Below are 142,855 nucleotides of genomic sequence, written 5' to 3' on the forward strand. Positions count from 1 at the left end.
GTTTCGTTAACAGAACTGCCTGAAGCAAACATCCACTGGGCTTCATAACAACTGGAGAGGCCAGAATGCACGGCAAGAACAACTTCAAAACTTTTATATCTCATAGCGTGATAGATGTGTTGTTAGCCTAAAAATACATAAAACACCATGCACTTCTTATGTAAGTTAAATGAATTTAGTAGTCGACAAATTAACTTTCAGCTGTTAACCTCCTTTCAAACAGGAGATGAAAATACTTTAAACACCAGGTCTTGACTCATTGTACCTGGATACTGCAAACCTGGATTTTGCCAAAATGTAATAAAATGTGTCCAGCTCAAGGTGCAGTGGGACCCGGGATAGACCCCGTTTTCAGCCTGTGCCACTGCAAGAGGAGAGAGCTGGCAATGATTCATGACTCGCCCCTATCCGGTCCAGTGTGTGTGAAGGGCAGACTTTCTTAATGAGAGTGCAACCTGCTCACACCTTGCCCACAGAGCTGGAGCAGAAAGCCTCTGCCAGTCCGCATGGGCAGAGCAGGGCCTCGCATAGTATTGAAATCGGGATGGAGGGGCCATCCCTTCCATTCCCCGAATGGAACGGAACGAAACCACGTTCATTTTTGATATGAATCACTGACGTTTTCACACAGATTGTCAAATACCCGTTGTGAAATGCCTGTGAACGTATCAAAGCTCTTTCACGGCTGTGGTTTGAGAGCCAGTTCTGTGCATCAGCAGATTTTGAGGTGTTAGTTAATGCAAAACGTGTTCTGCATGTTCCAGCGGCGAGGAACCAGTGGGTGTTCAGCGATCAGTATGTGAAAATAATTTACAGGAAAAAAAGAAAAGAAAAAACATCCCACTGAATATATATACTGTTAAATATTAGATGCGCAAATCCCCTACTGTAGAATTGTGCTGACTGCCCCCCACAATAAAAAAAAAACATTTGTATTTCTATTTCAGTTTATTAAATGAGGATGGGACGGGGACGGGGAAGCCCAGTGTGAATGCCCAGAACACCCCATTTGAATGCAAAACACCCCACCACCCATAAATTCAGCTGTGGTCAGATTTTTGGTCAGGTGGTTTTCAGTCATAAATTACTGGAAATCCAAATAAAGCGCAATAATCTGTATGAAAATCGCAGCACTGGTCATATTGTTGCAATAAGTGTTTGTTTCAGATTATGTTGAATAAAAACATAATACAATACAAAAAAAGTGAATAACATAGTCACTAGTCAAAAGTGTAGAATTGAGAACAAGGGCAGTAATGTTCAGACTGTACAATGCACTAGTTAGAGCTCATCTGGATACTGTGGACAGTTCTGGGCTCCACACTTGAAGAAAGATATCGCTGCTCTAGAGGCAGTTCAGAGGAGAGCAACCAGACTTATTCCAGGTCTGAAGGGAATGTCCTACTGAGAGACTGAGGGAACTGAACCTTTTCACCCTAGAACAGAGGAGACTACGTGGGGACTTGATCCAAGTCTTCAAAATCATGAAAGGCATCGACCACATCAAACCAAAGGAGCTTTTCCAGATCAGCAGGGACACACGCACCCGGGACACAAATGGAAATTGGGCTTCAAGGCATTCAAGACAGAAAACAGGAGACACTTCTTCACACAGAGAGGCGTCACAATCTGAACAAACTCCCCAGCGATGTGGCTGAAGACACAATTGGGAACATTTAAAAACAGACTGGATAGGATCCTTGCATCACTTAGTTATTAATGGACACCAAACGAGCACGATGTGTCGAATGGCCTCCTCTAGTTTGTACACTTTCATATGTTCTTAGGTTCTTAGTGTAAGAATATGAGTGTCATATTTTCTATGACTTATTACCACCCCCACAGCCAAGCAAGTAACCCATTGTCCCACTTATGTTCACTAGCCAACGCCCTGACATTACAGAGATAGCATCTACACGTATCTGATTGGTTAATTTAACACCAGAGAATCACTCAAATCACTCATATTTTAGAATATATTTATAGTGCCTAAAGAAAAGCTACAGCCCATTCAGCATTTTCACCTTAATTTGCCTTATGGCCTGGAATTAAAATGCACTAAAATAGGTTGTTGTTATTTTTATTCATCTACACATCACACCCCTCAACTTTCAAATGAAAAACATATTCTAAGAATGTATAGAAAATGTATTGAAAATAAAAACTGTAATAGCCTGGTTAGATAAGTGTCCATCCCCCTTGTAATAGCAATCCAAAATTAGCTCAGGTGTCAGCAATCACCTTTAAAATCACACACCACATTAAGAGGCCTCCACCTGTGTTAAAATACTATTTCTGGCAGGGAAAGGCAGCTGATGAGACCAGGGAGCACAGTGTCAGATTTGCAGTCAAGAACAGTCTACTCGGTTCTGTCATTCCTCCGTCTGAGGGAACTGAGAGAATCCTGAAGCTCCAGCTCTAGCTCCAGACATCCTGACATCCTGATCTGTGCCTATGCACCAACGCTGACCTCTGCCCCCGGAATTGAAGGATAGGTTCTATGACAACCTCATATTTGCTGTCATCAGTGAAGTCCCCCCAATAGAACCTCTTTTCATCCTTGGGGACCACAGCTCCTGGCCAACCTGTTTGGGCCACTTTGGCATAAGGAAGATGAACGAGAACGGTCAGCGCTTACTAGAGCTTTGCTGTCACCATGGCCTCTCGATCACCAACACTTTCTTCATGACAAAGCCCCAACACAAAGTATCCTGGAGACATCCCAATTCTAAACACTGGCAGCAGCTTGATCTGGTCCTCAAACGACGCACAATCTTCAGCTGTGTTCAGATAACCCGTAGTTATCAGAGCGCAGACTGTGACACCGACCATTCCCTTGTCTGCTGCAAGATGAAGCTCACATCAACATGAGTAAGACCTGCAGCCCAGAGAAGGTGGAGGAGTTCATCAGAGTACTTGAGGAGGCCCTGCCAGGCACAACTGATACAAGTGCCGTGCAGAGATGGGAACACCTCAGAGACAACATTTACAATGCTGCTGTGCTAGCCTTTGGTAAGCAGAGTGGTTCGGGGCAGACCTGGATGAGATACAGCCCCTCATCGTCAAGAAAAGAGAAGCCCATGCCTCCTGCAAAAGCTCGCCTAGTGAGAAGACTATTCACACACTCAAGTCGGCCCGGAGAAAAGTCCAGCAGACTGCGCTGCGCTGTGCTAATGACTTCTGGCTCCAGCTGTGCAGTTATACAGGTTAGTGCAGACACTGGCAAAGACAAAGACAAGTCCAAGCAAATGGAACGATGGGTAGAACACTGTTCCATGCTCTACTCAAGTGTGAATGCAGTCACGAAGGAGGTGCTCAATGCCATGGATGAGCTTGACAGCGAGTCGCATTAGAAGAACTCATTCTTGCCCTGGATCAACTCTCCTCTGGTAAGGCCCCTGGAAAGGACAGCATTTCTGCTGAAGTCATCAAGTGTGCCAAGGGAACTCTCTCGAAGGAACTACATGAAATCCTCTGCCAGTGCTGGAGAGAAGGCACCGTGCAGCAGGACATGAGGGATGCCAACATAGTCACCCTTTACAAGAACAAGGATGAAAGGAGCGACTGTAATAACTTTCACGGCATCTCCCTCCTCATCATTGTTGGCAAGCTCTTCGCTAGAGTCATCCTAAAGAGACTGCAGGTGCTAGCTGAGAGAGTCTACCCAGAGTCACAATGTGGATTCAGGGCAAAGAGGTCAACCATCAACATGGCAGAAATGCAGGGAGCAGGGGAAGCCACTCAATGTTGCCTTCATTGACCTGACCAAGCCGTTCGACCTTTAAGATCTTGGCCAAGATTGGTTGTCCTCCTACCCTCCTCAGCATTGTGAAGTCCTTTCATGATGACATGAAGGGAACAGTCACGTAAGATGGCTCCACGTCCGATCCTTGTGACATCCTCAGCGGCGTGAAGCAGGGATGTGTCCTCGCCTCCACAGTGTTCGGAATCTTCTTTGCCATCCTCCTCAAGCATGCTTTTGGAGAATCCACAGAAGGCATCTATCTCTGAACTAGGTCAGATGGGAACCTCTTTAAGCTCTCCAGACTCAGGGCGAAGACCAGAGTACAGAAGAAATGTGTCCGTGACCTCCTGTTTGCAGATGATGTAGCAATTACAACCCACACCCAGGAAGATCTTCAGCGACTTCTTGACCACTTCTGGGATGCCTGCAAACATTTTGGGCTCACCATTAGCCTGAAGAAAACACAGGTCATGGGCCAAGACATTAAGGAACCACTATCCCTTTGCATTCAGGACTACAGGCTGGAGGTTGTTCATGAGTTTGTGTACCTGGGTTCTACCATCACAGACAACCTCTCTCTAGACAGCGAGCTCAACACGCAAATCGGGAAAGCTGCCATGACACTCTCCAGGCTCACAAGGAGAGTATGGTCCAATAACAAGCTGACAGAACACACCAAAGTTCAAGTATGCAAAGCCTGCATGATCAGCACTCTCCTCTATGGAAGCAAGTCCTGGACCATGCACTCACTTCAGGAAAGACAGTTAAACGTGTTTCACATGCACTGCCTTAGCATCACTTGGCAGGAAAAGGTGCCACACAACAACACTGTGCTTGCAAGAGCAGGAATGCCAAGCATGTACACCCTCTTGAAGCCTGTGCTGGCTGGGGTATGTGACCCGCATGGAAGATGGCCGCATCCCCAAGGATCTCCTGTACGGTGAGCTGGTGACAGGGAAAAGACCAATTTGACGGCCCCAGCTATGGTACAAAGACACATGCAAGCGAGACCTCAAAGCACTTGGATCAACACAGACAGTGGCTGCCACAGACAGGGATGCCTGGAGACTCGAGGTGCAAAGTGGGGTGGCACAGTTTGAGGATGCAGTTTTGAGGAGAAAAGGCTCCACTGAAAGACATCATTCCAAGCAATCAGACCAGCTACACAGTCTTCACTTGTACCAAGTGGGGCAGTCACTCCAGCATTGGTCTCCATAGCCACAACAGACGCTGTTTAACCGATAACATCTAGTGGCGCAACTCCATTGTCTCGCAAGACTGATGGATGCCAACAATGTTTGGTGCAAAACCAACACAGCACATCACCCGTAGAATACCATCCCTACTGTGAAGCATGGTGGCGCAGCATCAGGTTATAGGGATGTTTCTGATTGGCAGGGACTGGGGCACATGTCAGGATAGAAGGGGACATTATTGGAGCAAAGTACAGAAAAGTCCCTATGCAAAACCTGCTGCCCAGAGCCTTATCCAATTACGATATTTCAGTTTTTTGTTTTTAATAAATAATTATGATTTTTACCAATAAAAACATACTGTGTGGAGTATGGTGTGTTGATATTTGGGAAAAAAATAAACCCAGAGGCACTGACACAACAAAATGTGAACAAAGTTCAAGGGGGTGTAAATGAAGGACATAAATGATATCCTTGAATATGAACACTACAGCTATTCTTTTAGACTTTCATATATTTATCACGTGTCTTCGGCATTGTACGTATATATTCCACAGTAAATATTTGGTTGCTGAGGAGGTGGGCTGCATCCTTCTTCCTAGAAATCACCAGGTTGCAAATATTTGATTTGTTCACAGATCAAATTGTAATTATAATAAGGCAGCATCCAGCTCAAAAATCTCAAGAAGTGAAAAAGCATGACACTCTGGAAATTCACCAACCCAAGTTACATCTCATCGTATTAGGACATTGACGCTTCGTAGCCAATTAATGTATTCCTCCAACACTTACTCATCTTCACACATATAGATGCTGAATATATGCCCAATCCGCCTAAGACGTACACCAAAAATAAAATAAAATAGTTTCATTATTACTGTAATTTTTAATTTTGTTGCAGTGTAAGCAGAATTGTCAAACCCAGCAATTGGATGCCTTCCTGTTAATAAGTTAGCAAAGGCTTGTCTGGCAGAATCTGCAAGTGGCAGGAGTGGGCGGCGGAAATCTATACGTTTGGCCGAGAACTCAAGAGTTGGCCAGTGCAACAAAGGGTTAATTGTAAAATGTTCAAAACATAATATGTCAACTTCCTGTTACTAACTAGATACAACTCAAGATATATGGAAAACAGACCCAACTAAATTATTCTCTAATGAACTGTCAAAACACTGTCATGCTTTGTCTCATGGCTTTGATTATAAACAAACAAACAAACAAACAAATACATAAACACAACCAAAATGTATTTCAACATCTTTACTCGCTTGTCTTCAAGAGTTAAACGTACACTCACAGTTTAAAAATGTTTCTCTTGAGTGTGAGGATCTTTAAGCAACTTTTTAAGCACAGTTCCGGGAAATGCTTTTGCTTATCTCTTTCTTATTTTTTTATGTAATTGTTTTTATCTCTCATCACGAAGCATCAGCTCTTTGCAATTTTTAAAAGTCACCAAAATACCTGACCCTTTAATACTGCTATGTATGAATTGACTAATTTCCTACTAATTTAGTAGGAAGTAAATATGTGTGGCAATGTTCATAGGGGAAGCAGACCAATCACTTGATTGCATTATTGATTAATTGATAATTCCATCAATGCTTCTTACACAGCAGATTTAGGTTTAGTTTTAAAACTAACTATACACACTCTCAACTGCTTTTTTCGACTATTCCGTTGGTAACATTTTAATTAGTAGATACATAATAAAAATATTTGGAGCCAGACAAATTAACTCCAGATCCCAATACAGTTTCCCAAGACACAATGCCTGGACTACAATACTGTACTAATGACAAATGTTAAAACTATTTTGGCACTGACAACATTTTATCAAGAAAATATTGAATTGGCAGACAGTATCATTGGTACAAACCACACTCCTCATCAACTCTTAACTACAATATAGTTTCGATATAGTTGTTTTCACAGTTGGGATCTGATATTTTTCCACTGTTATTTCATGTACTTTAAAAAATTAAATGTATGAATATATACTTGTTGAGTCATAGGCAAGAGACACAGTTCTTCCCTGCCTCTTACATGCAGACATGTTAAATTGTCTTTCTCAAACAAGGACTTCCCATAGGTATTTCTTACTGTATGACCCAAAAAAGTAATGTAATGTACAAGTGCTGATTACACAGGAACTGAGACGTGGATTGTGTGGAGTAAGGGGGCAGAGTAGCCTTTCAAAATAGTGACGCTGATCTTTCTGCGTAAAACTGCACTGTAGAGAGATCGTGCACTGTGGGGGAAGCCTTTTCGCGCTCCATGTTTAGTAAGCAGGAAGACAGCTTAGTTTTACATCCCCTGCAAGCTACTCCATGGTGACCCATATTTGATTTGTCTTTACAAAATTCTTCTCAAAAATAAACCCCCTGTCTTCTGTCTGTGATAGAGCACCTTCATTAAGTCTGTAACCTGTGAATGAGACAGAAGTCTCACACAGTCTCGCTCAATGGGGAGGCAGGTGTAAGGTCATGGGGGTTAATCATTTACATATTCATTGCCTAAAACCCCCCTTTTAATGTCCTGGTTACTAGTGATGGATAAGTGGGAAGATAAATTATATAAAAGCTAATATTCTAAGCAGGTGTCCCTTCGAGGGAAGTTAACATTTTTCAGATATTTGAATGCATATTTAAAAACACAGCATTACGCAATTGATCATTACAGAGTCTATTTTGATATGCGATGAATTTCCAATTCGACAGAGACAGAGATTTTCCCCTTATTTTTAGTTTTTGTCGACTGGAATGTTTATTCAAAATTCAAAACTACAGTCATTAATTCATTCATCCATTCAATCACCATCAATCACTGTTTCCCCCAGTACTGGCAGCCCCAGCGTGCACCCCAGACGATTTCATTGCTCAAGTGTAAACTGTTGAAAGATATCTCTTCCTACCTAGTGGGGGTTTTTTAAATGTGGAAAAAGAAAAGAAAAAGCACTACATGACTTTCACTTTCTCAACTTCCTGTTACATCAATACATTCCCTCACTCTCTTGGATTTCACCACACATGGAAACCTTTTCTGGAGGACAGGGGTAGCCCACTAATATATATATATATATATATATATATATATATATATATATATATATATATTAGTAATAAAGATACATTATATTCAACACTAATGGCTTTCAGACACATTAAGGGTGAAATTATATTATTAATAATATAGGAAATTAAACAGTTTAATCACTCGGTGAGACAAGAGTTGCTTTTAAAAACAGCCTATAATATTGAATTGATAAGAATAAGTTATTTTCAGCAAAAGCTCATTGTGGTGTTATGCCTTCATTAGAAGTTGGTTGTTGCCAGCTGCTGATACAACACTTAATTCTTGAAATATTTCATTTTTAACAGCCTATGCAATACAAACATGCTGCCTGTAATTATGTTTCGAAGATACTGTCTTAAGGAGCAATAATGCAATAAAAGAATACACAAAATCAGAATGTCAACTCAAGCAAACCCGTGGTTTACAATGAACAAAGATGTACACCTTCAGGTGTCGTCCTTTAAAGCGCTCCATAACAAGGGAACATGATAACCAGAAGAGTTTTCAAACACACCCTAGGAAACCTAAACCTCTCAAGCCCTATAAGCCCACTGAGCCCAACGCATGGGTAGGTGTATTAGGTGTAATCAGTTCCTCACGATACGACAGAGCCAAGGCATGTTGTGCTTCGTCCATCAGCAACAGAGCCTTGTACAAAAGACAGCAGCAAGCCATGGCTGATTTTCAGAACAGTTGAAACAGCTTGAATGGGAGCCTGAATTTAGAATTGGCAACCAACTGCAACTTTGAAATATAAAGTCAAGTCAATGACAGCATTCAATTTGTGATGTGAAAAAACATCCTGGATTAAAGTTAAGTCCAATTCTCCTCCACGATTGCTCTAAGCTTGAAGATATGCTTCACAGATGGAAATAGACATTATATATTTATAAATAGACATTATAAATATAACCACCCCTCCTGCGTTTCCCACAGTTCAATGAAAAATCCAGGTACCTAATATAGTCAAAGCTGTTGAGTAAAATTGACTGACATTTGTTAGGGATAGAAAATGCCAAAAAATGCTTCACGGCATGTTTGACATTCTTCTGGACATGAGGATCTTACATGTTATCCTTGTTAAAAACATAAATATGTTGATGAAAAGAAGGCCAGTCCAATAAATTACCCATCGTCCACTCTCCTGGATGGTAGGATGGAGTTGACTTTGCACTGTGGATTGTAACTTTTAATTTAATCAACAAAATGTATTTTAATTACAGTGTATCACCCACATATATGCCAAAATCAAGATTATACATCCTGATAAAATCACCAAGGTCATATACATATAGCACTTAAACTGCAAATCAAGTCCCCTCCACTTCCAAAGTCCTTTTCTTTTCTTTTTTTAATGGTAGAAGCTTCTAGGTGTAAACCAGTTACTTATATAACAGACCATTCTTACCAGCAATTCACACGCCATTTGGCTGCAGGTGATGACAATCCCTTTATTGCATACCTTGCTGGTTCCCTGCCAAAGATTAATCTCCTTTGCACTGGCCAGTACCAGAACTAGCTCTTTACATCTGCTGATGCAACATTTCCCCAGCCACGTTTAAAAGGCACCATTCAAAAAGACTGGCTAAGTAATTGTGTGAGTAAGAAAACACTCAGAAAATTGTGTGTGTGTGTGTACAGAAAATCAATGCAGATCATCATTCATGATTTTCATTTCTAAGATGTAGAATAAGAAAACAAGCCATGCAGGGTGTTGATTAGTCCATACCATAATTTAAAGGTAAAGGTTTGGTAAAACTTAATTGTGTACATGAAAGTGACTCAATCCGGGTTTTCCAGTCCTCGACCTATATAAGACAGGACAAATGACTCCAAATGCAATTTGCTCTTGGGCTATCTCTTAGCGCATTCGTCAAGATGCCGTCCACGCAAAGTGAGTGATGCGTCAGCTCGAGTGCAAGTTTCCCTCTCTCCCTCTCCCTCTCTCTCTCTCTCTCTCTCTCTCTCAGCACTGACTGGCAGCTTCTGTTTCTTTCAGGACTCCCTGCATGTGTCATGGTGTGGCTGTCAGCTGCAGCATCACTGATCCGAGCTGCTCCTTTCTTGGACCCCGCTGCTCTGCTCTATGCGGAGATCTCTGGAGACGAGAGCGCAGAGTCAGGCAGCTCCGCTCTCACCCCGCTCTCCTCCAAATGGGAATCCCTGGCGCAGCTCCTGGTGAGCGACGTCTCCAAGCTCCAGAAACAGCAGGTACAGTTCGCAACACCGCAATTTATTAACAATGATTGTTTTTGATTATTCTTGTTGTTGTTTTTGTTATTATTATTATTGTTATTAAAATACGATGTTCCATTCCATTCATGTTCCATTCATGTTCCATTCGAGACCTGAACTGACACATCTGCATTTGTCTTCTCTTCTTCAGGATGATGAAGTATTTCAGGCATCTATTGAACGTTTGCAAACGTTTGGAAGCAACCACTTAACCATGCCACGCATTAAACAAGAACATGGCTGTTTTAAAACTGGGTTCAACAAAGTAAGACAACAGACATTAGTCTTCTATACTTAGATACTTAGAAAATAATTGCATTTTATATTACTATGGATGAGAAAAGCACTGGATAAATAATATTTTTGTTTAAAGGAAACAAAAAGTACATTCAATTGTTTAAGCAAGTAGAAAAACGTTAGATTCTTTGAAAGGGCTAACAATCCCTGACAAAGACATTTCAGACAAAAGTTTCTCAATTTACCCTGAAGTTATATCCATGATAAACATGTCTTTGGATGTGAAGTAGGCTAATGTTTGGATGTAAAAGTACTGAAATCAGGAGTGCTTGATTTTCCTTTAACTGATTTTGTTTTATAGCAGTGGTAGTAATTAATAATGTCATCAGTAAGAGAGAATCACTCTGCAGACTACAGCAATGTGTTCATGCATGTGGACATCTTCTTCAATGAATCAAGCTGTGAATATTGAGCGTAACTGAATTATGTCCCCGTCCGGCAGGAGAGATGTTTACACACCGTGGCCACTGGACTTCAGGAGTACAGCATCTATATGGAGTACGTGGACGAGGTGTACCCCCTAAAGAGTGAGGTGCAGCACGTCAAATACCGCACGAGGACCTTAACCGATGTGGTGATGAAGAGTGTAAGTGTATTCCTGAGAAAATTAAAATCGAACAGTATTTATATTCATGTATACCATTGCCAATTACATTTTAAGATTTTAAGGTGCCTTTCAGGGTCTTGTGGGGGCTGTGCTCATGTGACCATGCCGTACTTGTGAGAGACTGAATTATGACCCTGGTGCAGAGGAGCCGGGGTCATTGAGTGCCAACATGCAGACTGACTTGTGTTTAAGGGATTGTTAAAGTGGGTCTGACAAGGAATTATGAATGATGAACCGCAGTGGTGTAAAAACTAAATTCAGTGTTTCATCAATGGCAATTGCTCTCATCATCATCGACAAAGTGGACGGAATTAATATTGTGTTTTTACTCATGGTCTGCTGTGTTTCGGTGGTTCTTCCGCAGATGAAGAATCCATTGAGCGTAGAGGAGCTGGACTCAGAGCGCAAGGAGCTGCTCCTGGGGGTCCTGCCCACGGAGAGCAAATGGGAGCGGAACACTGCGGTGCACTTCATCCTCAAGGAGTTCCACCACTTCGTGCAGGACACCTTCCGGGCCATCCGCCACATGAAGTGCCAGAACACGCGAGCCAAGGACTGCGAATGAGCCTTTTAAATCCGATCCCTTGAGGCCATGGACATAGTTTTTTACAGTATTTTTTTATAGATTCATATTATCTACCTCTACCCTGTAAAAACACTCTGTAAAATGTACAGTAGGATCCTGACAGCAGAGTTGCTAAATTGTCACTGTCTGTGAAATTGCTGGTTAGCGTTGGCATAACTTGGGCGGACCAGGATTCAAATCTTCCACATCAGAAATGATTGTAATAACCACTGAGCCATTATACCACCCGGGGGCACTAGGGGAGATACCAACATGTATTTAACATGTGATTAATTTAGCAATAAGCACATACTATGAACGACATTCATGATTTTCTCGATGAGAGTTCAAGTCCTGTGGCCCAGTTGCACCCGGTTTACATTGGCAGAGGTTCTTACAATCCCAGTCCCAGTACTGGACTGTAAAGACTACCAGCACATTTACAGCAACGTTTCACAGTGTAGCAGTAGGTAATGTATTTGTTCTATGAACAAAATACTTTATTGATTTGTAACAACTTGCGATTTGTAAGACAATAATAGTAAATATTGAGTATTCAAATATTTGTCATATTTATTTACCCTGCTGTGGTGCCATGGGGGCTCACTGACCCCACCCCAATGGTACTGTCAATGTAACTTTTTTCACGGTACCAGAGCAGGGTTAAAAACATATTTAATATTTATTTAATAATTTTAAATATTTATTTATAATTTATTTATTGTAAAATGTAATATGTTACAAATATCTGAAGTTGCACTTCTAAGCTAAACATGTCACTACAACATAGTGCAACAATTATTAAGCCGAATTCAAGGTAACTATCAGGAGTACTACTTTTGGGATAAGAACAGGTATTAAACCTTTCCATTTATACATAAATCGAATACAAATGTAATTACATTTCTGAATGCTTACACTTTGACAAAATGCAAAATGCAGATCAAATAAAACAACTTTGACTCAATACCTGGTTGTACTACTTTATCTTTAACAGTGCTTATGAACAGTGCAATTTCGAGTTTCTTAGCCGTCTTTAATTGATAAAAGAATGAGACACATATATGAAACAAATGCAGGAGGAGAAATCAGGTAGATGATGACAGTGTTAAAATGAAATGAATGTTTGTTACTGGTGTTGGAAAATCTTACAAGCGCTATTTTATGCTATTTGATCATCCAGAAAACTGACACAACTGACAATTCCACAGGCTGAGGAAAACATCACGGGGGATTCCCCAGCTGTGAACTCGCTCGTGGAGATATCACGTCCCATTCAATTGAATACGTTACATGTGATACATTTATTTTGACAGAAGTAAGGTTTCGGAGATATGTGATAATGGAAGGACATATAAATTCAATATCCAAATATAGAGACATTTGGTGCACGTACTGAATTGTTTTATGTTTTTATGATGTGCCATTTATTTACTTATTTTTAAAACCTATGTTTCTTATCTCTACAATATGACTTTATATATACACACACACACACACACACACACACACACATATGTATTAAAAGTGCAGTTAAATTTAAAAAATGCTTGGTACATTTAAAACTAAAACAGTAAGCAAAAACGTTTGCATATGTTGCTAACAGCAAATCATATCGATACAATTATTTTTGTATATGAAGTTTATTTATTGGGGAGATTAATTTTGTGAGTGCTGATTAATCACATTTCCTGTTTTGATTCTCTGGAGTATCACACACCCCAAAAAACGAGGTTATGAGTAAACAAATCCAAGAGTGTGATTGTAATCTCAAGACAGCCAGTTTTTTCCATTCAAATATGCTTCATTTTTGTACATGAGCTACAATGTTCTTCAAGCCTGAACTCTTACACGGGTATGAATGGAAAACTATACAATATAGTCATGCTAGCTATTAACGTCCGCTTGTCATGTTTACATTCGTTGTATTGATGTTTTGCACAAAACACTTTCAGACTAATCAGATTTAGATAGTTTCCAAGACTCATCAAGGCCATTGCACACTGGATTCGACATGTCATTTGTAGGCCATCGTCCGAAAAGTTCTCCGTCAAGGATGTTGCACATTCGCACACACTCGCTTGTTTCCCCTTTTCACGCATGTAAAAATCAGATGCATCATCGGAACCAGTGTGCAAAGGCCTCAGCAACACAAAACCAAATAGTTTCACATCAGGGATTTACATTAAGTCATCAGGTTTTTTGTGGTTGTAACAATAAGAACGGTGTGTAAGAGCACCCACAGTTCAATCCAGGCCATTTCCTTAAAGGGTTCAAAGAAGCTAAGACTCTGTGATGACATTCCCAGAGGACAGAGGGTATCTGTATCAGTCAGGCTCTAGCACTAATATACAAGGATTTCACATAACTGGATCTGAACTTCTCTGTGTTTCATAGAACATCAAATAATATACTGGATTAATCGTTAGGTTGCTCTGAACAAAACAAGCCTATTTTCAAAGAAATCTGATCGAAACTGAGTGATCCGAGACCCCCGGGCTCTGAGTGACGGCGGGCCACACGGACACTGTAAATCGGATGTGTTTGAGAATGAAACGCACTTGTAGCCACGAGAATAAGCTTTCAAACGATGTGCGCATTGTAGGAGTACAGTATCACTTGTATTCACAGGAGCTGCGAGTAACAGAAAAATAATGCTTAAGAGGGTGTAGTAACAGTATATAACTGAAATATACATTATTTTTCAGTTTTTGGTAACCTAAACTTTTTTTTTTTAACCTCTGTCAGTTTACTACCTACGTTTGTACCATTTCAGGTTATTCACTGGACTTGAACTGCTTACATTTCAATACAAACTGCAAAAATGGGGGTGTTCTAAAAACTTTTGACTGCTAGTGTATGTACACATATTACATCTATATAAACTTCACTTACTCTTTGACCTTTGTGTAGGACGGAACCTCAATAATCACATTCTGCTGATAAAACTCACAGTAACGGTATCTGAGCGGTTTAATTTCTAAGAAAGACTTTGCAAGCAACAAGAAACCAGATTCTGGGAAACATTCTCTGAACAAAGATGGGGACTGCGTTTGTGTACAATATAGGTGAGAGATTGCAAAGAAAATGGTCCTTTTTAAATATACATGTAGGGCGGTTAGAAATTAATCTGCTACAACGTGACTGAAGTCTCTACACTACGGCAGCATTCATGAATCCAACCATAGCATCTTCCTCTTGTGGTTAACAGGTCAGCTCAAGGTCCCAGAAGAAAGACAGAGACAGAAAATGGGTCAGGCTCCCCGTTACAAAGCTAGGAGAAGTTACTACAACTTTGAGTAAAAGAAACTAACACCTTTACAGAAAGTAACGATGGAATCTCAGTCTCAGGAGTCATTTGCTTTTTTATATTCTTTCAGATTATGATGTCAGGTGCAAGTGATCTGCAGCCTTATGCCTATAAAGATGTATAAAAATTGGTGTGGAAAGTGCAAAGAGTGAGAGGGATCTGTGTCACTGTCCTTATTAAACAGGTCCTACAGTTTCACATGCATGCTGTTATATGCAGACTAATGAAGATATTGATACACATTCAGCTTGTGAGACACCCATAATTAGCACAGAACAGCAAGAAGTTAAAAAAAGATCACTGTAAACACAGGGGATTATTTTTATGATGGTTTTAATATTCTTTTTTAAAAATGTTTACACATTATACTTCACGTATTTCCTTGTGTCTTTTGGTGTAACTGTAATGAAGGAAAACATCTACAAAACGAACGATGAGTGCGGAAACCATGGCACTGAAAACAGGATGTCTGATCAGATCACAGAGACGCACAGATGGCTGGTCTGCTAATATAAATAAGAGACTGCATGAGGGCAGGATAAAAAAGAAATTCAGTTATAAACAAAACTAAACAAAAAAACATATCGGAGGCCTTGGTGTACTGCGGAGGATTCGCTTTGTTTTAACATGAAACTGACAGTTGCATCTCCAACAGGTCTCCCACAAAATACAATCATTTCATGTAAGTTGCTCTTTCCATCTTGAAAGCAGCTTCAAGTACAACGCAGATTGGGGTTTTCTCTCCAGTCTTTTTATTGAGCAGACAGCCAATTTCTAGGGCGCGTTCCCAGGTTTATAGACACCGTTCACCCCCACAGCAAACTGCGAAAGAAAAAACAAAAAAACAAATTAAAACAGGTCTGAGATTTAAATTATAAACCATCATTGTCAATGACTTGGAAAGTGAAAGAAAACAAACGGCAGAAGTTTCAAAGAGTGACTAATTTCCGAATCGTGTAGGTCTTTAATATAAAAGGCAACAAAATGCTAAATTATGCACAAAAACATCTGATAAGCATCCAAATAAAGGTATATATTGTGACAGGATATGAACCAAAAGGATATAAAGTGAGAGGAAAATGAAAAACAATTGAGACTATAACTGGATCATTTAGGTACATTTAGTGCAAGTGTTTCAACCCTGTAAAATTACTCATTGTGAAACGATTCAAGTAGCTGATAACCCAATGGTGCTCTACACAACAAAGCGCATCAATTCCTGAACACATGAAATGGACAGTTTACAGTATTTTTAACAATAGACGACCAGAATCAGCTTCCTCTGTGCTTCACATGAACGGGAGTAAAGCACGTCTTCTTTACAGTCAAGTTGAGGGCTGAGATATTCATCTGTAATTCCATGATAATCTGGTCACCCAAAACGCAGCACTTTCTCTGACCTTAGTGAGTCTCATTCTCTAAGTGTTTCATGAGAAAAGCCCTTCTCAGATTGCAGCCCGACTGGATGAGACCAGGCCTGTCGCAGCTGCGGGTTTAAGAGGGCCCTGTAACATCTGAGCTATTGCGTCTCAGGATCCAAGCGAGGAATGAGGAAATGGGAGTCTTCCACTCAACCACCATGTTGGCCACGATTCCTCAATGATAATGAGGTACAGTACGTACAGTATACTCAAATAGCTGACTTTACGTGCACTTGACAGGATTTGCCCTTCCCAGAAGCGGACGAGATCATATTAGGAATGTCAATATCACAGCACAAATGATAAGAAACGCAACATAATAGCTCGCTCTCACCCAGATCGTGCCATCGGGTTAAAAAAGAGTGATGACGCATGCAGAAAGCGTCCCAAAAGCAGAAACGTCAAATGAACCGGATAAGAACGAGTCCACAGCGAAGTCTTTAACCTCACACTGTCACACTCCTGCGGGCTTTGACAGCAGCTGGGGCTTTTCACAGTAAACTCTGCCGTCATTCACGCGACTGCATCAGTCCTTCCGAGAATCTTCACTCAATAAGTCTAGTTTTGCTCCAGTTGCTCTATCCGAGATCTCTCAAGATGGGAAACTCTTAGATTCTCACGGTCAAATGTCGCAGGCCTTCGTCCAGTCAAAACATCCGAATGGATAGCAAAGAGAATCGAAACGTAGGCCTAATTCTTTAATACATGGCTGAGGAAAATCTGTGTCAGTTCAGTGTGCATAATCATTACCAAAGGGCCAATGCGTAGTATGGATTAATAATAATGGAGCCAGACTGCTAATAAAAGTATAATTTTGATAAAGAAGATAACGAGACAGAGCACAGAAAAAAAAAAGAAGTGAAACCGAAGAACCCAGAAGAGCACAGCATGCAAACACTCCCAAAAAACTACAGAAGAACAGTTGCACTTTACCACAAGTGTTTTCCTTTTCACTTCTTAAAACAAAAATTGAAAAGGCCCGTAGAGCGAAATTAAAAAGGGGAAAGTGAAGGGTGACAGTTAAAAATAGTGTTCAGAGGCTACAGTTTAAAAGATTCTCAATTTCATTTAATCACAGAATTGTTCTCTGTGGTTCTGGATATTCCGTTAAAGATTCACTGCATTAGGAAGACTTAAAGGAAAAATGCAAATGAGTGTACCTTAAAATATTAGGCTCTGGCATCCCAGGGTCTGCACCTCTCTTGAACCCTGCAATCGGTGAGAAAAAGACAATGTCAACAATCCACTATCTTTAAGGCACACTCCATGACAGATTTATTTTAGTGGCGTCAAGTTCAGAAGTTTCTCGGTTTTATTTAACCGTCGAGCACTGAACCTTTATTTCAGAAGACTGTCAAAAGCAATGTTGAAATGTAAGAAACAGAAGTCAGATTAATAAAGAGTATGAGGATCACAATCTTTGTCAAGTTTACAAACTAGCAATTGTGCCTGACCAAGCCCAAGAGACACCTCCATCTCTTCAGTGCCAAGTCAATGAAGCCCTGACTAAGAGATCGCAACGCCAGCAAAAAGTTTCTCAACCGACACCAGAGACCCAAAAGCTGTGGTAACGGAAGAAAATGATCATGGCTTCATTTAGAAGATATGTCACCAGCGTACATTTGTATCCTGTAGTAAGCAGTTTTCCTTCAAAACGAATGATTCAGTTGTTTTTAAATGTTCCCACTGCCACCCTCTCCTACGTGAACGTTATTGGTGAAAGGCTGAAATACGAAACATCTCATACTGTACATTTTAATAACAAGGATCAGCTTTTGAATAATTTGAATAATTCCAGAACATAAAACCTCAGTTTCGGTGTACAAGAATAAAAATAGCCACATCAGAAATGATTAATGTTTTATATATAGAAGGCTATCACCCCACAAAAAAACTATTAAAATCCCCTTAGTCTCGCTGTGTAAGCTAGAGAAACCACGAAATAGGAAATGAAATAACATTATAGATATTACTTAGAGGATTCTCCATTCAAATGTCTAAAAATGCAGAAGTCATATTTTGTTGGCCAAGAGTAGTAAACAAGCACAGTCTAAAACAGAAAAACGTGTTTTTATTCAAAACCAATTTAATTGCCAATTCCGATTGCAAAGATTGAATACAAATGTGCCTATAGTGTCTACTCATAGTTCCCAGAATGAATTCAGTCAGCAGCCTTCTAAGAAAAGTTATATGGAAAGGAAAGAAAAAAAAAAAAGTTCAGCCCCGAGTTGCAACACTGTGATACAATGCTTTGTAATGTGTCATTTAACACCTTCGTCAAGAAAGAATAAGTAACATCCTTCAATAGAAACTGAAAGATGGGGAAAAAAAGTGATGCTTTAAAATAGTCTAGTGTACATTTACATGGCAATTCCCAGTACAGAAAAGTGATGCAAGCTGTCTGCTGTGTGGTACAACGCTCCAAAAGGTTACATCAATAAACATTTAATATAGAGACAAAACCAGAAACAAACGGACAGTTTTCCATTCAAGCATTGTCCTCCACTGACTTTGTTTTGTTTAGGTATATACCATCCTGTTGGAGGATGCTACAGTGTATGCACTTATAATTAAAAAGTCCTATGATTTTTCCCAAAATATAGTCATAAAAACATGTTCTTGTGAGGGCAGATATTTTGTAAGCTACCAATCTTTAATGTCTAAAATGAAGACTATTACAGACACAAGGCACAAGTAAGGGGGGTTACATTACGTAGATTTGTCAGTTTCTTAACAGCCTCGATAAAGCAAAGGGAAGTTTTTTGTTTTTTTTACTGAGATGCAACTGCACACATTTCACATCCTTCCACCGTCATAGGAAACGTCAGTCGATCAAACTGAACGTCTCCCATATGTTTGGAAACTTGCCACAGTTATACTTTGGCTGTGCTTTAAATCCTCCCTAATGTACAGTACAAAACTAAGCCTGTTACAACACTTGGCAAACTACAAAAAAAACCTGGTAATACGTGGAATGCTCTGGGATGTTCACAAATGCAGGACACAGATTAATAACACCTGACCCGACCTCTCTTATACCTACAGCAGCAGTCATATAGCATTTAAACCTACAGCACTTACTGTAGAATGGTATATTGCTTTGTTATGGCAATTAAGTATTCAATTAAGCAATTAAGACCTCAGCTGGAACAAAAACCAGCCGGGCAGCGGGTACTCCAGGACCGGTTTGAAAACCACAGCTGTAGAAGACCTAAGAAGCAGCTTATTCATGGTGCATAACACAACATTACAGATCTTGATTGTATCCGAAGATACTGCAATGCGTCACAATGACACTTCATCGGTCAGTTTATTTTCTATTTATTATAACTTAGTATAAAACATTTTCGGCATCTGCAACTAAAATATATCAAGTTCTCCCCTTTCCTAGGCTTACAATTCGATTTCAGTTATTATTTCTATTCAGTTTTCACAAAAATGCATCACTATTTGTGTTTAACAATAATAAAACATAAAGACTGCGGTTTGCTGAACAAGCAGGCATTTATAGTCGTATAATTCAACAAGGTATAATATTAGTTAAGCATATACTTGCTCTTAATTCTTAAGGGATACACTCTTTATTTATAATAATGGACACATTTCATTAATGTACCAAACAGAAAGAATGCAGTGTTTATAGTTAGTCCATAATGATAAAATAAAAAAATACTGTCTTTGGACTTCTATGGGATTTTTTTAGTCTTAAATTCCGCAAAATTGTATTACCAATGAATACCAGGTCTTTATTTTGAGTCAATATTTATAGTAATGGACACATCCAATTCATTTACCAAGCAGAATGCAGTCTGATCATAGCGAGTTCATAACAATACATTTAAAACCACTGACTTTTCCATCTTTAATTCCAGGAAACTATAGTACAAATGAACCAAAGGCACCCTTTGCCAACAATGTAATAAGCCAAGATATGCTTGCACTCACTATGTGCTCTTTAAGATAAATAGAATAGAAAGAACAAAACGTAACTTTCCCAGATGTGTGAATATGACAAAACGACAACTTTAATGATAATCGTGAGTGAGTAGGGATGTCAAATATGCTGTCCAATGACGTGTTGTATCAATCAGTGATACAGTAGTGACATGAACACAGAATACAGTATTCATGTTGTAAATGGCTATGCATGGTGACGTGTGCACAGAATATTTAAGTTTAGTGCCAGGTTAGATAAGCAGTAAAGCAAGTGTGCAATGTAAATCATTTCTCCACATGTTGAAAAACGTGAAAAAAACTCAACTATATAAAAACATTTGAGAGTAACTTCCGATAATAAAGTGTGTGCCAGGGTACACAGAGCCGGGTAGTGCCAGTCTAGCACTTCTCTCCCTCACTACATGGGAAGACCAGTGACCGGAGCTAAGCTGGGTCGGTGTGCGCTTTTCCAGCGACAAGGAGCCAGTGCTCGGCCTGGGATCAGCTGGTCTTTAGTGAACCGGCCCGCTTTTCCACCGGTTTGGGAACCGAGCGCTGACGTCACTGGTGTGGGCACCGAGGACTGCGACCTTAAACCCTGTTATACGTCACAATCCAACTCACTCAGCGTCACACAGCAGATACACTGAAAACAACACACAAAAACGCAGAAACGAAAATACAACTATACGAATATGCCAAGATAACTCAGCCTTTTAGTTGTATTGATTTGTATTGATGCATTAAGGGATTTACAGCGATTCGCTATTTCAGACACTTTTACTGTATTTAATAAAATACAAGATAAGAGTTAACATGCATTCGTCACCGCGCACACAGTTCACATTTACATTCATTTTGTGGTGTATTTTTAGTTTTATTCTTGATTAAAAAAAACAATTACTATAGGCTAGCCTATTGATTATGGATGCGGCTGTTTTGGGGGTATTTGCGGTGCAGTCGCGGCAGATCAATAACCTGTCGGACGATGTTAATGGTTTGATGGGAAATTGTGCTGATTGATGAGGTCTGGGATGATGGTCGCAAATCACTGTTGCTTTGTCCCTGTTGTCAGACATGCAGCGATGCTCTTGTTCTGAAAGTCGCCCTGGATAAGAGCGTCTGCTAACAAATACATAATAATAATAATAATTATTATTATTATTATTATTATTATTATCATCATCATCATCATCCATGGTCAGCACTGCTGGCGTGTGAGCACAAAGCGCATCACTGTCACAGATCTTACTGTACAATATGTATGGTTTATGTAATTCGCCCTGTGCTAAGACAATGAATTTATTCACACATTATTGATCAAGCGCAAACCAACCCGGGACACGTGACTCGTAGCGGCGCTGGATTCGGAGTCACACCAGACCAGTTCATTACCAAACAACATTTCTGTTCAATCTGTATCCGCATTAAATCTCATCATCATCATCATCATCATCATCATAATCTCGCTGTAACACGGCTTTCCTGTCACGGAAGCTGCGCTCAGTCGTCTCTCATTGCTGCCATTTTCCAACTCCTAACTAGTTATTGACCTGGCGAGACATGTTGTCACTGTAGTGTCTCTGACAGACCGCTGTTTGCTACCGATTTCGCTCATTTTTAATCAAAACTCTCCTCACTAGCGCGTCTCTGCCGGCATTTTAAACATGGCGGCTGCGCTGCAGCAAATCACTTTCTGTGGAGACGTCTTTCCCCGCCCCGGCCATGACGTCACTGGTTCTTAGGTTCCAGACCAGCAGGTTTTTGGTGCCAGAAAAAGCGGCTCCGTGCGGCCGAGCCAGGTCTTTTGCGGTGGAAAAGCAAAAAATGGTTCCAGATTAGGCACCGGCTCCTCGTCGGTGGAAAAGCGCTATGTGAGGAGCCCTTCAGTGTCTGCTGAGGAACTCAATCGTTTAAATCTTGCGCTGCCTTGAAAACATCTGAACGTTTGCTTGTTTAATGGCTTGGTCTATATTCTTATTCGTCAATAAACATAATGAACATCTCGGCTTCTCCTTCCTGAATTACTATTTCCTTCATTCAGATCGCAGTACCCTGATTATTGGCGTGTCAACAGCTAGGGGTAACGCACTAACATTGCCCAACCATGTCTACACACACATCTCTACCAGCACCCCGTTATACGAACCTAAATAAAGCACCGTGGGGATGAAGCCCCAGCGGATGACGAACTGTCCGCACTGGAAGACCTGCTGCAACCGCTGCTTCGTCTCCTTGCTGAGCTTCGCCATTTCTTAAACCCACGTTTCAGGTCAATTTACCCAGCAAACCGCCTGCTCTTGCGGAGCACCTTCAAAGCACGAAGACGTAAAGCGAACGTTGATCGTGCAGCTTTGCCGTAAACCAAGCGCTCTGCTTTGCGACAGTTCTAGGACTGAATTGACAGTGTTGCCAGATTACAGGTTCCCACCTCTAGTTTATAGGTTATTCTAGTGCTTCCACATAATAGTGTCTGGGAAAGAGTTTTGTTTAAAGGTGAACATGAACTTTATTTTAATATATGACTTCACTTGGACTGGACCTTCTCCCCAGGGTTAATGATATCTGTACTCACGCCCCATATGTGTAGTTTATTTCATGATTTGTTTAACACCAGAGTGAAATGTAAAAATATAGCGCCCTCTTCTGGTGTGAAGCTGTGAAAACTGTAATGCTGGACTGAGTGGCTTCTCAGTTGTATTCAGCACTCAAATAAAAAGTTACTAAGAGGAACTCCTGCAATGTCCTGATGTGTGATCCCAGACAGCAATTGTAGGTTAGCAAGCCAACCATTTGTTTGTCTGGGATATTGTTGGGCCATTGTTAGCATTTTAATGATGATTTGAATACAAAAAAGTGTGCTCTAATAGTATTCCTTCTACAACTGAACTGATCATTAAGGGGAAATTATCCCCAAGTATTTTTTAAAGCATAACTCCTTTAATATGTGAGCCAAATAAGGGAATGTGTTATATGAGAAGGACAAAAAGGCATGCATCTGAATATCAATCACTTTTGTCTGCTAATACAATAGAAACCTTGCATTAAGTAATGTTACAAAATCACTTCACCTCAAACTGTAATGTCCCTGACAACCATGGATCCTATAAATTGATTAATAGTAGCATCAACATGGCAATTAGCATCAATGTCTATATATAACAACAGGAAAGATTAATTATATTCCATTAACGGATAAGCATTCAATTGCAGCATCAGTGGAATTGCAGTCAGTTTGGTCAGTGTATGTGCTTTGGTTTATAGAACTAAGTGTCCTTTTGTGTGCTACAAAGTTAGTTTATTGAATTACCTTCATCCACTGAGAAGTAAATACAGGTCACGTTTTAGAAAGCAAAACTGGTGTTGCGCTACAGTTTTATTTAAATTGGAAAAAAGCCATTTGAAGTGTATTGAGAGAATGTTTATTTTAACACATTGCGCAGAAAAGCCAGTGTAAAAAGACTACCATACAGAATAACGAAATTTATTAAAATAACAGGCTTACAACAAAATAAAATAAAAATTGTAACACTTTGCTGTCTATAAGTGGACCTTAATAAAACTGATGTGAACGATATAAATGGCTGTTGAAACATTGTATAAATACACAACATTAACAGTATGTTTAAAGTGAATAACCCATTGTGTATTCTAACACCTGACTGATAAGAGTCAGTGAATGCCTTCTATTAAATATGAACATAATCTACTGAGGTAAGATTATTGCGTTAAGGAACCAGAATATGAAATGAGAACAGCAGTCCTATATACAAGATATTGTGATACAATGATATATACCAACACAGAATCCTGTGTGATTATACATTTCACATCATAAAATCAATTACATATTCTAGGAGGGTGTTTAGTGAGAAACCTAGCAGTTCTTTCCTTTCTGTTTTTAGTTATTCATGTCAGACTTAATGTCCGTTCTTGTTGTACATGTGAAATATCCCTGGGTGTCACCATTTTTTTGACTGTCTCTAAGACAACAAGATCCCTGTACTGAATGGACAATTAAAAGCGTGACATTTGGGGAGCGTGAGCTGTTATGTTACATTTCACACTCAATTAAGTCAGTTTGCCCCGATTTCAAAACCATCTATCTTGTCTGAATACATTACAGACACAACATGAATCAACTGTTTCCAATTTCCAAAACCTGGCGTACATTCTGAAGTTAAAAATGACACATTTGCTATAACTGTAACTTGTTAATTCCAGTTACCTTCTAAAATGTCTGCATGTGACTTACCGGGTAACAAGGTTTAGTTCGATTTGTTTACATTGAACCAGTTCTTAGATGCTTATGCAGTTTAAAGTGTAGGATTCCATACAGTTTGCAAGAGGGGAGACATCATAGAAATTGGCAAAACATTTTCTACCATGACTGCTTTGCTTGTTAAAATATAGCAATAACCTGCACATATGTCACTCTATCTTTCTATGAAAAGGAAAAGCAATTTCTTACATAACCTCCACGATGCAGATAATCAGGTTCAAATTGTGTCAAACAGGAGAATCTTTCACTTGGTTTTCTTATCATTTCAATTTTACACTCATGGGGGCTGGAAAATGTGCATTCTGATCTATCATGTAAGTATACCCGACTTATTTTGGTTCCTGTATTGGAACTTCAACTACTTAGCAAAATAAACATTACCTCATCTGTTTCTGTAGCCTCTATTTTCAATCACTTCTGCTTTCTGCTTGATTCATTTTTACTGCTTGTTGACAGAGGCAAGAAAATACATTCCTGCTGTTAATGTATCTTCTCACCACAATGCATTGTGGGAGGATGGTCTGCAGGAGGAAGCTGCTGTATTAGTCTACGACTGGCCAGAAATGCATTTCTAGCAGCCTGCTAAGTCTGCTTCTGTATCGAGCTGTGCTTCCAACGCACTGTTCCTGCTTGTGCTAAACTTCCACTTCAACCTACTGACACCATGGGCTGTCTATCCCATTCAGCCTCACTCGTTTCCTCAGCAGAGACAGGATTTTCAGCAGCTCGGAATGGTTGGTGGCCCCTGACGACTATACCGACTCAAAGGAGCGTGACTGGGAGAGGGAAACCTGCAGTGTGGGAGTTGAAATGAATGGCTGAGAGTCTATTGCATTGTTGCACGGCGATGTGAACGCGGAGAGAACTGGAGGAGACATTCATTTCACAGGCACTGGAGAAGTCCGTGAGAGTGGCGCTGCGACACGTGCGTCCCGATCGGCTCTACGTGTTGGGCCGGTGTTTTCTCTTGGCTTTCCGGGCGTACATGAAGTACATCGTGTGGCCGGCCGTGATGAAGAGCACCGAGATGATGACAAGGATGCCAAAGTGCTGGGGCTGGGGTGCGGAGATGACCATGATGAAGTGGAGAAGGTCCATGAGGTAGTTCATGGAGCTCTGCACACCGTTCACCACCCCCCGCTCCGATTCGCAGATGTTCTCCTGGAGCAGCTGAGTGACGGTCAGGTCAAACGACCATAGGCCTGTGTGGACACAACAATGGGAGGTTGTCATGAGTTTCTGTTCTACCTTAATGGCTTTTAGTGCTGAGTATGAAGATCCTAAAACACAACATCTCATAATGGTCTACTGCTGACAAGATCTACCACAAAACACGTTATTGATGTGGTCATGTGGCAGACACACGACCACACGTGCTTCTTAACACAGGCGAGCTGAGGTTTTGAAAGGATGTTCATCCACGCAGATATGTCACAAGTGCCTCTGAATCAAAGCATGAGAGACGTTTTCTCTCTATCATATTGAGCACATTTGAAAGATGTAAAAAGATAAACAGAATAAGAGTATCGCAGCTTTTTGAACGCCATTGAAACACATCAAACATAGGACGTGAGATCAGCTGTGCACTTGTGAAGTGCCTGCGTGAAGCCAAATTGATTTAATTAATATCTCATTAGCAACACTCCCTGTGGAGCTTTTAACTCAATCTCTCCTATAAAGGGGAAAACAATTACAATTTCAATAAAGACAAACCATAAAAAAAGGAATTCAGTAAATAATTCTAAATAGTTCCGATTTTTATTTTCCCTTCTAGGACCGAACCAATTTGTATGCTGTAGACAAATCCTTTTGATAGATTTCTGCTGTTAGCTTCTCAATCATTACTTCTAAAGGACTTTTTGTTGCCTGTCTTTTATTTTCCATTTGGACATATTTATGCAGTTATGGTTGGTTTTGTTTTTTTCTCCCAAAAGAAACAACAAATCTATTTTAATGCATTTGACTGCTTTTGATTTCTTACCAAAGGGCTCACCAAGTATCAAGTTATACACGATACTTACGACACTTTTCTTTTCATAATCAGTTGTCTTGACACCTTGTAAGGAGGCACTCTGGCTGTGTGCGCGGGCGACCTTCACTCACCGATTCTAGCGGTGATGACGCCCAGGAAGAGCAGGATGATGGACACATAGGAGTCTGGCGCCGTGCCCGAGGGGACGTTCTCGAACAGCAGTGTGTTGTTGGTCCAGTGGATGGACGAGCGGTCGGGCAGCAGGGGCTGGTTACTGCTGCCTTGAAGAGGGTAGCTGTTCTTCTGCTTGAGTCCTCCGGAAGGGACCTCGTTCACAGAGGAGTTGGAATCCATGAAGGGGGTCAGCAAGCTGAGGTCCATGGGGCTCCCGGGCGCGAACACGGACACCACGCACAGCAGCAGACACCCGAGGTGGAGGCAGCTGGAGATGACCCCGGTAGTGACCAGCCCGTAAACTTTCCGCAGCTTCGTGAACAGAACCGTGCCCATCAGCCCGGTGATGGCGGAGACGCCCATGAGTAGACTGAGCAGAGAGCCGCTGATGCCCTGAGTGTACGCGTAGCCCGTGGTGATGCAGTCGAAGCCCAGCACCGTGGTGTAAAGGAACGCCAGCCCCATGCCGGCCAGAAACACGGGCTGCCTGTAGTAGGCCTTCCAGCCATCTTTGCAGGTGCTCAGCAGCCATTTGAATCTCCTGAGGCACAGCGGGAGGTTTGTGATTTCTCTGAGATGCAGGCTGATGTTGCAGTTTTCTTCTGTCATCTCCGAGGTCTCGCTGAGCTGGAGGCCACCTGAAATTCAGCAGCACAACTTCTGTCACCGTTCTGAGCTTTTGGACCCTCCACAGTAATGCTTCAGGAGTTTTGCCAGTGCGGAGTATATGAATATATGTGGTTGTGTGCTGTTGTCATGACTAAGTGCTGTCCTCTTAAGAAAAACCTGGACTGTTTTATTGAAATCATATGCACCCTTAGGCAAGCCTGTCTGATTCAACACATCACAGTATCAATGCCAAGAAGCCAAGATGACATGCTTTGCATATCCTTTTGGTTCAAAATCATTTATTTTGAAAATAATGATGTGTGTGATGGGGTTTTTTTTTCACTGAAATGTAATATAACTGCTGTGCTGTGAAACTACAAACCAATAGAGGTTAACAGCCTGAAAGAAGCCACAGACACGGACATGGTCCCATACTCACCCTGCACACTCTTTATTTCAGACTCCCTCTCCAGGTACGGTAGCTGGTCTTCGCCGTCCTCAGACATCGGCTTCACGGACAAGGCAGGAACAATGCGATAGACTCTAGAGAGGAAAATAAACTCCACGATCAACGACACCAGGTTCCAGCCGAGGATGAAGCCGCAGCCCACAACGTTGGATGCTAAAGTCATCACTTGCCCCACTGCCAAGGGAGCCAGGATGTTTGTGACCTGATCGATTCTTCTCATGGTGGCATTCATTCCTGTGAGCAAGACCGAGAGAAGAGGAAAAAGGTTTGTGACCCCTCAGAACCGACAAAAAAGCAACACAGGCCTGTGCAGATGATTCCCTTCAACGGCATCCTTTTCACAATTCTTGCGTACCTCGTTAGCTTTTATGAACGTGGCCCCAAGCTCAGGGTGAAACCCCCTGATTGTAAACATAGCCTTCACCTGTCCTTTAGCTTCAATTGCAGGATAATATGGTCAAGTGCCGAACCCTATTGAGACCCCCCACTCCCCCACAAGTGGGGCCTCACCTGCCAGGTGTCCTCGGTTGTACCCAGTGATGACGACGATCCAGTCCCTCTGGATGGCGATAGTCAGGGCCGTACTTGCGAGGTTAGCCACATCTGCCAGGATGATCACCACCGTATAACAAACCACCTTTTGTGAGTTGTGTGATGCAACATGTTAAATAAGACACTACATATACACCTCTGTCTTATTATTATCCTTTTAATATTATTATTATGAATACAGTTGCAGTCAAACATATTCACACCCTTCTTTTTAAACAGTTATTCTACTCATTTAGTTATGTAAATATTGTTCATTAAACTGTACTTTTTTCATCAATAATCGATCGCTGAATTTGACGAAAAGAAAAAATGAAATCAGCCGAGAGACAACTGACATGATTCCGGTCGGTTGAAAGGTTGAGTTTTTGTTGCCGAAAGTAAGTAAATAAATAAATACATCAATAAAGGTCTGCGATCAGACTCTGAAGGGCGGGTAGTGCAACTTCTGATTAATTATTCAGCCGATTAACTGAATAATTAATGAAAGTGTAATACAAGAGGCTGAGATAAAGAAATACTCACAGTTAACCAGCCATCCCAAATTTGTTCAATCCACTGTTTGTATGAAAACACCAGCATCAGCACAATGCTGCAGATGGTGACCGAAATGTTCTGAATGAACAGAGATGCGTGTGCAACTACAACCAAGGAAGAGAGAACAGTTATATTTCACCTTCAAGCAGGGAGACCCAGAGGACCAAACGATAAAGAATAGCTTTGCACAACCTTCTGAAAGTATATTTGACAATCATCAGTTTACACCAGTGCCATAAACAAGTTTTTCTTCTCTGATGTTAAAGGTGTTATAAATTTACCAAGCACAAGCTGTAAGCAAGAATGTTAGATGCAAGATCCATTTTTGGGTAGGATATTTTAAGGGATGGTAAAAGTCATAGTCAGAGAATGAAAATCAATACAAATAGATTTAGGAAATAGAGAGGGGAATAATATTTGAGCAAAGCTGATTAGAGTTTTGTTTGGAATTCACTAACTTGCATCTTCTAGACTGTTTGTCTGAGAATTGATATTAATGTAACATAATTAGAATTAGTGCAGACATGTCTTATCTTTCCATTTACATTGATGTATTTTTTTAGTATGTCTCTCCTTTTTGTGAACATTACCTTTAATAATATTAAATTTCTCCCCAGCCTTAGAAATGTAATTCAATTTACTGTCTATACTGCAGATTCTCCTGTAGTTTACTGTAGTGTAACATGCAAGAAACCTTGAGGAGCCCAATCCAGGGTATCTTCCACTGTGCTCGGCTCTTTAAATGTAGAAAGACCATGTACCATGTGTGCAGGATGCCTGTAAAACTGTACCTTTGTTTCTGGGGTTTCTGTCCACCCAGTCACCAATCAGAGCCCCAAGCAGGAGCACAGAGCCGGCTACCACTAAGCCAAAGACAGCGGTCAGCAGCAAGTTGTGACCGTAAAGCTCAATAAGGAAGACGGAGATGGCAAAGTGCCACATGCGGTCACCCTGTGGGAAAGCAGATAGGAAGCTGATTAGGACACCACTGGATTCATTATAGAGACAGAGGTGGGAGCCGAATGCTTCCAATGATCTAAGAAATAACTTGATGGTCAAGTCAAGAAGGACTGTTGTCATAAAGACAGCATCACACTTTAGATTAGGAGATCTTCGACATTAGTGCCCCACGTCTGCTTTAACGCTTGAGCTGAACCCAAAATGAAAGGGGGAAAGCTTTATATGTGGTGTAGTAACGCCCACCATAGAGTCAAAAACACACCGCATTGTGCAAGATTTTTTTCTTTTGTTTTGCCCCTTTTCTTTTATTTCAAAGTATTTCGAAGTATTGAAGTGCCTCTTACCCACATTGACAATGCACCACTGACATATATCAGAAACTTTGGGCCTCTGAGGTAGATTAAAGCTGATCCTGCAAAAGAGAAATGGGTTACAGATGTTTGTTTTGGGAGGATAAAAGAAAAGCAATAAACCTCTCTGTTATGACACTACATAGTCCTAGAACACAAACAGACTCATAACAGTTTCTAGAAATGCTCAAGGAATTCTGAATATTTGTGGTGTTTAAACTCTTTCCAGAATGGAGATTGTAATGTTGAAAGTCTTTGAAAGTGACTAGCGTCAGTTCACACGATTCTGTTTTCATCTGGGCTTTACCAGGGTTTTGGGAAAGAAGGTTTTTCACCTGGAATGAAAGACCCCAAGAAACCCACCTGGGATGCTCCTGCTCTTTCTGACCCGAGCCTCTCTGCTCTCATCGCTCTCGAACTCCACGACCACACTGCCGCACTGGGCCACCTCCATCCTGAGAGACATGTCTAGCTCTGCACAAGGTTGTCATTAGAAACCAATATGTCAATACGTCTTTTCTATCGACTGGATCACAGAGGTCTCTCGGTCCTCGCTGCTGCGACCGTCCGTAGAAAGGGGCATTACATTTACAAAACATGTATATGGCCTGATTACTATGTGAATGTATATATGTAATATCTAAATGTACATGTGTGAGTGCATCTGTGTGCTTTTGCAATGTGGGTTAACTATGGCCAACACCAGCTATTCGGGAGTGATCAGTAGTCAAACACATTAGGAGGGAAGATTCAGGTGGCCTGGGCCGAGACTGTTCCATCTACAGGAGGACCAAGGACGATGCGTTTGTTGGTGGCAGTGAATCTGTCTGTGTGGTTACATTGAGTGGTTGCGCTGCAGAGTGCAGGTGGATTTTAATCCAGAAGGAAGGTCCTGGGGAGACATCGATGTTAATTTCATGACTGATGCCAGATTGGTGACTCACTGCCGTTTGTGGCGTCTTAATCCATAACATTGCATGACAGCAGAATTGTGAGCAAACACCGAAGGTTTTTCTATGCTGCAGGTTGTTAATGGTCTGTGTAGTTATTCTAAGGAAGCTGTATTATTAACATTTGTATTATTTTTACGACCCAAAAAATAAAGATACAAAAGTTATTCATTCACTAGCTGAAGATGTGGACTTTCCAATTCAAATTCAAGGTATGCTGCAACGCACTCACTTATACTCACTGCATTCTCCAGTGTATTTTATAAATATGTCACCAGACATTCCTTTGGAGAAAAATGTCAAGACGACTTCTTAGAAGGATTAAACAAAGATGTTGAACTTGCTCTCTGTGTACCAGGCCAAGTCAACAGAGTGTACATGGATTCACATGTACTTATACAGACAGCTCATCAAAGGTACTATGAAGTTAAGGTATATGAGTGTTGTACACAATTGCTAGGTTCCATCCAGAGTATGTTAAAGTGGAGGATAACTGAACAAAGTCTGAAAGCCTGGCCAATAGGCCCCAGGAATATTATACACTTATATAGCTTATATAAGCTATATAAGTGAAACAAAACGACAGTGGGAAAGGAAAATGGGTAGTGAAATGTACCTGAAAACACACAAATACAGAAAACACGCCAAGAGACAGAGGAAATATGCATTGCATTATGAACATGCACTGCTAGAGAAATAGAGGGATATATGCAGGGGGAGGAAGCATGAAGGACTCCAATTTAGCTTGAGGTCCTCTAGCTGTAAAGACTTGGGAATGTCCTCTCAGCACACTATAATATAGAAAGCTGAAACCTACCAGGGAAACAAAGCATTGGTAGAATATACAATACCATTAATCAAAGAACAGAGCTCATTCTTAAATAGCACAGTGAACCAGACACTCAGCTCGCTGTCTTGCGACTGTTGTGTTTCACTTCGACGTGTAAAGTTTTCTATTGTGGCTAGGGTTTGTGCTGAAATATCACAGTTTCATCACAGAACATTTACAGGCAACTAATGCTTCAAAAACAGCTGTCCTTTTTTTCTGTGTGGGAAATACAAGTTCAGGTCTGCAAGCTCAAAATGGCACAATGCACCTAGATAACTATATAGCAGATACATTATATATAACAATCAAAGATTGGTCAAAACCAAATGCACATCTGGCGTAAAAATATTAAAGCTCCTGTGCTGTTTCATGTTCCACTGTCATTACTGATAACACTACAGTCTGAACAAAGAAAAAAAAGACACTTGTGAAAGGTAGGTGACACTGCCCATAACATGACCCACAGTTCATAGTTCAAATGCCAAAGGCCTTCTGCCTAAAATATAGTTTTAACTGCTTTTCACTTTCCATATTTTTTCTTTTAAACATCTGCCCCAAGAAGACAAAACCCACTCTGGTCATCACTCCAGGACCCAGCCTGCCTTTAAACTTGGACTCTTAATTGCAAGCAAGCAATGAAGAATGTGGAAGATACAATAGCACTCAATAAGGCTGTGTATTAAGGCAGCAATATATGTAAGCACTTTTGTTTTTAAAAGATAACTCTATCCACAATTACTATTATAATTATTATTAAGAACAGATGAATAAACCACAGTCATCATATTATTCTGCACTGTAACAAACTCATTAAGCAAAATTGTGCATGGAAATGATTTAATCAGAGGCCATCACTGAAAAGGTTTTGGATAATTATGGAAATTCTGTGCAAATACAAACACCAAGCATATGAAAAGAAAATGTTCTCTCACCTTCAGATCTGATACAATGCGTCTTTCAGTTGCTAATTTACTGCACCCCTACGTTTCAAAAAGTAATTAAGCCACGTAACCTACACAGGATCCCTCTTCACTCACACGGGGTGAGACTCAAGCTGTAGTAGTTTCAAAGACCTGATAACATCAGTGAGTAAAAGTGCACCATTGTATGAAATTGCCAGAAAAGCAGAACTGGTGGATTGTTAACAAAGGCAGCCAGCATATTCCAAAGCACGTGACAACCCCCGGACAATGTCACCCACCTTTCACATCCCACAAAAAGGCAACTCTGTCACTCGTATGACACACAGACCTCAAAGACCCGAAAGAGAGAGAGGCCAGGCATGTGTACAGCTTTTATATAGCTGCAGTTTGCACATCACTGGGGATGTGGGGGGAGGTCATCTGTGAAAGATTTAACTGAGGAAGATGTCACCCATTGCAATTCAATCTCAGCCACTGTACTTTTCCTGCACATGAGGATATTTAGAGAACAGCATCTTACAGGGCACTGGAGACTGGGAAATCAGTAAATCCGTTCTCAGACGTTACAAACCAAAAAAGGCAAACGTCTGAAACTTCTGTAGACTGGTTCAGTGGGTTAACAGCATCATTCTACACTGGTGGCCGTTAATCAGTCTGCAACACTTTTACAATATCAATGGTTTTAATTGTGAAATAATGATGCATTTGGTTTAACTGGTACCAAATAATGCAATGCCCCCGGCCCACCTACGGCTGCTCCTTCAAACACTCCTCGGACCACTGCAGCTCCTCCAATCCCTGCGCAGTGCCCACCCCCTTACTGAAGCTCCTCCAATCACTGAAGGACTGCTGTAATACAAGAGCGTTGTGATTGATCTAGCTTCCGTCTGTGGCAAAATTGTGATACTGTTTTTGCAGCTTGCTGGATATATAAACATTTGGTTCTTAACTAGTGATTTACTGCGTGTGTTTATGCATTATTTCTTTCCTTCAAGGAAGTTCTCTAACAAGATCATTCTTGATTTCACTCTTCTGGGGGGCACACATTTATGCTGTATTTTACCCAAAACATCTGAAATACACAGATGTATTTTATTGTCTATAAAACTATAGCAAAAATACAAAGTGACAATTGGTATTCCACCAACTGTACACATCTGCCAAGTGCACCAAAACAAATCACAAGTAATGTGGTTTAATACTTTGAGAAGTAATTGTGAGCCCAGTAAGAATAAAAGGGGAAAAAGGACTGGCACCACAGTGTTTTATTTAGTTTTATTTTATTTTAGAAAATCTTTACAAAAGGTAAAAAGATAATGAGAAACAGTAGGAAAACAAAATGAACATGACTATTTTGCTAATCTTCGATGGGAAAGCTTTTTGCCATCACACAAATATAGCCGTGTCACACTGGTGCAATGTACTGTACAGAGTGCTTTGACGAAGCAATGAAATGCCATGGCCATTAATACTGCTCACCTACACCTCCCCTTAGTGGAAGTTAGGCTTGTACAGTATACAAAATACAAGGACTTAATTAGGGTTTAAAACGTTTTAGAACTTAAAAAATAAGCACTTGCTAAAACTAGGATAGAAACTTCAAACACTGGACATGACTTTGCGTCTGACTATCGGTATTGCTTAGATCACAATGACAATGACATGTAAACATGGACAGGCTTTTGGTTTCTAACAGTGGACTGTAGGGTTTCTGTGTGCAAAATAAATGTTACAAAGGGATTCGAGTGGAGGGGGGCATTAAAACAGTTAAAATTGCACATAAACACCACAAAATCAAAATCGCTTGTCTAAAATCTTAAAACCAGACATCATTAAGGTGGCTAAGGTCGTGAGGGTTAACCTACACCCCTGGTTTCTAAATGTAACCTCTAGATATTGTGCTGCTTTTTAAAATTTATTATTTGCTTTTTTCCCCTCTTCCTTTCACCACACAAGATTATCCTTATATCCCCTTTTCAATTGTTTCTTTATTTTACAGTGGCTTAACACATTCATTCAAACACAGTTACACAATCAGAAAACACAACGTTGTAGAGCGCACAATGTAGGACAGTCTGTGTGTGTGGTTCTTCTGACGGATACCGCACCAGGCTGGAGATCTGGAGAGGAGCCAAACAGGGCTAAGTTGGGCAGCTATATTGGTTTACTTATTTCAGCCTGGTTTAGTGATTATTATCCAAAGAAGCTAACGAACATTAGCCCCAAACAGGATGTATTTAAGCCGATACACAGTTATTGCTCAGTGCTGCCCAACGAAGGGGCACTTGAAATTCTTCAACTTTTGTTCAGGCGAATACTTGCTTTCCTCCAAACGTGGCTCCGCGCCCAGCAGCGATTCCAGTGGGCAGCCATGGTGGTGCCGGCGCTCGAGTCCCGCCCAGCTCCGGGCAGCGGCCTCACAGGTCTGTGGAGAGTTGGATGCTGATACTGGGTGAGCGCTGCTGCTTGTGCTGGGGGTTGGGGCTCAGGTGCTCGGCCCGCTCCGCCACATAGGCCAGCCGGTCTTCCTGGAGGCTGCAGGCGGAGTAGCGGTTGGTCTCGGATGGGGGGGCGTTGGCGGCGCAGGTGGGGTTGCCGGCGCCAAACACGTTGCTGACCTGCTCGAACGACTTGCTGAAGACGGCGCTGGCGGTGCGGGCCAGGCTCAGGCTGCCGGGCTTGGGCAGAGACTGGCTGGTGGTGAGCGTGAGTCTCTTCAAGGACAGCAGTTCCAGGTTCTCGCTCATGGCACGCTGGGCCTGCTTGCGAGACAGCTGGTCCCGGCAGCTCTCCGGCCCGCCCTCCCTCTCCTTCCCGGCCCGGCTGCCGCCCACCCTGCGCTGGCTCTTCCCCGGCGTCCGCCCGCTGGGAAAACTGCTGCTGATCACGATCACCGGAGGACTGCAGCTGGGAGCAGCCCTGGAACAAAACCCTTCATCGACCTCCGAGATCTCCATCAGCTCCTCTGGGGAAGCCAAATCCACTGCATCTAATAACAGTAAGGGGAAGTAAATAAAAGAGCAGCAGCTTAATTTTCCATTAATTGCAGCCACAAAACCCAAAACACCAGCCCAGTGCAGCAAAGCAAAGCAAAGTGGTCAATTTAAAAATAATAAAATCAACAGAAGCTACAGAAGTTAAGAGTACTTTGAAATAATCATACTTACCCGGCATTAAGTAACAGTTTGTGCTCTATAGAATCGATTACACCAGACATGTACAGGATCAGCAGAATATTTGGTTTAAATCAAGTACATGCAGTTGATTAAGTGAAGCAGGTTAATGTATAGAAACCTCAAGGGGAAATGGCTGCTACCAGACCACCCTGAAGAATCGTTTCATAAAGGAAAATCCACTTGGCCAGGATGCAGGAAGTGCAAAATCAAGTCGTAAAAAAGTCTGCAACTGCACACTTTCCCTTCAAATATTACTGGTGTAAGGGCTCCAAAAGAAAACTAAGTAAATATAACCCTGTATGGTCAGCCTTTTCTTTTCCTGTTGTGAAAGTGTGCAGTTGCCGAACTTCCAAGAACTACAGTTCAAATGAAAGAAGTCATATTTCAACCGTGGTGTGACAAAATAGTGACGTACAGCATAAAATTGAAAAGGCAGGTCAAGGTTTTCAACTATGGCATTTTCTACCAATTAGAAAAGGTCTGTGTTCAAAGCAAATACCATTAAAAAGAACCTGTTCCACAGAACAAATCCAAAATGTCGACCAATTAGATTAAGATATGTGTGAAAGACACTATTAGCTGTCACTTGTGAATAAAATCCTTTATTGGCAAGGTGTGTTTCAGCATCTCCGACTCTGTATCTAGTGCTACTATAGGTTTTAACTCATTCATTAACTGGGATATAAACTGCCATCGTCCAATCAGAACAGGGCTACAGTGCTTCTGCAACATGAATGGAATGGGTTGAGTGGAAATATGGTTTAAATGATTGGATTTTCATGGTTCAACCAAGATAACTTGCTTTTCAATTTCTCCGGCCTGCCAGCCACTGCGGGAAATCTGCATCACAGAACCAGCCTGGGAGAGTTCAGCTCAAACATGCAATTTAATACAGAGCATAGGAGAGGAGAGTTGAAACCCGTTACCAGTATGCTATGCAACCCCAGGTGCGGTCAGTAGTCAGGATTAGTTAGCAGTGCCATGCACATTGTTTAATTTCTTTGCCCACACCAACACCATACCAAAGTACCTCGGGGTGGCGTTTAACAGCACTCAGCTAGTACTGGACTCTGCCTGACGCGTTAGCACCATCCTCCATTAGTCTCCTCTGAGACTTCTGCCTCCTGATTTCAGACATGCTCTTGCCATCTGCTCTAGAGTCGGAGCCCGGCTCCTGTACCCCCTGCGCCTCGCCCTCGGCTCTGTGCCTCTGCATCTCCCCGTTCAGCACGCGCTCGCCGCTCACCCCTGTCACGCTAATCTCGGGGACGGGGACGGCCCCTGAGTCGGGGGCGTCAATACTGTTCTCAGGAGACTCTGGGAGTGAAAATGACAAGGATATGTGATGACTGAGACAAAGAACAAAAACACAAAACAAGAGGAAGCAACAACAGAGACAAGAGAAAATATGAAGTTTCAAAGGGTGATAAATGGCAAAATGTTACACACATCTCTCCTTTCATGATGATGATTTAAAAATGCATGTCCCCTGTAGGATTAATTTATTTGATGACATACAGCGATCATTCAATACTGAAAATCATCAAGCACACAGTTCCAATAAACTCATCCCAATTTTCATGCTGGAGAAGAATATTAATTTGCTCGGTGGAAATGGTGCTATTATTCATCACGTATACTACAAAATGGGAGCTTAATAATAATGCAGTGCTGCTTAATGGAGCAATTAAATGTCAAACTGCAGGAGTGCGATGAACCTGCCAATAACTACCTTCATAGAAAAAAAGTTAATTGAAAAAAATAAAAGAAAAAGTTTTAAATCTGTATTTTCAAAACATCCATCGTGTTAATTATGAATCCCTTTCCCACCCTGTCAACAAACATTGAAATCAATATCCACATGTTGATTTAATCGAGTGATCAAAGCCCATGCCCTCTCTGGAGGAGAAGTCTTGTTGAGCTCGTGAGGAGAAATAACGGTTTGTTATTGTTTTGTTTTTTGCAACCTTCATGAACAGTTATGTAAGAATGTGGGTGAGGGAAACGGATGACTCACCAAATATATGAATGTACATAGAGGCCTGCGGTAACAGAAATGAAGGGATGGATGTGTGGAGTAAACATGGAGTGACAGATCGATGCTTTTCAGCCCTTCTTGGTGCCTTTAGAGGGAGTTTCTCTGATTCATATTTAAATCTATCTCCTTCCACCCCTGCCAGACATGGAGGTACAGCTCTCTCACTCTTACACAATTAATTTAATCACTTGGAGCTTGTAAACAGGCTGAGTCTTGTGAAGAGCTTACAACCTTTTCTGTCATCTTCAGACAAAAGATGTTACCAGAATGTTTTACCCATATATGAACTTGACAACACGTGCACAACAGAGGATTGGTTTCAAGGGGGCAGACTCCAATCGTATGGAGAAGGAAAATTACACATTATGGTTCTGCTGGGGCCGATCAAGACAAATTATTCAGCTTGTGCTCAGCAGTGACATACAAGCACTTCTTCAGCCACCATCTGGAGTTTGGTTTTGTCAAATTTATTTTGCGTTTTCTTCGAGCGCTCCGTCCCCTGGCATGATTTCAAAATCGTAATGGAGAGTCAAAGCAAATCCCTTTCAAAGATTTTTCTGCGCAGGAGGACTGTCACTCCTACATGCATTTGAAATGCATTTTACAACAAAAAAACCTGCCAGAGAACATTAAAATATATACAAAAAAAAGTAGGAAGCAATGTTTTGTGAGAAGAAAAATTAAAATAACAATGTATTGAACTTGAAAGCTGATGCCTCAATGCCTTGGAAGATATCGGTGCACACACAATCACTACAGAAGAGAATTCTCTTAGATCGTTAAGGTTAGTTTCAGACCTTCCTTAGCGCAGGTTTCGGACCACCCCCATGATTCGGCTCAGTGCTTACCGTGTCTCTTCCAGCGATGCCCACGGATCGACAAGCTGGTGACTGCGTTTCTGGAGATTCTCGATGATGTTGGAGTGATTTCTACCTGAATACACCGAGTGCCTTCGTTGTTTGATTTCAGTGCGCCTCCGTGCAAGGACGACTTGATTGCATTGCCCACCTACACACAAAAGCTCATTAATACAGCAATGCTTAAGACCGCTGACACAATGCACTGTCCCCAAGCTACGAGGGGACACTGGGTTAATTTCTCAAGGACTGTGGACACTAAATATTTGATCAGCTTTGAGAATCAATGTTGATAATTGAACGAGTCACAAGCCTCAAGCAGTGTGCCAAAAGAACATCGTGACCGAAATCACACACCTTCAACAGGGAAGTTTAGCCACCGAAACCAAGAATCACTATAAATAAAAATCAGGCTGTAAGAAGATGCACTGTGATGCTTTTAAAATGCAAGATGTGTCACTCAAAAAACTGTATCCAATGTCATCACCATAGCCTCAGGTCTCTTCTGCAATTTTTAACACATTTCCAGATACTAACCCTTGTTATTGGTACAAATGCGAGACAAACATCTAACCTTACTTACTGTAGATATATGAACAAAGATGTACCCACCAACAAAGCTTCAGGATACAGTTCCAGCTGAGCTCTGTACAGAACATCATCTAAAGCCTTAGAGGCCATGTCCGCCTCTCCGTTATACCTGCAAATGGATAAGGAAGAGCATGAATCCATTCCTTTAAATTTGTGGGTAAAACAACAAGATATACCAGGTTGGGAGAAGGAAGACTTATCTTCAAAAAAGGTTTAAAAACTACCATTTGGACATAGAGTCTAAGAATATACCCCATTCCCCCATTATAAAAAATAAAAACATGCAATAACAGTTTGAAATGCGTGATTTTCAATCATCACTGTTGTAAAAAGCAGCTTATTTTGACACAATGGAGCATAACTAAGTGTTGACTACTGTTGTACACTTCCTTAATTTTAATGTCTTGTAAATTACAACTGACACAACATGCTCTCAAATGCTGCAAATATCTGACCCTTGCTTTGCATTGTTACTGGTCAAACTGTTTATATTTGTTTTTAGTGTTTAAAAGTTGCACACTAAATGTTGGATTTTGCTAAAGTTTTTAATGGAAAGCAAGAGTTTTCCTTAACAGATGAAGACATCCAATGCAATCCAATTAGTTGAGAAATTATTTCAATGCAATTCGTTTTTAACACATTTAACATATTTAGAGGTCCGCAGCGCAGTAAGGTTAATAAAGCTTCATACTCACAGTGCATAATAAATGCCAGTTATCAACTGAACAAGAAACTCAGAAGATACTGACATTCTAGTGTTGATGCCTTTGTATTTTCGAACATGTTGCCTGGGATACCCACAGGTACTTATCCTGAAATAAGGACAGCACAGAAAGACAAGGTAAATAAAGCAGATGAGAAATGGTAAAACAGCCGAAGGCTCCACTTAGTAGAAAGCACATTCACCGATATATTTTTAAAATCTATAAAGCTATAAAAAGGTACGGAGATAAGCACCTCCTGAGAAATAATGACTACAAACTTCTCTGGTTTTAAAAATTAAGGACCCATTTCGAAGCTAGGTGATACAGCGTACAATGTAATCTATATTAACAGCTTTTCCTCATTATGAGCAAGATAAAGTATTTCCTACACTGCTGTTACTTTCAAATCAAAGTATTTATAGTACCGTGTTCGTCAGCAGCAACGCAGTTCAGAATACAGAACAAAAGAAGTTAACATCCCAATATAGCAACTGCACTATAGAGTCACTATAATCAGAGGCTTTTAATCTATTGATACCTCTGCATAATCGTTGGCTTCAGTTCCAGTGTGTGATTATCTCTTGCACTCTTATAATAATCTTTCACAGGACCTCTCTTTATGATGGAAATTAACACAATGGACTATTTGTGATGGCTGCATTTAATTTATTTACAAAATAGTTTTAAAATAGAAACTGATTTGTGGATGTGAAAAAGGTGATTGAATTAAGAATATTTTCTTGTTAAAGTAATGAGTTTCTGTCACTCAAAAAGGACAAGAAAAAACAATTGTCAGTCTATAAAATGATGCCATTATACCTTTCTGCCACTCTGAATCTATAATCCATAAATTTCACTGTGTGCGTATGCAGCTCAAGGCACTGGGACTTTGCCAAAAAGAAAACGGCTGCCAACTGTGGTACTAAAGCTGTTGTGAAAGACGAGTGTTGTTTAGGTCGATTTAAATGTGCGCCAATCAAGAAGGTATATTTAAAACAGGCTACAAAAAAAAAAAAGTGTATGCTTCCATTTAGAGTATGTCAATTAAATGCCTCGTCTTATCGTTACTAATATAGAGATGATAATAGGAATCTTATTTTAAGGTCCGTCTCGAGTAAAAAGTGTTCCATAATTGTAGTGTAACTCTCCTAACCTGTATTTCCTCTTCACTAACAGGTAAAACGGTAATATATGCAAATGTTTTCTCTACCTTTCACTTACAAATAGTTAAGCACTTACAACAACAGGACTGGATGTGTAACGACTAATTTCTTTTTAGGATCTTAGACATGTTGTAGTCAACATAACACCTCACTGAAATTAATTAACAAGACAATAAATCGATTCTGGAGATCACTGCAACCAATAAATAACCCCTCGTGGAGTCATTTCTCCAGCAGACTAATTACAGCACGTTTTATTCAGAGAGCTAATTGGGGACCTGAGGTGCAGCTCTCGGATACACGGGCAGAAGACGCGATTAAACACAGCTCTGCAATCTCCCCCCCCGGAAGATCAATTTTGCCCGACAGCTTTTTCCTTCGCTATAAACGCTTACAGCCAATTAAGATCCCTGTAGAGAAGTATTGGAGTAAATGCCAAATAAGAAAGTTATTCTTCAAAGACAGTAGCAGCCCACATTCAAATTTCTGACAGGAGGGAAAAGTCAAAAGACGTTACTACTTAAATAGGTCAGGAGATGTTTACATGCTTGTTCCCTCGGGGGCACTTATAAAGCTCAATGTACAGCCTCCTCAAAGCCGAGATGATGGCCACCAGTTCCTATGGCAATATTTCTCATTCTCGCTCTCCCACTGGAGCTGCAAGGCTGGAGCTCGTGATTTCAAGATTAAGATTATAGAATTCAAATTATGAATAGTAGTCTTAAGAGTCTAGCATCATAATGTAACGTAGGATGGGATCCTGAATAGAAATTAACCATTGTCACACCACCAGGTTGATTATCCTTCTGGTTTCTCTTTAAACTTTCCATCACGTTAGAAAGACAAGATCTAAATGTCACTCTTTGGCAAGTCTAAACTGGGGTTAACAATTTCCTCTACTCATCACCTGTTCTACCAAGTCTGTATCAGCCAAGATCAAGTGAAACCTACTCCCCCCACTTAAACAGCACTGTATACATACAATATATACAAGAAAATAACATCAAAACAGAGAAAAGGTTTTATTTGCCTGATTCTTGAACTGTCTAGTTGACCCTGCAAGTAGCTGACTGGCCCAAAGCCCAAGTGGACCCATCTGAAAAGGCTCACCTGGAGCTGAGCTGGCAGAGGGACTGGAGTGAAGTTGTGGACATGTAGCTTAAGGCCGCGTTGTAACAGAGCAGAAGGAAGGTCAGCACTTCAAACCTGTATAAGACAAAATCCTGAACAATCTGGACCACAAGAGCGTACTGCTGCCTTCGGACACTTACAATGGCTAACAAGGTAGGATATATCGTGGAGGACAGTTGGCAAATAAAATGCCCCCACGAAGCACGTTTGCTTCGGCTTTTAGGTTTGCGACAGAGGGGTTAAAAAGAAGATTGTTCTTTTAAAAGTAAAAACGACTTGAAAATCTTGAGCCAAGAACTGAGGATGACACAAGGGACCCAGCTCAGCGTGATGTCATCGCTGACACGCCTGCGCTGGGAAAGAGACCAGGCGTCCATTTCCAAGGGGGTTTTGCTGGACGGTTCAGCCAAAACATTTTCAGGAGATATGAGCAGAGAAACTAAACATGTGGCACATGTTAATCCGATAGGTTGCAGGCATTTGTCTGTGTTATAAACACACACACGTATATTTAGTATCTTTTAGACTTTGAAGGAAAGACTGTATTTGAGAGGGGGGCATTACCTGTTCTGTGCTGTGAAAGTCTCTCTCTGGGGGTGTGGTCCACTGAACACTACTCTGCTCAGACCATGCTTAGCCAGAGCTCCTTCTGTGAGAGCCAGAGAGCCAATTGTCGATGGCTAAACCAAACAAACAAATATTCAGTCCATTGTAAAGCTTATCAACTGGCAGAAAAGCAGATTAGAAACCTATATGCGACATCTACAGTGTTTTATACTCTAAAAGGGTGTATAAACATTCTGCAGGCAATCATTGTCTTCTAGTAAACGACAAAGTTTGAAACAATATAAAGAATCGATATTCTGTTACAGAAATTTAAACTTCCTCCGTGTCTGATGTTTCTGTCAGTTGCGTACCTAGAAAATTAATAACTTGCACATTAGGAACTTCCTGGCTATAAAATAACAAATTGAACCTTTGGATCTTGATCTAAGGGTCAATGTTATAAACAAGCTACCTCGCCAGTTCCACAGAGCAGATGCATTTCTAACAGTATGAATCTCTTGGCATTGCATAAGCACCGAACACCCAAATAAAAGTCTGTGGATAGATCATTGACTGTATAATATCATGAAATATTCACCGGACTCTAAAGACTCAGACCTTAAAAACACCTTTTATCTGCAATGTCAAGCTGTTATGCTCACTCTATATATAAGGCATCTGCTGAATTATTTACTGAACAATTTCCAGAGAGATGAAAGATGAATAAGGAAGGAAGCCCCCTCACCTCATGATACACGGAGGGCTTAGACAAGGATGGGACTGTGAACGTTAACACTTTGCTCTGGCCATCTTTATCAACTATTTCCTGAAACGAGAAAAAAAAAATTGCAGGTAAATGCTTATGCTTTGTGAATGAGATGTCATTATGGACCAAGAATACATAAATTTCAACTTATGACCATCACTGTGGTGTGTGTATATATATATATATATATATATATATATATATATATATATATTACATTACATTTATATTCTCACGGTTCAAGTACGGAGATTCATTCCAAGAGATATGAAAAACAGTTCAACCATTTCCTCCCGTTTGCAATTTTTTATAATGTCCCCAGACTAACAAAGCGTATCTGTTTTTTTAATATTACAATAGCTTTGTTTCTGGTTTTGAGCTGCATCTAGAAGGAAGCACCCAGCAGCGTTCAGACTCAGAAACTGTTCACCTCAGGTAGACTGCACTGCCACCATGTCGTTAAGGTGGGGCGGCATGTTCGCCTACCATTTCTTCATTCCTTGTAGTTGCATAATGCTTAGAAACATCGGTCATACAATCTCAACAGTTAACATGACAGGAAGAACAGGTTCTTAAGAGCACCGTCACTAACACACTACAGCAAATCCTGGACGACAATCACTCAAACTCGAATCGAGCGACAGTTTACACGGCTGGATTTCTCCAATCTCACAGCTCTGTGACCAAACTGAAAGGTTTTCAAGGTGTGTGTAAAAGCAGGGGAGGGTTATGAACCTTTGTGGAAATCTATTTGCAATTTCACTGCAACATGTTGAACGAATCATCACATAGTAATGAAACCTGCAGATCTACATCCCTTATTGTGATGGTCAGGGTGAAAGCAAGTACACAGAAGCACAGAAGGAGGCTCAATTGTGTGGCTACAATGTTGACTATCTACAGGTGTACAATCACACATTACAGAAGGAAAATTTGTGTGGGGAAAGTAGCACCGCGGTAGTATTTACTTCGGTGTTCAAACACTTCCAGAATCAGATGGCATTTATTTCACCTGAATCCCATTATCTGCTTAAATCAAATCTCACTTGTTAGAACACCACTTTCCATGCGTGGTAGGGGTCCTGCACACCTCCTGTACAACCACATAAATAAACAAATGACTAAATAAATAAATACATACAGACATAAATAAAGTCTAATGCATAACAATAATAATACTTCTACAGACAAGCTAGTCACTTAGAAGGCTTTCTGAAACACATTGTATTGCTCTATAAACTGCCAATAATCAAACGGCTCCCCCATACAGAGTTAGGCATAAACAAAGACATTTTATGTTACAATATGTAATCTGATAACCAACAATAACCCTTGAGGACCGAAACTGAAAACCACTGCTCTGGGATTATGCAACAGTGTCGGTTCACAGGAAGATCTGGCCTGAATTTAAGTGGATTCTCTAAAACTCAAGACGGTCAAGAGCCATCGGCACTCCGGCTCATTCACAGAGCCTCCAGCCCATGCCTTGAGGCCGATAACTGCCACCCGGCTCCAATTCTCTTATTGTGAGAGAGAGAAGGCCTAGATTTTATTGTCGTTTTGCCCCAGGATAATATAAATATCAGCATTTTTTGGTGTTAAACCCCCCCCCCAACAACAAAATCCCTTGACTGCAACCGCTGTGGAGAGCGAATAATTGTTTTCTAAAACTCTTCAGAGGGAAATTGATGTAAGGGTGTACAAAAGTCACAAAGGCAATTTCTTGTGAAACAAATGCTGACATCTAGCAACCCTGATGCATAAACTTTCTGTCAAGACTGTTCGATGTGAAGCGACACTGAAGCACCGAGGGCTCGTGTAAGTTCCTGGGTGTCTCTGAATGCTGCCGTCTGGATGATAATTCGCAGCACGCAAGTCGTCAACGTCTGTAGATTCAAGGTCTAGTCCTCCTAATGCTCAGGCTGTTAGCATTGGCACGGGGATACAATTCATGCGGACATTGATTGATCACAGGAGAGAAAAGGAAAGGCTGAACCTGGGCTGAATCTGCAGATTTTAAATATTTCAGATAACGGAAGCAGAGCATTTGAACGTGGCTTTGCTGCAAGTCGGAGACCTTGCCAAGTACTGTCACGGCTGACAACACTTTATTATTATTATTATGCACAAACAGCACAGGCCTTGCAAGTAATTACCATGGAAACAAATGGAAAATGTTGTATTTTTTCATTTGGAAACTGGAGGAAAAAAAACAGGGGCTAGAAAAGCTATGATCTTGACATCGCCATGTTAGGACTGAGATAATGCTGCTGAAATGGCATAATCTTTCGAGCCACGTTTGAATGCTTTTGTGAACTTCCTTAAAAAGAATTGTAAGCCAAAGCAAACTGAGTCGTTTATCACAGATTACTGGCAACATTTCTACTGAAGTAATCAAGAATTTAAGCCTAAACAAACCTATAAATGTTACAGTGCGTAGACTGGGGGAGCAAAATGAAAATAATGTATTTGTGGGGTTTGCTGTGCAGATGGAGTTTGTGTTTTGGCCTCTCTGTATTATACAAACAAACAATTAAAATAAAATGAAAGAGTTCAATATTTAGCATGTGTAACCTGAGCTTTACAAAGCAGCTTCTATAATGAACGAAAGAACAGAATAAAATGTAAAAAGGTAAAAGTGGATTTCCTCATCCACACTAATGCACTGTCTTCCAGATGCGAGGGTATTTACCAAGTTATAGATGCCCAGCAGCAGTGCCTCGATGCAGCCGCTGCGGTGAAGGTCCCGGCTGGCCGCCAGGGACAGGCAGCACCAGATGAGCTCAGGGAGGAACTGCAGGGTGAAGCGCCGCAGCCCGGCCTCTCCGCTGCGGTAGAACTCGAAGAGCTGGTGACACACGGGCTCCAGGAGCTGCACACACAGCATGAGGAGTGGTGAGCACGCACACGCAACAACACACGCACAGGCACACACGCAAACGCACATACACCAGCACACGAGCCCCAAAAGAGCTTCAAGTTTTCCCTTAAACAGAGACATTTACAAGTCTATTAGACATTTGCAAAGACCAGCACTCCAAGGTACTCCAATCAGCTAGTTACATCTCCTACGACAGACTGAATGAGAATCGTTTCTGATGTGATCGCCAGGGAAAGGTTTACTTGACAGGAGAAAAAAACATTGGTAGTTTTTGATAGCAATGTAAAAAGTCACTCTCTCATTCCCCGGAGTGGCTGTTAACCTGGCTGGATGGCCCATTTTTCAGCCTTAAGCAGCTAAATAAACCACTCTTCCATTAAAGACTCATAAATGTGGTAAATAAAGTCAGATTACTGAGGCACACAGCCCCTGTAAGGGTTTAATCAATATGGATCTGTACAGGAGCATGGCTTTCTTCCAGCTCTTCTCTTTTCTATCCTGGATAATCAAAGTTACAATTTCCCCTTGAGAAAAGCAGGACAGTATTCTTACAAGCTAAACTCTACAGTGCAGCAACCATTCACAACAGCGTACAGTTACCTGAATGAAACCAAGGCATTCTGTGAATCTCCTGTTCAATTTAATAGGCACAATCACCACATGACTACAAACCATTGTCATCGCACAGCGAAGGAATCTGCTCCTGTAAAAAGCACCTAGCACAGCGTCGGAGAAGATGCTAATCCCTCAGAAGTGATTAGACTGTCAGATGATCCAGGGATTTGCCTAAAAGCCCCAGATCAACATCACAGCTGGTCTAAGCAAAGCAAGGGCTACTTCCATACTTCCAACAAAAGCTTCCCATGCCCAACAGGTGCGTCTAGTCTGCGACGGGAGTTACCTCGCTCTGACTTTCCCGTATCACCTTGTACAGAGCTGGAACCAGGGAGGTCTTGTCTTTTAAAGATGCAGCATAACTGGAAATCGCCGTCTCTGGAAGAGTCTAAATTCAACGGAGGGAGAGAAGGTGGTCAGTTTGTGTATTATTTTTCTAAATTGAATGAAAATGCTTTCAAATTAAATAATGGATCAATTTAATGTAATTACATTTACAATGGTAAATAGTAGTAGTTACATTTAACATTCTTTATCCAAGAGTGTGATGAATACTCTGCAGCCTTAATCTGGTTCAGTTCATTCAGTGACAGTGGATTGACTTTAGCATTTATCTTTTTAATTTGTATGAAGGCTTTTGCTGGCTTTTATTTCAGCCCACATTTAAAATCCATTATGGTACCTTCATCACACTTCTGGAGAAACGTGTCGCTCTGGTTCGGGTGCCTTGACTGAGTTATCAGCCCATGTTCTGCGCACACATTTACGGATTGATTTATTTTAAATAGGTACTCCTTCAAGACAAGCAACTATCAGCAGAAGCTACGGAAATGCATTCAGCGCGGACCAGTGGAAGGTGGGGTGGGTCTAAACATGTTCAGGCAAACAAACTCCATAAAAGTGTGGTCCTTAAGCCCACAGGAGAGTGAAGACCTTAATTACGAGCCACACACACACTAAAGAATTAGAAGCATCTCAGAATTCACATTCAGCCTTTACATAAAAGTGCCTAAATCTGACTGGTGCATTAAAATGAGAAAAGAAACAACCCAATCCAACACAACCGCACACTGAATAATAGTTTACCTTAAATTCAGACAACCACTCTTCCACTGCCCCTTGGTCCATTGCCAACATCTTCCTGCATTGGCTTCTGGTAGGTTTTAACCTATAAAAGGAAAAGAATCAGAAAACGCCGTCTTACTCGGACTGGCAGACAAAGAGCTTGGATTGGGCACACAGAGTTGTAGCACAGAGCCATAAATCCTGCCGGATAACAGAGTACCGTTTCATCAGCTCGCTGCCACGGCGAGCCAAGAGAAACACACTGCTGCCAGAACCCGACGGCTCGGGCACACGATTAAAGTCACACTAATACTAATGCCATCTCGATTTTCTGATGTGACCAAAGTTCAGACATCGGGACTCATGTACAAATATGGAATGGTTTCAGTTCTAAAATTAAAATATATGACGACATGTACACGGAACAAAAATAGCAATGCAACCATTTTAAAGATTTTACTGGGTTAGTTCATAAGGAAATCAGTCAACTGAAATAAATTAAATCTATGGAGTTCAGGTGTCAGGTTTTGAGGGAGCGTGTGATTGGCAGCCGACTGCAGGAATGTCCACCAGAGCTGCAGTTGGGTCAAAACCCTGGTGAGGACGACGAGCCCCAGATGAGCTTCCCCGAGACAGGATTTCTGCACAAACTGTCAGAAACTAAGTTGTGCAAACCCACAGTGACATCAGCTGGCCAGGTGGCTGGTGTCAGACGATCTGGCTGGTGAAGAATCCAGATGTTGAGTCCTGGGCTGGTGTGCTTGGTGACTTGGTGGGTCTGCGTTTGTGACGACGGTTGGACATCCTGCCGATTTCTCCAAAACATTGTTGGAGGCGGCTTATGGTAGAGAAATTAACATTTGATTCTCTGTCAACAGCTCTGGTGGACATTCCTGCAGTCAGCAGCCAATCACACACTCCCTCAAAACTGGAGACATCTGTGGCATTGTGTTGTGTGAAAAAATTGCACATTTTAGAGTGACCATTTATTGTCCCCAGCACAAGGTGCACCTGTGTAATGATCATGCGGTTTAAATCAGCTTCTTGATATGCCACACCGGTCAGGTGGATGGATTATCTTGGTAAAGAAGAAATGCTCACTAACAGGGATGTGAACAAATGTGTGCACAATTTCAGAGAAATAAGTTTTAGTGTGAATGGAACATTTCTGGGATCTTTAATTTCAGCTCATGAAACATGGGACCAACACTTTACATGCTGCATTTATATTTTTATTCAGTATAAATATATGGAAATGACATCAAATGAGTCAACTAGTAGGAGTATTTGGTACTTTATCAAGTTTTGACTAAAGCCATCTTCTTCTCCCGACTCATTCTCTAGTCTACAGTATCCAGCTTCAATGTTTTAAACATAACAGTAACAATATCAAGAAGATTCATCCAACATGTTTTCCATAAAGTCATTCAGATACAGGCCAGACGGAGAGCACAAAAGAAAGTTGCATTCTTTCAGTACCAGACATCCTCTGCTCAGACAAACGACCCAGACAAATGCTGCAGTTTCACCTTTTCAAGTCATGTTAATGTAATCATCTCCAGACACTGTCCTTCAAAGCGATTGTAAAACCGATTCAACACAGTGTGACAGCAAAGCAGTCCATCTGTCTGCCTCAATGTTCAGCAGAGCCGCTATCGAGTCCATGAAAATCAACAACAAAAAACAGGGCGCTCTTACTACAGCGGTCTTCCACGTTGATGAACACGAGGTGAAGTTCACAATAACTAGTCATTTTCTGTTTCAGCAGTCCAGTTCACATTCGGTTACCATTTGTTCTTTTCCATTAGTAAACTGCCACTACTGTGTTTGTGGAGTATTTTGCGGTCATCAACCCATCTTTAAATGCCTCCCTCTCATTCCGGGAACTATTGATTGAGCCAAGACCCACACATGGATTAAACCGTTTTGTAATCAGGACAGCCTTCACTACACAATAGTAGGGATGTCCTCAAAACAAACTAAAGGATTTCCTGTGCAACACCACGCTCAGTGTAGGTGGTTCAGGATGTCACAGGGGATTGTTGATGGATTTATACAATATTCCTTCATTAAAAAAAAAAAAAAAAAAACATGCACTTTGAAATTTGCAATTTTAAATAACCAGAGACTATTCCCCTGATCTTCAGCAACTCTATACATTAAAACTATAAGCAGACGACCTCTCTCTAGTCTAACCCGTGCAATCTAAACATTTCATTCATACCATTCGAGGGGGGAGCATGTAAATTCGCCCCGCGATAATTGGTCCCCCCGAAAATTCGCCCCATCATTATACATTCTCCATTTGAGCATTTGTAACCATGAGTGCATTCACATATTGTAGAGCCATAGAACACACACGTGTATATAGGATGTATGATCTCACTTACTGTACTTACCTGTGTAAATTGGAAGTTGTAAAGTGTACTTTACTTTGAATTGCTTTGTATAATGTAAATTTGAATTTGTAATGTTTGATGCCTTTTACTTCACTGTATACTTGCCACTTTGTTTTGCACTTATGTTGTAAGTCGCCCTGGATAAGGGCGTCTGCCAAGAAATAAAAATAATAGTAGGCAGGCATATATATATATATATATATATATATATATATATATATATATATATACACACACACACACACACACACACATATACATACACACACACACACACACACACACACACACATTATAACTAATACAAAATGTGTGTTTTTAATTGATACATTCATTTGAGACTATAACCCCAATAATTAAGTTGTATACAATTAGTCACGACAGCTGGCAGCAACAGCTGCAGGCTACTTAAAATAAGTTTCATGTTAAAGTTGTACATCAGTTGGTGCACTGGTTAGGGAACAGCACTGTGAACCTGGCCATCCGGGCTTGAGTGCTGATCAGTACTATTTTCTTATGTGTACATTATACACTCACCTAAAGGATTATTAGGAACACCTGTTCAATTTCTCATTAATGCAATTATCTAACCAACCAATCACATGGCAGTTGCTTCAATGCATTTAGGGGTGTGGTACTGGTCAAGACAATCTCCTGAACTCCAAACTGAATGTCTGAATGGGAAAGAAAGGTGATTTAAGCAATTTTGAGCGTGGCATGGTTGTTGGTGCCAGACGGGCCGGTCTGAGTATTTCACAATCTGCTCAGTTACTGGGATTTTCACGCACAACCATTTCTAGGGTTTACAAAGAATGGTGTGAAAAGGGAAAAACATCCAGTATGCGGCAGTCCTGTGGGCGAAAATGCCTTGTTGATGCTAGAGGTCAGAGGAGAATGGGCCGACTGATTCAAGCTGACAGAAGAGCAACTTTGACTGAAATAACCACTCGTTACAACCGAGGTATGCAGCAAAGCATTTGTGAAGCCACAACACGTACAACCTTGAGGCGGATGGGCTACAACAGCAGAAGACCCCACCGGGTACCACTTATCTCCACTACAAATAGGAAAAAGAGGCTACAATTTGCACAAGCTCACCAAAATTGGACAGTTGAAGACTGGAAAAATGTTGCCTGGTCTGATGAGTCTCGATTTCTGTTGAGACATTCAGATGGTAGAGTCAGAATTTGGCGTAAACAGAATGAGAACATGGATCCATCATGCCTTGTTACCACTGTGCAGGCTGGTGGTGGTGGTGTAATGGTGTGGGGGATGTTTTCTTGGCACACTTTAGGCCCCTTAGTGCCAATTGGGCATCGTTTAAATGCCACGGCCTACCTGAGCATTGTTTCTGACCATGTCCATCCCTTTATGACCACCATGTACCCATCCTCTGATGGCTACTTCCAGCAGGATAATGCACCATGTCACAAAGGTCGAATCATTTCAAATTGGTTTCTTGAACATGACAATGAGTTCACTGTACTAAACTGGCCCCCACAGTCACCAGATCTCAACCCAATAGAGCATCTTTGGGATGTGGTGGAACGGGAGCTTCGTGCCCTGGATGTGCATCCCACAAATCTCCATCAACTGCAAGATGCTATCCTATCAATATGGGCCAACATTTCTAAAGAATGCTTTCAGCACCTTGTTGAATCAATGCCACGTAGAATTAAGGCAGTTCTGAAGGCGAAAGGGGGTCAAGCACAGTATTAGTATGGTGTTCCTAATAATCCTTTAGGTGAGTGTATATATATAGATGTGTGTGTGTGTGTGTATATAATATATATATATATATATATATATATATATATATATATATATATATATATATTTAAAAAAAAAAAAAAAAAAAAAATTATATAATTTCCTGTAGTGAAACGCTATCAGCGTAGAACGAACAATTAGAAGCCTTTTGAAAATGCAGTGCTTACATATGGAGGGTCAGTCCATCTGACAAATAATTTATTAATTTCTTATTTTTTCACTTAAGCGTTACATTCAGTGCATATGTGGATGCCTTATTATTATTGATTTCTTTTTTCTGATTAGGAGAATTTAAAATCCTTATCCTTAAAATGCCTTCTAATTGTTATTTCTACTCTGATATCGTTTAACTCCAGGAATTTATGTATTAAAAATAATAATAATAATAATAATAATGTACAAGAAAATAACAAGTACTGATCAGGACTTGAGCCCGGATGGCCAGGTTCACAGTGCTGTTCCCTAACCACTGCGCCAACTGATGTACAACTATAACATGAAATGTATTTTAAGCAGCCTGCAGCCGTCGCTGCCAGCTGTCATGACTAATTGTGTGAATCTTAATTGGGGTTATAGTCTCAAATGAATGCATTAATGAAAAACATACATTATAATAAATAATACAAAATAGTGGTGTGTGTGTGTATATATTATATATATATCCTGCCTACTATATATATACACGTGTGTTTTATGGCTCTACTAATGTGTGAATGCACTCATGGTTACAAATGCTCAAGTGGAGATGGTATAATGATGGGGGCGAATTGAGGCGGAGATTAACTGTCATGGACCCATTCGAGGGCATACCTCTACTGAAAAGAATACCTTTGAAGGTACCAAAAGAAACAAATCGTTTTTTTCAGCCCATTTCGATTGCTGGATCACAGAGTGGGACAAAACAAAAATTAATTACCTTCTCTGAAAACTATAAAGCAGCCATCAGAAGGTCAGGTTATTTAAATTACCCTTGTACCCTGAAGCAGATTGTATACAATTATACTACTATTAATAGTCGTCACAAACCCACAAGTGTTAACTCAGGTCTTTCACATTACAAATGCAGCAGGTCATCATGGTGCTGTCATACCCGGGTGTAACAGACCAGTGTACCAGCAGACCCGGGCTTAAAGCAATACACAGATTTAGTTGATAAATACATCATTGCTGTGTCAAAAATACGAACGCCCTGACATGACACAAGAGCCAAGACAGGAACGAACACAATGCTGAACTGCAACATTATGTATAGTGCTTATTTGGTTATGCTATCCTAGGAAGAATCCCGAGCAACTACATTTATACATCTTTCTACTTTAGAAAGTCTATTTTTACAGCTCACAATGCCCTCTGCAATCTGTCCTACAGGAAGCAGTTTCCATAGAACTGCATGGCATTGATGCTCAGTACTGTTTACCTTGATGTCTCAGCTACCACACAACAGAGCCAGTTGGAATTTCTTGGCAGTTTCATCTCGAACTGTTATTTCTTGTATATAGAGGATTAATGTGTTCTTTATAGATATTGTAAATCACCTACTAAGTATTAAATGGTTTGTCTGGCTTTCAGAATGAAGTTCAAAAGCATTTTTCACAGGTTAGATAATGGGAATTCGATTACGCAGCAATACCATCCACAGAAAGTCAATCAAAGCAGTGCGCACTGTTTATTGGGGGGTTAAAAAAAAAAAGTATTTTACACAAATAGAAAACTAAATGGCAGTCCTGTTTCAATACATTATAAAAGGAATAACAAGCTGCCAGATCACACAGTAATAATGGGATCAGTTCCTGACAGTAATTAACAGGGTTTGTACATTTTAAACATAACAATTAAGTCTATTTAAGGTGTTGATTAGAGAGTGTTCACAGTCTAGTATTTAACACTAATTGCCATTTTCAAATTTGATACAAAGTCAGTGAACCTATACTCAGGGTTTTCAACTTTATAAGAAAGAAAAGAAAAAGAAAAAGATTAAATCAACGTTAATGATATCTTGGGGAACAATACTGTTTTACGGAGGTATTAAAAGCAGTCGAATTCAACTGATGGTTGAACAAGAGCAGTGCTTTAGAGAAACAGAACTATAGTTAGAAGAAATAAGAAATTATCAGAAACTTGTTTTATTCTTAAGAAAACTGGATTATTTTGCAGGTGTGGCAGGGTGTGAATCACAATTAGTAAGATACTACACATTCAGAGTAATAACCGTATAATTTTCTATTGGAAAATACAATTAATGGTGTCCACAGCACCAGCCGGCAGCGAGAAAGATAAGGTATACAAAAACAAATCTAAGAGAAGCAAAATCATTCCAGTATTTATTTTATATGCCCCATCCCAAGGCCTATCACATTCAAATATGCCATTAACAAGACATTTCCTAATTGCTTAGGCCGATTTATTATGCATTGTTTATAGCCTTAGAAGCAGCCATATACCCGAATACTGTGTTGGCTTTCTGTGTCACTGTTGTGGTTTTTTTTTTTTTTTTTTTTTTTCCCTGATAGAGAGGACTGCCAGACTGAAGTTACAAACCCCCCCCAAAAAAAAAAACACAAACCTCTCTGGACTGGAATGAAGTATTTATAGGTGTTCTGGAACCTTCATTTATTTTTAATAGATGTTTTTGGTTAGAGCGTTTCACAGTATTACCGCGCTCTCGGATCTTCTGGACTCGGTCCTTCTGCAGCGTAAGGCGTCGTCCACCATCTGGACTTTAGGCCGATTCCCCTTAAGGATGGTATTGCAACGAAAGCACCGATTTCCAACCCTCGAATGAAACGATATTACGATACAGGAAATCCTAAACTGCTCTGGCATCAGAAACCTCACACTATGGGCTTGCTGTCCATACTGCCTGTAGAGCTCTGGAACCTTGTCTGAAAAGGGTTAAAAAATTAATTATAGAGAAGAGTATTATTTTCCAGGACGTGTTCTTGAAGAGTCTTGACATTTCTGCCCATTTTATTTTCTGAATGCTGATATTAATATGCCACCAAAGAAGCAACAGGGCATCGCAGCTTGAAATACATGCAGATTGGATCAAAGAGCCTATTGCCCATTGTCCTAGCTCTTTAGTGCATGTATTTATTTTAATATAGATACAAACCACCAGCACAACTCCACAAAGGACAAGCTATTCTTTCAAGTAAAGGTTAGACTTTCTCCTTTACATTAGCAGTATAAAGCAAAGCTATTTTTGAGTCCTGATATCAGTCATGATTATTTATTTTTCTAATCTTTAAAATTTCACTTTCACGTTCTGCAGAGGACAACTTTCTCTGTGTGTCTAATGGTTCAGGAGGTACTGTCCCTGCGCCTCTCTCTTCAAAGAGCAATAAAGTACCAGCGCATTGAAAATAAGAGGGTATTGAGGCAGCAAGAGTGGCAAACTCTCAATCCATCATATTCTACATATCAAGGAGATATTTATAAGTCATATAACTGTCACAATAACAAGGGGGTTAATATATATTAGAAATTAGCCAGATTTGCATTCATTATTTGTCATGGTGTGTCCATACACAAAAGCACAGAAATAACTCAATTATAGTAGTCAAACTATATAAACATTTAAAAGACTGCTTATAATTCGATCAATTAATCATACTTTTTTCTGGAGCATGGAAAAGCAGTATTCGTAATGCTAACGACAGCTAAACAATATCTAGATTTAGACATTCGTTGATGAAGACATTAGGTATGAATCATATCCTTCCAGCAATATTTTTTTTACAAATGGCAACACTTTCAGTACAAAGGTTATAGTGACAATAAGGTATTAAAATCAGCTTTACTTTTGTTAGAGACAAAATGTTGATTCGCTAAATGAAAGAGGAAAAAAAAAATAAAAAAAGCATAAATACTAATCCACACATGACTTCTTTTTACTTACGCGAGAGGAAGTATCGTGGCAGCTAGCTACATGGAACAAGTCTCCAAGACAACAGGAAATGCACAGAAAGTCTTCACACACAAGCAGAACACTTTGTAAGGTTTTCTAAATTGTTGTCCAGCATTTTTGTAATTTGCTTTCCTTTCCTCCAATCCATAGGGCTGAACGAGCCAAGAAAAACACCAATCAATGCAGAGAACACAAGCTGTGAGTGAGGCTGGGTGTGTGTGGGTGTGCGAGTGTGAATGCAGCACAACTGGTAGAAAGTGTATGATCTGTACTCGTTACCCGGACCGGCCTCTTCCTGCAGCAGAGCTGGGGGTTTCTTCACATCAGACGGCCACACCCCCCCCCGTGATTCACTTTAGCCTTATGAAGCAATCGGCTTTAACAGGCTGCATGCACAGCCAACACAGGGCAGACTTCCACTGCCTTCCCACCACCGGGGTGTATTCAGATCGCATCAGATCTGAGTGATTGAATGTCCTCACTTTTAAATGATAATAAAAATAAGATAATAAGCAGAAGAAAAAGAATCATGATACTACAAACTTTACTATAACGTTTTTTCTCTACAGTATACCACACAGATCACAGAATCCCATGGTTCCCTCTGCGGAGAACTGATGTAACCCATGTGCAGAAAGATCTCTTTAGTAAAAGCCCCAAATCTGAGTGACTAAAGCAAGCAGCACGAGAAACCACACCTCAGGAAGTGAAAAAATGTGAACTTAAAAGATTCAAATCCATGCAAAAAAAAAGTTAAGATTAAATAAAAAATCAGAGTACTATAGTAAAAAGGTGATTTAGCAACCACAGACGGAGGACCTCCAATCTCCTGGACTAAAGCCCTTCGTGGGTGTTTAAGCTCTGTTCTCACATGTGGCTACTTTGAAACGCCGATTTTGATTTCATGTTGCCGAGGCTGAAGTCACTTCATGCCAGATGGGTGTGAGGGTAGTGAAGGCCACACCAGGGGATTAGAAGGTCATCCGTTACAGTCCTGACGAGGTCCGAGTCCGCCTGGCCCAGCAAACACTTGGGATGAGCCACCACCTGTCCACAGAGGGGGCCAGGAGTCTCATCAATACTTAAGCTGTTCAATGGGAAGAGGTACCATCGCGTCGGGTCTGAACAGACAGAGGACAGCCAGTCAGGAGCTTCACAGCTCTCCACAGCCTGACACACAAACACTTTTCTGGCCTGCTGTGCTGATGTCATTTTTGTCCTGAGGTTACTTTTAAACTCTGTAGTCACTGGACCATCAAATCCTTGAAAATCGGGAACCTCAGGCAAACCCACTGAATGTCTCCTCTTCAGATAGAGGGTAATTCTTTGCCCAAGACTTTATGGTCTCATTGAAGCGTCGCTGACTGGATGTGTACTTTAATAAGCAAGAGTTGAGGGGGTCTTGGGTTTATGACAACGATGACCATAACATTCACCAACTCTGCTCTGGGATTTAAGTAGTCTATCCACTACCAGATTTAACAGCTTTTCTATAACTCTGCACAAATAATAACTTCTTATTCAACAGCACTTCTTTTAGAAAAATAACTATTTGACATGGAGGTCCAGTAGGTAGTGGACTGCGAGATCAAGACCAATTCACTAATATAAGCCGCCTCCTGCAGCGAGGAAAATGCACGTCTGAGTGTGCCTACACACAGACTTCCTGTGAGGCACTGTGGTCCAGTGATCAGCCAGTAAACCAGATGGTGGCTTTCAAATATTTATTCCTCCTAATGAATCGGCTGTATCCTGGACGATTACACAACACCATTTTAAAACTCATGAAACATGGTTAAATCAGAATTATTTAGTTATAAGAAATTGTAAACTTCTATACCACACAGACATTTAAATTAAAACCCAAAGGAATATGCGTGTTTTTCAGGAGAGTTTGAGGACTACATTTTATCCAACAGGGCTTGGATAAAACTACAAGAACAATTTTAAAGCAATTCGCTTACACCCCACAAGAATAAACTCTGCGAGGAGAGTCACCTCATACTTGGCTCTTGCAGTTTGGGTGTCATATCACAATTCTCTCAGAAGCTGCTCCCTCCCTGGATTACTGCTCAATCCCGATGGCATTAAAACTTGCTTCCCAAGCATCCTTGGCAGCCCACGCACAAGACTGCAAAGAGGTGAAGTCATTCCCAGCAGCCTGAGCACACACCCCACTTGATACAGTTTCAGCCTTTGTTACACAGCGCTGTGCATTTTCGCCAAAATAAAGTGTCCTGTTCTGTGCTAAGAAATGTTTTCGACTACGTGTTGTGTGATCTGGAGAAAGTCAGTACAGATTGGTAGTGTATATGCAAAAGCATTTTTTTATTTGGCCATTAGAATTAAGCCAATATTTTCCACAGTATAGATTTAAACATCAGTATTTCTTTCTTTCGTACCTGAGTCACATGCGACGACACTCAGAAACAGCTTGCCAATAAACAATAATGAAACGCCCCAATTACTGGCAGCAGCACAGCTGTAGACCACAACTCGCTGCCATAATTAAGGTTTACTAGCAGTCTTACATTAAATATGGATATTAATGCTCTGGAGAATGGCACTCTGCACAAAAAGCCCTGCAATTTGTTCAAAATGCTGACCTGTTTGGTTACACACAAGAAGAGCCTGGGTTGTTGAATCATAATTCCCAGGGATTCGGGGCACATCAAAGGCATCAATACAAAGACAACAGCAGAGCTGTACTGTGGGCAGATTCAACTTGCCTTCCAAAGCTTGGGAGAAAACACGACGTCTTCAAGGCACAACTGTGAAAACTACTTCGCAGCATAAATTAAAAACCCCGTACAAAAAGGACATGAGCCTAAGCACTTATGCATCACACGAAGATTTTATGTAGGCAACATTTTGTTTTTATTGAGTATCTAATACTACTGCAGTTTTTATATTGTTTTTATGAATGTAAATCACTCACACCATATCAATTACAGCAACCAGAAATTCTGGTTCTCTATTACATCACTAATGGGAAGCTCTTTGATAGAAGATGTATAGAAGGTTGGCACACCTTGAATATTCTAAAGCAGTGACTAATTACATGTGCTTAAAGTGCAACGGCAAGTGGAGAATTTTAAACATTTTTCAACGGACAGGGATTATACAAGAGGAGTGCGTAAGCTTAGAAAATGTAATTGTCCTAAAGAAAGAATTGGAAATGCATTACATTCTTTATAGCATTAGAAAATATCAACCACCCAAAGCAAGTCAGAAAACTTAAACATCTGCACTGTGGCGGTTTTCACAACAGGGCCGTCAAAAAGCAGTCTGCTTGTTATTTTTATATTATTGCCTAATACTCAAGTCAGCCATATAAATACATTCACTTGAAATAAAGCACAATTCTAGGCATGCATCACAAGATACAAAGTCTGAAAGAGTTCATATTGTAACCAATCATCAGAATCACTTTATTACCCCTTCTTGTAAATCAGTCTTTCACAAGAATTGATTTAACTCATATGGGCACAAACATTTTGACGATGAGGGAATCACTCGATTATGTTTTCAAATAACTAATGGTCTGTCTGAGCAAGTTTTGTGCCTGTGTGAAATAAGCCCATATAATTGAAAGTGAGGGCAATTTTTGATTCAAGAGAGAAGAGCATATGAATGCCCGCAATCAAGAAAAATGCAAATTAGATTACACAGTCAAAGTAAAGTGTTTCACATTTCATTGTATAAGCTGTCAATTCCAGCCAATTATAGAGCAATTGTGTCGCAATGTAGTCATGGAATACATTTGAATTACTGTACACATTTTACAGGATGAACACAACCTTTTCATAGAGAAGCAAGTCATTATCCAGTTTTTTCTTACTGCAAAGTTAATTTACAAGATGCCCACAAATTGAACAATCTTCATAACTTCCATAAATATGTGCATCAGACAAATACATGACCACAGAAGTTCATTCCGCAATTTAAGGCGACGTCGGATTTATTGGCACTTTGTTCCAAACCACATCTGACCCCTCACCCTCAATATCACTGAGCTTTAGAGGACTACGCTATGATTTACAGACCCATGTAATTAAAGTGAAGCAAGTTACTGACACAAAAGCAGTCTAAGATCTTATCTCTAGTCGAATGGACACTCTGGTTTCTTCGCATATCAGTTAGTTATAGTTGCTTTACTTAATTTATATCGGAAAGAACTACTTCAGCCCACAGTAAAAGCCTCAAAGGACAATTCGTACCTTTCACTGGCCTTTGAAACTCATAATCGTCACGTTCTTTGATGCAAAACAAAAGTTACAGTATTTATTGAAACCAAAGAGAGTCTGACAGCCTAGGAAAATCCTCTTAACTTAAGTGGAGTTCTTCGGTCAAGTAATCTTTCTTTTAAAAAGTATTCGGAGTAGCTGCTAAGTGAGCTACTGCCTTAATTCTTCAGATAATTTCCCTATCACACAAATGTAAAGTTCCAGGTACAAAATCCATCAATCACGCCAGCTGAAATGAAATCGGTAAGGAATCACTCCATGACCACGATGCACTATCCCTTCTCCAGCCTGACTACAGAAACCATAAGAAGGCTTTTTGCTTTCAGTGAACAATATGTAATTAGGCTGCTTATATCTATAGAAGTCCCACCCAGATTTTCAGTCATGCATGTTATTTAAGGCCATTAAGTACTGAAAGCAGGGTTGAGGTCAGGAGCGGTTTTTCCCCCAGTACAATTCCACTATACGATGAATACAATCACAAAATAAAATCCCTATCCCCTTTTGATTCAGTCCAAAAAAGCAGATGCCATAAAAAGTACTGGATCTGTTGAGGGATTTTTGAAAGGGAACTAGAAATGGTAATAGCACAGAAACAGGAACTCACTCCCAGGCCATTTGAGAAGAGAGAGACAAACCATTGGCATGAAGAAGTGACTAGAACAATGAACTACTCAATCCTGAATGGGATTTAAATCTGGGGGAAATGAAAGGTGAGAAGATCAAGAGAGATTGTCAAAATGTTGTGTAGAGCCAACAGTATATAAATATAATACAGACCACAGTACTCTACAGTGCCTTGCAAAAGTATTCACCCCCCTTGGCATGTTTCCTATTTTGTTTCCTTACAACCTGTAATTAAAATTGATTTTTTGGAGGTTGTATAATTTGATTTACACAACATGCCTACCACTTTGAAGATGCAAAATATACACACAAAAAAAAACTTGAGCTTGCATAACTATTCACCCCCCAAAGTCAATACTTTGTAGAGCCACCTTTTGCATCAAATACAACTGCAAGTCTCTTGGAGTGCGTCTCTATAAGCTTTGCACATCTAGCCACTGAGATTTGTGCCCATTCTTCAAGGCAAAACTGCTCCAGCTCCTTCAAGTTGGATGGGTTCTGCTGGTGTACAGCAATCTTTAAGTCATACCACAGATTCTCAATTGGATTGAGGTCTGGGCTTTGACTAGGCCATTCCAAGACATTTAAATGTTTCCCCATAAACCACTCGAGTGTTGTTTTAGCAGTATGCTTAGGGTCATTGTCCTGCTGGAAGGTGAACCTGCGTCCTAGTCTCAAATCTCTGGAAGACTGAAACAGGTTTCCCTCAAGAATTTCCCTGGTCTGTGAGTCTTGGTGGGCGGCCCTCTCTTAGCAGGTTTGTTGTGGTGCCATATTGTTTCCATTTTTTAATAATGGATTTAATGGTGCTCAGTAGGATGTTCAAAGTTCCGGATATTTTTTTTTATAACCTGACCCTGATCTGTACTTCTCCACAACTTTGTCCATGACCTGTTTGGAGAGCTCCTTGGTCTTCATGGTGCCGCTTGCTTGGTGGTGCCCCGTGCTCAGTGATGTTGCAGACTCTGGGGCTTTTCAGAACGAGTGTATATATACTGAGATCATGTGACACAGATTGCACACAGGTGGACTTTAACTAATTAAAGGTAACTGGTTGCACCAGATCTTATTTAGGGGCTTCATAGCAAAAGGGTGAATATATACAGTGAGGGAAAAAAGTATTTGATCCCCTGCTGATTTTGTACGTTTGCCCACTGACAAAGAAATGATCAGTCTATAATTTTAATGGTAGGTGTATTTTAACAGTGAGAGACAGAATAACAACAAATAAATCCAGAAAAACGCATTTCAAAAAAAGTTATACATTGATTTGCATGTTAATGAGGGAAATAAGTATTTGACCCCTTCGACTTAGTACTTGGTGGCAAAACCCTTGTTGGCAATCACAGAGGCCAAACGTTTCTTGTAGTTGGCCACCAGGTTTGCACACATCTCAGGAGGGATTTTGTCCCACTCCTCTTTGCAGATCCTCTCCAAGTCATTAAGGTTTCGAGGCTGACGTTTGGCAACTCGAACCTTCAGCTCCCTCCACAGATTTTCTATGGGATTAAGGTCTGGAGACTGGCTAGGCCACTCCAGGACCTTAATGTGCTTCTTCTTGAGCCACTCCTTTGTTGCCTTGGCTGTGTGTTTTGGGTCATTGTCATGCTGGAATACCCATCCACGACCCATTTTCAATGCCCTGGCTAAGGGAAGGAGGTTCTCACCCAAGATTTGACGGTACATGGCCCTGTCCATCATCCCTTTGATGCGGTGCAGTTGTCCTGTCCCCTTAGTAGAAAAACACCCCCAAAGCATAATGTTTCCACCTCCATGTTTGACGGTGGGGATGGTGTTCTTGGGGTCATTCCTCCTCCTCCAAACACGGCGAGTTGAGTTGATGCCAAAGAGCTCGATTTTGGTCTCATCTGACCACAACACTTTCACCCAGTTCTCCTCTGAATCATTCAGATGTTCATTGGCAAACTTCAGACGGGCCTGTACATGTGCTTTCTTGAGCAGGGGGACCTTGCGGGCGCTGCAGGATTTCAGTCCTTCATGGCGTAGTGTGTTACCAATTGTTTTCTTGGTGACTATGGTCCCAGCTGCCTTGAGATCATTAACAAGATCCTCCCGTGTAGTTCTGGGCTGATTCCTCACCGTTCTCATGATCATTGAAACTCCACGAGGTGAGATCTTGCATGGAGCCCCAGACCGAGGGAGACTGACAGTTATTTTGTGTTTCTTCCATTTGCGAATAATCGCACCAACTGTTGTCACCTTCTCACCAAGCTGTTTGGCGATGGTCTTGTAGCCCATTCCAGCCTTGTGTAGGTCTACAGTCTTGTCCCTGACATCCTTGGACAGCTCTTTGGTCTTGGCCATGGTAGAGAGTTTGGAATCTGATTGATTGATTGCTTCTGTGGACAGATGTCTTTTATACAGGTAACGAGCTGAGATTAGGAGCACTCCCTTTAAGAGAGTGCTCCTAATCTCAGCTCGTTACCTGTATAAAAGACAACTGGGAGCCAGAAATCTTGCTGATTGATAGGGGATCAAATACTTATTTCCCTCATGAACATGCAAATCAAATTTATAACTTTTTTGAAATGCGTTTTTCTGGATTTTAATGACTTGGAGAGGATCTGCAAAGAGGAGATGGACAAAATCCCTCCTGAGATGTGTGCAAACCTGGCGATTGCCAACTACAAGAAACGTCTGACCTCTGTGATGGCCAACAAGGGTTTTGGCACCAAGTACTAAGTCGAAGGGTCAAATACTTACTTATTTCCCTCATTAAAATGCAAATCAATTTATAACTTTTTTGAAATTCTGGATTTTCTTGTTGTTATTCTGTCTCTCACTGTTAAAATACACCTACCATTAAAATTATAGACTGATCATTTCTTTGTCAGTGGGCAAACGTACAAAATCAGCAGGGGATCAAATACTTTTTTCCCCTCACTGTATGCATGCACCACTTTTTTTTTTTTAATTTTTTAGTAATTTTTAAAACAATTTAGTTATTTTCATTTCACTTTACCAGTTTGGACCATTTTGTGTATGTCCATTACATGAAATCCAAATAAAAATCAATTTAAATTACAGGTTGTAATGCAACAAAATAGGAAAAATGCCAAGGGGGTGAATACGTTCGCAAGGCACTGTACATACACAGGAAGGCAACTTGTGGGTGAAAGGTTTGTTTTTCAAACATGCTGATAACCCTAAACAGCAGACTCACTATCCAGACTATAACAATGTGCCTTCAATCAGAAAGAACACATTTAAAAATAGGAGATATGGACTGACAACTAATGACTGCTATACAGAGTAAAAGCTGTGTCACAGAACACCAGGAGTATGCATCTGTAATCGCTGACAAGAGGGCTACAGAAAACTCTTCAAACCTTAAATCATTTTGTAGGACCATATAGTTAAACTTTATGAACCTCACCAACCATGACTACACTTTCATAGTGCACAGTAAACAGATCAATGCACACAAACTGCTTCTTCATTCACACATGCAACAATGTATGGATTTTACATAACCCTGGCTACAAGAATCGATTTAAAGGATGGTGCACCAAAACCAGAGTAGCGGAGCCATTCAAAAGCTTCATTTGGCAGGGACAAACCAAGTCTCACTGTTGAAGGTATGGATGCATTGTGGCAATATTACTTATCTCCCAAAAAACTAAAAAGGCCTACTTCAAAAACATGAAAACTCTGTGGTTTATCACCAGACTACAGTATTTATCACAGAGGAATGTGAAACCTTTTCCTTAAGTACATCACATTATTTGATTTGTTGAAGTTAGTCTATACACTACCTAGAAGATATTTTTTTTAGTATGCATGTTAACCAAACCAGGCACCCACTGTTTGGCGTATGCTGTATGCATCATCTTCTCACTTAGTCACTCAGAGGACAGTACTTCTGCTGCTGGTTCTTGTTCACATGAATGCATTTTAATTTCAGACACATTCAGTCTTTTCCACAGCCTTGGCCAACGAAACGTCTCAGTGGCTCCTTCACAATGAACTGTCACAGGCTCTTGAAGCAACCAGCACACACAGTGCTATTAAATGCAACCGCCTGGCTCCAGGGACACGGCGGCTTCCTATGAATGCGTGAGGAATCCGTTGCATCAAATTAATTAGTCATGTATGGAAGAGGCTATGTAGCGTGCAACAGACCTGCGACAATCACATTTCAATATTTCCAATGATCTGTGTGCACATCAGTCATATAATAATAATAATTACGGTCATTTATTTTGGTTGAAATGCTGTATTCTTTGGGGGCACCTCATATATATTAAGTGAAATGTGTATTGTTCAAGCCCTGTATAGTGCAGGTTCATTTGGAAAACTTCCAGATCCACTTAAAGACTGACCCCGAGTTGAATGCACACAATAAACCCGTTTGCGATGAATGGCATATGGGTGTTATTTTACATCAGCATATTGACATTTGGCATCGGTTTGTAATGACGAGATAAGCTGTAGTGTGAAATAAAAGCCCCGAGTTTGCTGCCAACAATAACGTTTGTCCAGCAGCCAAGTCCGCATTTTCCACAGTTGAAATACACGTTTGCACATCACAATAGGTTTCGCAAAAAGAGGAAGGGCAATAATGCATGTATTGTTGCACAGTTTCAAATAAAAATATGATTTTACAACCATGTTCATGTTAATACCCAAGTGTAGCTCCAGACTGACACCCAATAAAAACGCGTGAACAATGCAAACCCTTGAGTTTCAGCCTCTTGGAAAATGGCAACACAGAAACTACCCAGACAAGGTAGATAATTTAGTTTAGTTAGTGCACCGATCTGATGCATCTTTCTCTCTCTTTTTTAAAAAAGCAATGCAAGAGCTGAAGACTAGAACAGCAGCACCCGTTACACTATTTATTTATTTAAATACATTACAGCTACCCAGTTGAACCTTTGTCTGAAAATACATCATGAACGTGTTGATATGCACACGACAAGCTTTAACGGACACATTAAACAAAGCCAAGTTTTGTTTTTAAATAAATAAATAAATAAATAAATAAAACCAAACTTACACAGCTCGGCTCCCAAATGCTCACACATAACCAGCGTACTATATATATATATATATATATATATATATATATGTGTGTGTGTGTGGCTAATTCAGTTATATCATCCAAGTACCATCATATAGTTAGATCTCACTTCTTCCATTAACTAAGTTCTCATAAAAAACACAAAAAACCGCTCCTTCCCACTTTGTTTGACAGCAGCGCGTATATTTGACATGCAAAAAGTCTGTCCCTGCCGTTAACTCCCTGCCACAGACAGCTCAACAGCCCGGTGCGGTACTTACGATCATACTACCACCCAGTTTCACCCGATCTCGCCGCTTTGTGTGGCTGCTTGCCGAGAGCGACAAATTACTCCATAAATGCACTTAATTATTAAACAACCGCGACTCCTCCATCTTCATCACTTTCACCCCGCACACAAACCTGAGGCCCGGCGTTGCGGTTGAGTGGCACTTTCTGACAGCCAATCGCTGGGAAGGAAACGGGCGCTGCACACGAAAAGGAACCAATCAGTGAATGAATGAGTGAGAAGGGGCGTGGCGAGGCTGTTTCCGAGAGCGGGGTAGGTTGTGCCTTTCAGATCAAAAAGGTCCCAGGACTGGATGCGCTGTTCCGCAGCACTGCTTTCCAAAGTGCTTTAATTGGGAAGTGTTTCAGGTGGATTTGACAGCTGTTTCCCTGTTTCCTGCCCAGTTGAATGAATCCCCACTTATTTGCAAAGGCTTTTATAGCATGTCTTTGTGGATCCCGAAGGAAAAGGCGTCATAAAAAAGCCATTGCGTTTGGAGAATGTGATTGATTGACCAAGGTGCAGATCTCCAGAGGCACAGTTGCCACTATATGTGATGATAATTGCGAGCTCCTGACAGCTGCATGCATGCTTTGAATGCATAAGAAGTGGAAAGAGAGAAGAAAACAGTCTCTCACGAAAACCTGGGACGCTTTTCCTTTTCTGTTGTTGCATACCGTTATATCCATAAAGTTGAAAGAAGTGCTCAGAGCTGTTAGCTACTTCAAGTTAGGATTCCCAGAGAGGAGTCTGTTATTTCTTGTCCTGAAGTGACACAGAAAGCATGCAAACCTTTCCCCTTAAAATATGGTTGTGTGCTGTTATATAGTCTAATAAAATTGTATATGAATCAAACTATAATCAATGCATTCCAGATGTTGTGCAAATAATCTGTAAATTTGTAATGTGTTATAACATTGTTCAAAAATAAAATGTCACAGACTTTATGTAACTGTATTACAGAATTAGCATTGTCTAGGTTTATCTTATGTTATGTAATGTAACTAAAATTATCTAAAATAAAGCATGATTTTGGCTAAGCATATGAGAGAACACATGATCCTAGGAAATCTCTTGCGTGTATCTCAGCTATATATGGCCCCCAACACAGGAAGAGTTGTGTGCTACTGTTGAGTTTAACAACTGAATTGAGTATTTTAGTTGTTAGACTGCTGTTTAAAACAAGGAACATTTTATACTTCAGTGCTGCTCAGTGTAAATACCCTGGCCGTGCATGTGAGTGAAGCCAGTTGAGTCAGAGCAGGAGCTGGCCTGCTATATAGAGGACAACACACTTGCATCGAATACAGCTAATGATTAATTGTCATTAACTAATCCTTTTAAGGGTTCAATTATATTGTTTAGTTAGCAGCTGAAACAGTACCAAATTTTGAAAACCAAAATTCAGAAAGCACAACAACAGTACAATTAGTCTGCAAACAGTGGTAATGGATTTAAAAAATGTAAAATGACATATACACAGAGTATCCTTTTATTTATCCTTTGTACACACAGATAGATACATGATGTCCACATGTAGTTTATAGAATTTGCTCAGCTCACAAAAGCTTCTACATTAAAAAATACATTGTATATAAAATACTCTTTAACATATTCTTCATCACAGTTGTTTGACAAAAAGTGCATAACATCCATTGAGTTTAAAGATAAAACATAATAAATGCTTTAGGTTTATTAGTACTGAAATTGAATTAATGATATTAATTATATTTTCACAGTTTGCAATATTCTTCTTTGCCTCTCAGTATTACAGCCTTCCCTACAGAGGCTCCATTTATTATAATTATTATTATAAGTGTTATTTATCTCTTGGCACTTATTATTATTTTTTATTTATTATTATGTCTGCAATGACAAATATCACAGGCATAGTATTTGTGTTATGTACAGTAAGAAACAGCAAGTACATTAGTTATTTTATAAGCATATATATAATAGCTTGAAATATAAACAGAATTATAAAGTACTTTTAGTTGTGCCTTTATGTAACTGTATGTTGTGCATCAACAGAAGCTTTCATTCATTACAGAGCTTCTGCGAAAATGCTGCCATATGAATTCACCCATCAGAGCTGTGGCATCACAACTGCGATTCGTATGTTCTTTGAGCAATATAAACTTTACATTTATATTAACTTTTAATTTAGTTAACAACAAACGGTAAATCTCAATATACAGTTCTTGTGGCTCTGTGCCCGAGCAGAAAATATAAAACAAGAGGAAAATAAACAACAACAACAAAACATTCAATTCAGGAAAGGCACTGTAAGTAGAGGTGGTATAACTCCACAAATAAATGAATGAATCCTTCAAATACAAAGATGTTTAAGAAAAAGACAAGTAACACTGAACTTGCCTCAACAATGACACAATACGCTGCAAAAACAATTTCCTTTCCAATCCTTCATTCCAGATATTCTCTCTCTTATGGGAGTCACAGTTTAAAGTGCTCACACACAGTTGCCAGCTAGACTTGCAATTAATGAAAAACAAGGCAGTGAAATGTATGAAACATCCATTCCACAATTTTGTTGTCTCAGCTCTAGTATTCTGGAGCCAATTGCCAAAGCTGTAGTCAATGAGCCCCCAACCACAACCTTTACTCTGTCAAATCCAATTTAGGTCACCATTGAGGACAGAACAATGCTGCCAGCTATGTTTTGGTAGCACATTCAGAAAAAAACAAAAACAAAACTTGCAGCTCTCCCTCCCGCTACATTACAAATTTCACGCCATTTTCTCAGGTCCTAGCAGGCTGTGTAATGTTCTCTCCAGCAGTGTTACTAGAATACAAAATGACGGCCATGTTTGTTGATGTGTATCTAGAGGAGCTTAATGCCTGCAGGGAAGCCGGCTACACCAGGGCTTAGTTTAAAGCCGCATGAAGGTAGGAATAATGTGTAGCCATATTAAGGGAGATGTTTTTCCAGTAATTCTATATTCTGACTACAGCAGAGAACAGAAATAACTGTAACACAATTCACAGCTCATTCTGGAAGAAGAAAAACTGAGAGAGAAAAACAAAAAACAAAAAAAACATATATATATATATATATATATATATATTGTTTCCTCACAAGGAACTGAATTCTGAATTGAGATGGATGAGTGTGGAACAAATAGGTCCTCTTGCATTTTATTCCCTATACTGATCTACCCTTTTATGTTTACTGTTCAGTCCCACAAAAACATCCGGTGTTGAATAATGCAGAGGTTCCTGTGTAACATTCCTAAGGTGGCACACAAAGGGTCTGTAGCGATGAAAAGAGAACCTGCTCCCATTTAGAAAACACCTACTTTCAATCTGGCAATGAAAGGCACACAAGAGGCAGTAAGAGTCCTTTCATTTCCCCACGCCTAGAAACATATTTTACTTGCCAGGATCTGGGTGACATTTTCTGGAAAGTCTGAAAAGCAGTGTGGGATGCATTTGTCAATGTGGCATACCTTGAAGAAAACACCAGCTCTGGCCAATACCTTCAAATGCACAATTTCTTTTGAATGGAGCAGCTGAATTAATGTCAGCTATTAATTAAAAAGAAAGAGCTCACTGGAATTCAAGCCTGTGGGATTTGCCAGTGTAAAGAAAGACAGAAACTGTGAAAAACCAGATCAGATTTTCTATTATCTCATTAGAAAAAGAGCCAATATTCATATATCATAACGTAAAAAGTGGTCTTATTCTTGTTAACTCAGAGGGCGATGCCAGCGAGGAGTGCCACCTCCCTGAGCAGAGCGCTGGCCTCGTCCCTGTACTGCGTGGCGAGCTGCTGCACTCTCCTGGTCTCCTCCAGGTTCTCCTGGAGATTGGCCTCCAAACGCACCTGCTCCTGGTGGGACTGGTGGGCCTCCTTCACGGCCTGCAGGAGGTCCAACTGGTTCTGCAGCACCGAGTTCACCATCTCCTGCAGTTTGGTACCAGCCGCCAGGGTGGATTTGCACGCCTTGCAGAGGATCTGGACCTGGGCCTGGGCCTGCTGCAGCTCAGCAGGAAACCCATCGGGCTGAACGACAAGGGAGAAGTCGTAGCCCTTCATCTCAATGCCGATGTTATAGTTGCCTGCAAGTAATTACAATAAGATCAGGAAGTGGGCAATAAGTTTGCATTGCACTCACACACATACTACAATCCTTGCTGCTTCAGACAAGGACTATCCACAAGGACGCAGGACTGCCCCCTTCATAAACAGAAGGAATAGTTATAATAAGAACATAAGAAAGTGTCCAAACGAGAGGAGGCCATTCGCCCCATCTTGCTCATGCCTCTCTGTGTGAAGAAGTGTCTCCTGTTATCAGTTGTAGGATGAGCTCAATTCCTTCCTGTCTGTAACTTTCAGAAGTTATAAAATGAAGAAATTAAATTGCAGTACAACGAAATCATCTGATCCCCCCTCGTAGTTCTTCATAAGAGATTTGACCTGTGTTAGGTTACTTGTACAATTAATTAAAGCGATCTCATTCTGAGCAGTGAGTCCCCTTCAGTTCCTGTTTGATACAACAATAAAACAGCACTTAATCCTTAGTACTGTAGTCTAAGCAGGGGATCAGCTGGTCTTCAGACTAAATACGTGCAGTTAAAGAGTACATTTCAGGGTTTGTTTTTGTTATCAGACCATGACAATGATGCTCTATTGTTTTTGAAAGGTGCCTCGAAATTCAAAAATGTATAAGTTTGTGTTCAAAGCTCCAAATACTGTTACAACTGACACAGTCGAGAGTGATTTTAAACTTGCCTTCAAATTATTGCTCTTATCATTATGCATGTATTGTAGGTGAATATGTGACAATCAGTGTAAGATTATCCAGGCACAAAATTATTCATACAGCAGAGCCACTGGTGAGAATGAATCCACAGCAACCGCCACAAGGAGAGGCAGTCAGGTGTGATGCTTGGATATCTCGAGTGTACTCACCTTGGTCTTCCTTCATTTTCCCCAGGCAGTCTGAGAGCGTGTTCGCCGCTTTACATTGACAGCTCTCTTTTAATTGGCTAACGCAGGCAGTCATGGCTTCATACTGTTCCTGCTGGCGATTAAACGTGTCGGCGATATCGGTAAAGCGCCGATCGAGCTCAGGCACTCCGGTGACCTTGGAAAGAAATCTTCCACGTCGTTTCCTTCCATCTGTGAACCAAGAGGACATTGATTATAACAGTTTGTGACATTAAATAAGAACAATATTAAACTGGTATGAAACATAATGAGTTAAGCTTTCTAGCGAATGCATTAGAAATGTATGGCCTTGTTAGAAGGAACATAAATTATCAAGTTTTGTCATAATAAAATGAAATACATCAACCATTAGAGGGCAGTAGAGAGTGCAGGACCCTACAGTCATATGTATTTACTGCAACTCTGCACTGCAACTCTGGAGTTTGATCTTCTATTTATATTGATTACATTTAGTAATTACAAAGTTTGTTTGTTTCACATTTAGTGGGATGAGATTTCAAACAAGCACGAAAGAAAAAGTTTTCAAAATGTACTTCCTATCTCACTGTTTTCTCTGTGTTGACCCAGGCACACAATAGACGTAATGAGGTAGTAGTAACTCATAACACTGAGTACATTAAATCGTATGCTGAGTTTGGCATATGGAATTTAACTCTGGGCTCCAACTCTGGCTGCTTGCTTTTGTTCACATGGGGTCAGATGAACCAGGTGGCCAATAAGCTCAGCCCTGGCCTTCACACGCCCTCCCAGCCTCACAATTAATGATCTGGCACTTCAATTCTCAAGAACAATCCCAACCATGATTTATTATATGTACAGAATCTGTCTTCAGTACTTGTGATTAATACAGCATTTCACTGTCACGACATACCTTCCTTCGCTCGGCCAAACTGCCTTGCCGACTGGGGCTGAAGCAAGGGCTGCCTCTGGAATTAAAAGCAACACACAATACAATTTTAAAATACACAATTTGAAATACACACCAATTTAAAATCTATGGTTTCCAACTAAACTAACAAAAAATAAAAAATATGCTATATGTCCATTCTTTATAATTATCCTTATCCTATATTCCTTAAACATTATTATTTACTACTACTACTACTATTACTACTACTACTACTACTAATATAACTAGTAATAAGTTCAGACTTACATTATTGTACCACGTTTGTATCACTATTTTACCATGCTTTTACCACAGTTTTACCATATACTACCATGTTTCTACTATGGTGCACCACACTACGTTACCATTTTAACCATATTTTTACCATGGTAAACTATACTTTACCACATGTTTATCACTCTATACCACACTACACCTTAATGTATTTGTACCAGCCTACATGTCTAAATTTGGCACACATTTCCTCTTCCTTATTGGGCTCGTATTTGCATATTGTACAGAAGTGATGATGTAAAAACAGTTGAATTACCTTTGGGGCTATTTAATTTGTATAAAGAAGAAGACATTAATATAATAACATAATACACTATCATACTTACATATACATACTATTACTGGTGCATACAACTTCTACCCTAAATTATACTTCAATTACAATCACTGATATCAGTCTGCATGCTACCATACAAATAATACATATCCAGTCATATATCATGCAAACAAAGTATCTTCAGACACTCTAGTGTTATCCTTGCGCTCACAGCCGATACTTTAAGACACAAACACACCCTGATGATTATATGACCCCCTGCATCAAGAGGTCACATCCTAGAGCAGCTGAACCAATATTAAAATTAATTTTCTCCATGATGCCGGAGCTGCATCCAAGCCATCTGTTGGGGTTATGGCTGTTATGAAACTATAACATATAATAAAACACATACCATAACAGGGAATACATGACAGTCCAAACGTTGTGTTGCAAATTCGTATTTCGTATGTATAGTTTAAAAATGTACAAAAAGCATCACTGTGGTGCCAGTTTATCTTCTCGTTATCATATTGTCCTCCTATTAATGTTGTAGAGAGCTTTAGATCTCTCAAGATTATTAGTTTGTGTCACAAAGTCAGATAAAGGTTTAAATTCGGTTAATTACATATATTGCTAAATGTAAAACATATGTACATATTTTTCCTATTAAAAACACGGTTTCAAAATTATTTTCATTTTGAGCAAAGACAGACCCAAAATATTGCATATAGACAGAAGTCAGTATAACGTTTCAAAACAATGAGAAGTTCATTAAATATTGTGGACACTGATTAGATCCATAGATCCATTAGATCCATGAATATCTTTCTGGACTTTCCGACTTGCAGATGAGCAGAGAAACCATTTCAAATAAAGTGAAACACTCCGCAGTAAGAAAAAGGCAAGACGTGATACTTTTTGAAACTGTTGCAAAACAAGCAAGCAAGCAAGCAAGCAAGCAAACCTGCACCTTATATCCAAGCGTCAGGTGGTTTATAGTGCAGTCTATTAAATAATCTGTTTTGTTTCAAATTGACACTGACACTTTGTATTTGTATATGCACAGATCCAGTTTATGGGACAGGGCTTCCTTACATAACTAAGATGTCTATGGAGAAAAGATACAAATCTCCCTGAGAACAACTTCACGGGTAGCTGCGCATTAGGAGTGAATACTTACTTCGGTGGGACCCTCTGAAACATGAGTTTCATCCGAATGAGCCGGACACGAGCAACAGCAAAACACGAAAGACATTTTAATTTTAATGGGAACCGACAAGGGCCGAACGATTAGAAACAGAGATTCTAAATCTCAACATTCTCTATTGAAGCCTTTCGCATGACGTCAGAGTCATGAGACCGCTGGAAAAGGAACAACTTTCGCTCACTTTCATTAAGCAATCAGACACCTGCCTGCGAGCACAGCACTGCGATCTGTCTGCCAACGTGTACCATTGAATGACTATGAAAATTATTATATTATTTACATATAAAGAACAATTCAGGTAACCACACAATCAACACATTAGTATCTAGCTTTAATAACAACAACAAAAAGCATAAACATAACTAGAATTTAAAGTATCTGAAGATAGAATGTTTGCACACTATATTATTGGATAAGTATCACTTTGGATGCAGGTAACTTCACAAAGATAGTTTGTAGGTTAGTGTAAGTAGCAGTAGTAGAAATGAAGTTAGGAATAGTATTCATAAGTGATAGTGTGTGAGAGTAAGTAGGCACTAGTAGTATACAACCAGGTATGTTAGTGTTCATGATAGTATAGTACAGCACCATCACAGTTCCTGAAAGGTCCAGCTTAAAAAATATGAACTACATTGGCAATCAGATCATCTTGATAATTACTAGTGCGTATTGATTATGCATTTTTGTTTGTAGATATGTGTGTGTGTTTTATGGTTTACTCTGCTGCCTTATTTTTTTTTATTTTAAAACAATTAATCGCAACAAAGTATTGTTTTGAATTGGCAGATACAATTGAACAGATTTTACTGCATTGAGGCATGTCAATTCCTATCGCAATAGCTGTTTTGTGAGAATGCAACAGTCCCACACCTGAGGAGTCCCCGGCGAAACACAGATCGTCCCGCTAGGGGGCGACACGGGCTTCCACGGCCGGCTTTGTCCACTCGCGGGGGGTTGTGGGATAGAAATAGCATAACAAAACCACTGCATCACTGGTCGTTCGAGCAGGATTGGGATCAGCCAGCAATGCGCCGATTTAAAGCTTTAAAGTATGCATGACTCTGAAAACAAAGAACAGTTTTACAGCCACGTCGTCCTGACACAGCAGGATGAAAACGGACATGTGTAAAATGAACTAGACTGCGGGGCTCTTGTGTGCACTGTCTTTCATTGGGTTAAGCGTTTGCAACACTTTGTTGTCTCTTCCAATGTGTACAGGAACAATACGCAGTTGACAACGATCTTCAGTAGCAGGATGCAAGTGTGTGCATCCTAATGCTGGAGGACATTTCGTGATATCTGTGCATCGACACGTTTGTGCACCGGTGTAAGTATTGCGGAAAGCTTGGGCACAATCACACGTACCGGCATAGGAGCTGGTTTCCTGTGACAATGGCTTCCGTCGGGCCAGAGAAAGGATCCAACTCCAAGAAAAAGGGAGAGAAGAAATTCGCAGCAAAGGAGGAAGCCAAACTCCTGGCCAGTTTCATGGGAGTCATGAACAACTTGCGCAAGCAGGTGAGACGGGTTGAACGGAGCTATGTCTGTATTGGATACTTTGTCGCAGTTTAATTTCCAGTAGGACTCAATATGAAGGGATAAATATGAAAACGCAGGTTGAATGGTAGGCGAGTTTAGTGCAAGGTAGCGGACAATGCGGACGTTGTCTAGTGTTGTGCAGCCTTTCATTGTAGAGTTCCCTGCTCAGCTGTTGATTGGTGCCTCTCTTGGGAGAGTATGCTTTGCATGGTTCCCTTTGGCTTGTTTGCAGACTTCACACACACCATTTTTATATCGATATATCCAGCTTTTCAGTAAAAACGGATCTAATTCCACTGCCCTCTCTTCAGGACGTCTTCAGTAAGTGTACTGCACACTGTAGTCCTTCTGTCCCAAGTGTAGTAGTGTGTCACCTATTCTTGTCACTGCAACAGTATTTTTTAGCTTGGTGTCGCTTTCATGGAAGTTTCACTCTGTCCCTGTTCTCTTCCTCTGCAGAAAACGCTGTGTGACGTGATCTTGGTGGTCCAGGAGCGGATGATCCCTGCGCACAGAGTGGTCCTGGCAGCAGCCAGTCCGTTCTTTAACCTGATGTTCACTTGTAAGCATGTCAAATGAACTGTCTCTGTCTTCTGTCCTCCTTTTTTCAAGTGTATTGTAAAGGAAAAATATTTAAAATGTGCCAGTATGTGGTTTGGGTCAGTGGAAAACATGAGTGATTCTTTCTCCAAAGCTAATATGCTCGAGTCCAAGTCCTTCGAAGTGGAGCTGAAGGATGCCGAACCAGACATTATTGAACTACTTGTGGAGTTTGCCTACACTGCAAGGTAAGTTGAATGAATGAAGAGAGGTCCATTGTCATAGTTAACTTGAGGTTTCCAGCCTCTTCAAATCTGCAAATCTATTAATTTCAAAATAGGGATAAGACAGTGTGATAAAATAGTTCCAGTCACCTGTACTGGGGGATATAAGACAATTTGGGTTAAATGTGATTTATTACAGAGTCCAGAATACTTGTATTTAACTGTATTCTTGCCACTTTGTATTGCACTTGTAAGTCGCCCTGGATAAGGGCATCTGCCAAGAAATAAAAATAATAATAATAATAATATAGGTCACAGTATACTGGCAAAACTGATACAAAGCCTTCATGGACAAGTCAGCTTTTATGAGTTGAACCCCTGTTAGCATACAGTGTGACAATGGAGCCCAAACCCGCTCTCCCACATTCCAGGGTAGCGACTCCCCTCACCGGTCCCCATCTCGAAGGTGATTAACTCACCCCTCCCAACAGCATGCTAGACAGACTCTCCTCACTCATCTTTATCAATAGCGTTTGAGATGCTATTGATACAAGACGGGTAAGCAAACTGTCTCCTCGCCAACCTTTTGTTATCCTACTGATACCAGAGGCCCCCCTCCCTCAGCCATCTGCGTTTACCTCCTGTGAATTAGAACAATTCCCAAGAACATTTGAGGAGAAGACTTTAAACTGTGGAATATTACCAGGGTAGGATTTCCCCAGCTTCGGTTTTATTCCCTACAACAGGTATATTTTCCAAATAGCAGTTAAATTGATCAGTTGGTAAATTCAAGACTTGTGTCCATTTGCCACAAGCCTTGCAAGTGTCATCTTGCTTTAAGATAGGTGTTGTATATAGACAGTAGATCAGCTTCTCTTTAAATAGTTATGTTAGTGAACTACTAGAATTAACTGAAGGTACAAAAGACTGTTATCCCTAAGGCGAATATTCCAGTTAAATAATGGATACCAATATATTTTTTGTGTTTCTCCCTCCACAGAATCTCTGTAAATAGCAACAATGTTCAGTCCTTACTGGATGCAGCGAATCAGTATCAGATCGAGCCCGTGAAGAAGATGTGTGTTGAGTTTCTTAAAGAGCAAGTGGATGCGTCCAACTGCCTGGGTAAGATGGCGATTGTTTGCACTGATGCATAGGACTGTTTAAAGAACCCCAACCCCAAGAATCTCTCTCTCTCCAATTAAAACCAAAGAAAAGGCCACCTGTGTGTTCTGAGTGAAACTGTCATGCGTTTTTGCTGGCTCCTCTCTAAACACGCGTTTCGTCCTCACGCAGGTATCACTGTCCTGGCAGAGTGCCTGGACTGCCCGGAGCTGAAGACCACGGCCGATGACTTCATCCACCAGCACTTCACAGAGGTGTACAAGACTGACGAGTTCCTGCAGCTCGATGTGAAGAGAATCACTCACCTGCTGCACCAGGACACCTTAACCGTCCGGGCCGAGGACCAGGTAGAGCCCCTGTATATCTGACCTCCGCTGCTGAAGATGACGATGGTGAGTCTTAAAGGATTGTACTCAAGGTTTTCCATGTCCTCTGGTCACTGAAGGTGTACGACGCAGCAGTCAGGTGGCTGAAATATGATGAGCCCAATCGCCAGCAGTACATCGTGGACATCCTGGCAAAGGTCCGCTTTCCTCTGGTGTCCAAGAACTTCCTGAGCAAGACGGTGCAGGCGGAGCCCCTGATCCAGGACAACCCTGAGTGTCTCAAGATGGTGATCAGTACGTTTGTCTCTGTGTCAGTAGCTACATGTCAACTGTAAGGGGGACTACATGTTGTAGTTACAGCCCCGTTACTGCTTGATAAAGTTTTCAGATTCATTTCTATCCCATCTCCGGGTGCTACTGAATCACTAGATGTTTTCATCCCATATTTCTTACATGTAACATGTGAAAAGGAGAAATTTCTCCGTGTGGTGCCAGGACTGACATGTGCTTTGTGGGTGTCTCTGTGTGTGTCAGGTGGGATGCGTTACCATCTGCTGTCCCCGGAGGACCGCGAGGAGCTGGGCGAAAGCAGCCGGCCTCGGAGGAAGAAGCACGACTATCGCATCGCGCTCTTTGGAGGCTCCCAGCCGCAGTCTTGCCGATACTTCAACCCCAAAGTAAGGCATCCAGAGGTGTCAAAGGGGAAACCGGGGGAAGTTTTAATCAGGCAGCCAGTATTTAACTTGCATTCTTCCTTAAAGTAACTGAATATTAAGCAAGGGCATTTAAGGAAAGGGCAGAAAATGCTCTTAGGGTGGCAGTGTAGGCTGATCCACACAATCCTGACCCGCAGGACTACAGCTGGACGGACATCCGCTGCCCCTTTGAGAAAAGACGCGACGCCGCTTCCGTGTTCTGGGACAACGTTGTGTATATCCTGGGAGGCTCTCAGCTTTTCCCCATCAAGCGGATGGACTGCTACAACGTGGTGAAAGACAGCTGGTACTCCAAACTGGGGCCCCCCAACCCCCGAGACAGCCTGGCCGCCTGTGCGTCGAACGGCAAGATCTATACCTCTGGAGGCTCGGAAGTAGGTAAGCACAACAACCGCAAAGCAACAGAAGCTCAAGACCGCGGCAAGAAGCAGGGTTGTGTGTTCTGTAACGGTGCTTCTGGGAATGTCCGCGCATCTTCCCTTGCTTTTGAATGGGCCTTTTTTCGCCTTCATTGCCCGGCATGGAGAGTTGTTCTTTCAGCTGAGTCCTATCCCTCGTGTAATCTCTCTCAGGGAACTCGGCGCTGTACCTTTTCGAGTGCTACGACACCCGGACCGAGAGCTGGCACAACAAACCCAGCATGCTGATGCCCCGCTGCAGCCACGGCATGGTGGAGGCCAACGGGCTGATCTACGTGTGCGGGGGCAGCCTGGGCAACAACGTCTCGGGGAGAGTGCTCAACTCCTGCGAAGTCTACGACCCCTCCACCGAGACGTGAGTATGCCCGCCCACGTTCAGACAGACTGCCAGACACATCCTCTGAGTGTGGTGTAGGCAGTTATATAGCCTGTTTCACTTGACCATGTTTCCACGCGGCAATCGGATAAAAAATTTCGTAACAGTCGTTGAAAGCTACATTGTGTTCTTTTCCTTTATTTTTAATATCAAATACATGTCATCCAATGTCTGTCGGCCTGCCTGTTAGGAAGTGGATGGACTGAATCGATTATCCATAGATTTGTATTGATGTTCGGCATTTTCAATTCCACTCCAGAACCTGTTATTTTGGATTTAATTGAAATCCTCCTCATTATTAATCAACAGGTCCCTCTAATGGTGGCAAAATGGAAATGCATCGACACTTTCAATGTGAAGTGAAAGTAAAGGCTGTGACCTGGGTGCACAACCAGCTGACTGACTCTTGTATTTACATGACATTAATTGTTTTCATTAATTACACTTCAGATGGACAGAACTCTGCCCGATGATTGAGGCCCGGAAGAATCATGGCCTTGTCTTTGTGAATGAGAGAATCTATGCTGTAGGAGGGCAAAATGGATTGGGTACGTAATGGAGCGGTTCTGTGGCTTTTGTTTATTTATACTGTAGCGTTAAAGGCTTTTTTCTACTGCCTTCACCACTGACAAAAACAACAAATCATAAGAGAGATTGGGGGTCCCGGCAACATATTTATTTATCAGAGTGAAACCGCTTTCAAAGGCACACATTTCTTGCAGGTATCTTGCACTTTTATAGCTTGAGAAATGCTAAACCAACATGGTAAACGTGGCCTGGACATTCTTCAAAATTTCTTCTTACCTAACATTAATTATTAAACACACTTACACAGTGAAGGGGTGCATAAAGATTAAACTGACAGGATTTTATATATCATTCTCCTCAAAGTGAATCAATAAACCTGGCGCCTGCTCGTTTGTTGTCCTTTCTCTTGCTGTTAATGAATGTCCTGCATTTGTAGGTCAAGAATAACAAATCTGTCCTCAATGTCTGTAGGGGGTCTGGACTCGGTGGAATATTACGACATCAGCAGTAACGAGTGGAAGATGGTGTCTCCGATGCCGTGGAAAGGGGTGACTGTGAAGTGCGCCGCTGTGGGATCCATTATCTACGTTCTGGCTGGGTTTCAGGGAGTCGGCAGGCTGGGCCACATTTTAGAGTACTACACGGAGACCGAAAAATGGGTGGCCAGCAGCAAGGTGCGCGCTTTCCCCGTGACGAGCTGTCTGATCTGTGTGGTGGACACATGTGGCGCTAATGAAGAGACGCACGAGACGTGACGCAAGAAAAAAACACTTTCCGGTGTGGACATGTCAAAGTCCCTTAATTTTGGCTGAAAAAGGGAACCATCCATGTAACCATGTGCTATGAGTTGATCTCTCCTTATAAAGGGATATTTACTTTCACTTCCCCAAAAAAGAAATATGGATACTATAAATGAAGCCCAATCGATTGCTTTTTTATTTATTTTTATTTTTTATCATTTCCTTATTTTACATGAGCTGTCTCCCAATGCGCTGGGGTCAATAAATAAAGCAAGCTATCAGGTAACATTTGGATCACATTGTATAACAAGTTGTGTATTTTTTTTCAGGAAGCTCACAATGCCATTTTTCCTGTAAAGTGATTGATCAACCTCTGTACGATGTCATTTACAGTGTATTGTGGTTACCGGAGTAGTTTTTTTTTTTGCTTTTGTATGCAGTTTGTGATTACTATACAAGACGTGTTCCTACTGTTAACACTAAGCACAGTGTTCTCAGAAACAGAAATACTATACATCTAAATGTCAAAAACAGATACAGAAGCTTAATTAAGTTATCGGTTGAACAGTATTTGGACACACAAGGCGAAGGTGGAACCTACAAGGGTTACTAATGTATGAATTCATGTATCTTTTTAAAATAAAAAGCTGAAATGTTGAGATGCTGATCTGACGCACAGCAAAAAGGTTGCCAACATTAGAAATGGGAGATTATGACCGAAAAAAATTAACTGCCTCAGAGGTTTTGTAGAGATTGTAAAGTCTGCAAAAACAATAATTGTGAATTATTTCATCTGAGGAGTGTAAAATGTAAAGTTGTTCAACTCAAATCATTTGTTGCTAGCAGAGATCAGGTATTTAAAACTGGACAGAGTAAATGTAAGTCACATATGTATGCAGAATATTTATTTAATACTAATGAAACATAAATGATTTCTGGCATCTAGTGATGGATTGCGCTTATGATGTAATTCGCCCTGGATAAGGGCGTCTGCCAAGAAATAAAAATAATACAAAAAAAAAAGGTCTTTTATGTAAAATTACTACAAATACACCTGTTCAAAATATGGCAAATTAACATATTTTACACTTTACAAATGTACATAGATGATGAATAATTTACATAAGTTGGGCTTGTCATTTTAACCGTGTATTAACTGAAATCTTAAAAGTTCAGTGATCGAGAATGGGTATTTTTTTGGTCTTCACAAAAATACAAGTTGCAACTGACTTCTAAATCAGCTTAGACGGGATATTATACAAATACATTTCCTTTGGAGAAATGGTCTCCTAACTTTATATAGTAGATTGTGGTAGGATTTAGTTTTCTTGATAATTACAATAAAGAAAAGTGGGGCATATCGCCCATATTTAGACTTGGCAAACGACTGACACACAGGCGGAGGGTCAAACAAATGGCGTCATTGACATGCGACGAAAGACGTCCTGCGTTTATGGTAATAGAAATACACGTTGCCGGGCCGGATTGGGGTTCTCAGTAAACGGGCAAGTTATCTGCTGGCCCCGGACTCTGAATTGCTAATAACGCAGGGCGCAGTGTGCTGGCGTAACGAACGTAAAGCCGCAGATCTTCGCAACTTGGCGTGGACTGGTAGCTTAGCATCACCCGTGGGGTAAATGGGAGACTGCCACCGCTTAAGAGATTTAATCTCGGACCTGTTTAGCGATGACGGTGTGCAGTTTCTTTCTTCAGGGGAGATGTCGCTACGGCGAGAAGTGCTGGAATGAGCACCCGAAGGACGGCGGCGGAGGCGGGTATGGAAGCTACCAGACCCGGCAGCAGAGCGGCCGAGGCGGCGGAGGTGTGACGTCGTGTTTGTTTGTGTTTGGAGTTCGTTCAACGGCCGGACCGCTGTGACAGACTTTACTAACCGCGGTCTTTAAGTTGCGTCACCGACCTATAATACGCGATGAAAACTGGGTTATTAAATACACCATGTTAACTAAACTCGACTTCATTAATACCGTTCCTCAATCTACTTGCAAAAAACACGACAGTTTGCTCGTGTGTGGTCGTTGCTCGGGTCGCATGTCCTCCAGCTGTCTGTGTCCCAGTAACCCCATTATGAGTGTCTGTCCTCCAGCTGGTCTGCCATCATGTCACCTAATCCTGTAACTTGCCTTTATGCTGGGGAGTTTGTTCAGATTGTGACGCCTCTCTGTGTGAAGAAGTGTCTCCTGTTTTCTGTCTTGAATGCCTTGAAGCCCAATTTCCATTTGTGTCCCCGGGTCTGTGTGTCCCTGCTGATCTGGAAAAGCTCCTCTGGTTTGATGTGGTCGATGCCTTTCATGATTTTGAAGACTTGGATCAAGTCCCCACGTAGTCTCCTCTGTTCCAGGGTGAAAAGGTTCAGTTCCCTCAGGGACAATGGCAGACCTTTAATTTAAAATTGGATTGACTTGATTTTGAAGTGAAAAGTAAATGCACACCCTTGCCTTTAATTGGTTTACCTTATGTAAATATATTTTCTTTGTTTGCCAGGCTTTGGGAACAGAGTGTGGATCAACCCCTCACAGAGGACTCCTGGTTCTGAATACATCCAGGCGTCGTCCTTCTCCAGGCAGGGGGACTGGGGCAGAGGCGGGGGAGCGAGAGATGAAGCCAGGGGTGGTTTTGGGGGCCCCTCAGGGTTTGGACAGGCTGACGAGGGCAGGAAGAGCTTTTCCAACACGGGGAGCTCCAGTTTCAGCTTCTCCTCACAGAACCACTTCTCTGCGTTGAATACCCAGCAAGACTTTGACAGAGGCAGCGCCGGAGATGATGCGGAAAAACATCTGTAAGTAGCTAACGCACGCACACACTGTTACATAAGTCAGTGTGTTGTTGTGTAGCCTCATTAAGTATTCCAGGAATGTCATTTTATCCCTTTTTTTGTTTTGTTTAAACTGTAGTAGACTAAAAATAATTCCTTGGTTTCTTTTTGCTAAAGGGACACGATCAAGAAAGACATGGAGTCGTGGGAGAGCTCGGGACAGTGGATATTCTCCTGTTACTCTGCTCTCAAGAACTCTATCTCGGGTAACTGCTGCCATTGTTCTCTTGTATTTGTATAAAGTATTTATTAATTTCTCACACCGGCGAGGGGAAAGAAAATGTTATTGTTCACCATCTGTGTATGTGCCTGTAATGTTTCTTTTCCTTGTTCACATCCTGTTGTGTTTTTTTGTTTTTTTAAAACATTTAAGAAGTCTTAATAACACTTCCAAGATGTTGTCTTCCATCGGGGGGGGGCGGGGGGCGACATTGTGCTGCTGTCTGATGATCATTTAACCTCTGTCACCCAGGCTTTCCTGAATTCTCCCCAGAAGAGCTGCGACTGGAGTACTACAACAGCAGGGCATCCGGAGATCTGCAGAATTACGTGAGACCACCTCTTTCATTCAAATGGCTTTGGATGATTTTGTTGATCGATTCTAGTCTGTAAATATTTCTGAATAACAAGACATTAGTGCAAAACACAACAATGAACTGCGAAATAAAATAACAGATAAGAAAACACAACAGCATTAACTCTAAGCTCCAAACCAAACAGCTCCTCACCACAATGATTGACATGTCGTTCCTCCAATCAGGGTACATCGGTGCCTAGGTAACCTCCCTTTCCGGTTTAAAGTTAATGTCATTATTTTGTTTTGCATCTCAGGGCCAATCCTTTTTGTTGTTGTGTTTTTCGATTTGTTGTTGTGATTGGCACCTCAGGGCCACCGTACATTAGTACTGAAGTCCTGGAAATACTGACTACTGGAAGACCTCCATAGTGTGGCCTATTGAATTCCCCAGCTTGTGACCTTTATTAAGAATCAAAGGTCTTTGCCATGTGACCGCTGGGGACCTGCATCAATAAGCAGAGCTTGTGCTGCTCATTATTATAACAGCATGAGTCAGTTACTAATATAACTGCCTATCTGGTACCAAAAATGAAAATAACTGAAGGGATTTAATATTTCTGGGTTCATTGATCTGTAATGTTAACACTTTAATAAGTAATGCAGTCCTACCTTACATACAGTTAGATAACCCTTTTGTTTTTAGGTGAATTCAGTCCAACAGCTCATAAATCAATGGAAGAACAGACTGCTGGAGTTAAAGACCCAGAACTCGGCGACACGAGCGGATCTGGTAAGATTGACATCTCGTTCACTCCCCTTACATTGTGGGTACACAAACTACACACTCCAGTTCACATTTGTGTACTATTACACTGTCCTGTGATGGGGGTATTATTGCTGACTACTATAACTCAGAGCTGATTATTTATAGCTCTGAACCCCTCAAACATCAAACCATGTTTATCCTGAGTCTGTGGATAGTTGCTTGTGCTTAGTGCTAAAGGACCTGAAATGCCACTGTGAGGAACAATTTGTGTTTTCGCAGCAACATGTTTTTTAAAGATTAAGGTTCAGATGCATATACAACCGGACAAAGACTAGTTTTATGAATGTGTGTCAGAATGTTTGTTTTAATTTGTGTGTTTGTAGATTTCAGAGCTGACTAATCCCAGTCCTAAACCATCCTCCGTGCAGTTTGGTGCCCTGGTATCGTCCTCCTTCGGATCAGGAGGTAATGTCTTTTTCCCCCCATGTTTGTGCTTTATTTAGGTTTAGTCACACTTATGTTTAGTGAAACTCAAAACTGGTTCACTGAGATGTTTCTAATTGTAGACAAGAGCTGCTGTTCAGTGCATGTTGTTCTGTCTCCAGGGTTTGGCGCCGGGGCCCCACAGAGCAGCAGCAGCAGCACCTTCAGTTTCCAGCCCACCGGCGGCTTCGGGAGTGCAGCCACACAGGGGGGTACGGTGGCCAGCCAGCCCCTGCCCACGATCGGGGCATCGGGATCCGGCTTCGGCAGCACCTCTGCCCCCGCCTCCGCTGCCTCCTTCTCCTTCGCCGCCCCCACAGCAGACAAGGAACAGCCCTCGGGCTTCGGCGCTCCCTCTGGGTTCGGCTTCTCGTCGAGCTTCGGGGCGTCCGCCGCTCCCTCGTCTGTCGCCGCCCCCACGAACTCCTTCGGACAGTCGGGCGGCGGGTTTGGGGGCAGCGGCTCGACGGCCGTGGCCTCGGCCAGCACAGGCGCCGCCACGGGGAAGCTGTTCACCCCGCAGAGCGAGCTGAGCGCCGAGGAGCTGAAGGAGTTTGGAGAGAAAAGATTCACCCTGGGCAAAATCCCCCTACGGCCGCCCCCCGCGGACCTGCTGTCTGTTTAAGACCTGCATCTGTTCACTGATATCACGTGTTCTGTTGGCTGAGGACTTTTTCTTTTTAAATAAAGATTTATTTTTAAAAGTGATGCTTTTCTGCTGCAGTCCACCAAAACAAAAGACTCATCTGCCTGTGGCTCTGTGCTGCTAACAGGGCGATGTAATGAAAGTGAATTAAAATGAGGAATGATTGTTCACATGTAGACTCATCTGTGAGATCAGTATATATATGTATACACTGATACATCTAACATTCATTTATTTACAATACTTTTAGGAAAGGTGTAATACCTTCAAAGTGTGTGTATATAAATATCTATATAGATGCATATACAGCTCTGGAAAACAATGTTGAGACCACTGCAAAATTATCAGTTTCTCTGGTTTTACTATTTATAGGTATGTGTTGGGGTAAAATGAACATTTTTGTTTTACTGACAACATTTCTCCCAAATTCCAAATAAAAATATGAATGAAATGGAATGGCTGCCATACATGTAGAGATGCTGATTTAAGACAGATATGTAGTGGTCTCTTAATTTTTTCCAGAGCTGTATATATAATACACCTAAATAGGAGTTTCCTATGATTCTTGGGTAGTAACTAGTCTTGACAAAATCTTTCATTCAACCATAAATAAGGTAAGCAATAAATACAGGTAATTTGGGCCTCTTTTAATATGTATCCATTATATAATGCCTCACTGTATACAGATTACTACTTTCCTTGTGAGGGGAATGTTATGAAAGGCTAAAACATTACCTTTTTAATTAAAACTACTATGAAAGAATAATAGATATGAATGTATATGCCTCTAATATTGTACAAAACGAATATAGAAGCCATGTTATTTAGTTGGTGCATAGAAACTTGTCTTGCATTTGTAGACAGTTTGTCAGGTTTTTAAATCAATACCTCTGTTACACTTACAGTCACTGTATTGTAAATGAGGAGGTAGTAAATGTACAGGAAAAAATACAGAAAGCCATTGCTTACCAGATCCTATTTTGCCTCTTTCCCATACCCATGTGATTTCTTGTCCACATGGCAGATAAAGGAAGGTTGGGGTAAAAAACAAAAATCATGTGCCTTTTTTTTTTTAATGTACATTTGGAAAATTGCAAATATCATTTCAAACATCAATAGAAAAGTGAACAGGGTGTGTCTCCTCGGGCAAAGGATGAGCTGATACAAGAATACAGTATTTTCTTGTGGTTTTTATGGTGGCAGGCTTTTGAAGATGCAGACAATTTATTCTTTATATTGCTGGTATGGGAACCCTTAAAACAAAGTGCATCCTAAGTGATACATAAGTCACTGCTTAATTAAACACATCAATAAATCAAATAAAACCACGGAAATGCCTCCCTTCAGAAAAACATTGTGTTGTATACAAGTTTATCGGTTTGTCTCTGTCAGTGCTTTTTACTAAACAATCGTATGTTGTTTGCTTTTGTGTTACAGTTAACTGCTGCTGCTAATTAGCTTCATAGACCCGTGTGAAAGTGCTTTAGTAATTATACAAGTTTAATATCGATCCTGGCACATCTACACCTGTTCATCGTCGGTGTTATTTCCATCAATCGAAACCCACTACTCTAGGACTGTTCTACACGTTTGTGTTGAGCAGGGAGAATTGTGTGTTGCTCACGGGGTTGAGATGCGCTCGAGTCATTTGCTCCTCTGAAACGGTCGTCCGTTGCTCAACAGAAGTAGAGCGCTAGTCTTGCATTTCTGCATCAGTCTTGTGAGCGGGCAGTTCCTCAATCTGAAGAACAGCAGGAAGACCACAGAGAGACATCTGTCTGGTCAAGCTGCATCCTTTTCTCTGGCCGAGATTGTGTGACAGTTGTGCCGGCATCTGTGTTTTCTGTTTTGAGTTTTAATCTATTCTCCAGATTTATAAATGAAACAAAGAATAAACAAGTGCCAAGATAACATTTTATAAAGGCAATTTATCCTTCATTGTAGGGCTGGTTTGTATAGATGAAGTCATACAGACCTTGTTTTTTGGAGGTTGAAAAATAGCACTTAAAACCCATTCTTAAATTGAACATGAAATTGTTTAGGAAACCTAACATTAGCCCTACAAAGTCCAAAATGTCTTCAGCATCATCTCACACTTAAACTTGAGCCCACTGTTCATAATTCACCCAAACAGACAAATGACACAACCCCTAAACTATGATGCTCGAAATTCTGGAAAAATATATTTCCATACTGTTTTTTATATTGGTAAATACATTTATTTGTCTGCTTCATAGATTAATATGAACTTAAAGCACTGGTTCAAAATATGGTGTACTCAGTATTTACAATGCTTTCATACATCACATTTTTATGAAATAAGTATACATGTTTAAAAAAGTCGAATGTAGAAAATAATAATAGTGGAGTTCTTACATTTATTAAGGCATACATAAAATAAAAGCATATCCACAGGCAATGTTTGCCTTCTAAGAAACCAGTTACATATTTGTTTTATTTGGTTTCAATTTACATTTTATTTAGTCCCCTTCCTTTGTCTGATTTATTTTGTGTTTAATGTAGATGAGGTAAACTATAATTGTAATATCCATATCCATGACTATCCATGAAATTGTCATTGTACACAATTCAAATATATCATAAAATCCAGTCCGTGGCTCAGGATGATAAGAGCAGTATAAACATTTGCTCTTTTGTATGAGCAAATCTGCAGATCTTTAATCCCTGGCAAGAAAGTAAAGGGTTAAATGGGTGAGTCACTGGCATGAGTTGTGGCTAAGCACACGGAAGGGTCCCCCCAATGCAAAATCAGATGTCTCTCATTAAAAACATCACATGATGTTTTCTCAAGCCATTAAAGGATGAAGCGACCAAAGAAAGGGTACACGGTTCATCCCTAAGCAGTCGAGGGCTCAAGTCGCACTGGTTCACTGGTAATAAGTCTAGCATGGGAGGACTACAGCTGTTACTGTGTGTGCTCTGTGCATTTGTAATATCAGGAGTCAATGGCCGGAAAAGTAAGTACAAGTTTATTTCATAATACAATAATAATACAACAAGTGCTTGTGTATTAAGATTAAGGAAAATGTCAAATTTTGCATCACAGATGGGTATATTTCATATGAAGTTACCGATGTGTAAATATTATTATTATTATTATTATTATTATTATTATTATTATTATTATTATTATTATTATTATTATCATTATTATTATTATGATCTTGAATTTACTTTAAAATGTTCTTTGTGTGGCTGAATTCAACCAGTGCAATGCAAGTAAACAGTTACACAGTTAGGTGTGTTTTAACCCAACATAAGGAATACAGCATAATGCAATGTTTTATACAGAAGCCAATTTGCTGGACAAGGATCAGCAGCTATAGTTCATTCAGCTTTAATACTGTTTTAAAGTTTGTTTTTGTTAGTTTGTTTGCTTCATGAACTGGTACAGTACAGCTGCACCTGTGCTTTTGGTCGCAATGGTTAGTTTGATTGGTTTTGAACCCACATCCAGGAGTTGGCAACCCTGATGACAGGTTTGTGTTATTTAATTAAATCAATTACGCAATGCTTAATACTTTTAATTTAGTAAAACATTAAGTTACCTAACAGTTGAGCATTTGTTTACTAACTGGGGTTTGAAAAGTTTTTTAAATGATTTCTGATATCCTGAATTTATTAAAATTGTTATCAATTTGTATTTTTTAATGTACATTAAAGCACATTAAGTTTGGCATAACCTTTGCTAAAAAGTTATTTTACTACATTTGGTGTTATTGGCGCTGAAAAGATTTGCCCCTAATAAGGAACCGACGGTTATTAAGTTGGTCTCATGAACCTAATTACGACAGACAAACGCCACCTGATGGGAAGTCTTGTGAGTCTAGTTAGATGGTTGGGTTGACCTATTCTTGCCAACGATTGGGATTGATTTATTTATGTTTGTTTATTTTCTCCAAAGGGTTTTAAATATTCAAAGCATAATTTCCAAAATAAATAAAGAACAGGGCTAATATATCTTATATATTTTTTCCTCCTCAGGGGTTTCTGATATGATGCCCTTTGGTTCGCGATCAGACTCTGTGAAACACCCCCATCTGAAGGGCTGGTCGCCAGACTCCAACTACTGGAACACTGGCCTCTACCCGGGCTTCAAGGCAAACGACCTGCGAAGAGGACGAGGTAAAAACTGATGGTTCTGTCTTTTAAAAACAGAACCAGTCGGTCTTAGTGTGAGGAGATGCTTCTTGAAAAAAATGATTTCGCTCAAGCACAGCAATGACAGCTTCAGTTTTATTGCTGCCCTTCTGCAGGGAGAACCATTGTCCCACACCTGACCAGCGACAGCCCAGCCTTGATCGGATCCAGCATCACATTCACGACCACGCTGGAGTTTCCTAAATGTCAAAAAGAAGACTCTAACGGAGACCTGGTGTATGACAAGCACTGCAGCGATGGTGAGAGTGTTAAAGTTCATAGAAAATCATTGACAGAAGTGTAAGTCAAAAGGGGGCTGTGTACTGGGCTGGGGGGGTAGTACTGATCTAAACATGATCCATAAACATCCAGAGCACTGGTATTGTGATTGCTGTACCTTTAAACTTTATTCTAACTACAATCCTGGAGTAAAATTAATTGGTGTGAGTAGTGTCCCACCCTCAAGGCCTTTCCTGTTTGAAACCTCCTCCTGCACGGCACACAGGTGTGAATTTGTCCCCCCACTCTTCTGCAACAGCAGACGGCGTGGCTCGTCCTGGTCAGTATGTCTACAACTGGACCTCCTGGCTTGACGACTACGGCTTTGGGAACTGCACAGACCTGTCCACGTGTAACGTGTTCCCAGACGGGAAACCGTTCCCACAGTCCCACGACTGGAGGAGAAGGAATTTCGTGTATGTGTGGCACACCATGGGTGAGTCTCTCTGTGGTGGGAGTCCGCCGTGGACATTGAAACAGGTTCTGGAGGAATTACTTCTTGACCTTTTCTTCCTTATTTGTCCATATTAAGTATCACATGTTCAGTGGGCCTTCTTTGAACTGAATTGCTGTAATATGCAACGAATGCCCTGTAACACAAATTGACATTTGATTCCTGCATAGGGTGATCAACTGCAAGACTTTTATTGTTGACACGTTCTTAGTTTTGTTGACTTATCCCCTGTTACTTCAACATGGACAACAAGTAAATTTAGTATTGGCAGCATGGACGGCATTTTGTGGAAAACATAACTCCTGAATGCGGTCAGTGTACCAAAATGATTTCCTTCGTAACCTTGTGCAATTGTCTCCACTCATGTAGGTCAGTACTACCAAACCTGTGGAGGCTCGGTTTCCAGCATCACCCTAAACACAACCAACATGACTCTCGGTGCAGAGATGATGGAGGTCCTTGTATATCACAAGCGCGAACGCAGGAAGTACACTCCAGCCGCGACTGCAAACGACATCTATTTTGTCACCGGTAAGGAGAGTCCCCGAAGAAGTATTGCAGAGATGTTGTTGACTGTCTTTGTTGAGAAGTAGAGTGAGGTCAGAAGGTTACAGGACTAGGAACAAGAGCTAAACCTCTCCTTCCCTCTGCTATCCTGCCTCTTCAGTGTTCAGCTGCCTCTGTTTTGACATGTCATTTTGTTTGCCACAGACCAGATTCCCTTCGCTGTGAACATATCACAGAAACACGACCGCAACTCTTCCGACAACGTGTTCATCAAGGGATCGGATATCATCTTCAAGGTCCAGCTGCACGACCCCAGCCACTACCTGCAGAAGAGCGCTACAGTCAACTACATCTGGGACTTCGACGACGGCAACCGGCTCATCACGCACAGCACGGTGGCCACTCACGCATATAACTTGCTGGGGAACGTTACGGTCAAACTCACGGTCAAGGCGGCCTTCCCCGTGCCCTGTCCCCCGCCTACGCCGTCGCCCACAAGCCACACGACTGCCACACCCAGGCCTACTACGGGTACGACTGTCAAACGTTTTCACTGAATCCTGCATAATGATTCCCAGAGCTGAGGTTGATCCCACTAATATAATTGGTCAGTTTCAGCTCAGTCTAGGACAGTGGAATATTAACTATTATAATTTTTCGCTACAGGAGATGCCCACAACAACAGGCTTAACGTCAATACGGACTTCAGCAACCCAAGCTGAACCGCTAAGACTGCTAGCTTGCTGACATTATTAAGGGGAAAATGTGTCATGGGGAATTTTGGGCAGGAATGTGCAGGTCTTTTGGAACGACTTTGAAAATGAATCGGCTGCACATCCGTTTCATCTACTTTTGTGAGATTGGACTTGGTTTAAAAAGGTTTAATGGCATCCACTCTTTCTCCCATCCCCTTAGCTGTAGCTACCACTTCTCCTCACACTACAACTGTGGCTCAAACGACAACTACTGAAATTCCCACTACTACTAATGCTACAGTTGAACCTCCTACTACTACTAATACTACTGAATTACCCTCTACGACTGCCACGGTGGAAGCGACGACTGCCCTCAACAGCACGGCTTCCATGGGCAACGCCACCCTCACCAGCACCCTGCTGCAGAGAGACGGCGCGGACTGCCTGCGGTTCATGTATGGCAACTTTGAAGAGGACCTTATTATTGTTGGTGAGTAGTATGTGAGCAGCTATGTTGCAAATAATAGTGCCACTGTATTTTAATGGGGACAGGATGGACATCTTCCTTGCCCTTTGTCTTCAACCCTTTGAATAGAGCTGGGTAATCTAAAGAGGCTCTCGATTTGAGCTTTTAGCTCCTCGGTGCATCCCCATCACCGCCCTGTAGGGGTCCCTGTCCCCATGTAGTCCTCCCTGCCCGACTGATCGCAGCATGGCCTGCTCCTTGACACTTTGGTCGTTACAGTATAAATACTTCAACATGAAGCTTTTTAAATCATTCCTGTTTGTAGACGGGGTTATTGCAGTGCAGAGTATCCAGGCAAACAAGATTGTGGAGGTCTCCACGACCCAAGTGACCAACATCACTGTGGACTTCTTGGTGAAGTGCACGGGCAGGTGAGTGCCAGGATGTAAACTCGGCCCAGACGGAGACTTACACCTGTACCTTTACTGGAGTGGAAAACGGAGATGTGGCTCTGAGGAAAATCATAAGCCTCTTTTGCATTTTTAACGAGAAGTATCTTGCTGTTCCTATTGAGTCTAGGAGAGGCATGTTCTCTTTGGCTCTCTCTGCACCCCTCTGTCTATACTCTCACTGAACTGCCAGTATGAACTCTGTAACTGTTTGCCTTCTGTATACCGGTAATATGAAATCTTATGGAATATTTGTAACTTAACCTGAGACTCAACTCTTCTCTACTGAGAACTGAAGTCTCTCTCCTTATAGCCTCTTCAGGGTTTGTTTTTGAAATCCCCCAAGAATTAGATTACATGCACTGCCATGGGCCTTAGATTAAGATGCTTGTATATTATCAAATAAAGAACACTGATTACATTAAAGTTTTAAATACATGTCTTGAAATTATGTCACGCAACTTCCTGTGGTTTAGCTCTGTTTGCTTTGCCTCTTGTTTTTTGATGTTGTGTTAGTCTTCCCTCATCTGCCTGCACCATCATATCAGACGCCACTTGTAAGGAGGTGATGAACATCACTTGTGAGAACATCCCACCCTCCAAAGACTGCCAGCTAACAATACAGAGGACCTTCAGCCAGCCTGGCACCTACTGCGTCAACGTCACCCTGATTGATTCTCAGAGCCTCGCCCTGGCCAGCACACATGTGACTGTGGGGAAAGGTACGTTTATGTTTCACTTATTTATTTTTGGTTGACGGTTGTTCTTAATCTGTGTTTTTATGTGTAACCTTTTCAGTCACTCAGTTCACACGTCTCTATTACTTTCTTGTCGATTACAGAATCCAGGCACATTCCAGCAACCGAGACTGTGCTGATCGCTGGGGCTGTCCTTGTGGCCCTTGTCGTGGCTGTTTCCTTTATAGTCTACAGGTGAGACACTCAATTAACTGCCCCATAAATAAATGCCATACCTCTGTTTTCTGGGATTGTTTGAAGTTTGTTATACAAGTTGAATGTTCAGTAGAAACTCCATCACAGCATCCCATGGTCTGTCCCACTCCCTCCTCTCCGCAGTGCCGTTAGTCTTTCTGTGGCCTCTGTTATGGCCCTGCCAGAGCTCCCCCCCACCAGCTCCTGCAGTCTGAAAGGGGAAATGGCAGCTACTGCTTTGGAGATGGTAACCACAGTCAAACTTAGTGAAGTTGTTTTTCTATGTATATCTAACTTCTCTTAATTTCCCTCTTGCTGCTTCATATAGGCGCTACAAGGAGTACAAACCATTGAGCAGACCCTTGTGCGGTGGCAGCTCTGAGGGAATGATTGTGTACTTCAGTCAGCTCAAGACAGTACTCTTCCCCGGCAGCGAGGAGAGGAGCCCCCTGCTGCAGGACAAGCCGGCCCCCTAGAGCTCTGTCCGCCAGGGAGAAGCAATGCTCTGAAGCGTGCACTCACTGTCACTCATGCTTTCCGAGGACATTTAATTTGGACACTTGAGTCATTTATTATTTGTTTTCCACGGTGAGAGTCTTTTTAACATGTTTAATTAATAAAACAGTATTATTTTGTAATTTTTCATTACTTTGTTCTAATAGCCGTCACTGAATGGAAAAGGGGTTGGGCAGGGAGGTGAAACGTCAAGACTATTGTTATTGTTGGAATACATATCTAACTATAATCCACACAAGTGTGGCGTACAAAACTGACTATCTGTGAATGGAATTTGAAGAGTATTACGAATCTAGCATTAGTTTTGTTTTTTATTTTATTTTCTCTCATGGTCTGAATTTCCGGACTGGCACATACGCGAGGTGAATTAAAAACTTGGGTTTCAGATCTGAGACGTGTGAAAGGCAATTGGCAACCTACAATTTAAGGAGTAAAACACTGAATTCTACTTTCCGCTTTGCTTCTTTTTTTACATGAATAAATCTTTGCCACATGCCTTTATTTACTACAACCCCAGACCAGCATACTGACTCCCAAAGAGACCATCAGCTTGACTGAAAAGATTAAGTGTCTGAGCTTAGAAAATGTAGTTGGGATAGGAAAGTAGAGGAAGTAGAAAAAACTCCTTATTACACTCAGCCTAAGGGAAGGGGTTAGCAGGGATGTGGTAGGGATGAAGAAAGCTTAAATGTTGAGGAACTCAGAGTAGGATATTTGCTGAAAGAAGAAAGTGACCACATGTCCTCGAATGATGTTTAAAGGCATTTAGCCTTAACATCTGAATCTGTCCCCCTTTAAACACATGGCAATAGCTGCTCAAAGGAAAAGGCATATTTGAAACGACTTGTTTATACAATCAATACATTTAGGCATTTAAACTAGGATTTAAATCAGTTGTAAACATTAAAATGATATTCAAATCTGTAAAGCACAGAAGATCTGTCTTACTGTTTGTGTGTTTTAATTCTTTCAACAATTTTTTTTTTATAACGGATCATCATTTTTAATTCATTACCATACCCGATAATTTATTGATTTTGTGAGCGACCGACCTTATCCAGTTTGTAATCTCTTTGAACCACTATACGCTGTACTATACATACCTTTTTGCCTACGGTTGTAAAAGACTTATTAACGTCATCAATAAACTTAATTTACTATTTATTTTGACTTATATTGTATGTTATTATTTATAATGGATCATTTCCAGACGAATTTGCTCTTAAGAGTTGTTTTACAAAGGACCCTTATCACACGTAATATATCAGAATGAGATTATATTCCAACCAAGCCAAATGTTGTTGTTTTTTTCACATTTTGTATTATTGTTTTTAAAATCAAACTATGTAATTTATATAATGTTAAAGTGAACTTTTTAAAACACCACTTACCAGATGTTATAATCAGATTGACAATCTATTCGTATCAACAAGATTCATATTCCAATAAAATGAAGCTCGGAATTATTTACATTTGCGTATGTCAGAAATAATCCTACTGTATAATTATGATTACTTTAATAAAATCGTTACAAATATGAAACACAGGGCAGGCTTTTGAACGCGCCGCCAGAGCCAGTTATTCGCACGTCAGTTTGCAGATGCCGATAGCCAATAGGACGGCAGAGAGAGACTTCCTGCCAGTTGACCAATAGGACGGCAGAGGGCGAGACCTCCTTGCTCTTGACCAATAGGATGGCAGAGAGAGAGAGAGACTTCCTGCAAGTTGACCAATAGGACGGCAGAGGGCGAGACTTCCTTGCTCTTGACCAATAGGACGGCAGAGGGCGAGACTTCCTTGCTCTTGACCAATAGGACTTCAGAGGGCGAGACTTCCTTGCTCTTGACCAATAGGATGGCAGAAGGTGAGACTTTCTTCCTGTTGATGGAAAGAACACATGTTTGAAGTGGAATTGACTGAAAGACAGACTAACACTATGAATTCTGTAGCTGTTCTTAAGTGGACCAAAAGACTGCGTCCAATTATACATACGAACAACTTAACCTGTTATAATGGCCGAATGTTTGTGCAAAACCACGCTTTGCATCAACGCATTACAGCACATGGACCTTTTCCTTTACTCGTCCGACGATGGAGGTGCTTTTCCAGTGTGGGCAGCTCTGTGTCGGTAAAGAGGCTTTACGCGGATTTTCAAGGTCGCACAGACGCGTCGAGTGAGTTCAGCACTGGCGATTTAGACGTGAACGAAGTGGATTATTGGACAAAAAGCACGGGTGAGTGACGTGCGGTAATGCATAATATAATACATAATACAACACTCTGTAAGAATCTCGGTCTCTTACGCACGATGCACCATAACTATTACAAATGCAGTTCGAGTGAAGCGCAAACGTGTCTTGCAGGTGTACTGAAGTGTAACATGAGCTCCCGTCATCAAGCGGGTATTGACAGTGGTTTGGTAGATGTTCATGTTGATGTCTTCCCTAACGCAGGTCCGGATCCTGTTTTCAGTATCGATATCCTGGTGGCCCTTCTGCGGCAGGAGAATGCGGCCGATGTCTGTGTTATTAAAGTGCCGCAGACCATGAAGTACGCCGACTACTTCGTGGTAGTAAGTTGTTCCTCAACGAGGCACCTGCGAGCCATGGCCCACTATGCGATCAAAGTGGTGAGTTTAATGTGGATTCATCTTCTGATGGGGCAATCAATGTTTGTGTTCTGCAGAGAAATCGTGTTTTTTTCCTGTAACGTATTCCTAACCCCAACCACTACTCGCTTTCCTCTGCAGTACAAGCACATCAAGGGGGACGACAACCCACACGTTCGCATCGAGGGCAAGGATTCAGATGACTGGTCGTGCATAGATTTTGGTAATGCAATGCTTTTTAAAAGACTTCTGCATCTCAAATGAAGTCCTGCAGTGCCATCTTTAGGCACTTGACTCACATCGAGGTGTGGAGGACAGTCTATCATCTCTGAGTAACATCAAACATACAGTATCCTATAAGAGCCTGTTGAACAAGCATATGGAAAGTAGAAGTAATTGTTAGCTTGTGACCAGTGAACCAAAATATCCAAAACACTTGTAGAAACTTTGATGTGAAACGTTATCGTTTCTTCTGTGGTGGTAGTTGCAGGCCTCTTGTCCTTTTCTGTCCAGGGTTGTTCACGCTCTTGTTCTTGGTCGCAGGGGATATTGTGGTTCACTTCATGCTGCCGGAATGCAGAGAGTTATATGAGCTGGAGAAGCTGTGGACCCTGCGATCCTATGACGAGCAGTTGGCCAGCATCCCCCCCGAAAGCCTCCCCGACGACTTCATCTACAGCGCAGAGGTCAGCAGCGACGGCGTCAAGTGAGACGTCTGGAGCCTGAGACTGTTGTGAAGAGAATTTCTATAGTGAAGCGGCCTGTTGGAGACCCGGAGTGGACCCCCCCCCCCCCAAACCACAGAGGGATTTCAGAATGCCACTTTTATTTGGGTTTTAATTTACGGGTGCTTTTTTAAATGTGAATTTACTAGCAAAGTGAAGTAACATTTACAATATCGGCAACAGAGCTAAAATGTCAAGCTCTTGTACATATTAAACTGGTTTTATTCATACAGCAGTTGCATTTGTATAGTGAAAATGGCTCCTGATGACTAACCAATCTAACACACAGATACAGTCTCTTGTCCAGCCAGCTGTGAAGAACAGGGGGTTTGTGAAAGAACCTTCAGTTTAAAGTTCTAAATTGATTAGTGCAGTTATTGATTGGGTTTGTATAGGATAGTCTGAGCCACTACACAGTATACCGTTAATTACATTCTGATCATGTAAACAAAAAAAGTGTGGCTGAATTTAGGTTTATCATAATCCCGGAGCGGAGTCTCAGACAATCTCTTCCAAACCTTGTCAAGGTTTTCCACACAGCTGGAGAATAACGGATGGGACTTGTCATATGTGCCAAGGCTTTGAGTCAATGTGTAGAAGTGAACTAAACTGAACTGGAGAGTTAAGTAATGGATTTTAAATAAAATTGAATTTAATTACATTGTGAAATGTTATTTATACAGCTAAAATTACAGTTGGGTGGCAGTCCCTGCTCCCCTAAGACACACAGGGGGTTCTCTTCATCTATGCTGTATTGTTTTCATTGAGGGAGTTTAAAAAGTAACACAATAGCAACAAACACATAGGAGGCACTAGGGTGAGCAGTTTAATTGAATTCAGATATACAAAAGTTGCACCACTATCACTGCGTGGTCATAAGTAAAACCCTTTCCATGACCTTTCTAGACATGCCATATTTAAACCACTATGTGTGCTTTATAATGCCATGGTTTATATAGAATCTAATGACTTAAAATTGGCACTTTTATTACTACCTGACTACTGTCAAATGACTGAGTCGCAGCTGCTACTTAAGATCCTGAATCTCATTAAAGATCGACCTTCAGCCCCAACACATCGAGATCACAGATCACAAGGATGTTTAAGGACAAAGAAATACACCCTGGTAATGTTAAACATTTAGAGATTCATGTGAATGACACTTGACATGAGATTGCAAGGAAAATAAATCTGAAGGTGATTTTATAGATACTGGTAGTGAAAAATATGATTTAAATGGAAGAGAATAGCTTAGTATAAAATTACTATCCAGCAACTGGTATCATTGAAATGGCTAAGTCAGTTAAGGAGGGAAAGTATGCACAGTAACATAATCCACATTTGGTTTTACCATGAAAAATGAAGGGTACACACAACACCTCATAGGAGCTAATTTATTTTTATTCAGAGGCATTTGACAAGTGGAGCTGCATTGGGGGCACAGTACAGATGAAATGATTCATGCTTTGCTGATATCAAACACACATTTACAGTATTTACTTTCTAACTATTCCCAAATATTCCAATTAAGTCTCATTTGAAAAAAATGAAAACATGATTTTACCACACCATACAGCCTAAAAATGTAAATAGAACCGATTTAAATCAAAATAAATCAGCAGATATAAATGCAGCACCTGTATGACAAGAAAATAGAAAAGTCAAAGATTTTTATATTGAGGGGAAAAAAAGCAGGCTTTTGACTGAGCCATTAACAGAATTCTAATCTTTTATTGACCTTTCAAAAATCTATAAGGAAGATAGTCTAAAACTATATGAGAAGCCACCCTGCCAAATAAAACTAGGGAAAAAAAAACTAAAGCTACAGCATACATCTGAGGTTTTAAAATCAATCGGTAAAGAATAAATGCAGGCAAAACAAAAACTTCAGACCATTCTTTTTTTTGTTGCTTTAAAAAGTAATTTAACAATGATCTTTGGGAAATTATCCTAAAGTAGAAATGCCTCTATTTCATTATGTCTAAGAGGTAGATCAAAAATGGTGAGAAAAAAAAAAAAGTTATGCAAAGTTGTGCCCCTCAAATCAGTGCAGCATGCTTCTGATCTCATGCACAAAAACATCACAGAAGTTTCAGAGGTATTAGCATGGCTCTGGCGAGACCACACACAGCAGTCTTTATGCACCATATGCACTGCCACAATTTGAGAGTTGAGGTAGACAGAGAAGGTTTCTACTGTAAAAGCATGAATGCATAATAGCTTTACCACAATCAAATTATATTTACATTCTGCACAAAAAAAAAAAAAAAATCTGGCATCTTAGATCCTTGTCTCCTGGTTTAAAGAAAGGAGAAAAAAAAAAAAAAAAAAAAAAAAAACCTACAAATTCCATCAGTTTGCAAATGTGCATAAACCCTGCTGCTTCTAAAGCAAGCCAACATAGAAAGTTAGTACCTTTGAACTCTGAACCTTCCAGGTAGCTTACTGTGGCCTTTTACAGCGGCTGGATATGTAAACTCATCCTTTAGAAAATCGACATCTATAGTGCGCTCAAACGCTTTGATCCCCCCCACCCTCCCCCCAATCCAATAACTGGAAAACAAAATTAACAAAAACCCATGAAATCTGTTGCACTTGTAGCCTGGTCTGTGTCACTCCTGCGAATTACGCCCTCACAGTCTACCAAGCAGCTGAACATGAAGCTTGCTCTTTCAACAAAATGGCCGAGTCCAGGTGGGCTGCATTATTCTCTCTAACACTCGTTTTGCGATAAAGGAGGCAGTGATGGTCCAAGGCACCGAAGATTCATGCAGTTAAGTGCACAACCAACCGGATTTGGTCAGACTCCCGACCTTTTCCCATCACTCCATCGTCTCCCCTCAAAATACATAAAACATAAATGTATCATCAAAATGAATTTCAGAATCCCAAATACCCCAAAAAATAAACGGCATTGCTGCTATAAGTAATGTTGGCATTATTCGGCATCTTTCAAAAATCTTTGCTGTATGTCTTCTTTTTCGTACATATGATGGTGCTGAAGACCTCAGGAAAACTGAGGCAATTTTTTAATTTAATACTCCTATCAGCTAGCAGCAAGGAGCACCTTGACTCTTTACCTCTCACTCTGCTAATATAATGTGTCATTTATATGTACATATATATTTTTTATATACACACACATATTATACATGTACATATATTTGTAAAATAGAGTTGAAGGCATTCCCAGTTGGTAGCTGATCAAATTTTAAATTTTTCTTAAAAAAATAAAATGTTCAAGAACTATTAGCTTTATAAAGTATACAAAATACCAGAAAGCAAAAGAAAAAAAGAAAGGAACTTATTTTGCTGAGGTACTAAATGCCTGAGGTAGTTTAGTAAAATGCATATTTTCCTGGCCAACACCATTCAACACTTCCCTTAGGTTAGGCAGTGTTATTATTATATATATATATATATATATATATATATATATATATATATATATATATATATATATATATATATATATATATATATTATAAAATGCATCCGAATTTATAAAATGCCACTATTAATACTGGGACAAAATATCTCTTTCCCCAGCCTTTCCCCTTTCAAAATACTCCCCACCCCACCCTCACATCCCGCCCCTTTCCATACATCAGATGGAACTTGGAGAGCAATGCCTTTTCAATACCCAGAGAAAATCAGAAGAGAAAGCTTCATTAAACCATAGTCTAGTACATTGTTTAGGGAAAAACAAAACCTGTTTATGTGAAGTGGTGAGCATAGAACACAAGGGAAGTGAAGGGGTCTTTGATTTTTCTCTTTTTCTTATTAAAGCTGGGTTTCAAACATTTTTCAAAGCCTAAAGAATACATTCTCACAAAGACGGAGGCTGGCAGTCGCCTGGTCCTGAACCGTGGCTGAGCAGGTGGAAGCTCTGCACAGCGCAGTCGGCAGGATCTTGCAGCGTTCCCTGCCGGCAACACAGTCCATCTTCCTCTTTGGTCTGGCATCCGTCTTTGTGATCGGCCCCGGGGGGTCCCAAACCACCTCTCTATTTTCGTCGAAGTTGGGGCTGTCCGCTCGGCGTGGCTTTTTGCTGCTGTTGTCTTTTTACCTGGGACAAAATTTCCTGAATTTTCCGCTGTGCAAGCTGAAGGTTTTGGTGAGGAAGGGGGAGAAATCAGTTTTAAATTTGATAACTTGAAAGTCAAGATTATTATACAACCATCATCAATTTGCACTACAAAATACCATTAAAACTATTTCAACAGTCAACAGATGCACAATATACTTAGTAGGCTCTCTGTAAAAAGAGGATCTATATACCTGGCTTGAGTAGAAATGGCCTGTAATTTTCACGATGACTTGATCGTTTTCATCAGGAGTCTGGTCTCTGGGGACAACCACTTCTGCGCTGGTGAGGTTCTGCAGCTCGTTCACCTGGGGAGGACAGGCTGAATAAGCAAAGACCAGCTTCCACTGTACTTCCAAAATAACTGGCATCAAGTTAGTTTTCAAAGAACCGGACAAGGGCGTCTGCTCAGAAATAATCAATCATAAAACATTAATCTTTCCAGAACCACAGGCATTCAATTAGCAAGCTAAAATCATCCAATTCACATCTATGATCAGGTCTCCTATGCACCTGAAAAATAGCTTACAAAAACATGCAACCAGGATAACTAGTAAGACTTGCAAGCAAGTCAACATCTCAATATCTGATAAAGGCTACAGGTTTCAACTCCACACCCAAGTCATGGCAAAAGACCTACCGTTTTACCACCCTTGCCGATAACTCTACCAGCAGCATAAGATGGCACTTTTATATGAGCTTCCAGTTTCACTTCCTCCTTGGGCCCAAAGAAGTTCTCTTCTTTTAGTTTGCCAAATAATCTTCCTTGAGCCTAAGGAAGAGGAGGATTAAAAATGGACACTTAAGTGATTAAGGGCATAAGGACTTCCAGTCACCTTCATTAGCACACGGTTATACATTGACAGGTTGAAGGGTCGCATTAGAGTTTGGGTAAAACTGCTTGCACATACTCTGACATCAGAAGCCTAGCTAACGTACCTTTGTCAAATTGCGTAGATTAACTAGACCTATACAAGCTAAACCATTTTTAGTTTAAAAGGTTATATTGTACTGGGTGTCGCACATGGGCCAACGAACTCATGTTGAACGGGCGCGTCTCATCCTACCTTGAACTGGGCCTCTGGTGGGCCAGTGATGATCACCATTCTCTGCTTGGCATCTGGTCCTTCGGCTGGAGTAATCTGAAACACAGCACTGCAGTCAACAGGTGGGAGAGATTCCTTTCACTCCTGCTCCGCCGCACACATAACAGATCCACACACTAAGCACCTGACTTCCACACATTTTCCAGAGCGTAATAAGCAAGGTAAATTCTGCAAGTCAAAAACTGCTGATGCGAACAAAGTGTGAGCCTCAATGTGAGTTTACGAATTAATCTGTGTATTTACTCCTTCTCCTACGGTGTTAATTTCATGTGAAGCAGTTTCTCTCAACTGGACAAGAATTACCATTTGTGGCACTATTTTAAGAGCAGTGGCTTCTTTTTTTGCATACATTAATTTGGTTTTACAAATGCAATTTTAAGATGACTGAATGCTGCATGGCTTTTAACACTAGCTGTAGGAAGGACAATGCCCATCCAGAAGCATGGTTTGGAAGTTTCCCCAGCTGGAAAACAGGCAGCTCTGGTGGGGATAACAATCCTGGGAGATCTGGGTTAATTGCCCACAGGGCTAGACAAGCATCAGATGAAGGCATGCACACAATACCTTAATAGAAGCTCCTGCAAAGCGTGAGAGCTGTTTGATGTGTTGTCCCTGTTTGCCAATGATGGCTCCAACCGCCAGCGCCGGGATAAACAAATGTACCGTCTCGGATTCTGGCGGCTGCTGAGAGCGAGGAGACAGAAAAAGAACAGATAGAACATCCAGACACCACAAAAAAACTAATCTGCCGAGACAGGAAGGCTTGTTCATACCAGTTTGAACGTCTCGGTTTTCAAAGTTGATTGAGGAAATCCCCCACATTCCCCTCTTCCCCCCAAAAAAACATATTTGCTACACCTATGCATAACAGATGAAAGAGGAAAAATAATTACACATTATACATGCATTTTCCTCTGTGGCGAGACTCCCAAAGATCCCAAACCAGTGCAGTTTTGCACTGCCTGGGGGAACAAAAACATATGAGGGATGTTAATCATGTAGAAGATTGTTTGAAGAGTCTCCCTGTGTACGAGTCATAAATGTTCGCAGCTGCCGACTGAACAGCAGAGGGAGTGGGATGCAGTTGTGTGGAAACAGTGTTTGTTACTTTGCTAACCACGGTGATCTGGGTGGAAATCTCAATACGCATGTCCTCAGACTTAGCCGAGAATTAAACTGTCTTGTCACGGCATCCAGTGTGACAGACAAGACATCTGAAGGGAAATCTAACAATACACCACTATGTAACTGAACTCGGGAACAAACCCACTCAGTCCTGCAAGACAAAGGCCCTAATAATTGTAAGCATCCACATCTCTCAAACTAGAGGATCATCGACGCCACAACCAGGAGGCATGGGTCAGGAAGCTTAACATTCGTGGGAAAATGGTTATAACAATTAAGCTGGAAGCCTAACCGTCAAAAAAAAAAATGCCAATACAACCAAATTGGTTCCTTACATTCCCGGATGCAGCATCTTATAAATCTGCTATCTGCTCCATATCCCAATAAGTTGAGAACTATTAGAGATCTACATTTTTGTTTTATAGCTCACCCCACCTCCAGTGTACTTCCATAGCAGGAGGGAGGCAGCAGCGTCATTAATTTCGGGAAGAAAACCACAGACGACTACACACATTACATAACAAGTCTTCCACTTTATAAGTTACATAATAATTCCACTTGTGTGGCTGCGTTTCGAAATGGTAGACAGCCAGCTTTAGTCTGCCAGTGAGCCAAATTGCAGATGTAAAGGCCAGATTCTTGGCGCCATTCCCAAAACAAAGCAAAGACCAGGCAAGTTCAGTGAAGGAGAAGCAAGCAACATACCTTTGACAAAGAGAAAGAAAATGCAAGAACGAAAGCACAAATCCAAAGCAAAGAGACAGAGAGAAGGGTAGTGTCCAGGATCGTAGAGATGCAACAGGAAGGACCTTCTCCCCAACGCTCCCTCCCCCAGACATGGTCTTGGAAACCATACGAGACGTTGTTTACATAGGAGTGAGGCCCTGTTGCCAAGTCTATGAAAACTGGTAAAAAGGCTCAAAGAAAGATTCATTCCAAGTGCCCTTTTTAAAAATATAGTTTACATATTTCATTTAATCCTTTCATTCAGCCGAAACAGTTGGATTACTTAACCACAAACAATACCCCCCATTAAAACTTAAGCGTTTGGAGATACTGAATGAGCAGGATTAAGTGTTGAAGTTGGGCTTGTGTACAAATATCTTGTGGATTTGCTGCCATACTGCTTCTTTAGGGAAGACTGCTAGATCCCAGTATCAATTTGACACCGGACAAATAGGGAGAAAGAATAATCTAGAAATAAATATCCTGTATTGTTCAGATTAACTTTTAAAATAGAAGGATGTCTGTCGAATATGGCAAAGAAATCAGACAAATGATTAAGACCTTCAGAAATCAATTGTGTATTTTATAACTGGTATTCATCTACCACAGGGACTAAAATGTGAAATGCTTGAACTCAAAATAGGAAGCGTTGGGTCAAAAGAAATGCCCCATAGCAATTATGAGGCAGTATTTAAGTGTAGAGCCCACACATGCTATTTCAAGTACACGAACACAAAATCACAGATATACGGACAATACTTTGACCTTTTTGTATTTAAATAATGAAGCTGATATTTTCAAATGTAAAATAATTAGTTTTGACTGCAGGATCTATCAAAACTCATCTCTACCCTAAATTATAAATGAGAATGAAACGCCAGTAACTGATCGACAATTTTAATTTGTGGGAAATAAACCGCACAAATGTTCATGTACGATGACCTTCATCAAGCCACACAAGAAATTTAAAATGTCAATTTACAATAAGTTTTTCAAGTCTTTATGGCATTGGCAACAGCTCCCGAGATATGAAAAGGTGCACAGTTGCACGTCCACAGGGGAGTGGAGAGGACTTCAATGTTAGATTGATATTCCAGTTAAAACATGGTCCTGCCCCTCGAAGTTCAATACACAAGATATCTCACAAGGAACAGATTCAGGTCAGGTTTTTTTACACCAATTATACAACTAGTTTTAAAAGGACACCACTTTGCATTTCAGTGCAGGCCTGGAAATTGTTAGAGATGAGCCCTTTCCTACTGCACCACGTCTAGCATTGAGCAGCCCAGCTTGGAGGAAAGCCGTGCACAGCAGACCCTGGGAACGGTCACTTACAGAGAGTTGTTGGCCTCCTGCAGCAACCATTGATGCCCAAATCGGCACATCGCTCATATAAGGGTAGTTCTACAGCATACAGGAGGGAAGTACATGTTCGTAAGGATTGAAACCAACAGGTTATACCATTTGTACATGCATTAAGATTGAACGGGTGTAAAATGCTCCTACCCACTTAGGTCGGGGGATTTAAAGCTAAAATAGTGGACCCCTATGATATTGTGAAATGTAAATTTAAATGTGAAACCACTACACAAATCATGACTTGGCTGGGGGCCAGCAGAGAAAAAGCTTGCCTACAGTGGCCAGAGCCAAGAACTAGACCGAGTGACTGGCAGGACAGTTGGAGGAAGAAGTTGACCTCCCCACACTATCACCACCTTCACTGGGATCTCAGTACACCCTTCGGCCCTAGCAGAGATGGCAAAAACTGAAAAACACAAATCTCCGTGTGGTGCAGGCAAAGACAGCCGAATGAACAATATTCACCTCAAGACAAAATACCCAAAAGGGAACCAAATTCAAACCAAAGTCAGCAATGCCATAGACCTCGGCTCTGTGGTTTCCAATAGATTTTCCCACCCAGTAAGCGTGATGCAGTTGAACACTATCCGGCGTTGGTGCACCATGCCCGAGAGCCAGATAAACGCTGTGCCAGAGTACTCACCCCCATGGAGGGATAGGCTGCTGCCCCGGCCCCGGCTGGAGGGGCCGCCATCATCGGGGGAGTCATGGTGGGCGAGGATGGGGGGAATAGGCCCAGAGCGTTCAGATTTAACCCAGGGATTAAGTTCGACTGGAGCTGTGGATAAGAGAAAGCAAGCATTATAAAATGCATCACCATGTGCATATACAACAAAAGCAATTTAAAAATCTGCACCAGCAGGGAACACAAAACTGTGCAGTGATGCAGTTGCACACCTGCAGTCTTTACACAGTTCAGAGAAATCTCCGGTGTCAGGGTCTATTCTATACCATCTATTGCTAACAAACCTGAACTAATAAATGAAGCACCTCCAAGATAATTGAATACTCCTCAAAACACACTAAAGGAATAAAAACTTCTGAAGCATTTTTTTTTTAAGTCATCATGGAACCGTCTCCAAAATGGTTACAGAAATTAAGCACTTTCCTGAGTTGTACAGTAAACATTGCATTGAGTTCATCCTTTAAAATGTTTCATATCCAAGTAGGCCATTTCAGCACGGCCAACTCCCAGTTTGACTGTCACACACACACAAAGTGCTCCTCGCAGTTCTTTAACACAACTCCTGCCAATGACTTCAAGCAGCTCTTTAGCAACCTGCCGAAAGAAGCAGCTTATTTCACGCGTTTCCCATGAACAGGACACACGTATGAGCATTTTCTGGAGGCAAGAAATCCTTCCCTTGGATACTATGGGTAGCACTTGAAGGGAAAATTAAAAACTTGGAAAAAAATCCAAAGAGCATGGAAAAAGTATCTTGAATACTGATCATGTTCGTGCTATACAAGTCCCTCTGACAGGAAAGAGATCCAGGCTTCTGGAGACCATGCCAACAGTTCTGCTACCAAAAACAATGCCTCCACTGACAAAATGACACAGACTGCGTTCGGAGAGTCCTTGCCTCCTAAACAAATGCAACGCAACACTAACCCATACCCACTACTTTTATATATGGTCCTTCATTTGCATATTCACGAAAGGTTCTTTTTTTTGGACAGTTCTCGCATGAAGGGCATTTTGAAAATGCTTAAAAAAAAGCCAAAATGCCAGCCAATACACATTATTAATCTGAATCCAGCACGTGCAGCTGAATTTGTAGAGATCTTTAAGTGTAGCACTTGGCACTAGACGCACTAGTGTCTCCAGCAGTGTGTTCAGTTTTCACTCTGCAAACAGTTTTTACTATCTGAAATTAAAGTGAAATTCAACGTCAATCCTGCCAGCGGAGACTGACATCCACACACAGCAGTTTTCTTAAAATGGTTGTTGCGTGTCCTTCTGGGACTACGTTTTTGTTATTAAAGGGCATTGCTTTCTGAAGTACAACTACATTAAAGATGATTAATTGCCACAAAATTACAAGTTGCAGGGGAGGAATGGTAAACAGAAGCAGTGTAATCCCAGCCCTCAAGAAAAGCCATCACCAGGGGAGCACTCCTTCGCTGCTCTTATCAGGCGAGCCTATGGCGCTGCGCTGCACATTTATACCACAATGTCCCACCAAGACCCACACCCACCAAAACATTGCCTCCGCAGGCAAGAATCCACACATTCATGTCATCCTTCCAGAAACCACATAATCACACACAAACCTTACTGCTGGACTTCCAGGGACTTGGCTTTGAACCATGTGCTCTGTTCAGCACCACTTCAAAGCTTCAACATCCCCCCACAGCTCAGCATTGGGTTAAAAGATGTCTCTCTGATATGGCAGACTGTCTGGTGACACCCAGCCGAGACATTCTGAGTGAGCGTACCGGCCGCGAACCGCACACTTTACATGTGCTTTTAAAAGGCCGGTGTGGTGGGGGCTTATACTATATTGTATAGACTACTCCAAAGCCCATGCAATGAAATGCATGCAGCTGGATCTTCCAATCATAAAAGCAGCCACAGTCTGTGAAACATATGCAAAAGTGAGGTTTGAATATGATCTGCCAAGGAATCGCCATCCATCAGTCTTCAGTTTTATTAGCTATTGTATATAGTTCTAGTTTACACCCACACAGTCCCCAGAAGTCTTGAATTTCTATTCTTGGAGCTAAAAAGCCAGGAAGTTGTCAAGGTCATAACACGCCAAGCAAATCCTTTACTACGACTAACAGGGAGAACATTTTCTGTGAACACCTTTCAAGATTCAGTTGTCTTTTACAAAAACTCAATATGGAAATGATCTAGAAATGAGCCATCATTGAAGTAAATCAGATCCATGTTACACTATGACAAAACTCTTCAAAAACGTGCATTCAATCCATTATAAACCCACAATAAAATGCATCAATTTGAAGCTAACTTTGAAGCCACCCACACTGATAACTGCAGTCATTTGTAATGGCAGTTGTATAAGCATCGCTCTTTAGACAAAAAGCTCACATTTTTAACAAAGTTTTGGATCAATTGTATTTTTGATATAGTGCTGTTTGCATGGCAGCCACAGTTCTTCACAGATTCTGTACAAGACATGGTGAATTGTGCATTCAAACTAAACTAGCATCAACTTAATCTTAAACTCCTGAATCAAAAAGTACTGGGCTGTTGGTCCTGCTCCATCACAGCTATTTACGACTCAAAATGGTCTTGCAAGTTTGTTGCACACTATAAGGGAAACTTACATTCATAGCAGCCACGTCATTCTCATAAGACTCTCTGATTTTCTTCATGACTTCCTCTTCTGCTTTGGCACAGGCTTCAATGGTGCCTTTGACTGTGATTGTTCTTTCTGGATTATAAAGCGTTAGATCCTGCAACCTGTAGAGGGAGAGGATTTATTTGTGTGTGTCCAACATGAAAAACATGGCCAGACCAAGAAACTGAGATCTTATACTAAACCTACGGAGAAATGGTGATCTTTGTGTCAGTGTCTTGCTCAATCTTCTTCAGATTTCTTCCTTCTTTCCCGATTAGACGGCCAACAAAGTTGTTGTGTGCGAGGATCTTCAAAGGAATTTCTTCAGTGCTGAAACGAGGGATACAAGAGCTTATCCAGCATCAGTCCCATAACTTATGCTGCAGTTCAATGTTTACAGTCCATTAGATAAGACCGGCAGTGCTGTGGAAAATACTTTACAGAAAGCAGTTTAGACAAGATATACATTTCAAAGTCTCCTGACCTGCCAGAACATTTTCTAAATGTTGTCCAACCATACGAACTCTCAAATGTAGTAGAATGGCTCACTTACAATTTAGTGTCCTGAGCTTCTTTTTGCATGATCTCCATGATGGTTTTGCAAGCAGCAGAGCATCCTTCCGGGGTTGAGTGAATGGTGATGGGCTTCTCCGCGGCACCTGCGTTCTCCTTCCGGTGGATATCAATCCTGAGAAATTAAGCGGATCACCATGAAGTCAACCCATCAAATGAGCAACGCATTGGTGCCGAACCCTCAAGAGTGTTCGGAGTAAAGAACACAAATAAAAACCAATGTATTTTGAGTGTTTCCAAGGGAATTTCTAAGGATCTCTATTCAGATGTAATTATCCTTTATTTTATTTTTTGAGGGGGTGCTAGCTAGTACTGATAATCTTTTTCAAACCGATGAAGACAAAGACTCTTGCACTGGGCGTCACAGAACTAGTCCTGCCTTAAGCCCTCCAACATCTTTGGAACCTAATGAGACAAGTTCAGAGATGTTTCTCTTAACTACTGAGAAAGTGCGGCTAGATGTGTTAATCAAATACACAGGACTAAAAGTAAATACACACATAGAAAACAAAAGCAGGAAACTGTGCTGGAAACTCACTTGGACTGTGTCTGTTTTGTAATGTTCCTGATGGTAGCCCCCTCTTTACCGATTATGGCCCCCACAAACTGAGTGGGCACCAGCACGCGCAGCGGCACGTCGGACTGCTGCTTGGGCCGGGCGCCCCCCCCAGGGGAGCCCTGGCGAGGAGGCCCCCGTGGCCCAAAGCCACGCCGTCCAGCAAGAGGGTGTGCCTGTGGGGGTGGCTGTGCAGCCATCTCGTCTGGGATGTACGACACCTTCAGAGCATAGCTTTCCATCTGATAGCCATTCAGCTTCTCAATCGCTCTAAAGCAGGGAAGGGGTTAAAATCCATTTAAAAAATCCAGAATTCTTATACCCATTTCACATGATCAGCACATCCTAACACTTGTTTTTATTAATGTCAATAGAAGTATTATTCATGTATATATACAACTAATTTACAAACATGATGCGTCAAACCTCATGTCTTCATGCTGTTTTAGTTTAGCTTAGAACAACATGTATGGATACGGTGCAAGGTAGTCAGATTTAAAGGTCTTTCCATGCTTTTTAAATGTCCAATATCCCATTCCAGTAACTTCAACTTTAGAAAGCGTATAGATCATATGCGTATGCAATTAGCTTTCTGGGCACTAGGAGGCAGCAATTGCTTCGTTCTCACATTTACTGAGATCAATCCTCAAGCAATTATCTACTGGAAATAAGTTTCAGAACATCTACATTATACCTAAAAATAAGGATTGACATGACAAATTATCAAGAGCTACTTCCCATTTTTAAAGTGCAGATATTTTCCAAGTATTGACCTTTTCCACCCAGCAAACAGCACCTGTAAAAGGCAACTCTTGGCCCCTTGACAAATGTCGAGGAGGTCAATTTTCTTAGCAGCCGATACAGTCAAACTGCTACACTGTTCTTATTTGTAAGGGGTTGCTTAAATCTAAAAGATAATTACTCTGCTTGAGCACCCTCTTCAACCCAAGTTTCACAAAGTGCTCTGAATCTTTTTTTATCCCTCTGAAGTAATAGATATCAACCTAGGCTATTTGCAGTTTAAATACTAAAAATGTATTTGTGTTTTCCGAGACAGTGAACTGAAGAGTAGGTTCAGTGCTGACGATAGACACAGAAAATGCAGCTTTCTGGATATTATGTAAGATTTAATACTCTAATTTGAATTTCCATCACCATAAAAATAGACTAGTTAGACCATAATAATGCTTAATGGTATGTCTCATCAATTTTCTCATTAATTAGTGACGTTCTATTACCTCACTAGTCTGCCCATAAATGCTTTCCATATTTAAAGTCTAGGAAATAGTCTGAAATACATGGATCATTGTAGCTGAAACTACCAAGGGGGGACGGGGGACGGGGGGGACTGCCCCTTGACAAACACTTCTAGTATCCCCGTTTACTTATTTGCATAGCCATTTTCACCTCTATTATAATGGGGAAGGTTGTAGTTCCGATCAATTAGTTCATTGTCAAGTGAATAAAAGGGGGGGTGGAAACGAAATGTAATACATGGATTGAGGTCTGGTTGCTGGTTCTAGTGTGTGGTGTAGTGGGGAACTGCCAAAAAGGAGAATCCAATTGTATTTACTTCACTTTTTAACAAGGTGCCCAAATTGAGACTTTCCAGGAAAGGTTAGGTATCTGGACAGTGGATGACCCAAAGATCACAGTGTCTGGTGTACTCACAGTCTGGCCTGGTCCTTGGCACCATACTTCACATTGACCACTGCAGTTTCGGTCTCAGTGTTCACTAAAAAAAAGATTTTAAAAAGTTAGACGAGGGACTGATTTCTCAGCGCAAATAAGAATTCTATACACATTAGTCATGAATTGAACGTACCTTGTTCACAACTTTCTACAGTGCCATACTGAGCTAGTAAGCCATCTAATACCTGTTGGGAGAGGCAGGAGAAAGGAAAGTCAGCATTTTGGAGATTTACAAAGACTTAAAGCCATTTCACCTTTAAGAACACCAACCCACATCAATCAGCTAAAATTCCTATACCCTTCTCACAAAAGAGCCAGGAAACAACCATTTGCTCTTCCCATCAGTAGCCCAGTTCACAGACCATTGTCCCTCATTCAGGGCACAGAGACACCTCTTAAAGATCAGAAGGAAAACATTTACACACCCAACAACCACCCGAGAGCGTGTTAACACTTATTCAGACAGCTTTACATTCTGCGACAGTGGAACGATTTTAATGCGAATGACACTGGGGGTGGGGGATACACATCAATTGTACCAGAAGACTAGAGAAATTTACTTTGAGCTCAAGAAAGGACAACACTTCCTGAAAACGGCCATTTTAAGTATCATTCGACAAAATCCAAAACTCTCCATAATCCCAAAATGACAGAACCTCTGTGCTAAATTATTAGATCCCCCTTTTTCTTTTGTCCCCCCCCCCCACCCCCATCATGCTTTTTTTTTTTCTTGTAAAACTGTTTTGGAATTTTGGTTTTGGATCAGGACCAGAAACTTCACATGAAAAGGATACAACTAATCCCAATCAAAGGATTTCAATTGAACAATTTTTTAATTCAGTGTTATGAAACAGGAAACCCAAAATTACTTTATTTTTACCATAAACAACTTTGGCGGTTTTGAAATGGATGCCTTCTCATCCTTCCAGTTTAAAGCGTGTACGTCAATGTGTATGCCACATGCACTACATTGCCAGAAAAATGGTCTGGCCTCCCAAGCAAAAGGACATTGCTTTCCATATTTAACATGGTCGATCAATAACCCCAACAGGCCCAGAATAGAAAGGGTTAACTTCAGCAGAGATGTGGCGAGCTGGACAAGATTCTTAAGTCTGTGGATTGGATTCAAGTTTACAGAACAGGTGGCTCACAAAATCCAACAGATCCTTTGGGAACCCGTCCAGCATTTATAATTCCCCAAAGCTCCTCTCCACTGCCAAGTGCAGAAATCCTTACAAGTACAAGAATATTTCAGGATTTTTTTTATTTTTATATATATATATATATATATATATATTTTTAATGCTAACATCTAGAACAAGGCAAGTGATTTTTCTTAAGACTAGTACTGTAAAGCTCTTTGCAAAATTAACATACCTAGGAGAGACTTTTTAAAAATAGTGTCTCAGATGAACAATTTCTAGCTCTCACACTGAATTTACATTTTCTTTTAGGATTGGCAACAAGTTAAACTTACAATTACAATTCAGAATGAAAACTAGCGTACAATTAAGCACTTCTTGCTTCAGAACAATAGGATTCAGTAAAAACAGCACTTAAATACACGGTAACCATTCATAGCAGAAAAAACTTGCCTTCTGGGAACTAAAGGCTAAAGAGAATGCTTAAGAAATGTCTATACAGAGAAAAACAAACCTTGCGTGTTTTTATTTTGGATCCCTCGGTGACAATATTGTCTTCTCTACACTGAAAACGGTGTAGAAGCAAAACAGCCATTTATCTTCTTCCCACCCAGGGTGAACTGTATAATTTTATATAGCAATGCAGCCATTATAATAAATCAAGTATAATGTACTGGAGAAAACGTGTTTACCAGAATCACACAACAAACCTGATTCAGTCACAGATTTTCACCTGTAGACGACTTTCACAGGAATGCTGACAGAATACGCCTGGAGCTACATATACCACAAAACCATAAATAATGGGCCCAAAAAAAATGGTAACAAAAAAAGAAACTTGGACTTTAAGTGGTGGACAATGTGCTGTGCACCTCAGGGAAAATGTACAGATACAAATGTGTTTACAAAGTTCCTGAAACAGTCAGACTTAACAGACTACACAAAAATCACACCTTGGTTAAACATAATGGTGGTTAGATAAGAAATTGCAGCAGTGCAGAGATCTGGGCAATTGTGATGAGCCTCAGACTGGATAACTCCAGTACATAAACCAGCTATATAATGTATACCTGAAGACTTATATATGCATCTACATTCTCCACAGAAAGGGATACGGGTGTTAATTTGTGTTCAGCTCTTAGTTTCTGAAACACAGATTCATTTAATATGCAGTTGTCCTCATTCAGCAACCAAATACATTTAAAACTAATGTACTAGTTTATAAAGCAGACCGTGCACAAGTATCACAAATGGCACAGATGTTTTATGGGAGCAAGTTGGATAAATAAGTGCCCATTTTAAAAAGCTCAATAGTTACAGGGCAAGTATATACAAATGAGAACCTATAGACATACAGGGGGGAGGGGTGGGTCAATTAAAAACAAATCTACTCTAATTCACCACAGTTTCATTTCTAACCCAGACTTGTCTGAGTTGCCAGTGGCTACATTTACTCACAAGTGCGCAGGAAAAGCAGTCAGGCCTTGAACATTTGTTAGCTGGAAACAGGAAACCCCTCGGTGGAGGTGCCGGACGCGCGGAAAGCCTACCCTAGGAATGCGGCCTTCTGCCTCTACATTTGGCATCTCCTCCGGGATTCGTTTACAGCGCACTGGAAAAGGGGGATGTTCATTATGAGGGAAATCCCATATGGTGTGGATTTACATAGCTTCCCAAAGCATCTGTGCATATTTGCGTCGCACAAGGAAAAGAATGGCTTTTTTGTAGACGCCTGCTATGCATGGTACCCAGGCCCTGCACACAAATCTGTGCGTTGAAACTACCAACACTCCTGCAGCCCTTGATTTTAGGTCTCCTGTAGATTTTTTTTTTTTGTGGGGTTACACCAACCACCAACCTTTGTTCCAGAGAGCGGAGTAAACTCCATTCCCTTTCACAATGCTCAACAGGAAATGTATCAGACAAAGGCCCCTAATTGTGTTGCGTGGTAATACTTAAGCAATAATAGTAAAAAAAATGTTTGAGGTACGTAATTTATATATACATTACTGCACAGAATTTGGCACGTTCTACTCTGATGTAACCTCCTTGTAATAACTAGTCAGGAAAGGAACGTGCGATTAAATTACTGTACATAAAAGCCAAAGAAGTCAATAAGTTGCTCATTCCTTTTTTTACTCATTGTGAGTTTGCATAAAGATATATATAGCCTAGGAATTTGTTTCTCCTGCTTTGAGCCACTGCGCCAAAAACCATTTTAGCTTAAATTCCACCTCGTATACAGAGGATTCACATCAGGGTTGGGCAATGCACACGGACAGAATTATTTCCACAATAAAATTAACAGAGAATTAATTTCAATATTTCTGTACTTGAACAGACTTCTATAATTTTTCAGAAACCACTTTCCAAAGGGTGAAAAACTAAGAATATAAAGTTTAATGTTGCATTAGACTTCAAGATGTCACCCCACCCCCAACATCGAAAATCTCAGCTTCTGCATTTTGCATTCACAAACACAAATCATGACATGATTCTCACCACTGTAAACTTATACTGCAAACTGATCAAGAAAGCCACATTGCATGACAACATAAAATCTACACAAATCAGTAAACTGTGCTCTGCTATGGTTTTGCATACAACAGGAAGATCTGAATAGTTAGCTTTTTTGTTTTTTAAATTTACACTGCGTTTTTGCCAGGTTCAATATATCTCTTTGCGACAGAAGCTACTAGTAGAATCAGAGGAATTTTAAAATCAAGGAACTTGTTTGAAATATTCAGTCACCACTGGCTATCGTCATTAAGTTAAAACATTTATATTAACCCATTTACTATGTTACTGCTACTTTGATATACACATGTATAGTCATTAAGGCAAGTGCATCAAATACCAATAATTGAACGCAACAGTTACATTGAATTTACTTTCCTCATTATGCAGTGAATTCACAATGTCTGCCCCACCCTGCATTACCAAGAAGATTTTCTTTTCATTTGCCAGAGTTCTTAAAAGCTGCTGTTGTGATGTCCGGCAGATTCTGTAAAACTACTGTGCTTTCACTTTTACATTCACAGCTTATAAAGCATTATGGTCCTTTTCCGGACTCCATATAAAGTTATGAACAAGGTATGCTGTGGATTAAAAAAAAAAAAATCAAATCATAATTCAAACAGATTTGTGACTCATCCTTGACTTAACAGAGGAAAAACATTTTGGAAGCTACCTCAGCCTGCCACCAGACTGCAGTGAAGTCAAAATCTGTTTGTTCCTGCCAGCTAATATAAGCAGCCTAGAAGCCTTTCGCAAAACTGAAGAGACCGCTTTGCCATTTTGGAGATTTGGACTGCATGTGCACTGTCCTCTCGCCCTGTTATTTTGGTTGTGGTAAAATTAAATAATTCTAGGAGGTCTCTCTCCCTGGGGATACTGGATGAAACACCTTCAGTCTCACAACAAGTAGTTGAGCTTTTTAAAAAATTGAACAGGCCACATACAATGCACTGGAGTAAAATCAATTACTTTTATAGTCTGGACAAATTGGCAACAATGCTATGCATGTAATATACTTTATGCGACTGGCAAGTGTGATAATTTAAATGTAACCCAGTCTGTATAAGCAAACCTATACTGCGATGCCCAAAAACATTTTGGCTCATGTGAACTCAACTGATTTTTGGTATAGTGAAAGAACAGGCACATCTTAGTGTGACAACCTAAAAAGGTCTGATAATGTTCATACATCCATAGATTGCTTAATTTAATTTAGATAAAAACAAAAAGTCACTTCAATTACATTTTTAATTGGGAGAGGTTTGCACAGAAAAGTTTGTAAAAAGTATAGTACCAATAATGCATCACTGTATCCATTAAAAAAATAGAAAGAACACTTCCCACAAATCTAACTTGGTTAAAAGAAGAGTGCTCTTGTGTAGCAAATCCAAATTCAATATTTCAGGTTGTATCCATAAACCAAAGTCACAAGACCTGTATCTTCCCAATACATCTCTGTGGGAGGAATGAGAACATTGCAAGCATGAAGTGCTATCTACATCTAAAGGATACATTAGATAGCATACAAGAAAGTGCTTCACGAAACTATATTGGACTATTTGTAATACATTTAATTTGGTCTGGAAATCAATTTGTATAAATGAAACATCAGAAACTATAGAGACAATCAGTCAAGATGGGGTGTTATAATTAACTACTAACGAAAGGTTTCTTCCAAGATAGAAGAATCATAAGAACCATAAGAGTTTACAAACGAGAGGCACAACAATTGAGTTTAGCATTCTGAAAACAATACACAAATCCAGAAGCTCACGGTTTGCTTGCTTTGATGCAGATATGTCTAATATCAATATTACATATGCAGGAAATAATCTGTTTTTGCTCGTTTATAATCCCGAAACACAACGAAAACCGCTTCTCAGTTAGTTACCCTCTGACCACGGTATCCCCCCAAAACAATCACACAGCCCTAGACAACAGGTGCGTATCTGAGAAATTCCCAGCTCAACAGCCACATACTAAACTGCATTCTCGCCTGCATTCAAGACATCTGCCTCCAATCAATCTCCTCGCACTCCCATTGGCTACTCGAGCTCTGCTGCAGCGCCTCGAATAATAATGCGAAGCTTTGATCACAGGTAAGGCTGTGCGATATGACGATATATATCGTATGACGATAGAAAAACGTCTATCGTTTCATATTATGCTATATCGTTTATATCGTGGTGTCGCAAATTGCAAACTTTACGGCAGTGTTTTACGTCATTAGGACGCTTTGCGTGCTGGATGCAGGTAGAAATGAGCATCAGAAACACAGACGGACATGAGAGAGACCGACACACAATAACACACAACCAAGAGACACTGTAATGCGCAGGCGCACACGGTCCGCCCCGCTCTCGTCGCCGGGCTAAACGCGATCTGCAAGCACCCCCACCCCCGCTAATATAGACTGATACCATTTGTATAACGTTTGTTTGCATTTTAATAAACTGGAAAGCAATGCAAACATGCAGAAAGTATCATTTTCTTTTTATTAAGATGGTGAAGTGGTTCAACAGTTGTATTATTATTATTATTATTATTATTATTATTATTATTATTACTATTACTATTATTATAACTATTTTGTATTAACATCGTGCTGTATTTGTAAGTAGAATCGAGGCGCGACAGTCACAGGAGAAATGTCTGTCCAGCAGATGTTAATGCGCCGCTATAGACCCGGCTGTGCTCAATCTGCCTGAATCTGGACCTTTACTGCGCATGTGCTGCGTGATCACATGACTTGTGACTGGTGTTGTGTGACAGTAAGTCATGCTGTGTGTCCATGTGCTCGGAGGAAGAGAAGTCGAAACGCGTAGCCATTGTGATGTTCACTTTTTCTCTAATGCATCATTTTTGAGACCTCGGTGAATATGGACTGTTTTTAGACGGGAGCTGCTGTACCATCCTAATATAATAGGGATGATTGTTCTATATAAAATCCCTGGGATAAGGCACCCCGCATTTAAGATTTATTAAAACTACTGTAACGCCAGCTATTTTTAAACTTATGCGTGTGTAATTATATATATATATATATATCCCATAACAACATAACGCATGTAATAGTAATCACACAACACTTGCCCTGTAATGTGTTGCATTCTGCATATATTTCCCACGACAGCCTGCATGTAGTATTTGTTAGTTTTGCTTATTGAAGGATTAACAAAATACTTGTAGTTTGAATGTCTTTGGTTTTATTTTGTGGCTTGATTGGATAAAAACGAGAGAGAGATATCGTGTATCGCCCAAACTTCTAAAAATACCGAGATATTATTTTTAAGTCATATCGCCCAGCCCTAATCACAGGATAGTTCAGCTGTCAGTCGAGAACCAACGAATGAAAATCTGGAACGTTGGCAAATCCAGGAGGGAGAAAAGGTGGGATTTGGAGACCGCTAGTAGTGATGCCCATTAGGTCTTTGCACTCTTTTAGGAAGTCATGCAGATTTAAGTAGAAACCTGAAGAGCACTGATTGGGCCAGACCAAGTGGAAATGGCCTATACTTCACTTCTTCAATTCTTTATTCAGATGTACATAAAATGGTCACTTCTAACCAAATAGCTCAGTCACTGTATGCAGTCTGGCCAATCTTGGGCCCTTGTGCTGAAGCTTTGGCCAGTCAAACATTGGGCTACAAATTAATATACTTAAATGAGTATGTGAATTTTAGATTGAGTGGAGTTGAATAGCAGTCCTTCAAATGCTTCTCTGGAACATATAGCTGAACAAGCAGGGATATAGATTTACTAATAGATGGATATAGTTCTGCACAATATTGCCGATAAATATGTCCTTATTGGAGATTATCATGTGTTGGATAGATTCATTAATATTGACCCAAGACAAACATGATTACAAATGAGAAAATCTGTGCTTCCCTGCACATCATACACCGAGTGGACATTTAGATCAATTCAGAAGCCAAAATTGTGTATACAGCTATACAGTTTAGGATCATCTCAATCAGAAGTTGGAATATATAAAAGGGTCACACTTTTCTCAAGTTATGAAAGAAGGAATGGGAAATGCACAGTGATTTTTCTTCCACCTTTAGAGCTTTTCAATAAAACATTTCCTATGAAAAATCTAAGTATTGATCATGAGAAAAAAAAATTAATTGTTAAACTCAAACAATCCAGATAAGATGAAGAAGCCAAAGGGGAGTAGGCAAACGCCACTGAAGTAGACCGAGGAGAAAATAAAGCGTGTACATTTATAACTTAACTTCTCTGCATTTAAACTGCTTTACTTACTCATCCAACACCTACACACTTAGTTCACTACTTCACAAACACTGACGGGAAGTCCTGAGCTCTTGCCAGGGCAGAAGTTTAATCTCAATCCTTTTATTACGTGCCATGGCAAATAGGCACACGATATGTGAATAGCACATCCTGCATCCTGTCACTAGCACAACAAAACAAAAACAAAAGCCACCTCAATTCTACAAGTCTAGAATAAATCACTGCAAGTGTGTTATCAGTAACTCAATCTTAGATGACTAAAATTACAGTTGCATTTCCCCCCGCAACTATACAATGTGCAACACAGGACTAGAAAGCAACCAGTGAGCAATGTTTTCAGGATCCACAGATTTTCATTGTGGACAGCATCTAGGTATTGAAGAGGGATCATGTTTTGGGAAGGGGAAGTAATGAACAAAAGTTTGTTTAAAAAAAACAAAATGCCTGGTTAAGATTTGGAATGCTGTATTTCAGTAAGTTAGTTTCAACATCAAAATAAATGCATAAATACCAGAGAGAAGGGCAGCTATACTTAATCCAATGCTAAAAGGCATAAGCTACAATAACCATTTGAAATAACTTTGTTTAGACACAGACTGCCAAGAGGGTCTTCACTGAGGTCTTAAATGTACAGAAAATAAAATAAAGGCTGGTTATAGCATTCATTCATATCAGGCTTAGTTCAACCAAAAATACAACTATTAAAAAGAACATTTAAATCACAGTTTAAGGTAGGTTTGACCAGGCCTTGAAGGGGTGCCTACCAAGAGAAATGCATTTCATGATATGTGGGGGGGTACTCAAAATGTCAAATATACATTTTTTATTATTATTAGCTGTGAACACCTGGGGTTTCTCTGGGTCTGGAAAGATTTTAGATTCTTTCTAGATTTCTAGGTTTTTGTCTCGATCGCAAGAATCCAGGAGACAGTAGGTAAACATTTTAAACAAGTTGGTAATTAAATACAATCCACAATTTAAAAGCTTGCTCCCCTTTCGAAAACCATAGTATGTAAACACGCAATGACTACAGAAAACAACTTATTTCACTTAAATTTGGGATACATTTGCTGGAGTTATTGAGCAAAAAGCTTGAATTCATCCTGTTAACATGCAGTTGTAAAAATGTTATTGCTTTCTGGATGCATTTTATAAGGATATTATTCCTCTGCATAAACCCCCCCCCCGACAGACCTTGTCCTTTTCCTCCCTGCTTATCAAAAAAAGTGGAGAACTTGAGCTTCAGAGCAGTAAAACAAGACAAGCAGGATCAAAATGCTTCCCAGTTCAATATTTGTGGAATTTGTCCACAACTAACAACAGATACGGAAGCAACCAAGAGTAAAACACAGGCTTTATACCCTGCTACCAGAAGCAGTCGTGCTCAGATTTCATTCATTCGTCTATAGCCACTGAGTTGCAGAGCCCCTGGCCCATGTAGCGCTGCCGAGGTTTCCTGGGAGCGCAGTCAAAAGATCGCGAGCTGCTGCAGTTCACACGCCAGCAGCCGAGCGCCAGCACAGAGCCGAGCTTCACACCGGAGCAGCAACGTCTGCAACGCACAGACGGCTACCTGCGCTGGTACTGCTCACCTGCCGCCCACACACAGTCCAGTCCAAACCCTCTGCCAGGCTTTAACCCCCTGCTTTCCACAGCAAGACCACAACATACAGCAGAACAGAAAACTCCAGCTCACAGCAGAGCAGCTCATTCACACCTGGGACAGCATAACTGAAGGAAAGGTAGCCTACATTTAAATTCTTTGGGGGGAACAAACTAAACCCTCGCTTTGGGGAAACAAACTTAAAACTCAAGAGGTAAACATTTGGGTACCTTATAAAAGATTTCATCACTTTTCACCCCTTTAACTATATAGGCTTAAGTCACAGTCCCAAGTTAAACAATTCCATTGATTTCAGATGTAGACTTACCTCCCACTGCATGTGCGGAGGGATGTTTCGTATCTGCAGCCTGCGACTCCTGTGAAAGACAAATCCAACATCAATCACTTCACTGCCACAGTCCAATCCCCTTCACCAACCCCCTGGAAGCAGCCCTCATCCTGACAAACGGCATCTTCTGGCTTACCACCCCCTCCTCCAACCTCAGACCCACCAACAGACCGTACCCCGAGTTGGATTGACGAACAGACAGCAGGAGGGGGAAAACAACAAAGCTGAGCTCAATTAAATCTAGGATTCCAGTCTCAAAGGAAACTGCAGCCAACATGTTACAGAAACTTATACAGTAGTACTGACATTCAACGTTGCGTCAGTGAGAGACTTCTGAGGTTTATGAAAGTAACAAAGGAAAATAAAGTGGTTCAATTGGGGAAACCTGAAAAGATTCCCACCAGGTCTCCTCAGTGGAAGTCATTGAATGAGGCTGAATGAAACGGCGCTTCGGTGCAACTGCTGCGCTGTGGGGCCGTTACTAACTACATCTTCAACAAAAAGCACGTTGTCGGCTGTCTCCTTCCAAAAAACACTGAAAATGATCAGTAGTTACAGAGCATGAAGACTGAGAATGAAAGGAAAAAAAAAAAAAGGTTCTAACAGAGCAAATGAGTCCAGCGCTGGCTTTTACACACAGAGGTTTGGTTAATTGATCACATTTGAGCGGTGGCATTCCTCACATTCTTAGCCCTTGAAGTCAAAACCACTCCCCCCGGATTGTGTTTTCAAACAATGAAGAGCTCCTTACGGTATTGTCGAGTTCCTGGAGGTTTTTAAATCCACAAGCCCTACCCCCACAAAAAAAAAAGTCTACAAATGTAAGAGACCATACAACCTTTTTCTGGTCACATTCCCTAACAAAGGCTTGAAAGAAGGTGCCAATTCATTACTTTACACAACTGGGAAGCACACAATACACACCCTGATGAATGGTGCAGTCTGGGTTAACTGGCTCAATGTTCCTCAATAACATTACAGTTTTTGGTTAATTTAATTGTTTTTAATATAGGTTTTATATAGTTATAGTTATATAATATAGGTTTGAGTTTCTATTAAATGTAACCATACATTCCTAAGTGAATGTATTGTCATGTGACATGGTCTTCAAACACCAGTATGACTGTAGTGTTCTTTCAATTATTATTAATAACCACCTCCAGTCAGTGTTTGATATTTTCCTGCAGAAATCTGAGCTCAGGAGGCCCTAAAGTGGCACAGAGTCAATTCTGAAGCTGGCCATTGTTAGTCAGCAGGTAGCATTTCCTCTGTGCTGCAGATATTTAGCATTGGTCTAAGCCAAAGCTTGCTCCCCCCAGCCCAGCTTCCATAGCCTCTTATAGGATTTCATGCCAGGACTTGTCAAGTAGCGATCACACATTTACCATTTTCAGGAACCAACACAAGTTTCAAGATCATCATACATCGGCTCAATGGGATGTATATTTTAAATGCTTCACCTCCATCTCTCAACAAGCCTATCTTGATGGAGCATGGAGAGACAAGATCTGGACCTGCAGCTTGCTCCTCAGAGTTCAACACGGTCTAGAAAGAGGAGATCCCCGCTGGGTCTTGAGGCAGTGCAACTACTAAAACAAAAATGGAGATCAAAAGAGGCTATCTAAGGTGATCCAGGTGGGTGCTATACATTGGTGGGGGTGGAGGTGTAACATGTAAAGTGCTTTGAGTGTCTTAGATAAATGCTATATAAAAGTGCTCCACAGACCAGGGTACATGGATGCTCCTCATTCTTAAAGTTCATTCCTGATTGTCCCATTGTAACTGACCCTTCAAGATCCCTCCACAGAACTACAGTCCAGTGGTTGTATGGAGACAATTTCCTCAAAGACCAAGAGCACCCCAGTCTTCTGCTACAATGATTGATGCTGGGTTGCTTTTCTCTACGAACATGTCTTGTTGAAAAGGCTCACATGTATCTGCAGGAAGCGTGTTGGGTTCAGAGAAGTCTCCCCATTATCACACGGATTCTCCTGCGCAAGTAAAATCACAGGAGCATCTTTGTGACGCGCTGAATGGCCATTTATCAACGTCAAGTTTAGAATGCGACTATCACACGTTTTAATTTATTTAACGCAAGCCCTTAAATTGACATTGTATAAAAACCAGCGGCTCACAGCAGCATTGCAGATCACCCAGAACACTCAACTTTTGTCATGGTATATACCCAAACACTGCATTTTACATATCTCCACAGATTTCATGATTTCTAGATTTTTAAATTTTTATTTTTTAACATACAAGAGTATCAAAAAATGCAAAAACAATTACAAGCACAGAGTCTTAAAAAAGTATTACAAATCAGACTAATAATCATGATTTCTATCCTTATACATCTACAGAAGGTAGAAAATACACAATTGCAAACATTATGTGTTCTCCGTTGTGTCACAATAGGAACAATGAGCTGATCTTGCTCTCACTTTTGCTTTTCTAAAAAAAATAGATACTAATCCACTTTTGTTAGAGAGACTTTCAGAAATGGAACAAAGGTCATAGCATATTTAAATAAAATGTCATGCTGGAAGTACAAAATCCATAGATAAGTGGCTTAATATACAGCCATCTGACACCTGAGAGGAGGTTGAATGGTGAAGGAACCCCCTATGACTTAGGTACACATTAAAGAAAACTGTTTGACATTAATATAAAATGTATATGAAGGGGGAAATTGACAAATATAGAAGACATTTAGTGCAGTGTCAGATGTTGACATCTACCATATTATTTTAAAATCAACTACTAAATAAAAAAAAAATGGTGTTTGAATATTGAGAATCAAAACTGCATATTCTAGCAAGATTTAACAATTCTGTACATAAGCAGGAACCCATTTAAACAAAACAAAAAATTCAATTAACTTGTTAACTAATAAACTTAAAATCAGTCTTTAGTCTTAATGATTGCTATAAAAGGTAATGGTTTTAAAGATTTGCATATATTCTAAAATAGAATATTAAAAAAATATATACAATTCTGACCACTAACAGGATTAACGAGTTACAATTACAGCAGAGAGCTCAAGGCATAACAGACTTCCAAAGCATCATATTAGGAATAACTCTGTAATAATTAACATTAATAAGAGAATTAGTATTGATGCCTGTTGCGCTTCTTTAATGTATTCATCCCAAAAAAATATGAAAATTCAAATTGAAGTTTATGATTTTTAGACTCGTCTGTACACCCTCCTTGGTGCGTGTGTAAGCATACCGACTTATCTGTAATCAATATATAATTTTTTTAACAAGTAATAAAATAAAAGCATTATAAAACGCTTGCATTTTGAGATCACCATTCAAAATCCCAGACTCCTGAACCGGATATTTTTACTATTCTCACAGAGAAATGTACAGAATTAAAATTCCAACTACATACACTTAACAATTTAATTGATATTACCTGAATGAATAGACACTGGTTTTCAATGTCCAATAAATATAATGCACAACTAAACAAAAACACAGATACTCTACTCCTGGACAGTTTATTGGAAAGTAGAAGGGTCTTTTCTTCTTTAAAATAAGGGGACCAATTACATGCAAATCAAAAATGTACAAAATACATACATTTACATTCTGCAATCACTATACATGGATCTCCGATGTTTTTGTTTAATCTTTCCAGAAGTGACAACAGCACATTGTTGTAATGCAAGAGCAACCAATATAAACTGAACATTTGAAAACTAGTATTTGTTTTATTGTGAAGGAAACTACAACCATTCACTCATCCCACCTGGTGCGTAAAATAGCTTTTATTTTTTACACAAGATTTGATTTAATCAAGTGGTTTTTCATAATACAATTACATCCATACTCAAATTAAAAAACAAACACTTTATACCAAAGTTTAGTTCTTTAAATCCAGGCACTTTCAAAGGAGAAGTAAAATGTGCATACGTTCAGTATTTTAATGCTGTTCAAAGCCGAGGTCAATCATTTTTCCCACCCTTTAAATTGTATTTTTGTAAGTTCCGGTATTTAAAGTGTAAGCATTAGAAAATAGTCAGCCTAAATCAAAAAATTTAAGAATGCGAGGTATTTTTTTTTCCTTCAAAATGTAGATGAATACAAACTTAACCAATTCATTAGGTTTCACCCAGTCACTGTAAGCCAGTCAGTGCAAGCAAAGTGTATAAAGAGGCTAAAGATCTTGACAAGAGGCTTCCACGTGACAGTCAACTGGTCTGCATGAAAAGGCAACCTCAAGACAATCTGGATATTAAATCACTCAAACACTGAAAAGAAAACCGAACATCCTGATCTATTCCTGCTTAAAGTAGTACATTAAAAAAATAGTACCTTTACAAATAAAATTCAAGTTTTATAGCGACCCCCTCCCCCCACACACACACAAATACACACATTTTATTTTATGAGATGCAATAAAAATAGTGCATAAAGATGGCCACTAGTGAATGTACAACTCTCAGGGCATTCACTGTAAACTTATAAATTAAACTTTAAATAAACACTTAAATTAAGATCAATACAGGAAAAAAAAACATGCAATTTAAAGTCTTGCAAGGTTTCTTAATGCCTAGATTCAGTTGCTACTCATGAAGTGACAAAGCAATTAGTGTTTTTATTTTTTTTAAGCCAATGATTCAAACTATTAACAGTAAGGTATATAAGTGTACCTCATCATGCCTCAAATTTGATTAACAAATGTAATGTGATAAAATTAAATTCCCTTAAATGTTTTTGTCAACTGACTCAATTATGGCACCACATGTTTGTCGAACTTCCCCTGCACCAAATACAAAACCACCAAATGCATTAAATTCCTACTTTTGAATTTCACATCAACCAGGGGAGAAGATTGGCTTTCCGGCTAATCTGGTGCATCTAAACAAAGGCCGCCACGATTGTTTCCTATGCTATGAAGTCGACACACTCCTCTCTTGCCTCAGGAAGGTGCCCCATTGGAGAATTGTGAGGAATGCAGCCCTTTACTGCCCTTTGGGTGGGGGGAGGGCGGTCTCCTAACAGTGGCCATTACAATTCAGTAGTTAGAATTGACAGTAAAGAGTTTGAGGTCTTTCAGACAGATTTTGTGGAGGATGAAGGGAAGGGGCCCAGGCCGTCTCACTAGTCTGCCGTGTATGAAAACTGGTGCAACACTGCGAACAGTCAATGCTTGTGCATTTAAACAATGTGGCAAAACTCACAACTGCTTTGTTAAAACTGGTTTCCAAAGCAGATGTTTAAATTCGTACTTATTTTTTTTCTGTAATCCGCCCATTCGTTTCATTTAAAGGTTTGTAATTTAAGTCTTAATTCAATGTCTGTCTTTTTTAAATCATCAATTAATTTAATAACTTTTGTTTTGGGAGGGACGGGGGGATTAGCATATTAAAATAAAGAAATGCAACTTTAAACGTCACCATTGGGAATTCTAATATTTACATGCAGCACTCTAGATAAATCATACATTTAAAATAGGATTATTGTTTGTTAAAATGTTTTTCCACCCCAATGGTGAACAGATTCAATAAGGAAAGTCTAATTTCAAGACCACATTTCAGCTGACTGGGGAACACACTAAACAATCCTAACAATTTAAATGCAAAACCATCTAAATAATTTAAATGCTTTACCACAACCAAATAAATAACTATTGAGGGTGTATCTGAGATAGTCCACATCAACATGTAAAATATATTTCAAGCTGCTAATATTTAACATGCAGTGATGTAAAAATACAAAATTACAAAGTCTCCCATTCAAAATTTTCAGAAACAGGAAAATACAATAAACCATTTGAAGACTACAGCTAGACGATGACCATGTGTAGTTTGACATGGAGAAAGCATCTGTGCAGATGTTGCATCTTACTAGACCCCCAATTTTTATACATCTATCCATTGATCTATACAAATAAAAAATAATTAAAACCCGTCAGGAAACAAATCGCGTCTAAACCAACACTCACAGAGACCACCATGACACAAACCTCTTATGCTATAATGGGCAGTGCCTACTAAAATGCAACAGCTGCTGGTTTTGGCAATAGAGGTCAAGGGTCAACCCGGAAGTAATCTAACTGTATAAAAATAAAAAAAGCAGAACACCCACTGATACCTCCCACGACCTCACGGCTCGAGCTAAAGCAGGGGGCGGTTCAGCCCATGCGCAAAAGGGAAATCTTTATGGGGAAGGAAAATATAATTTACTGAGATTCATATAGATGTATTAATTCAGTATACAAGATCACTAGATGGAATAAAGGCAGAGCAACACAGAGGCTGCAGAAATCCCCTCGCAGATCTCACACAGAGCGACCTCAGTGTGTGCAAGCCCCGCACCCCCTCCTCTGTGCCCCTCCCCCAGGTGGGCCTTGTCAGCGACTCCCATCCCCCAACCTCAACTAGTGCAACACAAATGACAGTCAAGCAATTTGCATTATCAGATTGGGCCGTATATGCATGGCCCTGGTCAATAGTTCGTACATTTTTTTTAGGGGGGTGGATTTCAGTTGTTAGCAACCTAGAAAATTAAAACTTTTTTTTTGGGGGGGGAAGGTGGATTTAACACCATTTCTGATTATTGCAATTGTTGATGGACACCAGAAAATCAATTTAGCAGCAGCACACATCCAAGCAAACGCTGGGCCAACTCACAAAGAGGACCAGAACAGATATTCCCTCTCACCAACGTTCCAGAATGAACTTAAAGATTCCGGACAAGAGCAACACAAACCACATTACAGAGATTCCCTATGGGCTCCAGTAGTAACCCCACTCCTGTTCCCAGTTTCAAAAGCAGGCTTCTGCTACGCGCCCCTCCCCCTGCACCGTTCCCCACCCCTCTGCCAACAGGCACGGTTAGCCCAGACCCCCATCCTGCAAAAACAGCCCATTCTTCTGCCTTTTAACGCTTCACTTAGTGATCTACAGCACCATATTCCCAACCTGCATTTCACAGCAGGTACAAAGGTCAGTCTTGCAATGGTGGGCGTTTCCATGTCAGATCCGAACTGGGGCTGGAATGCAGTGACTGCTGGGCCTAAGAATTCACTTTGAATAACAAATCAAGCACAGTGAGCAACGATTGGCTCCCTCGACTCAACTCAACTTTATAGCAACCCTCGCCGACACCACCTCTTGACCTCTCCTTTACGTGAGGAGGATATGGATAACCATTTTCCTCTCTCTTTGCCTCCGAACAGGCTTCTCTGAATACGGGGAGCCTCACGATTCAGAAAGGGAACTTCCTCTTGTTTTGGGCAATCTGATGTGTACCTGTGTGCTTTTATAGGATTTGGGGTGTAAGGTTTTTTCCTGGTGTTCAATACACCCAAGACATCACAAAAAGGCAAAGCTATTTTGATTTAGCTGGATTCTACACAAGCCAGTATACTCACAAGTATCCTCAAATTAACCCTGCAACTAACTAAAGCCTCAGAGCAACTCATGCAAGCTATACAATGCAGACAGCAATGCACCAGGAAACTGGGGGCCTCCCAGCCAGAGGAAATGCAGGATTCTCCACATTTTCAAAAGTATTAACCCACCACATGAGCCCCCCTGTATGTGTTTTGTGATTTTGCTGAATTCTGTTAACAGAAAGTAAAGTCAAGAAGTGTAAATTATATATTTAAATATGGTCCCCAAAAATACACCAGCTCACGGGACTATATATATATTATTTTAATGCATTTATAATCATTACCAATTAAGGACCTACACTTTCCATACATCCTACCTTCGTATATAACGACCGACAGCTGTAATACGCAACTAAACTGGGCAATAAAAGACTTACACGTTCTTAGAAACGTCCAATTAAACTGAAAAATATCTAATTATTAAAAATTAACGTTTTCACCAGAAAATAGACGAATTATATTCAACGCTGTCTTTAAGTAAATTTTAATAGTCTAAAACTGGCACACTTTTTACGTTTTAATTTTATTTGCTTTTTAAATAAATTATTGTTCTGATTTTATCTTAAACGAAGATTTAAAAATTACGTTTCTCCCTAAAATGCGTGTAAAGTTTTTTTTTAATCGCTAATCTGTTGCTGCAAACTCAATTCGTAAAACAAAATTTAAAAAAACAAAACAAGCAAAACTATATGTTCACACACACAGATCTTGCATGCTTGTCTGTGTAAATAAAACGCTTGCAACATCCCCAAACTACGAAATATATATTTTAATGCACTCCCTGGAAATTACGAACATAAAATATATCCATAATTCAGAGGATTGAGACCGCAAGGCAAGGCTACATTTTATTAACCCCATAAATTTCACTATTGACCATGTACTGCAGGCCCAGCTTTTCAAATGAAAGGTTTTCTAGGCCCAATCCACACTGCTATTCACTTTTAAGTTCATTTCAGAGCATCACAATATGTTTAGGGGAAGAAACAAGGAAACCATGTGGTGTGCGGAATGTACAATTCAGAAAATGCCAGAGGATTTTCACGTTATTATTAATATTATTATCATCAAGAAAACGGATTGTAATCGTAGCATGTATTCAATAAATGCATACAATTAATAAATACCATCTCAACGTATCAAGATGTAGAAGAAATTCGGTTACAGCAGATACAGTAGCATTTACATTTTGTTTTTGCATGCGAAATATAAACTTAGGCCTCATGGACAAGCGCAAGTTCACAGATGGGAGTGATTTGCTGTGCATTATACATATATACGTATATATTACAAGAATCATTTGAAGAAATGCGATCAGTTTGTGCAATCAAGATACAACCAAAAAGTCAAAGCTGAAAACCCCGAAATGTTGACCCCCTACCCCTTAGATTTAGTCCTGTTCACGTGTTTGTTATATTAATGCAAAACATCCCCTCTCATTTCCTGCTAACGCCCAAGGACTGCATGGTTACAATGTTGCAGGCCTGCACCACCACTTTGTTTCAATATCCACCATACAAAAGCGTGTGGACACATTTGTACAGTTAAAGTGTGCTAATTGAGCATTATATCAAATCAGAAAACCCAGATACAGAGTACACAAAAGTACATCTTTAAAAAGTGCCTTGGCAGACGTTTTGCAAATGAAACTTCAGTCTGAAGGAATAACCGTTGTTTGGGCAATGAAATAATGAAAATATTTACCTCTGTCTTTTGGGGACCGAATGCTCCACCTCTATAACTTTGCCATGGAGTTCTGCTTTACCTGCAAAATAAAGAAAGAAAAACTCTGTGGTGCATGGGTTGTGAAAAACAAACAGAAATGTTGCACTTGTTTAAACTGAAAGAAAATATAAGTTTCTGAAACTTAATAAATGTGAAGGTCTTAAGATTTATCCCTCCCCCCACCCCCAATTACCAATAATAATACTAATAAGCATAACAATAATAAAACAGTAGTCGTCTAGCAGGAGTAGGGGAATTAGCAGTAGTTTACAAAAATTGCAATCAAAGTAATACGACTGAATTGTAATCATAATCGCAAGAATAAGTGTGGTTTATTTTAATCACCTTTCTAAATAAAGTACAAGAAATATGGACGAGAAATTGCCCCGCGCAAATGTCCACAACAAAGCACAGAATTTATTGATTTCAATTTATGATGATTTTTAAATGCATATTGTGATCAAATTGAACACCATTTGAATAAATATGTCTTACAAGCTAAAGGCGTTGGATTTCGATGTAGAAGTTTTGATTCGTAAATTGGAGAAGCCAGCATGTCCATCTTTATTACTACTACACAACACCAACACCAGGTGTATTATAGATCAATGCGTTTTCCAACGAAACATTATATCGCATACATTAAAAAAAAAAAAAAAGTTATACGCCCGTGTTGTGAAGGCAAAAAAAAAAAAAAAAAAAAAAAAGTCTAGTGGACTATTTTCATTCACTTCGATATGAGGAAAAAAAAAAAAGCAATACGTTTGTTTATTCCCCGGTCTTTATGTATGCGTTTATTAAAGCACAAAAACAATTGAAATTGCACACACTTCACGCTGTGTTCACTGGCCTCCGTCACCCACTGGGCTGAGGACTGACAATGAAACACTTCTTCCACGTCTCTGGGAAATTGTAACTTGTTGTATCGCCCGCATCAGTCCTAATGCTTATTTTATCGTAACACCAAAATTAACTGTTTACTGGACGGCATGCCCTCGCCGCCAGACCTGCTCTGGTGGGAAATAGCGGATAGAGAACAGAGGGGGGGGGGGAGAAAAGCGGAGGTGCACCCCCCCACCCCGCCGCCTCCCCCGCACACACGAGTCCTTTCTTATTTTCCACGGCCGTAAAACGCGTGAAAACGCAGAGCCCCGTCAAAGCCCCCCGGGTCCCCGGCCGGCGCTGGCCCCTCACCTGAGAGCGCGTCGATGGCCTTCATAGCGCACTTCTCGTCCGGACAGTCCACGAACGCGTAGCCAGCCTTGACGAGGAACGGCCCGGCGTGGGGGATCTTCCACTCCTCGAAGAGGCTCTCCAACTCCACCGGGCTTGCGTCCTCACTCAAGTTACCGATATACAGCTTATTCATGGTGTTCAGCACACACACCAAAATGAAAACCTTGCAGGGGGAAAAAAAGCACTTATACTCTGAGATGTGCAGTCTTTGTGTGTGTGTGTGTGTGTGTGCGAGAGAGAGAGAGAGAGAGAGAGAGAGAGAGAGAAACGCACTATTCCAAAACAGTGATGAATGTGTTCTGTATGTATATAGATGAATATATATATATATTTGTGTGTATAGATCTATATATGAATGTATGTATGTATGTATGTATGGATCACTCTCTTCCCCCCCAGAATAAGTTAGAATATTTTAGAACAGCGTTTCCTAAGGATGGCGGGCTTGGCATGAAAAAAAAGAAAGAAAAAAAAGGAGGAGAAAAACTACTTTTTGTCTTCCCCCGAACCCCTTTGGCAGACAGACTGTGCAAATGTCACACGCGTTAATGCAGGCGCCGCCTCTAAATAAAACCGAGGGGGGAAAATCACTTGAATATTCCGGCTTTTTGAATGAGCCACGTGTTCAAACTACAAATCACCTCCTCACGTGAGGAATCCCGGCTCCTCTATTAGAGCAGATTGGGGGGGAAATGGCACGGTGGCTGGGGAGGGGGGGAAGTGGGGAAGAGGATTAGTGCTGGAAAACCTACGTCCACGTTAAGGATTTCTGGTGTGCTGCCGTATCATGCTCTGGGATCACATTTTGAGGGTCTTTCTTTCCGTGCCTCGCTTCTCATTGGCTGGGGGCTGAACATAGTAAAACGGCGTTGCATGCTCGCCGTGGAAAGATATTGCGGGTAAGGGTTTGTGCAAGTGTATCTGTGGAGAGCATTGGATGGAAGAAGGGGGGGAGGGGTCATTCATAAATGCTATAAAAAGAAACTAGCATTTGCCCTATATATATATATATATATATATATCCTACACACACTTATTTCTCTGTCATAAGACGTGGAGGAAGACAAGATCTGTAGCATCTCTTTCTCTGGTGGCTATACATGCTTTGTGTTCCTTAAACCCCCCTTGGTGTCCATCTCCTCGGGCGTGATTGGTATTGTGTACTACAACTAGATTGAACTAATATCAATTAAGGGAAGTCTGTTTTATGCAATACTCTTATTTTTGTACAGAATCCGCGAGCTAAAATGGCTTTTGTAGTGACTTTGGGGATTTCTTTGCATTAGAAATGTCCTTAATGTATAGAGGTTGCTCTGGCTGCTGGGGGAGGGGGTGTGTGCTTTACAAACAACCCCTGGTGTGTGTGTGTGTGTGTGTGTGTGTGTGTGTGTGTGTGTGTGTGGCACTACTACTCCATTGCACATTAAGCACTACTCTCGGCAGTGTTGCTTGTCGATCAATAGATACACAACATGAATGGTTTAATTTAATCACGCAGAAAAACGTTTTTAAAAGCTACACAGTATAACAAAAAAAATACTTGTGATGTTTCCACACACAAAAAATAAATTAAAAAATAAATAGAATAACTAGCTAGACTCGCCCAAGTACTTAAGTTTCCGCTATATAGACTATTTTCTAAAATAACACCATAGATAATTCAATCTAAGTTATTAACAAAAATGCTCTCATTGGTCTATGGTGTTCAGTACTGATTGCACACTTTCTCGTCTTGTGAAAGTGTGTTGCTGCTGTACATGCATATTTCATAGTAAACTAATAATCCGCCTCAGTCATGTGCCATGGAGTGTGTCCTCCTCGGGAGTTGGTACAAAACGGCACACTGTAACAGGGAGATTTTGTAGCCCCGAGCATATATGAAAACTTAACCAACTGGTGTGTGACAAAAGCTTAATGGCAAAAAGTTGAAACTATTGAAATAGGTTAAGCTTTCTAAGTTTATTTTTTTTCTGAATGTATTACCAGTGTGTAATTATATAAGCATGTGTGGAGGCGTGTGGTTTTTTTTTTTCTTTTGTGAGAAGATTTCATAACTTAGCCCTAGATCATATTTGTTTTACAGGGGACACCGCAGTGCACTTTAAGGTTTTGGTTACTTGTAGAAATAAAGTGTATATTACCTTCCCTCCACTGGCCCCCTCAGTATCTCTTCTCTGCTCATACAATTAGCAGCACAGAGGAGGCCTAGTGCGCCGCTGTCCGCCGCAGCCAATCAGCGCCCTCGGTTTAAGAAAGCGCTTCTGACCCGGAAGTGCCGTTCGCCATGTGGGTCTTCTTTAGGGGTGACGCCTCAGCGGCAGGGATTCATTTTAAAATGCAGCCAATTCTTCTTGATTTTAATAGGCCTAGATGATATTAAAAACAATGTACTTTTTATATAAAATGGTGGTTGTTTTATCTGCTGCATTGGTAGCTAACACATATAAAAACAAGTCATTACGGTTGTTTGAGAGTTCCAACATGACCACATTTACCTGTTTTGGAAGTACACTGCCAAATCACTGATTTATTTTAACAAGTGTGTTAAAATCAGTATAGATATAATAGTTTAAAAAAGCAAACAAACAAAAAAAACAATGCCCTGCACAATGTTGTAGGTGAGTTCCTAAATAGGGCTCACTCGCAATGCCTACTAATACATAGGTCTAAACCAGATACATCGTTAACATAATGCTTAATTAATTTAAACAATTTAAACATTTGATTGGCCCACGACTACAGCTGCACTCATCACGCTGACGTCACACAGGTGCATCTCTTCAAGATTCGTTTTTTCTATATTTGTATTTTTTTTTTTTTTACCAAAACTAAAAATACGCACAGGTAAATACCTACATTTATAATATACAATATATAAATAAATCGGTTAGAGTTCCTGTGGTATCGCCTAATCGAAATAAGCGATATCTTTATAATGCGGTTTTGATATTGTTAGTCGCAAAACAAAATAATTGTGTGTAAGAACAGGGACACGCGTACGTTGTGTTCAAATCGGCAACATATAAACGATGCGTGTCGCACATTTCCTACCAATTTGTTATCCTAACAAAAGGCGTTTTGTTGTGGGTTGGGATTAACACAAAAATCGTGCTGCCATTGATTTAAAACAAAGTAGTGTGTATCGTATTATGACGTCCTTTGCTATTTACTTGATGAATCTGATTTACATTGACCAATCCTGGCTGACTGAAGAAGGAACACGTTTGTCGGTAATTAAATATATCGATTGTTACGGTTTTTCGCTACTGGACGCTTTGTGTAAAAACCCTTCAGTATTTTTCATATAACGCCCAATCACATACAGCATAAATGTCGCTAATGTTCACTAAATGTTGTATAGATTCATTGATGTATCATATAGGCTATGCAAAGAACATTTTTTTTAATTATGTGTGTAATTAAAGGAATGCAACTCCTTCACCTTTTATTTTGGTTATGGAAACAACTGTTGACTAATATTTAATTAACGGCTAAGCGTTTCTCCTTCCTCTCTATGACCTGTATTAGTCATATAGTAATATGGGATTTTATCTGTCAGACACAATTGTTTCAATAACATTTTGTATTTTTTTTAAGTAATTATGTAAATAAATATGTAGTTTATGATGCACATAAACGTGACTAAATAAACGGAGACTACAATGCATCAAGGCAAATGAGACATTTCTCATTAGTTGCATGCTGACAAAAGGAAACAAGCATATAAGTTAGAAAATTGCTGCTTAACAATCAAACCTGTGAAATGGGGGGTGGGGGGGAAATGTATTAAATTCATGTTGGCGTCAATCTAAATAAGACCATCACTGCGTTCCTTTGTCTGCAGTAAAACAGAATCTCTTTTCAAGTCTAACAATATGCGAATAATGTAAATTGCCTGTGCTACATATAAAATACAAAATGTTACCAGCAGTGTTTTAAAAAAACGGAAAACTGGAAACAGTGTTTCCACATGAATGCTGAAACGGTTGTAGGACGTAATTACCCTCCCCCGTGTTCAAGCACCGCCTCTGGGTTAGAGTTCAGACTAAACAGCCCATACTCCCACCCCTCGGTGCAAGAAGTGTTAAAAACACCACCCTTGAAATCTTCTGTTTATATGTATTCTTTTATTATACTGAACATGGCTTCAGCTGTTAAAACTATATTTAAAACAAACAGAAAAACAACTTTGATTCAATGTTATCTCCATATTTTAACTCGCCTAAGACCTAAAAAAGACAATTTACACAACATTTTCCAATAGTAACTGCACAGCAAACAGGGTTTTTGAAGTGTAATACTAGTTGATCCACGCTTTGCCACCATTACAGCACGGCGGTGATCGGGCATTGATGGAATTAGTTGAACTAAATATGCCTGATAGATTCTCTAGTTTCATCAGTATCTGTGTCTGCTTCGTGCAAAGTTTAGTGTCTTTGGGCAGTCCTGGTGGGATGGGTGCAGGATTATGCTGAGAGATGCAGTTATCGGTCTCCACACTGATCTCCAATCGTTGGACACGTTTCACTTTTCTGTGTCACTATATAGTCATAAGAGTCCACTGATAAGGGCAGGCGACCAGAATACAAACCCACAGGTCATCTGACTAGCAGGGAGCTCTGGGTATTAGGCAGACAGGGTAAAATTATTCACCCTTTCTTCAAACAAAGCCACTACAGAGCCACAGAAGTTCAGTTTGGACCATCAGAGAAAATCTCGCACTTCCACTGCCTGCTGTCCACCAGACGTGGTCCTCGGCCCACTCTAAGCAAGCTGGACACGTGTTGGCAGTCAGTCCAGATTTCTGACGTGGCCACAGGGCCACCAGGCCTGCAGAAACCTGCCTTCTTCTAACGGCCAGAGCGCTGGCTCCACTCCAGTGAGATCCTCCCAAGTTTTCAAATATGTGGATGAATCCTATTGAAACCTTCTATTGGGATGCGTTTGACAACTGCTTACATCCATTTCCTGACTGTTGACTACGTCAAGCATGAAAATATGTACAATGGAAAATGTTGCATCTGTGTCAATTGCATTACTTTGTTCTCAGAATACAACCTCTGGTAGTTGACTCAGCCTAAAGATGTTTAAAAATGTCATTCGCATGTATAGATCTTTCAGACAGTTGTGTAGATGCAAGGCTTTATTTGTAAGCAGTGCTATTCGTGTATCTCTTGTTGTTTCCAGATGAGACCATGCATACATTCAGATGTTAGCCTGTCACACCCAATCCCTTCTTACAACTTGAGTCTTTGTAAAACTCATTGGAACATTTTAAATCACGTTTCATATAATTTTGCAAAGCTCTTTTTTGTTGTCCTTTCACGCAGAGCTGCACATTGAATGGGCTTGTTTTAAAGGAGGGTTACTCTACACAACATCCAGATACTATAGGAGGGCTGTGTGCGCCGGGGCTCCAGTCCCTGTCTTTCAGCCTCTCGATTGGTGAGCAGAAAGCCCCTATCAGATCCTGCACCCCCTCCACACTGCACTGGCCGGCCGCAGCAGCTCCTCCATTCATTGGTTTCCGACTGAACTCTGTTCTGAACGAATCATGGCGCGAAAAGGTATTTTTTTCCACTTTTTTTGAACAAATAATGCCATAGATCAGGATTATCCAACGAAACAGGGCGACAAAACCTTTGCAAAAACAAACCACCGTTTAAATAGGGGGCGTGTTCCCTGCGTGCATATGTGTTGGTATAGAAAAAAGCTAAATAAAGGGATTTCAATAATCATGCAGTATTTGGATTTAATTAAAGTTTTGTAATCGTATGTCACGAAGTATTTCTCGATGAATGGACAGGGTCGTCTCGTGTTGATCGCAATGCTTTCTTTGTTTTAAATGCATGATTTTGGACTATTGCAAATCGTATTAAATTGCATCGCAGTGTCGATAGAAACTTGCGCTTTTTAGTTATCGAACAATACGATTTTTGTTGTTTAGTTTTTTTTGTAGATTGACCTTTAAATCGTAAAAACCCCGATCTAATGAAAAGGAGCCGCTTTACTATGAGTCGGTAGTCCCAAGTGTGTCGGAAATCACGAGTTCATTCCGTCTCCATCCAAAGCGCTCAGTTTGCCTTTGACAGGCAGGTCTTCAGTGCAGAAATAGTTTGGTAAATATGTACGTGGCATGTGCATATATATAATGAGAGAGAGAGCGCACATAATAATAGATCTACTAACAAATGAAAATATTGATTAGATATACGTTTTTACACTAATCTAGTTGAAAAAAAACGTACATTGATTTGGAAATTATTTGTACGTTTGATAATATATATAAATGTATAGGCATATATGTATATTTGGTGTAGGACATCGACGTTTTCTTATGTAGCTAAGACCCCCTCCTTATGGCTGCTCCCATATGGTGATCTAGCCATATTGTATAGGGGACAGACTAGGCGCATCCGCGTTAAATGCATGTAAAAAGGTAAGATACATGATTACAGCCTAGATTCCCGTTTTAGGACAATGAAACACATTATTATAATCCACCCCGATTTAAAGATACGTTTAAATGTAACCCTAAATCGGCGTTTATTATGATCTTCTAAGGTAAAGCAACTTCCTGTGTGTCTAAAATGGAAGGATCTCACAAAGTTAGACATGCATTCACATGGGCTTCAAGTGTGCTAGTGTTCACTCCTGAAACAAAGGTTTAAATGGTGTCTGTTTATTCTGAAATAATACTGGTTTTGTCCAACTGTTTAATCCCAAGGCTTGCGTCATCTAAACGCCATATTAAAAAGAAAATAAATCTAGGAAACAGTTAAAAAATGTGTGTGTGTGTGTGTGTGTATATATATAATATATATATTAGTGGAGATGATGATGTTGTCGCTGTAGAGGTTATGAAGTACTGTTTTGTTGTTTTAGTTCATTTTTGTTTTTACATTTGCATCGACTGCAAATGACTTGAAAATGTTAGATTACATTTTTTGTCAGTCTGTACTTTTCAACTCGAGGTATTGAATATGTATTAAAAGTCAAAATCTGTAAACTCAAGTTATTTGGAACATGTTTTGTGTGAATCTAAATGTATCGAAAGTTGAAATGCATACGTTTTCATGAACGTTTTCTAAAGATTTTATTTGATTTTGAAACTATGTTATTTAGAAATTTGTAAAATGAAATTGTGCTTTACTAAATAAACAAAATGGGGACAGGATGATTCACAGTTCAGTTTGTTTTAGGACGTATTCATTTTTTTTTCTTTAGTTCAAGCAAATGAGCTTCATACCTGGCACAGCAGATTGACGTGGAATGTATATAAAATTTACAAAATAAAGAATTAAAAAAGGTTTAATTGTTTTTTGTTTTGGGGGGGGGGGGGGTGGTTTTGACTAAGAGTGTGAAAGTTGTATTTTTAAGTTATTAACTGGAGTTGTTTTTAATCTCTGATTTCTAAAGTAAATTCTTTTTAAAATGTGTGTTTCTATAAACATAATCAGAGAAAAACTAATATAAAAAGTTTAACACAAACTATAATTTGTTTCTTCCCTGAAATAGATGTTTTGACCATGGTCTCATTGGTGGAGTGAAAAAAAAATATATATATTATATATTATTGCACATCGTATTAGTGAAATACAGTCCTGCAGCTGATTTTGTACACCTTTTTTACATACGTTTGAAAAATGCTTATTTTTTAAGATTAAATGTGTATTTTGCAGTTTATTCGTTTTTAAAATCTTGGTTTAAATATATAATTTCTGTAAACTTAAAAAGGCAAAGGTTTCTGTACCTTAATTAAATGTAAAATTAGTCTGAATTCCACAATAAAAACAAAATAAAAAAAATTAATATGGTCAGTGTTTTGAATAATTTATTTTGTATACATATCACTCATGTTAACTTATAAAACATTTACTAAATGCAAATGTACTACTAATATTTTTTAAAAAAACCCAATGAAATAGTACAATAAAACGGGGATTACATCAAAATTCAGTGTTTATCTTCAACACGCTATTTAAAAAATATTGGTAGATTGGATTAAATGAAATCCTCATTGTCTAGTTTTGTTGATTTACATAATATGAATTAATCAGAACTTAAACAAATGGTCGAAGATGCCCAATATTCACACAGTATATGTATGTTATCTAATATTGTATACTTCTACTTGTATACTTTGATTTGGTTAAAAAATAAAAAATAAACATTTGATTAAGTCCTGATCAGCATATTGGACATATTGAGTAAAGGAAGTTTAATTGGTTTCATTCATACATTATGTTACTTAATTTGCCACCAAGGGATAGGTTTGCTTTGTTTGTTTATGGGATATATATGGGCCATTGCAGTTATGTTTTATACAGCAGATCTTAAAGAAGTAACACTAATAGATATTAGTGTTTTAGATGTGAACAAGCGTAATTCAAACGTGATGAAAGGAAAGGTTTGAAAATGAACATCTTACAAAACCGTTTCAAACCTAATTAAATAAGTTTCCAATTAAGTGTTATCTAAGACTTGGTGTGCACTAATTCAGAAATTGAATACAATTAGTATTTCTAGAAAATATAAACATAAAAAAGTCCCTAAAATATAAAAGCATGCTTTGAGTTTGGTAAACAAACAGATAGGCTTAATTACAAAGTGCCTGCAGGGTTAACCTCAACAAAGACTATATATGTGTGTGTGTGTCAGCAACCATGCAAAGGGTTGTATTAAATCAAACTTTGACCCATCTGTTAACTGCAAACTACAGACCTGTACTTCATAGTATATTATAAAGATATATTTATAGTAGTAATAATAGTAGAAGAAAGATGACAAGACACAAACGGCAACAAACTGAGAAGAGGTTTGTAGTTTTCTGTTGGAAGATGGGTCACAGTTTTGTTTTTCATCTGTTCGAAAGTTTTCTTGTTTTTGTTTTTCTGAGGGATTTAATGCAAACAACTTTGAACCAAAATATGAAAATGTGTGCGTCGACTATGTGAAAACTAAATTCAACAAATCTCCCAACATTGATATATGAATGTGAACTGAACCAAATGATTTCACACATGACTATGTAACTCATGAAGTGTTTCCTGTTTGACTAATTACAGGTTCTCCACTCTTTATGAGATGGACGTTTGTCATAAATGATCCATGGGAAAGTATAGGAATCTGTAGCGCCATGAACTCGTGTGCACGATTTAAAGTGTTTGCATTATAAAGGAAGCACTGGTTTCTAAGCGTGAAGATTAATTTAGCATTGTGTTCAGTTCTACTCTTTGTGCCAGTTGTGCTTCTCTGGGTCTCCCTTAGTGTTTTCAGACTTCAAAGGATCACTTTCACTCCACAGGAACGGGCGAACACTTGTTGTTTTCCACAGCAATGTAAATTCAGAATCTCATGTCAATGGACTGACGTCCGGTTGAAATCATAACCTGTACTGCCCTGGTTTACAAGATGTGATGAGTTGCTCGAAGCCGTCGTGTGGAGCCATTTTATAATGAATCCTCCAAAATCATCATTCTACTGAAACTAGGAGATTTCCAGTGGCAAATAAAAGTTTCACTTTGACTGACACTTCTAGGCAAGAGGAATGAGTGAAAGATGCTGGGAAATATATAACAAAAGACCAAACAGACACGGAGGACCGGATATGTACAAGAAAATGAAGTCCCCCCCCATTCCCTATCCTATACCTATCCTCTCTACACAAAAGAGAGCAAATATTAAATCTACATCCTGCAGTTTGAGTCTCGCATGTATTCACCTGAACACAATATTCAGTTTGGATGTTAGATTTTGTAAATTCAGTTTATGTGTAATGCAGTGTGGCATGTATTAAAAGGTCATTATACATTTTTCCTTGTATTACGTTGATTTAAAACATTTTGCAACATCACTAATAAAGACTAAAATGGGGTTAATTACAGTGGTTTTCTTCATTTCTACCTACATTCATATTTGAACATTCACTTGAAATACTGACATCACTGCTCTTATACTTTATTGCCCTTTACAAGTTATGAAATTACTTGTTTTTTTAATGTGAAAATGAAAAACCCTATACCTAAGCACTCTTAATACAAATATTTTATCAAATAAATGTTTTAACAATGGTAAAACTAACTTTGAATGACTCAAGCACACACACACACACAT

General features: G+C 40.4%; 10 protein-coding genes across 15 annotated transcripts; 5 read left to right on the forward strand and 5 right to left on the reverse strand.

Annotated features, from left to right (window-relative positions):
• The first annotated feature begins 9,992 nt into the window (after positions 1-9,992).
• On the forward strand, positions 9,993-12,678 carry il6 (interleukin 6 (interferon, beta 2)). Its single transcript, XM_066714603.1, has 4 exons — positions 9,993-10,218; positions 10,394-10,507; positions 10,982-11,125; positions 11,511-12,678. The coding sequence occupies exons 1-4, from the start codon at positions 10,024-10,026 to the stop codon at positions 11,709-11,711; spliced, it is 654 nt and encodes a 217-aa protein (XP_066570700.1). The 5' UTR covers positions 9,993-10,023; the 3' UTR covers positions 11,712-12,678.
• Positions 12,679-15,337: 2,659 nt separating this feature from the next.
• On the reverse strand, positions 15,338-22,729 carry tomm7 (translocase of outer mitochondrial membrane 7 homolog (yeast)). The gene is made up of 3 exons (XM_066715575.1): positions 22,528-22,729; positions 17,603-17,651; positions 15,338-15,843 (listed from the first exon to the last, which is right to left on the reverse strand). The coding sequence occupies exons 1-3, from the start codon at positions 22,628-22,630 to the stop codon at positions 15,828-15,830; spliced, it is 168 nt and encodes a 55-aa protein (XP_066571672.1). The 5' UTR covers positions 22,631-22,729; the 3' UTR covers positions 15,338-15,827.
• Positions 22,730-23,831: 1,102 nt separating this feature from the next.
• Positions 23,832-30,746, reverse strand: LOC136760264 (solute carrier family 40 member 1). Its single transcript, XM_066715576.1, has 8 exons — positions 30,644-30,746; positions 30,275-30,342; positions 29,762-29,921; positions 28,959-29,074; positions 28,395-28,521; positions 27,829-28,118; positions 26,764-27,415; positions 23,832-25,862 (listed from the first exon to the last, which is right to left on the reverse strand). The coding sequence occupies exons 1-8, from the start codon at positions 30,744-30,746 to the stop codon at positions 25,603-25,605; spliced, it is 1,776 nt and encodes a 591-aa protein (XP_066571673.1). The 3' UTR covers positions 23,832-25,602.
• Positions 30,747-34,242: 3,496 nt separating this feature from the next.
• hycc1 (hyccin PI4KA lipid kinase complex subunit 1) lies at positions 34,243-66,929 on the reverse strand. 3 transcript variants are annotated; one of them, XM_066715579.1, is made up of 12 exons: positions 66,770-66,927; positions 48,537-48,618; positions 47,737-47,838; positions 46,647-46,826; positions 43,934-44,014; positions 43,207-43,322; positions 42,622-42,717; positions 40,340-40,456; positions 39,666-39,753; positions 39,045-39,204; positions 37,189-37,475; positions 35,833-35,971 (listed from the first exon to the last, which is right to left on the reverse strand). In XM_066715579.1, exons 2-11 carry the CDS (start codon positions 48,585-48,587, stop codon positions 37,216-37,218), a joined length of 1,251 nt encoding a protein of 416 aa, XP_066571676.1. In that variant the 5' UTR covers positions 48,588-48,618; positions 66,770-66,927; the 3' UTR covers positions 35,833-35,971; positions 37,189-37,215. The 3 variants fall into 3 exon arrangements, with proteins under 3 accessions (XP_066571674.1, XP_066571675.1, XP_066571676.1); XM_066715577.1 differs by lacking the exon at positions 37,189-37,475 and having other exon boundaries at positions 34,243-35,971; positions 66,770-66,929; XM_066715578.1 differs by lacking the exons at positions 37,189-37,475; positions 66,770-66,927 and adding an exon at positions 56,583-56,859 and having other exon boundaries at positions 34,243-35,971.
• Positions 66,930-68,255: 1,326 nt separating this feature from the next.
• LOC136760267 (uncharacterized) lies at positions 68,256-74,568 on the reverse strand. The gene is made up of 4 exons (XM_066715580.1): positions 74,372-74,568; positions 72,621-72,675; positions 71,711-71,920; positions 68,256-70,857 (listed from the first exon to the last, which is right to left on the reverse strand). Exons 1-4 carry the CDS (start codon positions 74,444-74,446, stop codon positions 70,490-70,492), a joined length of 708 nt encoding a protein of 235 aa, XP_066571677.1. The 5' UTR covers positions 74,447-74,568; the 3' UTR covers positions 68,256-70,489.
• Positions 74,569-75,353: 785 nt separating this feature from the next.
• Positions 75,354-81,588, forward strand: klhl7 (kelch-like family member 7). The gene is made up of 11 exons (XM_066715581.1): positions 75,354-75,916; positions 76,397-76,499; positions 76,632-76,725; positions 77,702-77,826; positions 77,998-78,173; positions 78,272-78,446; positions 78,687-78,829; positions 79,006-79,246; positions 79,441-79,642; positions 80,114-80,211; positions 80,663-81,588. Exons 1-11 carry the CDS (start codon positions 75,791-75,793, stop codon positions 80,944-80,946), a joined length of 1,767 nt encoding a protein of 588 aa, XP_066571678.1. The 5' UTR covers positions 75,354-75,790; the 3' UTR covers positions 80,947-81,588.
• Positions 81,589-82,480: 892 nt separating this feature from the next.
• Positions 82,481-86,346, forward strand: nup42 (nucleoporin 42). 2 transcript variants are annotated; one of them, XM_066715582.1, is made up of 7 exons: positions 82,481-82,753; positions 83,434-83,728; positions 83,882-83,970; positions 84,237-84,313; positions 84,985-85,071; positions 85,431-85,512; positions 85,653-86,346. In XM_066715582.1, the coding sequence occupies exons 1-7, from the start codon at positions 82,618-82,620 to the stop codon at positions 86,153-86,155; spliced, it is 1,269 nt and encodes a 422-aa protein (XP_066571679.1). In that variant the 5' UTR covers positions 82,481-82,617; the 3' UTR covers positions 86,156-86,346. The 2 variants fall into 2 exon arrangements, with proteins under 2 accessions (XP_066571679.1, XP_066571680.1); XM_066715583.1 differs by having other exon boundaries at positions 82,481-82,706.
• A 2,660-nt stretch (positions 86,347-89,006) lies between these two features.
• On the forward strand, positions 89,007-95,799 carry gpnmb (glycoprotein (transmembrane) nmb). Its single transcript, XM_066715584.1, has 11 exons — positions 89,007-89,154; positions 90,182-90,322; positions 90,454-90,597; positions 90,876-91,052; positions 91,440-91,601; positions 91,782-92,108; positions 92,493-92,762; positions 93,064-93,169; positions 93,704-93,909; positions 94,029-94,119; positions 94,448-95,799. Exons 1-11 carry the CDS (start codon positions 89,085-89,087, stop codon positions 94,593-94,595), a joined length of 1,842 nt encoding a protein of 613 aa, XP_066571681.1. The 5' UTR covers positions 89,007-89,084; the 3' UTR covers positions 94,596-95,799.
• Positions 95,800-96,500: 701 nt separating this feature from the next.
• Positions 96,501-98,627, forward strand: malsu1 (mitochondrial assembly of ribosomal large subunit 1). Its single transcript, XM_066715585.1, has 4 exons — positions 96,501-96,869; positions 97,089-97,264; positions 97,385-97,466; positions 97,787-98,627. Exons 1-4 carry the CDS (start codon positions 96,533-96,535, stop codon positions 97,951-97,953), a joined length of 762 nt encoding a protein of 253 aa, XP_066571682.1. The 5' UTR covers positions 96,501-96,532; the 3' UTR covers positions 97,954-98,627.
• Positions 98,628-101,402: 2,775 nt separating this feature from the next.
• igf2bp3 (insulin-like growth factor 2 mRNA binding protein 3) lies at positions 101,403-133,217 on the reverse strand. 3 transcript variants are annotated; one of them, XM_066715587.1, is made up of 15 exons: positions 132,698-133,217; positions 131,483-131,543; positions 122,348-122,396; positions 112,634-112,685; positions 112,480-112,543; positions 110,791-111,078; positions 110,233-110,367; positions 109,887-110,009; positions 109,666-109,801; positions 107,015-107,149; positions 103,726-103,842; positions 103,123-103,197; positions 102,696-102,827; positions 102,250-102,363; positions 101,403-102,073 (listed from the first exon to the last, which is right to left on the reverse strand). In XM_066715587.1, exons 1-15 carry the CDS (start codon positions 132,870-132,872, stop codon positions 101,975-101,977), a joined length of 1,755 nt encoding a protein of 584 aa, XP_066571684.1. In that variant the 5' UTR covers positions 132,873-133,217; the 3' UTR covers positions 101,403-101,974. The 3 variants fall into 3 exon arrangements, with proteins under 3 accessions (XP_066571684.1, XP_066571683.1, XP_066571685.1); XM_066715586.1 differs by having other exon boundaries at positions 103,726-103,845; positions 132,698-133,216; XM_066715588.1 differs by lacking the exons at positions 101,403-102,073; positions 102,250-102,363; positions 102,696-102,827; positions 103,123-103,197; positions 103,726-103,842 and adding an exon at positions 106,192-106,416.
• Between the last annotated feature and the right edge of the window lie 9,638 nt (positions 133,218-142,855).

Source organism: Amia ocellicauda, chromosome 10, assembly GCF_036373705.1.
Source record: "Amia ocellicauda isolate fAmiCal2 chromosome 10, fAmiCal2.hap1, whole genome shotgun sequence".
Lineage (NCBI taxonomy): Eukaryota > Metazoa > Chordata > Actinopteri > Amiiformes > Amiidae > Amia > Amia ocellicauda.

What these genes read in the sequence shown, in the direction of transcription:
- il6 (XM_066714603.1), top strand. Translation starts at nt 10,024, where the DNA reads ATGGTGTGGCTGTCAGCTGCAGCATCACTGATCCGAGCTGCTCCTTTC. An exon ending in CCAAGCTCCAGAAACAGCAG is followed by an intron (nt 10,219 to 10,393) that starts GTACAGTTCGCA and finishes TCTCTTCTTCAG; the next exon opens with GATGATGAAGTATTTCAGGC. An exon ending in TTAAAACTGGGTTCAACAAA is followed by an intron (nt 10,508 to 10,981) that starts GTAAGACAACAG and finishes CCCGTCCGGCAG; the next exon opens with GAGAGATGTTTACACACCGT.
- tomm7 (XM_066715575.1), bottom strand. Translation starts at nt 22,630, where the DNA reads ATGGCGAAGCTCAGCAAGGAGACGAAGCAGCGGTTGCAGCAGGTCTTC. An exon ending in CCCCACGGTGCTTTATTTAG is followed by an intron (nt 17,652 to 22,527) that starts GTTCGTATAACG and finishes CACCGATTGCAG; the next exon opens with GGTTCAAGAGAGGTGCAGAC.
- LOC136760264 (XM_066715576.1), bottom strand. Translation starts at nt 30,746, where the DNA reads ATGTCTCTCAGGATGGAGGTGGCCCAGTGCGGCAGTGTGGTCGTGGAG. An exon ending in ATGGGACCATGTCCGTGTCT is followed by an intron (nt 27,416 to 27,828) that starts GTGGCTTCTTTC and finishes GAGACCTCGGAG; the next exon opens with ATGACAGAAGAAAACTGCAA. An exon ending in CGTCATCACCGCTAGAATCG is followed by an intron (nt 25,863 to 26,763) that starts GTGAGTGAAGGT and finishes GTGTCCACACAG; the next exon opens with GCCTATGGTCGTTTGACCTG.
- hycc1 (XM_066715577.1), bottom strand. Translation starts at nt 48,587, where the DNA reads ATGTTGGCAATGGACCAAGGGGCAGTGGAAGAGTGGTTGTCTGAATTT. An exon ending in AGCCCTCCGTGTATCATGAG is followed by an intron (nt 43,323 to 43,933) that starts GTGAGGGGGCTT and finishes TGTTTGGTTTAG; the next exon opens with CCATCGACAATTGGCTCTCT. An exon ending in GCATCGCTGGAAGAGACACG is followed by an intron (nt 35,972 to 39,044) that starts GTAAGCACTGAG and finishes TACTGTTATTAG; the next exon opens with ATGCAGTGGATTTGGCTTCC.
- LOC136760267 (XM_066715580.1), bottom strand. Translation starts at nt 74,446, where the DNA reads ATGTCTTTCGTGTTTTGCTGTTGCTCGTGTCCGGCTCATTCGGATGAA. An exon ending in TTTCAGAGGGTCCCACCGAA is followed by an intron (nt 72,676 to 74,371) that starts GTAAGTATTCAC and finishes TTTTAATTCCAG; the next exon opens with AGGCAGCCCTTGCTTCAGCC. An exon ending in GTTTGGCCGAGCGAAGGAAG is followed by an intron (nt 71,921 to 72,620) that starts GTATGTCGTGAC and finishes CTTGGTTCACAG; the next exon opens with ATGGAAGGAAACGACGTGGA.
- klhl7 (XM_066715581.1), top strand. Translation starts at nt 75,791, where the DNA reads ATGGCTTCCGTCGGGCCAGAGAAAGGATCCAACTCCAAGAAAAAGGGA. An exon ending in CTTTAACCTGATGTTCACTT is followed by an intron (nt 76,500 to 76,631) that starts GTAAGCATGTCA and finishes CTTTCTCCAAAG; the next exon opens with CTAATATGCTCGAGTCCAAG. An exon ending in GTGTCTCAAGATGGTGATCA is followed by an intron (nt 78,447 to 78,686) that starts GTACGTTTGTCT and finishes TGTGTGTGTCAG; the next exon opens with GTGGGATGCGTTACCATCTG.
- nup42 (XM_066715582.1), top strand. Translation starts at nt 82,618, where the DNA reads ATGACGGTGTGCAGTTTCTTTCTTCAGGGGAGATGTCGCTACGGCGAG. An exon ending in TCTCAAGAACTCTATCTCGG is followed by an intron (nt 83,971 to 84,236) that starts GTAACTGCTGCC and finishes TCTGTCACCCAG; the next exon opens with GCTTTCCTGAATTCTCCCCA. An exon ending in CCGGAGATCTGCAGAATTAC is followed by an intron (nt 84,314 to 84,984) that starts GTGAGACCACCT and finishes TTTTGTTTTTAG; the next exon opens with GTGAATTCAGTCCAACAGCT.
- gpnmb (XM_066715584.1), top strand. Translation starts at nt 89,085, where the DNA reads ATGGGAGGACTACAGCTGTTACTGTGTGTGCTCTGTGCATTTGTAATA. An exon ending in CGACCTGCGAAGAGGACGAG is followed by an intron (nt 90,323 to 90,453) that starts GTAAAAACTGAT and finishes GCCCTTCTGCAG; the next exon opens with GGAGAACCATTGTCCCACAC. An exon ending in GTTTCCTTTATAGTCTACAG is followed by an intron (nt 94,120 to 94,447) that starts GTGAGACACTCA and finishes TGCTTCATATAG; the next exon opens with GCGCTACAAGGAGTACAAAC.
- malsu1 (XM_066715585.1), top strand. Translation starts at nt 96,533, where the DNA reads ATGTTTGAAGTGGAATTGACTGAAAGACAGACTAACACTATGAATTCT. An exon ending in TTATTGGACAAAAAGCACGG is followed by an intron (nt 96,870 to 97,088) that starts GTGAGTGACGTG and finishes TCCCTAACGCAG; the next exon opens with GTCCGGATCCTGTTTTCAGT. An exon ending in CCCACTATGCGATCAAAGTG is followed by an intron (nt 97,265 to 97,384) that starts GTGAGTTTAATG and finishes TTTCCTCTGCAG; the next exon opens with TACAAGCACATCAAGGGGGA.
- igf2bp3 (XM_066715586.1), bottom strand. Translation starts at nt 132,872, where the DNA reads ATGAATAAGCTGTATATCGGTAACTTGAGTGAGGACGCAAGCCCGGTG. An exon ending in TTGCAGGAGCTTCTATTAAG is followed by an intron (nt 103,198 to 103,725) that starts GTATTGTGTGCA and finishes GCTGTGTTTCAG; the next exon opens with ATTACTCCAGCCGAAGGACC. An exon ending in TCGGCAAGGGTGGTAAAACG is followed by an intron (nt 102,364 to 102,695) that starts GTAGGTCTTTTG and finishes TGTCCTCCCCAG; the next exon opens with GTGAACGAGCTGCAGAACCT.